Source organism: Molossus molossus, unplaced genomic scaffold, assembly GCF_014108415.1.
Source record: "Molossus molossus isolate mMolMol1 unplaced genomic scaffold, mMolMol1.p scaffold_m16_p_8, whole genome shotgun sequence".
In the NCBI taxonomy this organism is placed as follows: Eukaryota; Metazoa; Chordata; class Mammalia; order Chiroptera; family Molossidae; genus Molossus; species Molossus molossus.
Genome location: NW_023425402.1, coordinates 83,383,927 through 83,507,192, shown reverse-complemented (window position 1 = coordinate 83,507,192; position 123,266 = coordinate 83,383,927). Strand labels below are relative to the sequence as shown.

At 40.6% G+C, this 123,266-nt stretch overlaps 1 protein-coding gene across 7 annotated transcripts; it reads right to left on the bottom strand.

Annotated features, from left to right (window-relative positions):
- Positions 1-2,034: 2,034 nt before the first annotated feature.
- On the bottom strand, positions 2,035-111,238 carry L3MBTL3 (L3MBTL histone methyl-lysine binding protein 3). Of its 7 annotated transcripts, none has more exons than XM_036248674.1 (23): positions 111,176-111,238; positions 107,605-107,677; positions 87,799-87,915; positions 81,275-81,386; positions 80,836-80,910; positions 79,242-79,401; positions 77,983-78,115; positions 76,070-76,154; positions 74,253-74,344; positions 72,191-72,295; positions 66,119-66,254; positions 63,815-63,906; positions 61,241-61,392; positions 51,868-51,944; positions 47,331-47,416; positions 45,076-45,186; positions 41,218-41,332; positions 39,438-39,540; positions 31,078-31,227; positions 19,542-19,621; positions 8,890-9,059; positions 8,623-8,685; positions 2,035-3,859 (listed from the first exon to the last, which is right to left on the bottom strand). In XM_036248674.1, exons 3-23 carry the CDS (start codon positions 87,898-87,900, stop codon positions 3,716-3,718), a joined length of 2,343 nt encoding a protein of 780 aa, XP_036104567.1. In that variant the 5' UTR covers positions 87,901-87,915; positions 107,605-107,677; positions 111,176-111,238; the 3' UTR covers positions 2,035-3,715. The 7 variants fall into 7 exon arrangements, with proteins under 7 accessions (XP_036104567.1, XP_036104564.1, XP_036104566.1 ...); XM_036248671.1 differs by having other exon boundaries at positions 2,979-3,859; positions 77,983-78,157; XM_036248673.1 differs by having other exon boundaries at positions 2,979-3,859; positions 77,983-78,118.
- Positions 111,239-123,266: the final 12,028 nt, after the last annotated feature.

Below are 123,266 nucleotides of genomic sequence, written 5' to 3'. Positions count from 1 at the left end.
CCGTGTCCGTCTCCCACGCTTTCCCTCCTGCAACCACGTGTGTCTTCCACCGCTTCCCTCCCTGGAGGGAGAGCACTGCACGCCTGGTTCTTGTCTCCCCACATGGGTCTGGTTTCCCCTGGCCGCCTGCCTGGTTCCCCACAGGCTTGTTCGGATCTGCAGCACAGATGCACCTTTCACTCCCGGGCCACGTGGGCACCAGCTTCTCGTTTGCAGGTCAGGCCCCTCCTCAGCCCCGCTCGCCAGCCTCTCTCGGGGGTCCCGGAGCTCTGGTTCCTGATCCGGCCCAGGGTCCCGTGCCATCACCACAGCACCAATGTTATCAATCAGTTCTGACAGGCCGGGCTGGCTCAGACTGAAGACACGTAAGCGTGCTAATACCTGCATTGCGATGTGATGAGCCTTTCTTGGGTTACTTCATCAAATTAAAAATTTTAAAAGGTTAAAAAGGGATTCATATAAATTACCGAAAAACTATTTTTATTTTTCCAGAAATACTGCAAAACACTAATACCTTTTGCTCTGTTGGTTAAAACGCTAAGTCAGTGAGATAAAAGACAGCGAAAGAGAAGCTGCCACCTCCGTAGTGACTGTACTACTTGCACGAATGGCGGGCAGAGTCAAGGACCACCTGTAGGTGCCGTTTTTGCACGAACTAGTTCCTATTCCAGTTTCCATTCTTTCACTAGAATGTGCCCTTAGTTCCTTACGGACTTTCCTTTATTTCCCCCGATCATCCTCTCTGCCCAACACTTTCAATTTCATAGTCTTATTTCTCTTCTTGCCAATTAATTTACCAAGTTCTTCCCCCCCTTTATTGATTTTTAGAGAGAGAGGAAGGGAGAGGGAGAGAGAGAAACATTGACGAGACAGAACATCGACTGGCCGCCTCCTGCATGTCCCCCACTGGGGATCGGGCCCACAACCTGGGCACGTGCCCTGACTGGGAATCGAACCGGCGACCTCTTGGTGCAGGGGTTGATGCTCAACCACTGAGCCACACAGGCTGAGCAACTTACCAAGTTCTTAAGGATTCCTTTCCTTTGGAGGTCCGCAATGTCTATAGCTAATGTTGAATGAAAGCCTCTCTGCTCCTTTAGGCTGCGGCGTAAGGCGGGGGCGGATCTGTGACACGTGCAGTGAAGTCTGCTCAAAGGCACAAGCTGAGCGCGGGGCAGATTCACGTACACTTCACCACCCCTTTCGATGGTGCACAGGTCTCCAGCGCCTAGGACTTGGTAAATAGCAACATTGCTGGGCTAACCTAACCCTGTTTTGTTTGGATTCTGACTCTCCAGAATCCAAAAGTTGCAAAATGACAGCCTGGGGCTATATTTCAATCTGCAGACAGGTCTCATTTGGCTTGCACACTGTTCTCTGACATTTAAAAAAATGCCATTAAATGGCAAGGTCCTATCAAGTTCCACATTCCCCATCCCTCCCTTTGATCTGGCCCTGGCCTGCTCCTCTCATTGCAGGGTCTTCTCTGCCACCATGACCCCCATTTCCCCTGGGGAAGAACGGTGAGATTCCCCTTCTTGAGGAACACTGCTCCACTCCAAGGGTGCCAAGGCCTTGCCTCGAACCTAACATGCTACTCAGAATGAGATGTTTCCAAGTAAGAGTCAGTCTTTTTATATATGTTTAAAATCAGAAAGGAGAAATCCCCAATGGGTGTGAATCCTACTTGACAACAATGTCATGTTTTTATTGTTGGCAGTATTGCAGACATCCCTGGTTTTCTCCCCTCTGTCCCCCTCCAACGAGCCCCGCCCCACCCCCTGCTTTCCCCACACCATTGTCCGCGTCCAGGGGCTATGCATAAATGTAATTTTTGAATATTTCCTTCGTCGCTCTTCACATCATCTGGGACATAATCTCATTACAATTCTGAATCCTGCAGAATCTTTACACAGCTAGTGAACGCCCAGGTGGTACCCTCCTGTTGGACATAGCTCCTGTTCTCATTCGCTTGGCCCCTCTTATTTGACAAACCTTCTTAAAAATCATACATATGTAAAAAAAAGTATCTGCAATTAAGATTTTATTTCATTCAGGTCCGATATAACAAGTGCAATTTGAATGTACAAATTCTGAACAAAACATAAAAAAGGAAATGAAAATTAACAACAAAAAACTTGTTTAAGCAGATTCATGCAAAGCAATGAATGGAACACTGCCTGTTTTTACCTGGAATGATGACATATGCAAAAGACTGCTAACAGACTCCAACGGGGACAGGAAAGGGAATTCTACATCAGAAAAGATAAGAGCAACTAAAGACAGGTGGGCCTTCCCCCAGAATTCAGACAGCATGCTGCAAACTTACTTTCTACTTTTAAAATAGACCTTGAGTAAGTGTTCAGTCCTGAAATTAGAAATTACATCCAAAGGCTGATAAAATAATTTACCATTTTGGGTTGGAAAAGAAAAAACACTTCTTGCAAAAGAAACACTACCAGCTATCATTTTATAGGTAATCAAGGGCTTTCGTTTAAAGTGCATTTATATGCTTCTATACTGAGGCGAACTGTTCCGCTGAGAGAGGGCTCTCTCCGAAACGAAGGTTCTTGATTGTTTTGGGAAGTCGCCTCCCTGACCTGTGAGCGTTTAGAATCTCAGTGTCTGCTGGTGTTGCTCCCTCACACTTGCCTTTTCAGTAACATTGATTCTCTTCAGCCAACCCTGAAGAAAACCTTTGGGTTTGGAGGACAGGGCAAGATTGAGACATAGCTCTTCATGGATTAGTGTTTCTATGGACAGAACAAGCCCTTCTTCATCCATCTCTGAAAAGCACCTCAATGACGATTACAGAGAAGCTCAAGATAATCTCATAAATAGCTTAAGATCCTTACAACCCCCCCCCCCCCCATGTAACTGCATATCCTACGGTGTCATTGGACTCCACGAGAGTCCAACGCCCAGGGCATCACGCTGTTTGAGACTGATGCCATTCAAATACATCACCTAATTTATTTATGTGTATATATTTTATTTTTCAATTCCATTATTTATATACATGTTTTTGGTAATTATAGTAAAGATGCTGGTGAAAGTAATTTGTTTAACATTTCATAATACGTGCAAAAGCAAAAACACAGAGTTAAGGAAAAGTAATTTTTACAACTATTCAGCCCCAACAAACGATGACAAGCAGTTAGGCAATATCATGACTTGCAAAGTCATACTTAGCATAATGTTGCAATTCAAAATATGGCACAGAATTAACGATACAGATGACCAACCGCCCCACTGGCTGCACTCAGCCAGGTTTTGACTGTTTTGGTTTAGGTTGAAATTTGATTATATAAAAAGATTCCTGAAAGTATTCAAAAAGAAACAGTGTACATGAAAGAGAATTCATCAATGTTTACAAAATGCCAAAAATTCATACTCTGCCCCTCCCGTTATCCATAAATAATTAATGAAGTCCCCCTTCTCCCTCCCACCCCCCAGCCTCAAAAAGATTTACAAAGATAAATTTAGCTCAGTGAACAGAACCAAACGATGACTGTTGTTAGACAGTACCTGGTTAAAAGCTCAAGCACTTTCAAAGGAATTCATAGATATTGTCTCTGGAGGAATATAAATAACCCAATCGCATTGCTCTTTGAGTTTTGGAGACTTCTCGCTTAGGAGTTATAACTGTCCTTGTGCTTTGAATAAAACATGAGCTTTGAAGCAGAAAGCCGACAGTATTCCAAACTCGCCACCTTCAGAGTTCGTTGTGTGAGTTCTTCTCCGCAGCCTTGAACATCAGGATAGAATTGAAAATCTTGAGAGCAGGGCCCAGCTTAATGCTCATAATTTTAACAATGTCTGTTTGCGTCATAAGCAGAAATGCTTCTCCATCAATTTGCTGAAATGGGAGAAAAAGACAAAAGACTGTGAACTAATCGGGTGGAGTGTTGTGGGCAATACTCAGGGTTCAATTACCAGCTGCCTCACACCCAGCAGCACTAACATGACACAGACGGGCGTCCTGTGTACAAACATTTCCTGATAAATGGATCTTTCCTATCAACCACAACACACCACGTGTGGACTGGGAGCAAAGTAAACATTCATTCATCTGGGAAATGGGCTCACAGGGAAAGGGAAGGTGCCCATACCTTCCAGTGATTTCTCTGAGGTGCTAACTCAAGAACAATGTAGGAAAGTGTGGGAGCCTCAAATTCAGTTCCTATCAGGACAGGCTTTATCGTCTAACATTAGAGATGAAAATAGGTACACGGATGTTCGTGGCTACACACAAAGGAATTCAGGCAAATATATCAACTACATGCAAATAATTTTTTAAAAGCAGCCTTCCATCATGAAGGAAAAGATTATGGTAACAGCTCTAGAGTGGCCACGATTATTACAAAAGAAAAGCAGTTAGTAACAAGGACAAGCAACAGTGTAGCTGGAAGAACATGAGACGGGTGGTAAGAGCTGCAGACTCCACACTGGTCTTCCTCTCTCTACTTGGGTAACCAGGGAACCTACTTCTCCTCTAAGCCAGAGTCCGTGCTCCTGCAGAACAGTGTACTTTGAGGTTCAAAGACACAGCTCCGTGAAGATGACATCCAGTTCAGTGGGCAGAGCAAAGCAGTGGAGTCTTTTTATATGACTTTCGGCTCTTAAAAAAATCAATTCACTTCTCTTTCGGTTTTCCCACGTTGTACAAAAAGTAAATCACATGTTTGCCCTCTGCCTTAGAGAACACCGGAAACACTGACAGCAATGTACTGTTATGGGTTGAACTGTGTCCCTCCCAAATCCCTATGTTGAAGTCCTAACCTCCAACAGTCTCAGAGTGTGATCTTACTTGGAAATGGGGTCACTACTGTTGGAGTTAGTTAAGATGAGGTCATACTAGATTAGACTGGGCTCCTGATCCAAGATGATGGGTGTCCTTATAAAAACGGGACATTTGGACACAGAGCCAGACACACACAGAGGGAAGACGATGTGAAGACAAAGAGCACCCTCCATAACCCACACACAGAGGCCCGGAGCAGCCCACCTGTCAGACTTCCAGCCTTCTTCACACTCCTAGCCTCCAGAACTGGGCAGTAACGCATTTCTGCTGTTTAAGCTACAGGCTTATGATATTTTGTTACAGCAGTCCCAGTAAACTACTACTAAAATTCTGTAAGCAGTCCACTAAATAAAGGCTGATACAATGAAGGAGCTATTTCTTAAGATTTTCCTCTAGCCTCAAAAATAAAAAAAACTGTGACTCTAAACTGCCTAGCCACTGAATCAGAACTGGTCATCTTACACCACTTCAGTTACCAGTTATGTGGGAAAAGTCTGCTACTTTCCAGTAAGGGAGGAGCCCGCTGTCTTCAATGGGAAGGGAAGACATCCCGCGCTAACTTCTGCGTCTGAGATGTTTCCGCGGCAGGTGTGAGAGACGCCGTGTTTTGGACTGTTTGCTCTGGTCTCATCTGCTTGTGCTAGGACAGCCCTCTCATAAAGCAAGGCCAGACGGAGAGGCAGATCTGCGGACACTTCACTCAACCAAGGCAGACCGTGGCAAAACAGTGATCTGAGAGAAACCTTCTAAGTCAGGGATGAAAACACCAGCTACCACGCCGGTTCCCAAGGAGCTCACTACGAGGTCAGAATCATTGTATTAGAACCCTGGGCTCTAAGGCGTCCCCTCTCGGAGGCGATGTAAGACTTTAACCTGACAGACGATGGACGAAAAGGGCTGTTCAGAGCACAGTGAGGCTGAAATCAAGTTTTGCTAGATTGTTATGTTTACACAAGAGAGGAAAACTATCACGTGGGGCCAGTGCCAGTCTCGTGCGCACAGGCTGCGTGGCCACACGACAGGCTTCACTGGGAGGGAGCAAGCCCAACTGAGAAAGTACTTTCTAAGAACAGCGATCGCTGCAATGTACTCCAGTGTTTATTTTTGTTTGTTGCTTTTATAACACACAGAGAGGTCCAACTGCAGAGATTCAGTATGTTGCTGAAGGTCCAAACCCAGAAGGAGGATCTGGAGTTCGGGCCCCCCGCCCATGCTGTTCCTCTTCCCACCATGCACGCAGGTTCTTTCCAATGCTTTAACTCGGCACAACACAGCAACATGCTCTCTGAATGTCTTCTCAGAGCGTAAAAACAGGAGTATACTCGCTCATTAGAAACTCACTACATGTCTTGTATGTTCCAAACACTCTTCTTGAGCTTGGACATACAGCAAAGAAAGAAACAGATGACAAAAATAAGCGAGTAAACAAAGAAAAGCTCCTCATGAAGTTTACATCCTAGTAGTGGGAGACAGACATAATGCACAAGCAAATTAATTAGCAATTCGTTAGCAGGAGTGACTTGTAAAAGGGGGTAGTGCTGTGGGAAACGGCAGGTGAGGAGATGCGGGGCAGGAGGGCAGAGCCGGGGGCGGGTGGCATGTGAGCAGAGGGAGGGAGCCGCGTGGACCTCGCAAGGAACACATTCCAGGCGAGGGAAGGGCTGCGTGTGCCTGGACAGTCAGGAACGGCAGGAGGCCAGTGTGCGCACAGCGTAAGCCGGGGCAGAGGAGAAACGCGGCTGGGGCGTGAGAGGTAATGGGGTGTCTGAGGCAGGCCCTCGTGAGGACTTGGACTTCTCCTCTGATTTACTACCACGAGGATATGTGGGAGGAGGGACATGATCGGACAGGCCTTAGCAGGACCGCCCTGCTCTGCTGGAAGATGGCAGAGGTGCAAAACGAGAAGCAGCACCACCGGTTAGGAGGGTCCTTCAATCCAGGCGGGCGCTGGCGGTGGCGCAGACCAGGGTGGCAGTGGGGGAGGCCGTGCGGCAGCCAGAATCCCTAGGTTTTAAAACACACCCAATAGGACTGTCGAGAGATCAGATATAAGGTGTGTAAGAAAGAGAGAAGTCAAGAATGGTTTCAAACGGTAGCCCATTCTCACACCTGTCTTTGCATGTGGAGAGGACCTACACCCTGGTTTCAGGGTTCACCTCTAGAACTTAAAAACACCTGCTGACCACGTGAGACGTGTGAGAGGAAGACTGCAGCCTATTATCTCCCGAGTCAACCTTCTCACCAGAGCACTACGTGGAGTAGCACTGACATGGAAGAAACTTAACAAGAGTCCACAGGATGAATGAACGTCTGAGTGACAAGCGTGATAGTGAACATCCTGTCTCGCTCCATACAAGGAGGATCTGGCTCTCAGGACAACGGGAGCCTGAGAGTCTCCAGAGATCATACATCATGGAGAAAAATCTCATTCAAAGAAATAATGTATCATTTGAACTTGAATTTGACTCTTACTTAAACTAAATAACAGAGCAAATGCAGATACATTCTCTAGATGTTAACAGAACTGAAAATAGCATTTATAAAACAAATGTACTATAAATTTATTTTTTAAATGTTTTCTTTTTCTTTTAAATCAGTTTGAAAGGTAACAACTATGCAATTCTTTCAAAGAAAGAACAGAGCTCTCTGCAGTCTAAGTCTGTTCAGGGATGGAAATGAACTGAGAAAAGTCCACAGACACTTAGGAATTAAGAAAAGAAAGTCAAAATATAAACAATTGCCAATTAAAGATCAACTAGACTGAAGATAAAACATTTCTGAAATAAGACAAATTAGAAAAACACTGAGAATCAGATGCATGCATTTTAACAGGCACCCATCTGAAACATACAAGGAATCTAAGAGGATAATGACAACAGTAACAGAGGCTGGATTCGTAGCTCTCCTGACACTCTTGCAATGCTCTTAATTGAAAGTGTGTGAATCTTAATAGCTGAGGCTAAACACAGGAGCAAACAAGGTGCATACACTTGTTACTGTAGACGGCAGATGTTGGAGAAAGCCTTCTGAGATTAAGTATTCCTTCTACCTTCTGGTAGCCAAGATCAGAGTGATAATTGACTGTTCTGCTTGGAGGAGCTGACAGGCAAATGGCTTATTTATAAAGGTCTCTAGTGAAAAGAGTCTCTTGCTGCACTTGAAAATAGCATTACTTCTAGTGTAGTGAACCCAAATTCCTTCTTGTTCTAATGCTCTATATAGGTGATAGCATTATTAATTACCCCTTATGCTGAAGCTCTGGACAGGCAGATGAAAACACCTATCAACTAAAAAAACAATCTTCCAACAGCAGACTGTAATGAATATCAGTTATTATAAACATTACTGAGACATATATAAGATCTAAAGGATTATTTTAGCAATAAGGTAACTGTATTTATTATAAGCATCAATGCAGTTAATCTTGGTGTTGTTAAAATCATATTTGAAAGTAAAATAATGGGAACTAATTTCCTTGTATTAAAAATAAAATGTTATTTTTTTCCTGGTTCCTTTCTGTGCTATAAACTATATAAATGCATGTTGTTAAGTTTTGTACTCACTTAAAAAAATAATGAGTCTAATGCTACTCCTTTGGGGTATCATAAAGTGGTACAAGTATTTCCTTTCCATCTAATGTTATACAAAGACATTTTTATACAACTGATTAATGCTGCTTGTTAGACAACTATCTAGCGAATGGCCAATTTCAGCATAACCCATCTGTTTCGTCCTCTGCCAATGCAAACCCCCCCCCCCCCCTGCAAGTCATGCTCTGATCTGTTAAGCTGCACACCACAGATTAGTGGGACACTTACTTCATCTTTAAATACCTTTCCATGTTCTTCACACCCAGGTAAGCTCTGTATGAATTCTGAGACCTGTCAAAAATAAGATCAAAATCCTAGTTTAAAAAGAAGCCAGAATCTAAAAGCTCAAACAGGTTCAAAATGTTTGACGTGTATGTTTTAGTTGTTTCTCTCAGAATAATTTCTTATCTTTCAGAGAAAATGACTACCCCTCCCCCCCATCATTCATTGTGCTCCTTCCTTAAGTCAGCAGCAGACGAGGAAAATAAAACGCACCTCATCCGTGCTCCACTTGGAAACTTTACTGGCAGGGATTCCCGCGACAGTCGGCAGAAGTTTGCTCTGCTGCTCCCAGCGCAAAGGCAGGCATGGAATTGGGGGCTTAAAGGACAGAAAGACAGCCGACCGACGCTGTGCCTGCTGTACACTAGGTTCTTCCCGGGCACCTGTCGATGGAAACAGATGGGAAATCACTCTCTGAAAAGCAGCAAAAGAGAGGCCCAAAGGTCATGCATCTCCCCCAGATAATGAGCTGGGAGGTGGGGGTTCCAGTTAAATCATTGGTTCCTTTCAACATGATAGTCCTTGAATAATCAGACTCTCCTCTGTCTTTACTGAAGGTCAACTGAAGGTGACTGTAAGACACACCTATAAATTCAACTCACACGTTTACTGCATCACCCACTGAAGACGTGTGTCATTGTATCAGTCAGTGTTTCCCGTAGGAAATCTGCCCAGAGCCAGTGGCAAAGGAAGCCCTCCCCTTACAAGAGCGTGTGTTTCCCTTGCAGCTCTGGAAGCTCAAGTCCCGCCACTGTCTTTATTCCCTGTTCTCTTCTATCTCAGCCCCGGTTTGTTCTTTCCATTTTAATCACATTGACTTTTTAAATAGCCAACAAAACTTTTTTTTTTTCAAAATAGGAAATGAAATTATTGCAATACAAATAACAGAAGGGCAAATAGCATTCTTCATTTGTGATTAAAATTAAACTACAGAATAGTCTATTTATCTGCTAGGTCTAGTTTACTAATGCTCTCCTAAGACAGCTATTTTTTAGCAAATGATTTTATGTCCTTGAGAGTCAGAGTCTGTCAATAATGGTCTCCTAAGATCCTCTAGAATGGAAATCTTTTCTGGAAACTACTTACTTAAAGCCTTCCCACATATGCCCTCCCCACCACGCCAGCTCAGCCCATGACCATTCAGTTCCAGCACAAATCTTTGCCAAATGGTTACCAAAGGCTTTTGGATCTCTGAGAATATCTTAAGGTCTTTTCCTTGAAGAGTTAAGATTTACAGAAAGGTCCACAAATCGTAAGTATTCAGTTCAAAGAACGTTCACAGAGTGAGTGCCCAGAACAAGAAACCACAGTGCAGCACACCCAGACCTTGTGTTCTCTTCCAGCCCATCACACTCCTCCCTGACTTCTTCCCAGATTTTCTGTTCTGCTCCACGGTCTCTTTACACCAACCCACAGATTTAATTACTATCGCTTTACAAGTATACTGAGTTCTGGGATCTGGGTCTTCTTCAAGGTCGTCTTGACTATCCTTACACCTTTGCATTTCCATATACATTTTAGGATCAGCTTGTAAAAAAAAAAAGCTAGGATTTATATTAAAATTATTACTAAATATAGATCAATTTGGTGAGGAATAACATCTTCATAATATTAAGTCTCCCAGTTCAAGAACAAGCTGTACCACTCCATTTCTCGGGGTCTTCTTTAATGTGTTAACATTTTTATGATCATCTTTTGTTAAATGTATTCCTATGTATGTGATGTTTTCTGTTGTACAGTTTTTAAAAAATTATTTCCTACTGTTCTACTGTGGTTCTTTTATAACTTTTATCTTAAACAAGCCTAATCTAAATTTTGAATTGCTCTGAATGTTACAAAGTCACCATGCTGAATTAAAAAAAAAAAAAATCTATCTGTTTGGAGCTAACACCCACTGGTTCTGGTTCTACCTGAGTGAGTTCATACAGAAAAATATATCTGCTCTGCACGAAACATGTCAATTCTTCAAATGTTTTTTAAAAATCCATCATGGTCCATTCAACGAATCATATAGTTGGTTTTAAGTTCTCATCCTGTTTTACTGAATATCTTTTCTGAGCCAGATATATAAACCTGTCCCAGTTTGTTTTTATTATTCTTTTTAAATGGGAAAACATCTAAACAAGATGTTTTTGTTCAGCATAAATATGGGGTGACTTAAAAATATCCCTTAATTTCAGATATTCCCAAGAGTTTAGCAATTATTTGAAGTACAATATTTGTACATCTTTCAAGAGACGCACTTATATGACATGGTAAGATGTCCAATTCCACACTAGAGAACGGTAGAGCTTACTTTGTGACTTATATTCCAGTTGCTTGCCACACAGCTGTCAGTCTCTTCCAAAGCCACACACTATAATGTGTCTGTCTGTACTCCATTAACATTGGCCCCTTGCACTTCATTCTAGCTCCGTTCTACTTTTATTCTCTTTCCTGTATTATTTATTCACAGTTCACTTTCAGACTCTCCTTCCTTTTGCTGATTCTTTCGTGCTGCCTGATGCCCTAAGGCCAGTATTATTTTCTGACAAATGGAGCAAATGCAATATTTAGCAGCCACAGAACATGCCACCTCTTTGGAAAGCCAAGTGTTAGGTAGATCCCAATCCCAAGGAATAAAGAAAAAAAAACTTCATTTGCGCGAATGCGTATTTGATTCCCTGAATTGCACAGAAATGTGATGCCAGATTTTTATTTTAACATGTGATATAAATCAAAATAAATGCAAGTAAACTTTGGCTCAAGTAGCTGGTTCAGTGCCAAGCGTAAGGAAGAGTAAGTCTGAACGTGCTTCAGAAGACAAAGCCTTTTGTTCTGCGAGATGTTTCTGGGGCCATATTTCTTACCCCCCCTCTCCAACAACTGACCTGCATGAAGATTATACTTTTTAAGGAGTTGATCATACTTTTTGAAGTTTCCTGAAATGAACATTTATTGACGGTACACCATCAAACTTTTTTCTCCCTATTCCCATTTGGTTTCAGGTTTCTGCCTCCATATTTCTTTAGTTCACTCAGTTCTGTATCATTGTACATGGAAATGACTGCAGTGATTTCCAGGTCTAGTTGTTACAGGTCTAGTTCTAATCCTCACAAAGATGAAATATTATCAAGAAATGTTTTACTTTGCCTAAAACTACCTAAATGACTTAGTGTTTTACGACCATCAGGAATATGCATTTCTGTAACCCGAGGGAGTGAAGGAAGGAGGGACAGAAGAAAGGAACATTCTCAACAAAAATAAAGACGATACTAAAATTTTTTTGAAATGGCTTTTAAAAAAGTATGACCATCAATGTCCCCCTCTCTCCAATAAAAAAGATCTTTCTGTAGTATTTTTTTCTTTTTGCAAAAAATGTTTTTATTCTAGTGTGCTAGGAAAATATATTAGGACAGAAATGCTTAAGCAAATTTGGTATACATATTTTAGGTTAACTGAGAATGACTAGAATTACCGTGTAGTAGGAATTTTAATTCTTCCTGATTGTTGTTCCAACAATTGATACATTTTATCTGTAGAAGTGAAGGTACCCTCCTCAAAAGTGACAACACAAATATAAGAGAAACCTTATAGTGCATCATGATGAGAAACAGCACAGTGCAGAGAAAAGCCATAACATTCATATAAACATATCAATCTACTCAGACTTATATTCCATCAAATAATCACTATTTTTTCTTTAAAAATTTTTTTTTATTATTGAAATACATACATATGCATGAGAGAGACAGACACTGCAGACTTTCAGGTCATCCACAGGAGGGATAAGGATCAGAATGTTTTATTAGAAAAGAAGTGAGCCCTGGCCTGTTTGGCTCAGCGGTTAGAGCATCGGCCTGCGGTCCTGAGAGACCCAGGTTCGGTTCCCGCTAAGGGCATGTACCTCGGTTGCAGTTTGTCCCCGACCCTGGTCGGTCGTGCGGGTGGCAGCCACTCGATGTGTCCCTTTCACATCGATGTTTCTCTCTCTCTCTCTGTTCCTCTCTCTCCCTCCCACTCTATCTGAACAAAAAATGGAAAAATGTCCTCGGGTGAGGATTAAAAAAAAAAAGAAAGAAAAGAAGTGAAAGAAAAAACTGTTATGCCAAATTTGAAAAACAAAATCCAGGTAGAAAGCAGACCAGGGCCAGCTGGAGAATAGTTTAGTCTTAGGACACAGTATCACCAAGGTCCCTGGCTGTATTACATGGGAACTGTACGGCTGGGATCTGTTTTACATCCGATTTTTAAACACGCACTCCCTGTCCAGGACCTGCATCTGCATACCACCATCGGGAGCGGCAGAATGCTCTGGAGGGATCAGACTGCACCTTCCAATGAGATACAATGTTTCCCATTCTTATCATCGTCATGCTAAAGTAACTACAAAACACTACAAGTCTGAAAAAGCTTTGGCCAAAGTCTTTTCTCTCGCGAAATAGGTTCCTCCAAGTTAATTATATTTGACTCATCCATTTCCTGTCTAGCAGTTCATCTTAAGGAATTAATTCAGCATGAATGCTTACAATCACCTATAAGAACGTCACCGTTCTCTGCTAGGCACATAACTGTATCCAGAATGAAGACGACATGTTCCAGCCTCTCTTGCAGCGGGATGTGGCCATATGACTAAAGGGATACTAGCAGAAGAGGTACTTGTAACATCTTAGAAGTACCCTTAAAGGGTGAGAGCACTTCAAGTGCCCACCACCACTCCCTCACCCTGATCCTCCCTTCTTACTGGGTAGAATTCTAATCAAATGGCCAGTGCTCCAGAACCACCTCTGACCAAAATATGGCCTTGGGAATAGACGCTGCAAGGCAGAGCAACAAGGCAGGTAGAACCTGATTTCCTGATACTGCTGAGCACCATTAAGTTTTAAAGCACCTACTTCTAAATGTCCTCTATGTGAGAAATAAACTCTGCTAAGCCACTTACATGTATGTTATGTCACACACGCACACACACACACACACCCCTAATTCTAATCACTACTAAGGTTTAGGGCAATAGCACTTATAATAGTGAGAGATAGGAAACAGCTAGTGTAGAAAACCAGTATAGATTGCTCCATTAAATTATACTATACCCATCCATAGAGGCATTATTTAATATTATTTTGTAATTAGTATAAGTATTTATAAAAATTCTTATGGTACTATGTAGTTTAAATACTATAGGTTAGAATGTTTATATATTTCATATATAAATACCAAAATTCAGACAATGGTACCTGAGAAAATAAATTACAGGTAATTTTGATTTTCTTCTTTTTAACTTTCTGTATTTGCAAATTATTTTATAATATACATGTATTATTTTAATAAAACTTATAGAAAACCAGGAACTGATATTAAACTACTTATTATTACTCAAAAGTAATAACAACAACCAAAAAAGGAAGCCTCACTTTAATGACCTGGAAAGTAATTTAATGCATTTTTTGGAATTAAAATCTCATTAATTGCTGAGCTTCTTTAATATCAGAAGCAAGAAATTATTAAGTGAGGACAGTGTTAAGAGAAATGTGTGGATCTTTGATGGTTTTACTGCTATTTCATCTCTCTACACAATTGTCAAATGAGAATATTTTTCTTATATTGGTATTTGGAGGAAGGACAGCAGAGGCCTGCCTCTATTTCCAATTGCTACTTACTACGTGGAAGTCGTTCATCTGCAATTATGTACTCAGCACTTACAATGCACGAGAAACTGTGGAAGACTACGTCCATACAGCATATCCTTGCAGACTTTTATCCACAGTAGAAATTTTCAAAAACAAACTTGCCTACCACGTCATCTCTCAATTCTGATTGACAGTCCAGATATTAAAATTCTTGTTTAGCTCAGAGTTAGGAAAAAGCAAAGTGGAAGATTAACCCTTACAACCAGACATTTCTGATAGAGGAGATCCTGAAAGAAAAATTCCCCAATGTTTCATGTAGAATCAAGACAACAAGCCTTCAGTACAAGAAACACCATCTAAACCAAACATGAAGACTCAGTAGAAAGAGATGTCCTCACCACCACGGAGGCTGAGAACCTGCTTCCTCCAGACAGTTAGCTCTGGGAACCGGCAGAAGCACTGCACGGTAGGCTGACCAAACAGGACACATCTCAGAGAAGAAGTTATCATCATGTGCTCTGCTACATCCAGACTCCGAGCTCACCCTGCTTCCTTTCTCCAAGTCTGAGCAATTCTAAATCAATTAGCCACGGCATGGGATATCACTGACCTCTTGTCATGACCCACGGCCGTTCCTTTGAGCCAGTGACAGAAATGAGACCAGAACGTCTAACGACCTTGTTTCATTTTAGTTTCCAGACAATGCTGCGCGGTAGTATCCCCGGGGGAGAGAGCCGAGGTCTGCCGTGCTCGCAGCACACGGTGAGGTGAGGCAGCAGCAGAAAGTGCCCCTGGATCTTCCCTCCTAACACAGGGTCATGTCAAGAGGATGAGTTCAAGAGTCTGATACAGCTGGATTCGAATCCCTGCTCTCGCACTGGCCAGCTCTGTAATCTTGGCTAAATCAGTGTAGCCAAGACAGCTGTAAAAATGACATACTATTTTAAAAATGCTTATCCCAGTGTCTGACATAAAGACTCAGCAAATGGAAGAAATTATTCCTGCCTTGAAAGAAAGGCCCATCGCTGAAAGTGTATTGGGTATACAAAGGCGAAAATGAAAAGGATTCGATCAATAACACTTTGAGGTTAACATTCCATGAGTCTATAAAATATGCTCTTAATGTAGGAAAAAGCCAGAAGAAATGGGCTACATCTGTCAACTAAAAAAAAAAAAAAAATTAATGAGAGTTACTAACTGGTGACTAAATATAAAAGGATGAACAATAACAGTGATTGGGTAAAATAAATGGATCAGAGCATCAAAAAAATGTAGACAAAATTAGCTCCAAGATACTTAGGCATGAAAGATATTTGAAGATCATTTCAAGGGTAACAACCAAAAAAAAGCAACCAACTCCTACGGAGGCAAAAAGGAAGCCTGATTTTTCAAGTGAGGAACTAGTACATTACAAAACGGAATTCAACTTTCTGTATATCAGCCACCCTGGACAGAGAATGCTTCCATGAGAGAGAAAACAAAACTATACCTTTCCCAGGAATATAAGAGTGTAAATCTGAAGAACAAACTAATGTAGGAAATTACCGAAAGGTACAAACCACCACTGTAAAAATTCATGTTAAAGGTAGTGAACAGAGCAAGAGGCTGAGTAAGATGTTTCAACTTGAGAAATGCATCTAGAACATCCCAAAAGGACTAGTTGTTCAGTGTCGCCCTTGTAGGACTTCCCCAGGACCCAGCGGCCGAGGGTAACCATGGTTCTGCTGGCAGCTTGTGAATTCTCCAGAATGAAGAACAGTGTTTGTTTTAACTTTCCTGTGCAATGCTGGCTGCCAAATCAATTGTTAAATATTCTGAGTATCATCCCTTGGATCTAACCCAAGAATAATAGGTATTACCAGTCAAAAAAAAAAAAAGAAAGAGAGAGAGAAGAACAAACAGAAAAGTAATAATAAAAATTTTAACTGAAGGAAGTTTTCTGATTTAAAAAGGGCCTGGGTCTAGCCCTGGCTGGTTTGGCTCAGCGGTTAGAATATCGGCCCGCAGACCAGAGACCAGGTTCCCGCTAAGGGCACGTACCTCGGTTGCAGTTTGTCCCTGGCCCTGGTTGGGGTTGTGCGGGTGGCAACCGGTCGATGTGTCCCTTTCACATCCATGTTTCTCTCTCTCTCTCTCCCTTCCTTGTCCCTCCTGCTCTATCTGAAGAGAACTGCAAAAACATGTCCTCGAGTGAGGATTTAAAAAAAAGGCCTGGGTCTAAAAAAAATCGAGAGCTCATGAGATCTCCAACAAAACAATGACAAACGAGTGAATTTGGAGTCAGGCTCATTGTTTGAAACAAAAAGATGACAGTGAATCGGCCAGGCCTAACTCACATCTGTGAAAGGATGTTCAGTTTGCTCCTCAGTTCAGTTTTACTCTTCTTAAAGGAAAATCAAGACCCAACAACTGGCTGGATGTAGTGAATACTGTGTCACCAAACTGCCCATCAGAACTAAAATACATTCTCAATGCGGAGATTTGAAAGCCTGCTTCTCTTGCCTTAACACAGGGCAACTGTGAAGTCTCACCCGGAGCTCCTCACGGGCTCGACAGAGGCCTCTAACTACACCACAGCTCACCTTCTCCTCTTGCCCGTCCTGCTGCGCGCACCTTCTCAGGCACTGTCCCCATGAGTTGCCACTAATAACCCTGCACCCACACCCTCAGTGCTGTTTATCCAGAGAGCCCAATCCGAGACATGAGGTCATGGCTCTGAGAGGCAGGGGCACAGTCAGAACTGAACACCTCCCTCCGTGGACTGGATCTGAGCGATCCCCAGTATCACCAAGATGTAAGCGCCCTTAGACACCATATGAACTCATTTTGGACCAAAGGTTCATAGGGTCCAGGGACAGACAACCAACAGACTATTATATGGTCAAGTCAGAAAGTGACACCTAAAACTTTTTCATACAAAATAAGACTACAAAATTTTCAAAAAAACCCCACAGGAACTCTAAAGCTAAGAAAGAAGTTAAATGAATGCTGAAAATCGTAACACAAACTACAGATAAAATTAATTTTTGAGTGTTGTACAAAATATTTCAAGAATCTGAAAAAAAGAAGGTAACCAAACTCACTTTAGGAGACTAAAACCGGATGAGATTTTAATAGGTAAGTCTCACTTAGAAAATTCTCCAAGCAACTTATTTAATGCAGTTCCCTTTCACTAGTATACAACAAGGTAGTAAATTATGCACATTGAACTATAGATTTGTAGGTGAAATAAATAATTAAGAATTATATATTAATCCTACCACTGTTTCTATAATAGAAAAAGAAAAAAAAAGAATAATAAAACAAAACTCAGGCAATCTGAATCAAGAAAAATAGAAAAAAATATACAAAGCTTGAAAAGATAAAATTACCACAAAAAAAGAATACCTTTCAAATCATACGTTAATAAACCCAAAATTCTCCATTAAATAGAATATTTTCAGAAAAAAAAAAAGATCAAAATCAGCTCAGCAAATAAAAGTTAAATAGATCACCAAGTCAGAAATTGATGCTGAAAAAGTTAGCAAATTATTACTCCCTCGAAAAGTTCAAAGTCTCCCTGAATACAGAGGGCAAACTGATGGTTTCTGAAAGGAAGGGCAGCAGAGACAAGGGTGAAAAAGGAGAAGAGGATTGGGTTACAAAATAAATAAGTCACAGAGATGTAATGTACAGAATAGGAAATACAGTCAATAATATCGGAATAACTTTGTACAGTGACAGATGGTTACTAGACTTACAGTGGTGATCACTTCGTAAGGTGTATACAAGTGGTAGGTTACTGTGTTGTACACCTGAATCTAGTATGCTGTATATCAACTATAGTTTGATAAAATATAATAAAAAGGTAATCCAACTATAAAGAAGCTAATGAAATATAAAATAAAAAAGTTCAGAGTCTAGAAGATTTCACTATATATCTATCTGAACTGTCAATAATCAGTCAATTCCATTGGATAAACACTTATTCCACAATGCTACTACCACTACTTGCAGTTAATACTTCAGCCACTGGTGCATCTAATTCTTATGACAATCCAATGATGCAGGTACTATTACTACGTTAACTCTACAGAGGAGGACACTTTGCCCAGAGCCAACCACACCCTAGCAAGTGGTAGAGCTGGGATGGGAGCAAAGGCTACGATCCAAACCACCATTCACAAAGACAGGATGAAGCCTTTATCTAACAATCCAATGTACCCTGATGATAAACCTTCATAAATTAAAGGTGGTTCTTCTTTTCCAAATACCTGAAACATTTAAAATGACCACATACTTGCGCAGCACTGCCTAGGTACCAGGCATTGTTCTAAACAAGTTACAAATGTTGCTGCACATAATCCCCACAGCAACTCCATGAGGAGTCACCATCATCATCCTTCTGGATAGGTAAGGAAACAGAAGCACTGAGAGGTGTGCAGTGAAATGGCCAGGATTACACAGCCAGCAGGTGGCAGGGCAGGAATTCGAATCCTGGCCATCGGTAGGGTTTGTATGCAGTGCTACGTTAAATGTCATGAAACATGCTGAAGAAAGCAATGGATAGAACTTTTAAATTAATGTAAATTACTGCTTTATGAGACCAGTCACTGCAGGTGAAGAGCCACTAGGTGCCATTCTCAAATCTTGTATGATAATCTGAACCAAAACATGCATATGAAAAGCAAAGTCCCCTGGGACAACCATTAACATCCTAATCAGGTCAACATTTTCTAATAAAAATAAATAATAATTATATAGCTACATATAAATTATAAATACCATCTATACTATGACTAGTAGTCATTATGACTTCATTGCTTAGCTAAACCACTGTAGTGTTTTTTTAGCAAAGATGTAAAGAACCATTACTTTCTCCAGGACAGCTTAAAACACTCAAGTAATTTTCTTTTCATTGGCGGTATTAGATTAGGAACCATATAACTTCTATTTGGATTTCAATCACATCCTTAGATGAGTTTAAAATATGCGAAGTGAGCGACATCAACGATACCAAAGAAAACGTGTCGCAAGGACCGAACAGAATGTCTTACCCAAACTTTATATATAATGTAGTACATATTGACAGACTGTGAATATAGGTCACAGGTCAATCCATACAATTATGAATTACATACTGTATTTACCTTTACTGCCTGTGATAATGGAACCAACCAAACAAATGAAGTTTATCTTTCATATAAAAGTGACTGCCACATCCAGTTCAGTTTTGATTAGTACTACCCATCCATAATATGTGATTACTATGGCTACCTCTGGCTTCATGTGACGTCCTCACTTCATTTTCTGTTCTCTCTTCAAAGTCTTCTTTGACATCATCAGCATGCTGGTCTCTGAAAAAATAAAATAAAACAAAACACAGACATTTCAATATTTTGTAATAGAAGCATCTTAAAAAACTGGTTCAGTGCTGCACCTCAGCAACTATCTTTCTTTTCTTTTTCCTAAGTAACTAATTTCATTCAATATCTTGCATTTGGATAACAATGTTTGCAGGGTGTACAAATATGGACCTGAGTGTGGGCAAGGATGGAACTCTGGGGTGCTGTTCCCTGCGGAAGTCCTTCTTTTTTTCCGTTTTTAAAAAATATGTTTTTATTGGTTTTTTTCTTTTTTATTTTTCTAAAATTTATTTTTGTTACAGATGTTTTTCTGTTTTCCCTTTGAAAACAAATGGTACCCCTAAACTGGTATAAATAATTTTTAGTTCCACTAAGCAATTAATGCCAATAACATCTAAAAGTCCATTTCTTCATGATCAATTTTCATTTGTTGTTCAGAAAATAAATATAAAGCTAAGAATGGCAGTAAGATAAATTATTCTGGGAAATGTGGCTATTGAATAATTCAACTTCATATTGAGACATATATTCATGAGGAATTTCACTTGTACTGTTTGGTGAGACAATTTAATGAAAGAAAATGCTTTGAACTTCCATAGCACTTAATCACTTCATCATATACCACTCAGCTCCGGGATCTGGGGTTGAGGCTGAGACTGGCTCAGGAGAGTCAAACTCAATTCTAGGAAGCTTTGCCTACTTAATCAGGTCAAATTCAGAGGCTGACGGTCCACCTCTTTCTGGCCAGGAATGATCGAATGCTAATCTAAACACGACAAGGATGCTCTAAAATGGAACAGACTTATTACAATCTTACTTCATAGCTTTACTCTTTGGTCAGGGACCAAAATGGCTTTGGACCAGGCACAAGTTAATTATATTTTCTTTTAAAGTTAAATTTCAGATATTTAACATTTTTCAACCTAATCTATTCTACTCTCAGAGGTCAAAATAAACTCCACTTTGCAATTTCCTGGGACTTTCCAGGTTACAGTGCTGACCTACACACCTTAGTGCTTTATAATACCCTGTACTCATAATGTTCTATTGTTTCATAGATGGGGTTACCTTTACAAATATACCCTAAGTAAATTTTAAGAAAAGGGCAAATACACTTGAAACCAAATATTCCAACATAATATAAAGGAGTTTTATAGTCTTCATTATAAAGGCACTAATTTATCCTCCATTTGGAAGAAAAATTTAACACAAGATGCTCACACAGTAAGCATGCAATAAATGTTCGCTTCTTACAAACAGTGTGTCCAGGGACACCTGAATTTTCATTGAAACCTGAGCTCCCTGGCTTAGTTCATACTAAAAACAATTGCTGAAGAATACTATTATGCAATAAAAATTTTTTTTTCCCCAAGAGAAATCAATTAAATGATTATGAAGGCTCTGACTCTACAGAAAGAAAGTTGGAGGTATGGTAAAAACAAATACAAGAAAATCATTGATAATTGGAGAAAGAACATTACTTGAGATTATAACAGATAACAGTCTTCTTTGTAAAAACAATGCTAAAATCAGTTCACTATGCTAAAATTAGTTTATGTGATCTTGTGAACTTGTTTTATATTGAATTGGAAATTTTATTCTTGGAGTCCACAAATCTGTCCCAGTATATCGCAGCCAATGAAAACTAGTTGTTTTTGGATGGCTGTATTAATATTTACTAGAAATAATCATATACCATAATATAACTTTAAATTGGAACTTATCAAAGAATATAAATACCCAATTAGTTATTAAAGATTTTCTAAAAGCTTTAATGGTGTGTTAAAAAAAGAAAAAAGACAAACTAAGACCAAAGGGTAAAAGAGTCTTAGAATTTTTTCTGTAGTTTTATGATCAGAATTGTCCACTGATAATTAAGTTACATTTTTGTGGTTTTAATAAAGCTTATTATTCCTTTAAAGTAACATTTATTTTAAAAAAGTGTAAGATTAAGTATGAGGAAAGTTCTTTTGTATTCTTATGCCCAAATACAATGCAGTGAGTTATTTTATGAAATGTAAGAAAAAGAAGAACTATTTTCTAGGAAGGAAGAGACTGAAAAGGAAAATCAGGTCTTTGATCCAAAAAGTTTCTTCATGCCTGGATCTGCAATAATCTATCCCCAAAGAAAAGCAAAATGAAGGCTATAGGCTCTTATATTTACATTGCTTCATTACTGAAGCATGTTCTATCTTTACTTTCCCTACTTTAACTCATGATATTTCATTAAATTGAGCCCATATAAATGCAGGAATATATAAACATGGATATTTATTTTTACCAAACACAATTAAAATAAAGGACTCTGTAAAAAACATATACTAAACGGTTTCTTCCAGTTAATATATTAATTCTGCTAATTCCTTAAAATTAAAATTGGTTTAAGCACCTTGAGGTTCTACTTGATGTTTCCTTAGCTGGAGCTGGAAGGGGGTGAATCTGAGCCGTCTATCAGAACAGGCAACATGAAATACATGGGTGAACAGAACCAATGAAGTGAAGAGAATCCCAATCAAGTACATCCAGAAATGTGGAGGCAGCCGATAAGAAAAGTTAACACTTCTAACATACTATGAACCCCAAACTAGCTGAGATTTTACATTGACAATATTTCATGACCATCACTGGAAGAAGGTTCTATTACATCCACTGAAACTTAGAGAGGCTAATCCCAAATTACAGAGCAAGTACAGTACCAGGTCTCAGCGACACCTGAGAATAATTAGATTCATTGATTATTTGGTTTTCATGCCCTTGTGTTTTTCCAGAATACAGTACACATCCTTGTTATATGAAGTTAAAGAAAATGTGCCTTTTGTGCTATAATCTTATTTTCAAATTGTCTTTTGATAAGGTCAGAAATTAAGAATTTGACTCATTAACCTTCTTTTACTTTAAATAAAAAATTCCTCAACTGGGCAACCAGTATTCCTCTCTCCTATAAGGTTAGGAATGTCATTGCCCATTCTGTTTGAACAGGTACTGTGATGGATTTCTTTCTCTATGCAAAAATGAAATCCTTGATCTAGAATTTCAACTTCCCAGGCAAAAGTTTTCCTGGCAGCACAGTCTTCCAATGACAGACAAAGTAGGTTCATATCAGAATGTCAGACTCTGGGGTAATTTATAATACATGCTGGAACACAGTATTAGATATGCTTCTTGAGAGATTTTAAAAAATGACAACCAAGAATATGACAACCAAGAATATTTTAAGCTGTATTTTAATATTAAAATTTTGCTCTACAAAAACCCTGACCTTCTCTTGATCAACATTTTTCATTACCAACAATTTCATTTCGGAAGAGAATAGAAGCTGATAGGCACAGGGGAAGTGAATTATAACACGGAAAATCCAGCCAAGAGTGGTTATTCGTATGGCCTTTGGACGTGAACAGACCTGGTTCAAATTTCAGCTCTGCTACTCACTAGTTTGGTCTGACCTTCAGCAAGTTACTTAACTTCCCTAGTTCACCATCTATAAAACAAGGACAATAAATCCTTTACCTCACAGGCATTTTGAGGACTCAATAAAATAATGTCTAGAAAGTGCTTAGCACACCGTCAGACATATAAGCAGGAGCATGTAACTGGCAGCTATTATTATTTTAAAACTATATTTTAGGATAAAATTATCTACTAACAACTGTTTTCTGTAAGTAACCTATTTTCCTCAAGTTTTAAAACAGCGTTTAGAGTAATGTTAAGGAGCCAGACTGCAGTCAGACTGCCTGGGTTATAATCCAGGTCTGCGACTTACTAGTTGTGTCACCTGCGAACAGAGAGCTACAGGGATGTAACAACACCTACCACATGTAAGGCGTTCTGAGGACTAAATGACCTAATGCAGCCAAAAGCACCTGGAAAAGGACCTGAAAAACAAGGATTTTTCTCGGGATTTTAGAATTTCCAAGAACCATATTTCAACTTCTTTTTTTTTTTTTGCTCGAATTGAAATATAATCATAGCTAAAATCTTACTCAAGAGACTCTCTAGGCTGTTAATTAAGATAGTGGAATCCACTCAAATGGAAAAATGTAGTCTTCATGAGTCAGCACTCTGTTTTTCTCTGTAATTATGTGTCAGGCTTTAGATGTCTTACTATCTTACTCTAATGATGCTTTGTGGTAAATATTAGCCAAACAAACATTAGCAGAGTAAATACATAGTAACAGGATGGCATCTCAATGCAAACAACTGTATTTCCTCAAGTTTATTTATTTTCCTTTTAAAAGCAATCCTTAGCCAATTATGTTTCAATCTGTTCCAGTTTGTTAAAAAGAATACTTGAACAATATGACACAATCAATAATTTTGCTTCAATTTAGAGATTGAAGCCACTGCCTCTAAATCCAACATGAGCTGGGTTTGTCTCATAGCTTAAAATAAAACCCCACCTTTCTCTTTCCAGAATAGTTCACTCTAGTCACATCGGGGCTTTGCTAGAATGGTAAAGTGCCTGTAGTCCTGGTAACAAGTGGGGACACAGAGAATGTAGAGAGAGCTGTAAAACATTGAGGGTTTTCTGTTTTGAACGTTAAAAGAATGTCCCTTTGCATGTCTCTAGCCTTCCCCCCTTACTTTCTGGGCTGAGGTCACTCACAGGTGAAAATTCAGAGAATAAGAATCTCAGGCAATGAGAATCATATCTCAGAGGAATTATTAAAAAAAAAAAAAAAAAGCACTTGAACTGTCCCTAAAAGGCCTTGTATACATGAAGAAGGAAGGGACCGTGCTTGAACAGCTTCAAGACAAGGAGGTCATCATCTTAAAAGGGAACCAGAAAAGATGGAAAAACCAGAGGAATTAAAACTTTGTTGTCTATGGGTGATAGCTGAATAAAGAGTCTTTTGTTGTTTTTTTTAAAATATTTTTTCTTTATTGATTTGAGAGAGAGAGGAAGGGAGAGGAAGAGAGAGAAAAACATCAATGAGAGAGATAATCGATTGGCTGCCTCCTGCATGCCCCCCACTGGGGGTTGGGCCCACAACCTGGGCATGCGCCCCGACCGGGAATTGAACCAGCGACCTCCTGGTGCATGGGTGGACTCTCAACCAGCGAGCCACACCGGCCGGGCTGAATAAAGAGTTTTTAAAATTAAATTGTTTTTGAGATGATACATTAGCAACAGTTTAAATAGTGTTTTCATAAAACATGGCCCAGGAGAGGTAAACACAGTTTACTGTTTACTTAATGACTATAAAGAAATCATTTTGATTAATAAGCCTATCATATTATAATTTATCATAAGGAACATATGTTACCAAAGAAAAGGAATATAATGAGAAAATATGGTAGATATTACCAAGATGCCAAGGAAAAAAACTGCAGAAAAACTAGTCTAACAATTAATTTCATCCATTCCCACAAAATGAAAAGCCCTAACCAATAAAGTGAGGTTTGGGAAATTAAGATTGGGTATCATAAGAAGAGTGAGACTGCATTACTTTTGTGTTGTTGTAGAAAAGAGAAGTCAGTGTTTTTCTACTATACGGAAGTCTCCCGAGGCAGGAATTAGTGCTACTCCAGGAGCTAAAACAAGAACCTGTGACAACACTGTTCCAGCAGCGGCACAGGCACGCAATGGTAACAGTCATCTCTTCCTTTCACTCTGAATGGTTGCCTTGGTGTCACAGCGGCTGGCATCAGAACTGAGTGTTTTAACTAAAACTGAGCTTCTCTCTGGTGTACACAAATAACTGCACAGATCTGACTGAGATTCCCAAGAGCTGGAATATTTTAAAACTTCCACAGCTCCCAACCCGTATCTGGCAGCCCAACGTCAAAGAGGGGGGAGAGCTTCAGACCAGGCAGGGAACCTACCCACTGACAGGGCTTTCTCCAATCAGCAATATCAAGCCCTCAGGCTCAGAAAATCTTAGGAGGCAGAACAGTTGTTGAAGATAATTAACTTTTGAAATCTTTTAGAACGTTGGCCTCTAAATTAATTTTATCCTACTTGATGTTCTAGTTTTTGAAAAATAAATAGATCTGTACATGTCCATAGTTTTATGTCAGCTTGTTTTCCCATCTGTTTACTCGAGCCCGCCTCAGGGGTATAGGGGTATAGACTGGCTCTTGGGTATGAGCGGCCAGTCTGATTCATCCTAAAACTATAAATCAGATTGATAGCTGCAATTTCTGCAACTGCTTTATGTATTTCTCAGAGTGGAAACACAGGTCCTACAAGTTGAAAGACCGTGGTAAAGCCCTACAATGAAATGAGTAGGCTGGATGTTTCAGTGCATTTAAGTTAGCAATGGGCATTTACATGCCTTGCAAGGTAATACAAGCATTTAGCAGGTATTTTTTAAATGCTTTATTGTATTCCTATGGTTAAAACATTAAGGGATTTTTAATAGAGCTAGCACCTAATATAGAAAGAAATTAACAGCTACAGAATGGATTTCACAAGAATGAGACTATGGGATAGATGAAATGTTCTCAAAGGTAACACACTGTGAATTGTTACTCCAGAGAAGGGCCTTTATATTCAATGATTCTCAAAGGCTGGTTTATAGATTACTCACATCCATCACCTGTGGGTGCTTTTACAAAATGAACTAGGGCCTGGCTGGTGTGGTTCAGTGGGTTTGGGCTGAGCATTGTCCCATGGACCGAGAGGTCCTGGTTTGCTTCCAGGTCAGGGCAGGTGCCCGGGTTGCAGGATCGATCCCAGTGGGGGGCATGCAGGAGGCAGCCAGTTGATGTTTCTCTCTGACATTGATGTTTCTATCTCTCTCCCTTCCCCCCTCTCTAAAAATATCAATGAAAACATATTTTTAAAAAATAAAAATAAAATGAACTAGGGTGCAGCACCTTACATTTCCTGAATCAGGGTCTCTGGAGACGGTACCATGAGAGCTGCCTTTTAACAAGCATCTGATGATTCTGATGCAAAACAAATTGAGCCCATACGTGTCATTAAGACATATAGAGGACTATACACATTCTTTCACTCAGCTGCAGACACGTAGAGACTGAAGGTACCAGTCCCCAGGAAAAGCCCCTCCACTGGTTGGCAGCGCCAGGACCAACCACCTTGCCGCCAGGTCACACAGACCACCTCTGTGAGGGCAGACGTGAGCTCTCCAAGGGAGGAAAACACCTTCCCACCGAAAGCGCCCGGCACAGCACCGACCCTCCTCCCACGTCTGATGAGCGACTGTGCCCTCACATTCCCATCTCAACACGCACTGGGAATTCACTCCTAACCTGACCACCCATTTGAAAGTCACTGCGGGGCCCTGGCCGGTTTGGCTCAGTGGTTAGAGTGTCGGCCTGTGGTCCAGAGAGACCCGAGATCGGTTCCCGCTAAGGGCATGTACCTCAGTTGCAGTTTGTCCCCAGCCCTGGTTGGGTCATGCGGGTGGCAACCACTCGATGTGTCCCTTTCACGCCAATGCCCCCCCCCCCACTCTACCTGAACAAAAAACTGGAAAAAATGTCCTCGGGTGAGGATAAAAAAATAAAAATAAAAGCAAACAATAAAAAAAGTCACTGCAGGAAGAGAGCCAACCATCCAGCCCACCTACCAAAGGCCTCAGGGTGCAGCCATCTTAATGTGGAGCAGTATACCCCAGGATGCCCTGAGCTTGGACGCTGATCCCTGTCACCCTCCCAGGAGGCGTGATGGTCACAGGAAGGCAGCCCCATCCTTTTCCTCGGCTACATGCAAGTTGTCATTGCTCTGGTACCATTTTCTGCGTAGCCCGGGAGTTAACAACAGTTTGGGAAGCTCTAATTTACCAGAGTGTAGGTGCGTATTTGGGGGAATTGTTACATCATTTAATAATTACTCCTTAGATATCTAGTCTGGAGATCTTACAAAGTTGAGAAAGTAGGCAGTTTTTCTGGAAACAAAAGCAGGTGACAGAGCAGTGGCTGTGTAACTGATGTGTGCCCTCTGACGGCCGGTGGGTGACTCCAGGCTGCCCCGCCCCTGACTGTGCCTGGCGGTGTGCTGGGGCTGGGAGGGCCTCAGCTGTCGTGGGTGGAGCTACTCATCACAGAGCAGGGCTCGGAAGAAACCGTCACACAAGACCACCAACAGCGCCAGGTGTGAGACAGGACAGCATGTGACGAGGAGCCTGAGCTACAGTGTGGAGCAGCAGGTAGGCGTCCCTGAGGAAAAGGGTCAACCTGAGGTCTGCACGAGGGGAGGCGAGCTCGGAGGTGGTTCCAGGCAGAGAGAAAAGATGTCTGAGGACCAGGGTGGCTGAAGCATTACGTTTAAAAACGAGCCCGGCAGAGATGAAGGTGGAGAGTCGGGCAGGGGCCAGGTAATACGGGGCTTGAAGGGCCACATTCAGAATGAGGGTCTAAACGCTAAGAGTAATGCAAAGCCAGTGGACGTTTTAAGCAGGGAGATACACTCCCAGGTGAATTTTTTAAATGCAGACTCGCAGGCTCCAGTCTGGAAGAATCTGGGGGGCCAAGCTTCCAACTCTGAACTTTTGACCCCCTGGGAATCTGACGTGAAGCCACGTCTGGGAACTGCTGCTGCGGAACAGTTGTCCACGCGTCTATCCTGAGCAGGTGGCCCTTAAAATAATGCTCTGGGATGAAAGGACATTCACCTTCCTCACACTGTTGATTCATCCATCATGTCAGCTCCCGGATAAGAAGCCCAGCATACTGCTCCTTCTGGTGACTGTCTGGCAGTTGGCACAGGTGACTGGAATGGCACAGCCTGCACCGTCAGTGTCCCGCCCACGTCCCTGGCTGCTTATCCCACCTGAGCGCACAGCTGCGACTTCCACCTGCTCACCTGTTCGCCCTCCTCCAGGATGAACCTGGGTTCTGGCTGTTCTGCCCGCTGTGCAGCAGGACAGATGTGCTGGGGATTAACGTGTCCTTCCTTCCCCGCAGCCTCCCCCGTGACTGAAGGGAACTGCTGTTTAAATAGCGCAGCTCCCTCACCCGCATGTGGGAAAACTAAGCCGTGTGTTGTACACAGACTCCCGGCGTCCCCAGCAGGACTGCGCTCCAGATGTCCGCGGCGCTAACCAGTATGACAGTGACGCCTGGACCGCTGTCGCCTCCCTGCTCTGCCTCACTCCCCACTGATGTCTCTCCCTCACCTCCAAGTAAACAACCTGTCATGAAGTCTTTGCTTCAGGGTTGGCTTCTGGCTGTGTCCGAGCGCATTAAAAATAAAACAAAACACTAGAATCTGGCGAACAAATTTTAGCAAGTTGCTCAGAATCATGCAAAGAAAGAATATTATATCCTGAGTGGGTGATTACATCCATGTGAGCAACGCTTATGGGAAAGCAGACAGAAAGTAATCTGATATTACGAGCATCATGTTGTTTGAGGTTTTCTATTAAAGTTTAACCTAGAAACGGACCAACCTTTCTTTTGCTGCTTGGGAATAAAAGAAATACTGTGAAACAAAGGCAACATTATACAAACTAACAGTTATTGAGGACTTATTACTTATTAGTCACTGTCCTCAGAGCTTTGGATAGCTCCCTATCTTAAGTCCAAGTTAAAGAAATCAGGAATCAACAAATGTATTTACTTTGAAAATGAAAAAATAGGAATTATAGTGAAGAAATTTAAAATATAAAAGAGTAAATAAAATTTTTTATTTTGAAAAATGTTTTTTTGAGTACACATTGTGAAATATTTAGGTTGGAATCCACGATGTCCGTAATAATTTATTTAAAATACTTCAGTGTAAAAAAATAAAGTGAGAAGAACACCATCTTGGTAAAAAGCATTTACCTTAAAAATTTAGGGGTCATGTGGATGGTCTCCCTCATGTTCCCTCTGACTACATGTAACTAATTTAATCTCTCAGGTTACATCTAGGCACACACACACTAAATAGGTCAATAAATAAAGAAAATAAAAATAGTAAGTCCGAAAAGATGAAGATGAGAAGAAATCTGAACAACGCTTTTAAAATCACGAATAATGTGACTCTCATTTACCAAATGTTGGCACCCCAAAATAAAGGCACCTCACTCAAAGAGATGTAATACAAATAAATGTAGGTATTCATTCACACAGAAGTAATGGCGGGTCAGAATTTACTGACTCAGATGGTGTGGGCTAAAAATATATGTAATGTAAAAAATATTCAGATCTGACAGGTATTGTGGATTACTAGAGAAAACCTGAGCTTGTCTCCTTAATCATGGGTGATGACATGAAGAACTATGACCATACCCTCACAGAAGAGAGATCACTAGAATGATTAGATCCACCGTAAAAATCACTCCTTTCTTACACAGACTTCGGGTTAGAAAGAACTCTAAGAAATCACCCAACGTGACCTCTTCTTTCTGCTCTGAGATTCTGGCCCCGGTACCTGGCCCAGAGCCCAGACCGTTATTGAAGTGCCTGCAGGTTGGCCCTGTGGAGAACCCTGCTGATGTTTTAAGCACTATATTGGCGTTTGAAAAATCTAAAACTCTGGGTATTCATACACTGACCTTGTAAGTCAATGAACTCTGTACTTGTAATTATTGCTATGTGATTTAGTACTTTTATTTGTCCTAGGGTACATTTCTTCAAGAGCTATCTCCTCATTTTAAGGTGTGGGGTTGAGTAAAAATGCCTTCATGTTATATTAGTCACAGCTTGGAGGATAAAAACATCATCACTGTTGTTAATACGTAAAGCAGTTACAGCTCTCCCTCCCCATGCACAGGACAAAACTGCTTCTCTAGAAGGATGCTGATAACTTGAAATGCCATTGCTCCAATAACACTGCTGTGAATCCAGCACCAAGTGCAACGATTCAAATATCCACAGTCATCCATCAGGGTGAAAGTAATAAAATATTAAAGTAAACAAAGGACTATGTTGCCTTAGGTTTTAAAATACTCCATAAAAGAAACCCTCCAAACTGAAGCATTAAGGAGCACCTTCCTAATAATCTGCTGTTTCTTTTAGTAATGTCCTCAGTCAATATAAGGGCACAGAGCACTTACGATATATCACACAAAACTTAGTTCTTTACTTAATAGAACCCAGAGGCTTAAACATCCCAACCCAACTCCATAAATAAAATCAAAACTAAATGACTGAGCTTATAGTGCAATTAACATTTTAAGTTACATGAAATGATGTATAAGTACTTGGCATACATATAATGAGCATTAAAAAAGAAATAATATCCCTTCTTCACAAAAAGTTTGCCATCTTTGTAATAAAAAACAGTTCTGTATAAATACTGACCAATTCATTCAACAACAAGTTCAACTAAAAGAAGTTAAGAAATCCTGCCTGACTTAGGTGTGCTTGTATAAACTCTCCCTAATTAAAAAAAAAAAAAGTTCAAGTGCTAATCCCCAACATCACTGCACATTAAATCAGGTGTATTTTCAATAACGAACAAGAAAATATTACCATAGAGCATAAAACATCTAAGACAGAAAAACTCTTTCTACCAGAGTACTTCTAAACAACACTAGCATCATCACTTAAATTACCTGATTTCAGGAGATGAGGAGATTTCATTTGTGTCTGTCCTTTTACTTCTTGGAAATGATGGACTAGCCGGAGGCATCTCCCCACTTAAGCGGTCTGGGAAAATGCGGTCTTTATTTAAATTGATTTCTGAATAGGGACAGTTGGCAGCACTAAATATGAAAAGAAAAAGAACACTCCCATTAGAAAACACTTCTACCAGCTGAAATGGCAGAATATAAAATTCCAAAACTTAACTGAGAAAGTGACATATATTTACATATATGTATATGTATTATTAAACAGTATGAAATGTTTATCTTTAAAACACAGCTTTGTTTGTTTGGGGGGTGGGAAGGATGAAGAAGGTAAAGGGGGTCAAAGACATGGTGACAAAAGGAGACCAGACTTGGGGTGATGAGCGCACAGTGCAGTATACAGATGATGGATTCAAGAATTATACACGTGAAACTTATATAATGTTATCAACCAATGTTATCCCAACACATTTAATTTTAAAAACACATTCTAAGTATATTTTGATAGAAAGAACGTCTTTGCACTAGATTTTTAGAAGCAATCTGATGCACTCTTTGGAACTGAGCAATGGTCACCATAGGATTCCCTCTGTACAGTCCAAGGGCAAGGCCTGTCCATATTCCTGGGAACAATCAGCCCCAAGACAGAATACTTAAGACACCCAGGAGGGTTGGTGACAGAGGTGGGACAGAGAAGATTCACGGACAGATGGATGGAGGGGATCTGCTTTCTACAGTGATCCTCCAGGCCCAGGGCCATCACACGATGTTCAACTTCCTTTGTAACAGCTGCTGCCCTCAAAAGGAAGGAGTTTCCTCCGCACTGCTGTCTCCGGGTCTGGAAATACGCTTGATAGCCTAGAAAATACACATCCATCTCTAGCTGATCCTGTCCCTAATACGAAAAGGAAGCAGAGGTCAACCTGGACAATGTCCCATCTAGCTCACTTCCATCAGTGAGCGCTGGCTGGTCTCTCAGATCCCACTTGGGGGTCATTCCTGCTATCCAAGCAAAGGAAATACAGGTCGCTAATTGCTAACTGGACATTAAGTCAGTACACTTCTGGGCTTGGGCCTCAGCTTTCTAGGCTCCAGAACAACTGGACCCTCTGTATCTCAATCCACGATCAACCCCTCCAACTGACCGCTTAGCTTGCCCCTCTGTTTTTAGAAAGCCTCCTTAAATCTGAAAATGGTCTGTGCCTTAAGTAAATTATATTATTGTCCTATATATTCTTCTCCTCAGTTTAGGTGATAGTGGGAATGCTGATAATCACCCCGGGAAATTTTTTAAGCATGTCTACCCTCCACCAAGAGAATTTGATACATTCTCCCGAGAGAAAAAGGGAAGAGTCTGAAAATGCTACCAAGTGATTCTGATAATAGCCTATAAAATTTATCACATCTATCTTATAAGCAAAAACACAATCTTCGTATTCTTTAACTACATGCTACTCTATACTGGTATCTATGCAAAAGAAGTAAAGAACATACGATCGTGTGCTGACATAAATGTATACGATGTTAACCCAACAGTAACACGAACAGTAACTGGTATTTATGGAGCACTTACTATGCACCAAGCACTGTGCTAAGTCACCCGAAGTACTTTACTTAACCTGCACAACAGCCTGCAACGGGGTTTAAGACAGGTAATTTCAGTCTTTAACTATATTTCACTCATTTGTTTAACAACTACTGTTTTTGTAAGTATTTATTATATGCTAATTACCCTTCTAGGAATTGAAAAGACAGTGGAAAATAAAAAGACAAGATCTCTGCTCTCAAGGGGTCAATGTTCTAGAGTGAGACGGTTAATACACAATCACACAAATAAATAAATTAGACAACTTCGCATAGTGACAAATGCCACAGAGCGGAACACAGGAGAGAACTGGGCTGTGACGCGTGGTGCGGAGCCCCGAAGCAGCCTGGACAGTGCCCTCCAGGTCAGGAAGGGGACCACATCTTCCAGGAAGTGGGAAGAGAGGGGGAACCTAGGGAAGGAAGGCTTGGCATGTGTGAGGGAAGCAAGAACCGCCAGGCGAGAGCGAAGGGAGAGGGGAGGGGACACAGCAGACGCAGGCAGGGACAGCATTATGTAGGGCCTGATGTGCTACAGCCTCGAGTTCCTATTTTCAGCGTGGGGTTGAGTTGAAGTCACTGGAGGGCCTTCAAATAAGGAAATACAGTGTTTGAGTTACAATTTAAAGCAACTCAGGAGGCTTTGTGGAGAGATGTCAAGGGGACAGGACTGAAGCAAGAGGCGTTACAGAAGAGTAAGGACAGGACGATGACGACGTGGGTGGCTGAAATGGAGGGAAGAGGGCAGTCATGGTGTCTTTTTGCATCCCTCCCAGGGACCTGACAGGGACAGGCTCTGGGGAATGACATGAAGGAAGGATGTAAGAATGGCCTTTAGGTTTCTGGCTTGAAGAACTCAGAGGTAATAGGAATGCCATCCCCTTGCCCCCCCCCCCCCCGCCCCTTGAGACGAGAATGAATAAAAGGACATCCGTCTGGGGACAGCAGGATTGTGGAGCGCGTACAGGATATCCAAGGAGAGGTGCTGCCCCAGTAGCACAGCAGTGAAGCAGCTCAGTTAAATGAACACACTGTCTTATTCATCTTACGCAGGCTGGGAAGGCTCTCTCTCATTTAGCAATGATGTGAAAGAAAATACATCTCCAACCAGGATGTCTCCTTTGAAGAAGAACCCTTCACATGCTTCCTGGGATCATTCATGGAGTACTTGTACCATCGGGATTCACAGACATCAGTGGCAAAACCCAGTCTGCCTCACTAGAGCAGACGAGGACTCGCTGCAAGGGCTCATCAGGCAGTTCAAGAGGGAGCCTGGACATCGGCCTGGGTGGGGGTGGGGAGCCCCCGGCACTGGCTCTCCTAGGGGAGAGGGCGCCCCACAATACTTGATTTCAGGCAAAATACAAACATCCTAGGGTTGCCTCATAATAAACTATTTGAAACTAAATTCATCATCTTCAATAAACTCCCCCTGCCAAAACAAAGGATAAACAATACCATTAGCTCCTCCTGCTGCTCTTGATTCTGTTTCTGACGAAGGAAATGCATTAAAACCAAGCCTCAGAACAGATCACAGTCATTTTAGACTCTATTCTATTCGTTCTTCCTCATAGTGTGCATTTCTATGGCAAATCTGTCTACTTGCATTTTGTGACAGCAGGAAAAAAACCCAAATACAATTTTTTGGTTCTTTTGACGGTACGCCGCTCTCTCTCTCGAACACTGTGACTATCATACATATTACTCACCATTAAACACTTGGCTTTACGATTACTGAAAAACTGTCTGCAATTTTTTATCAGATATGAAGAAAGTGAAGAAAATGAGAGTCCTGTTCCTAACCCCGCCCACCACTCCCACACTGAGCAGACTCGCTGGGTTCTTGGAAGGGCTGGGTCCCCAGCTGCACACCACAGTGAACAGTTACAACTTAGAAGGTTTATAAGCTCCACGAGGACCTCCCCTCTTCTATTTGTTAGATAAGAAAAGGAAGACTCTGTCTCTTAGACCACATGTCAGTGTGGACAACCTAGAGGCAAGACTGCAGACTAGAAGACTGGGTGCCTTGCTGCCCCCATCTGAGGAATTTCAAACTCCCAACCTGAAGAAGGGACGACTGATGTACCAGGGAGCCCACCCTCTCTTCTGAACCCCGAGAAAAGTCAAATGGGTTTCCACACCTCCCATGGCAGAGAGGGAAGCCCACTTGTTGCTGAAGTGGGAGGGGTAAGAAAAGGGGGTGCCCTCAAGGCAAATGAAGGGTACTCAAGGGCAGGAAGTGTACAGAGGGCTCAGGAACCTGCTTTATCCACTACTCAGTAACAAGCAAGACAAATTCTGAGACTCTGCTTTCTCATCTGTACAATGAGAATATAACAATAATGACCATGCATTGAATGCAAGACAGGGCTAAGTGTTTTACTTGTGTTGCCTCCTTTAATGTTCACGACGCTGGGAGGTTGTTCCTATTCTATTGCTCATTTTATAGATGTAGAAACAGAGGCTTTAAAAAGGGAACTTGGTCACTGTCTCTCACTTAGTTCTTGCTCGAGTTACACTGTGAACGCCGGCTGTCCCCTAACCATTCACCACACAGCATCAGTTAATAGCAACCTGCAATATCGACGAACTTTCTTACCCTTAACCCATGACAATTAAATCCATCTTTTAGTACCGTCTCCTAGCAAGATGCCGCTGTTACACAGCTAGTGCGTACAGAGCTAATATTTAACCTCTCTGTTCGATTTGCTCATTTTTAAATTTACAATACTCCTACAGTTTTAAAAGTTAGAAACTTTATAAATTCACTGGTGCTGATCAAACTTCTGTAGGAAGAGTAGGTACTCACTAGGCTGCTATAATTTATAGTTTCTCGTACTAAGTTTCTAGTGATGAAACGGTAAGTCATGTGTGTCTCATCACACACGTGTGTATTTAGTCATGGATACTCACCTGTACACAGATACACAGAACTCTTTACTGTTGCACAGATCCTCAGATTGCATATATTCATAAGATTCCAAAGCTCTCTACTGTAAGCACTTTATCAGCGTGTACCCTCTTCCACTAGCAAATAATTGTAAAATTATTTACCTAAACAATGAGGCAACATTTCAGTTTCCTACGCGCTCACATAATCATTTCACACTCTGTCCTGACAAAAACCTATGAGACACGGGAAGCAGACTTGAACTTCAGTACCACGCGAGCCTGGCTGAGCCCTGGTCCTGCCACTGTTTGGTCTGGGACACAGGCGTAACCATTCTCAGCCTGTTTCCTCACCTGTGAAACGGGGATTAGAGGCCTGCCTGCTTCACAGAGTTGCTAGGGGGATTAAATGAGATAACATATGTAAAAACTAAAATAGCACCTAGAACATAGGAAATCATCAATAATTCTTACCTACTGTTATTATTTAAAAAGGAGAAGAATAACAACCCTTTCATGTAAGCATCCGCGAATATAAAGAGCAGCATTAAAAACTCCACAATACATCTTGTTTACGAAGCTCTCTGCCGTCCTCAGGAAAAGTGGATGCTTCTCTCGGAGAGCTACTCCGTGCATGCGTTAGGAACAGGGCCTCCCCCACCTGCAGCCACACCTAATCCAGCACAAGGCAGGCTCAGTGCTTGATGGATGGGTGTTGGATTAATATAATGTTTATAGTTTGCAGGTGTGCATCCAGAGTTACTAATTTTAAAACTTTCCATGGATTTTGGTAAATATCTTTTAGAGGTTGTAGGAAATACTGTTTTTCTTTTCTTGTTTAATTTCTCCAAGATCAAATCCTACATGGGAAAGACTTACTTCAGAAGACAGTAGCTATGAAGAATATGTGCCTTTATTTAATTTTAGTTCTCCTTTAAATTCCCTCCATTCTTTGACCTCTCAGTAGAACAAATAAATGAATCAGCAAAGAAAAACACCAGGACGCAAGCAGCATGAAAACTCCCTTCCTGGAGAGACAGAATCAGGCAATCTGGCTACTGAGTGTGCCTAGAGACGAGAACCCATATCCATATCCGACTCACTTATGGATCGTTTAGATTTCAGCATTTAAAAACACCACATTCTCACATTCCATCGTTGAGATATATGTTCTATTTCAAACACTTCTTAGATCAAATCCCACTATTTTATTTTTCAGAGAAGCTCATAACAAATGCTAGTCAAAACACAGGCCTTTGCTTACATGTTTCATAGAACTGATTATTCTTGCTAGAGGAGAAACTTTCCTTGTTATCTAAGCAAAGAACGCATGTTGTGATTTATATACTTTGTCAGTAAATTAATCCAAAGAGAATTCTCTCATTATATCCTCTTAAACACAGCATTCTCAGCAAGGACGAAAGTGAGTGCCAGTGAGATGAGCCTCTCGAAGCCTATCCACGAGGCAGCAGCTACTCCCCAAGCCGGCTAATGAAATGGAAAACAGGCTGTGCCTGTTAAAGATTCATGTCCTACCAGACAAAGGGCTCTGAGTGTTGTCCGCAGGAGCTCAGAGGCGGGGAGACCTAGAGGAGCAGTTGAAGGGCTGGGAACAGGGCAGACAGGCCTGGGCAGGAGCTGGCTGCCCACTCGTTTCTGAACAGCAGCCTCCGCCCCGAGGCTCTGGTCAGATGTGCGTACAGAGCCATGAGTGATGCCCTAAACCCAGCTTCTTCAACAATGCATGAATTCTAAGCCATAAGGTCTACTTCTTCTCTCATTCCAAAAAAAATGAGTAATGTTCTATTATGGTTCCAATCATACCAAAATATTGCTCTATCACATTTCTCCTCAAAAGACTTCCATGACTGTCCCCATCACTGTTCCCTGCTTTCAGCAAATACAATACTGCATCTCTGATGAAATGCTCCGAAGATAATCAGTGAAGCTTTGTGAAGGGGGTGTGGCCAGCAGGGGGACCCTCAGAGGTCCTAGGTGAGCTCAGGGAAGAAGGAGTGGCCAGGCCCTGGTGCAGGGGAGGGTGTGAAACTGCCACCAGGGACCTCGCAGTGACAGGAGAACTCTAGGCTCGGGCCAAAAGCACTTCTAAGAGACTATGGACAGTCTATAAGGTGCATTTTTTTTCCCATTAAGACCAAAAGAATACTTTTTTAAAACTTTCAACTGCAGCCCAACAACATAATGTCAATATTCACTTTTTGTTTAAAGTATTTATCCATTTTTAAAATGTCTTATCTTTCATAAGTATGTGTCAAACTTTCAATATTCAGTTACTATTTTGTGTCTATATTTCAATTAAATTTCAATTATGCACAGCCCCTATGTAGTTCCATTAGTCGGTGGGATTCTGAAGGTGGGTCTGGGACTAATTCATGAGCACTGCCTGACAGGTGGAGCACAGACCCTTCGGGCAGACTGGCTACTGCCCAGCTCCCTCCTCCGCCCGCTGTTAAGTCGGCATCAGGACACCTCCAAGTGCCACAGTGGCCTCTCCAGAAATTCAGAGTAAACACATAACAGTTCTATATTATAGGGTCGTTTGAAGGTCATCCAATATATGTAATACAATTAGTAAAATATCTCTGAGTAAATTAATGCTTAATAAGTGTTATTAGAGGGGGAAGAAAACTGCTGCTCAAAATATTTACTGAAAAGAATTTATAAATATCTAATGAAAATTCGGCATGCTAGTGAGTTCTTTCTGGCATTTAGACTTACATAATGTCTGAAAATAATCCAGTCTTCTTTACTTGGCAATACTAAATAACTTCTAAGGTGCAGTATTTTTAGCTCAGTGTAAATTAATCATATAACTTTTGGACTGCAATCACACAAACAACAAACAGAATTTTTAAATGGATATTTGCAAATGGAATCATCATTCTTTCCATGCTCAGATTTTTTGCTCTAGAATGCACTGAACTTCATAAAAAATAACTCAGGAGGAGTGTTGCAATAGGAAGATAAGCAGGACTGTACAGAGGTCACAGAGATGAAAGGAAGAGAAAACTATATAAAGATGAAAATAATCACACCAATTTTACAATCCCTACGAACTCTCAGAGAAACAGGGGGTGCAATCTTTAGATATTTTAAAGACCTGGATTCACAACCTGCAGAATCTAGATAAACAAGGAATTGTTTTTCTTACTGGGCAATCCAATTAGCATGCAGTTAGAGCAGTTGTACTGACAGGTTATTTAATACACTCTTCAAGAGATAATACTTTCGTTCTTTAAAAAACCCACTTAAATCACAGCAATGTCTCAGTATTTCAGTAAAAATTTTTAAAAATCTGAAAAGGTCCCAAATTGCCTATATAACACATCAAATTTCAAATATATCAATTTGGTTTGTTTTTTAAGTTAGTTAGTGGTAAGAGAAAAATATTGAAAAACACTTTTTTGAGCAACACATTCTCATATTTGACCATATTTATGCTTTTTTGTGATCTTTGCTACTACAACAATATTACCTCTTTGGATTCAAATCACTGTCACCCAATCATATAATATTCTACCAAACAAATCTCCCCAACAGGACATGCCCTCTTCTCATTATTAATGGTTAACCTAAAATAACTGTTTCAGAAGCTAAGTGTCTATACTAGTCATGTTGCCAAGAAAAACCAAATAGCTAGAGTAAATCTATTTTAAACTGTGAATATGTTTTCTCCTGGGAAGATTTAACTACAGATATACTCTTCATTGCTACAGGATCACCATGGTAACCACATTTCCTATGGATCTGAATTTAAAATTAGTTCACTTCTATTCAGTATACATGAAAACCATTTCCTTGTACATATGCGACACCCTCTATCTGACCAGGTGAGCCGCAGCACCACATACCTGTGAGGGCCCAGGTGTCTTGCTCTCTTAAAATGACCAATCCCTTTACATCCCAGGGTTGAGCATCCACCTTGTTCTGAAGATTCCATTAATTCTAAGGGGCCTATGTCAAAGCATAAATAAATAAATAAATAAATAGCCACAGTTAACCAAAAGGTTGTAGAGTCAAATTAGAATGGGGGTGGGGGGAGGAATTCCTGAAAATCCAATTTTGAATCAATACACATAAACAAAAACAAGAGACATATCCTATAAAATTATAAATATCTTAAAAGTCTATACTTCTAAAGGTGCTCCTGGATGATTCTGTTCACATTATGTGTCTTTCTTCAATAGTGAAATAGTCAACTGTCGTCTAAGACCCTTTCAAAAGGTCACAAATTCCAGAGATGTCTAATCTGATTTAATGAGCAGATTCTAAACAAATTTCTCAAGTAAATAACATAATTAATATGTGAACCTCATACTGTTAAAACTTCAAACACCCTGGAGACAGAACAGTTAGACCGATTCAAGCCGCCCGCCCTCCGCATTTCATACCCTCACCTTGCTAACGTGTGCCCTCCTAGATGCTGTTCTAAGCATCTGATACATGCATCAAGTTTGGTGTGTGTGTTATTTTGCCACATAAAAAGGACAACATAAATGTGTAGTATTCTGAAACATTCTTCTTTGGTCTTTGAGTTGAAGACCATGTCTCAGAAATCTTTGGATCTCAACAGTAACGGTGTTGATAACTGCTGCACAGTATCTGTGGCACGAGCGCACCACAATTTATTTCACCAATATCTGTCTCCAAGTTTTGTTATATTAAACATACTGTCGCCCTGGCCGGTTGGGCTCAGCGGTTAGAGCACTGGCCTGTGGTACAGAAAGACCTGGGTTCGGTTCCCGCTAAGGGCACGCACCTCAGTTGCCCTGGTTGGGTCGTATGGGTGGCGACCACTCGATGTGTCCCTTTCACGTCAATGTTTCTCTCTCTCTCTCCCTCCCACTCTATCTGAACAAAATATCATAAAGTGTCCTCTGGTGAGGATTAAAAATGAATAAATAAATAAATAAACAAACAAACAAACAAACATACTGTAGCCAATACCATGTCTTAAAAAACTAAATAAAAAAAAAACTGAAATGTTTACTGAGGTCATTGTAGATTCGCATGCAGTCATTAAGGACAAAGGGAGGTCCTTTAAAAAACATGTTTTTATTGATTTTAGAGAAAAAGCAAGACAGAGGGGAGATAGAGAGAGACACACATTGATTGGTTGTCTCCCATACACATCTATCTGGGAATTGAACCCGTAACCTGAGCATGTGCCCTGACCCAGAATCGAGCGGCAACCGTTTGGTATATGGGACAATGCTCAACCAACGAAGCCACCCGGCCAGGGCTAGAGGAAGAAACCTTTTACACTTTTGTCCAGTTTCTCCCAATGAGAACATTTTGTAAAACTATAGTATAAACTCACTATTAGGATACTGACAATGATACATTAAATTTTGGTAGTCTGGCAAATTGTCTTCCAAAAATTCAATACTAATTTTAAAAGGTGATGACTACCTCTAAATAAAATTAAAAGAATGTGTATACCCACTTTACTTTTTCAGACACTAAATTTTTTCTTTTATTTTGCTAACAAGTAATTTAAAATGTAGTCAGAGGGGAAAAGGATTACATAGAGAAGACAGGACAGTAGGGAAGAGAAAGGTAAGGGAAAAGAAAATATTAAGCATTACACAAGAAAACGAAAACATTTTTTGTTACTGCTGTGTCTCTTACTCAAAGGAGGCTGAAGAGGATGCCCGGTTTTTGAGCACCAGCCCACGGGGTGGATGTCGGGAGAATCTGCATCTATCCAGTAATCGTAGCAACTATCCCAGCCATCAAAGTGAACCTGGTACAGAAACAGAAACGAAGCAATTCAGGTCTCAAAATTCCTACAAGTTCTGCCCATTGTAACCACATTCATTCTCTTCCGACTCATATATAGATTTAATGCCAAATAAATTTTTCAATTATTTAAAATACTTCATCCACACTATGAGAAAGACATACCTCTGACCTATCTTCAAATTATCTACCCATCAATAAATGTCTTGCCAAAGAAACTTTTTGGGCAATGATGCTACAGATATGTTATATATATATATCTCCCGATGAGCAACTTGAGTATTTAATATCTTCATAGAAACAACACCAAACACCCCCAAATATTACTGTAGTAATGCATAAATCAAGAATGAGAGGAGGACCTTCTGTATAAATGTCAAGTCTCCTAGAATTATGTCAAAAAAAGATTTTAAAAAATTCAATGCCGTATTAAATATACTCAGTTTACAAAATATCCCCCCACATTGAATGCATTTTTAGATATTTTTTCTCATGAACAATTACAATATCTCTCAGAGAGGTTTTACAGAGTTCAGTGCTATCACCTTTATTGGCCACCAGGTAAAAGCGCAGGTGGTCTTTCAGACACGATCACAAAGAACCAGCTACATATCTACTGAGTATTACATATTTTTTACCTTTTAGGGTGAAAGTATATACTGACAGGCTATGTACAGGGTGTGGCAGAATAGGTTCACAGCTGTGAGTGCGTGAAACAGTTTATTCTAGTGTTATTATTTATTAGCTATTATATTATTTTCCATACAAACACTGTAAACCTACTTTTGCCCCACCCTGTATATTTTACTTTTAAATCAAGTTTGCCATCTAGGTTTCCTTCTTCAAGTCCATGAATCTCTCACTCCTTACAAGACAATAGATGTCAGAAGGATAAAAAATTCAAACATTAAAAACCAAACGATAAATATTCTAGAAGAATGCATGAGTGAATGTATCGGTAATCGTAGCGTGGAACAGTCTTCATAACCAAGACTCCACACTCAAAAGCCATAAAAGAAAAGAGTGATAAATTTGACTACATTAAAATGTAAAACTTCAGAGTGGCAACATTGCAAGTGAGATGAAAGACCTAGAAACACAAGAACGCCTTTGTTACACATACAAAGCTCTCTGTTCCTTAGTTTGTAAAAACATCACATATCAACACAAAAAGACAGAAACTCAACAGAAGGATGGAAAATAATATACAAATGGTTTATAAACAAAAAAATAAATATAAATGATAAGGAGACATATAAAAAGGTAATCAAATTCACTTATAACTAAAAAACTACAAAGTAAAATCATAAGATGCCATTCTTCTCTTTTCAACCTGCCAAAAATGTTCAGTTCTGGTGATTACTACAGCTGATGAGTATGAAATTAAATGGCTGTTCTGATAAGTGTATTAATTGGTGATCTATTTCAGGAAAGTTATTTGGCAATAACAATCAACGCTTATAAAATACATCATCTTTGACTTGAGGATCTCAGTAACTCAATTCATTGTTTGTGGTGTAAAACAACCAGAGTACTCACCATCAGGGGACTGGCTACATAAATTATGGTATAATTAATGATAGAACAGAACACCTTCGACTTGTTAAAGTACATATATATACGGGCTCAAAATAACATCCTTTGAAAATAATCCACTTTCTCATGCTTAGCAATCAATTAACCCTAGAATCAAAACCCACAGACTACATTTTATTACAAAAGTTAACGTGTATTCCTAAAACCAGATAATTAAAAAGAAAAACTTAATCATTTATAATCCTCCCACCCTAAGAGAAGCCATCATTTTGATATGTTTGTTTCCATGATTGCTTGTACACATATTCTTTAAAAAAAAAAAATTTGCAGACATCATACACAAAAACTTAAATTTTTCACTTGCCAATATGAAATAGTCTTTTAAAATATTTAACATCATACAGTTATACAGTAACTTTTTTTTTTTACCATATCCTACTGTGGTTGTTGCCAATGTTACATACTATAAGGAGCACTGCTGTATTCTCCTTGGAGTTTTTTTTATCCTCACTCGAGGATATTTTTTCATTTTTTGTTCAGGTAGAGTGGGAGGGAGAGAGAGGAAGAGAGAGAGAGAGAGAAACATCGATGTGAAAGAGACACATCGAGTGGCTGCCAACCACACGACCCAACCAGGGCCGGGGACAAACTACAACCGAGGTACGTGCCCTTAGCGGGAACTGAACCTGGGTCTCTCTGGACAGCAGGCCGATGCTCTAACCACTGAGCAAAACTGGCCAGGGCGCTCCTTGGAGATTTTATCTTTGCATACTCCCTCTGGTTAGTCACTTAACATCAATTCCCAGGACCAAAATTCTTGAATTAAAAGGTGAACAATATGCTAAAACTTTTGATACCTATCCCCAAACTGTTCTTCACAAAGGCTGAAACACTTCATATTTTTTATCAGCTGTGTACTTTTTCTCCAATTCTGACTAATTTGATTTATAAAAATAAGATTTTGCTTAAATCTACATTTCCTTGGTAACTGGTCTAGATTTAAAAAACAAATACTTCTAGTCCTAAAATACTCTGATTGCTTTATGACTTACATTATTACCAAAGACAAGTAACAAGAAAATATACCTGAAAAAGGTTAACAAAGATCTTCCATTATTTATAAAATAATCTAATGTTAAGTAATTATATAATGTTAAAAGTAATGAGTTAAATATTAAAATGTCTATTTTATAGAAATACCACATTTGTACAGGTTTTTCATGTTATTTTGTGATTTATTTTCTCGTACATTATCTCACTAAAGACAGTTACGATGTGATTATTATTTTTGAAAAAGCATAAACTTGGACTTCTACAGTTTAGGACTGTGACCTAGTTCTGCCACTGCCCATAATTAATACGGAATTCATTTACAGTCTTTCTGAGACTCAGCCTCATCAACAAAATAATGATAATAACATAAATCTCCCACATGGTTATCACCACAAATGTTACCCTGTAAAACACCATATAAATCTAACATCTGGCTGTGATTATAACTATTGTTATACTTAACAGAAATTCTAAACGGTCCCACGAAGCAAGCAGAACACACATTGTTCTGGTTTGCAAGCAAATTTACTGCTGAAACCAGAAACAGAGACAAGGGGTCTGACGACTCCCCCGGAGCTGCCGCTACACTTCACTTCAACACCCTCAGACGTGACAAACGAACCATCTTCCCGGACGTCTGCTTCCTTCAGGAGAGGTACTTGGCTTTTATGAGCCCAACTCTAACCAAACACTGATTTTATTCGGAAAATCATTTCTCTTTACTTGTCCTGTATTAAAAGGCAAGATATCCTCTGAACGGTCTACATCTAACATACCCCATCAAATAATATTAACCTTCAATTAAAAAAAAAAAAATAGAGCATACTACTGGAGAGTGAGTTATTCTACTTAGTGGAAACATCTCTAGCATCCACATAAGAAGTCTTCTCTTAATTACGACTGACTTTTACTGCTGTGAGAGTGTGTTTGGAGACAGTAGATGTGGCATATTAAAAGTCAGTCATAATTAAAGAAAAAACTTACATAGATTAAAGAAAAAAAAAACTGGACAAATACTGACTTCTGAAGAGGCACAGCATCTTCCTGTGGTTTTACTTATTTAATTACAGGACTTCACAAATTAAAGATCGGCTGAAGGTTTCAGCTAAGACGTCTTGCGACAGAAGGCAAAGCCAAAGCACAGCGGAAAGCGCTTACTTTTATTCGGTGATCGTCTGTGTCTGCAACTGTTGCCACTCTGATGAACACGGGGTTTCTCTTGTCTATGACCTCCAGCTTCATCTTTTTCTGGAATCCATGTGGAGGTTTCTGCCGTAACAGAAAATTTTACACAGTGAAATTAAGAGGAAGAGAAGGTGAGGGTCTACTCTATGTCACAAAAATAGAAGAAAAAAAAAAAAGAATTAAAAAAGATGAGCCATTCAGAAAACCAGTCTCTCAAGCTCTCAACTTCTGAGCGTGGCTTTGGCCCTCACTGTCCTTTATCAAACACACAATGCCACATCACATGGCCAAACCCTTAGGCAACAGAAACAGCCTGGCCGCCTGGCCTATGGGAGCAAATAGAAAGCAAAAGATCTTAAGATGAAATTCAAAATCTTGTGGCTACTTGACTAGCCACAGGAAAGAGAAAATTTGTTTCTTATTCGTTGGAGGTACCTTGGCAAAAATCAACAAGCATGAAAACTATTTTTAAAAAGAGAGAACATTAAAATGGCAGAATTAAAACAAAAATTAAAGGTAGTAATGAAAGCAAAAAGCAAAAGACAGCTCTGAAAGAAGAAAATTAGCAGTCAAACCATGCAAGACAGAATCACTCTAGTAAGAACAGGAATGAGAATGAGGACCTATACCTCACTACTCAGTGGAAAACTATAAACCTCTGAAAAAGCTAAGGCAACAAAAGGTAATTATTTGGTATGCTAGGCAAGTATCTTAACTTCACATAATAAAAGAGTGTTTCTCCGAAAATTAAGTGTAAAAATAATGTACAGGATACAAAATAATCAATACGGCAGCTAGAAGCCAAACTAGAGCAATCTTGGTTTTCTCTCTGATATCAACGTGACATTAGACATGCAGACTGATCCTGATGTAAGTTTATGCAGTTCAAAGCAAAGTGCAATGCAGTTCTTTGTACTGGTCTAAGCTCAAGTTAGAGAGATAGATAAAAATTCATAAATATGGCGTAAGTCTAAACATGCTGCACTTTCAAATTCTGAATTCTTTATCAGATGGAATCACACACATTTTTTGATATGGCTTTTTCATGTAATATAGGTTTTTCTTTAAAATTTATGATGTTCTTTTTTTTATATATTTGGGTTCATACCTACTAATTAAATCTATCATTGAAAGTTCTAGCAAATTATACACCAAAGGATCATTTAAAGTATTGTTTATAGTAGACTAATCATGTCACAGTAAAAAAAAAAAAAAAAATTATATTGAATATATCTTTCTTTTCCTTTAAATTCATGGAAAGTAAAAATTATAAAGCAAGTTGTCTGAGATGGAAAAAATTTAAAAATATATTTCATTTCTTATTCTTCCCTTACACAGAAATGAGGTTTACTTCCAATCTTCATATGCAAGAAACAATGACCTAAGTTTAGAAAGATACTATTATAAAAGCAGATGACCTTGCATTGTGGTAATTAAACATGCTAATTTATAGCAACGAAATAAAAATAGCATTTCAGCCTGGCTGGTGTGGCTCAGTGGTTGAGCACTGACCCATGCACCAAGAGGTCACTGTTTCGATTCCTGGTAAGGGCGCAAGCCTAGGTTGTGGGCCCAATCCCCAGTGGGGGGCATGCAGAAGGTGGCCAACCGATGTTCTCTCACTGATGTTTCTGTATCTCTCTCCCTCTCCCTTCCTCTCTCTCTAAAATCAATAAAGAAAATTTATTAAAAAAAAATAGCACCTCAGCTTGCCATTAACAAATTCAAAGGAATTATTGGATATAATTTACATGAGAAAACAATGTCAGGGCACATACTCAGGCTGCAGGTTTGATCCCTAGTTGAGGCATGTGCAGGAGGCAACCAATCAATGTTTTTCTCTCGTGTCAATGTTTCTTTTTCTCACTCTCTCCGTCCCCTCCCTCCCTCCCTTCCTCTCTCTGGAATCAATTTAAAAAAAGAATGTCTAGCTGAAAAAAAGAGAAGTTTGCTGTACAAACAACTGACTCCACACAGACTCAAGCAGAATTATTTTCCAAGGAGATTTGAAGTCCAAATGGAAGTAGTTTTCAGATGCCAAAAACAAAACCCCAGGAACTATTTGACTTTCAAAATTATAAAAATTCAGAAATGTCATTTTTGTTTTCTGCTTCCCTCCCATTCCTATTCCAGTTCACCCGTTCTATGTCTTTCTGTTCTTAAATTTCAATGAATGAACATTATCACCAACATAAATCAATCCAATATTGTAAAATATAGTCTCTTACCACTTTGAAAGCTCTTGCAGGAGCAGGTAAAGAATTAGTTTCTTCTAAGTATTTATCCCAAGAAAAATGTTTCACATTTGGATATCCTAAGAAAGAAAAATTAAATCCTGTTAGGTTTAACCAAAATGATAGTGAGAACCACAAACTGACCTATAATATTATGAAATGCTATCATTATAATGTAGAAAGTTATTTCTTATTACACATAACTTTAAACTACTTATATATTCAGAACTATTTGTAATAATAAAATTGTTCTTATCTTGATCATGATTTTCCTTTTAAATGAAAGTTTAATATATATGTATATGTACAATTTACAGTCTCAGGTAAGAATAGTGGTACAACAAAAGATACACACAAACACACTAACATAAATACCCTGTAATCTAACAATTTTACTGCTAATAATCTAGGAAATTCTCATATATGTGTACAAAGACAATGCACCATTGTTTGTAAATATGAAAATGTAAAAACAATTAAATGACCATCAATATAGAAATGTGCAAAAAAGTATATATCACACATTAAACAGAAAGTATTTATTTAAAAGAATGAGATAGATTTGTATATGCTATGTGAAATATTTCAGACCTATTAACATTCTGTTAGAGAAAACAAACAAACATGACAAAACAATACAATGCCCCGAGTGCTTCCCTGCAGAGTCTAAAATCCACCAGGTAGGCTTGAGCAGGCATTAACAGTAGCCCAGAAGAGTGGGGAATTGACTACATAAAGGGGAGCAAAAACACCTGTAAATATATCAGAAATAACAGAAGCCAGATTTCTCACTGATTAAAAGAAAAGGTATAATTAGGGAAAAGTGGAAAACTCAGTAGCGTTGAACATGAATTAGAGCTAATAATATAAATTCATGGTTTTTAATATGTATAAATTACATAGAATAAATATGAATAAACTTTTATATATTTACACACTTCCTATGTCCACTGAGAAGCTGGACGCAGCAACACCAAGTGGCAATGAGCACATCTAGTGTCCAGATCCTACTTTCTAAAGGTCCTTCTCTAGTAAAAAGAACCTGAAAGATGGGGAAAATAGCTGACTTCAGGGCTGGGTCAGGGAAAGTACAAGGTAAGCTGAACTGTTCCAGAAAGTAGGAAGTTCTCAAAAAAAAGTATAAGAGTATGTCAAAAGGATAGAGAAACCAGTCAAATCTCAGAAAATCTGGACATGAAAATAATACTAGTAATGAATTGTAACCCATTAATGAACCAGTAATCTATGGATCCACACCAATATCAATAAACTAAATTAATAAACGGAAAGGTGAGAAAGCTATTCTTTGCCTAAGAACATCAACTCATTATGTACACAAGGAGTAATAAAATAAGAAACATTACTATTTAAGAACTTTCAGAATAATAATTCACACTAGAAATATCAACAGATGCTAAAGTCAGTGAGTGACACAGGGGTGAAGTACAGGATAATTACACAATCTCAAAGTACCTCCCCATAAAATAATTACAGAGAAAAAAAAACACAAAACTACATTGGTAGAGAAGCCGAGACAACACTATCTTGATCAATTAATGGTACAAACTGGTATCATGTGCCACTTAAAGGATATAAAGAGAACATAGCATTGTTTCTGTGCTTTCTGTCAAAAATGCATGACCTGGGTCTAATTACGAGAAAACACCAGGCATACTCAAATTAAGTAACACTCTACAAAACAAAGAGACCAATCTGGAATCCTCAAACGTACTGAAGTTATGACGGTGAAGGACAGCGTAATGGAGGGAGATCAGAGGGCTATAAACCGAGGGCAAAGTTTGATCCTTTTGCTACGACATCATTGATACAACTGACACACCTGCATGGGTCAATGGTTCAAAGGTATAGATAAATTCTGTACTATTCTTACAGCCTTTCTGTACATTTAAAATTATTTCAAAATAAAAGTTTTCAAGAGTAAATATGCAAAGATTTTTGTGTAGACACTTTACAACATATTTGTAAGAATCGCACCTTGCACAGTAACATTAAAGCTGACAGCACACGTGTGTGTACACAGAGGCAAAAAGGTTTCCCTGGAAAGACCCAGTGACAACTACTAAACTATTAAGAGATGACAGTGGTTATCTCTTTTCACTCTAAACTTTTTTTTAAAAGTTTGTTTTAATATATAATTTGGATAATTCAAAATAATCATTTTAAAAGGAGTCTTTAATTTTTGAATAAGAACAGGAGATACGTTACGTGATTAGACAGAACATGAACATGGCCAGCAAGTGCTCAGGAGGCTGATCCACAAAATAGTAGGGGTGTCAGACAGCAATTGCCTGGCAGACCGGGATCTGCCCGTAGCAGCAAGGGACCCGAGAAAGAACACTGGTTGTCATGGAGCGAAGGACTAGAGTAACAACAGTACGGGCCCTAAAATCCAGTCTCATTATTTGGAAGGTTTTCGTTTTGTTTTAAACAAACAACTCCCCCCCCCTTCCCGCAAAAAAACTGTGCATGTGTTACAATATATATCACATAAAATTTACTATTTTAACCATTTTTAGGTATAGAGTTAGTGGCACTGATTATATTCACACTGTTGTATGTTTTGCTACTTTGTAACATGCAATTCTGTGTCAAAAAGCTACATATTTTCTTTGCTACTGAATTAAAAAGTCCATGAACAGAGATGGAGGATGTATTTGCTTCACATCAGAACTCAGTGCTGTGGAGACATAACCAGGAATCTGTTGCTCACCAATTCTGTTTATTTATTCATTTTTTTTATCCTCACCCGAGGATATTTTTCCATTTTTTGTTCAGACAGAGTGGGAGGGAGAGAGAGAGAGAAACATCGACGTGAAGGGACACATCGAGTGGCTGCCACCCACATGACCCAACCAGGGCCGGGGACAACTGCAACCGAGGTACGTGCCCTTAGCGGGAACCGAACCCGGGTCTCTCAGGACCGCAGGCCGACGCTCTAACCGCTGAGCCAAACCGGCCAGGGCCCAATTCGGTTTATTTACCGGATCCCTGATCATGGCCAAAAAGGTGGTAAGAAAAAAAGAGATCGATATCAAATTGGGGAACCTAAAGGAATCCTCACAGCAATGTAGATGGGACGGTCGCAACCATAATTCACAGCTCACAGCATTACGTTAAGTCACAGGACTCAGGACTGAGTAGACGTCTTCCAGGCAGCACCCCATTTGGACCATAAAGCTGTTAGTACTTAGCTTTAATGCTTTATGGTTTATGTCAATATTCTTGCATCTTCAAAACAGCTCTGTCAATCAGTAAAGGACAGAGGCTTTTGTCCCTTAACACATGAGAGAACTCAGGAAGTGGAAGGGATTCACCTCACCCATCACAGGAATGGCTGGTCCCGAGTAAGCTAATGTGCAGGCACTAACTGAGATACAGTAACAAGGAACTAGGATGAGCCTAAAAACAGAACCAGCTGTTCGGATGCAAAGAGACAAGTATCAGAAGCTCCAAGCTGAGTCTCTGCTACTTTCATGCTGCGGACAACATCCACCAAACAGCTTCTAGCACACCAAGGAGCCATCCTCTCCTGTGGTAACAGCTGCCTTCACTACTCGCATGACTATCCACAGCAGCCACCTACAGCCAAGTGACATGTTGGCAGCTGACGACCCTGCCTCTTTGAATCGGCAGTAGTCATGCACCTTACAACAGTGATGTTCAGAAACTCAAGGTCTTTATTATGATGAAGTCACAGAATATGTTCTTTAGCACATGAAGATAAGCTTACAGTGACATAAGACAAGGAGACTATTTATCAGTAGTTATACTGTTCCCTGTGAAAGAAAGAGCAGATAAGCTAAGAAGGCAACAGGCCAAAGGCAAATAGCTGAAGTACCTGAAAACTTCAGAGAACAGAGAGGTATTACTAGTAAAAAGCTGCCAAATCTACTTTGGAACCAGGAATCACAACAGAAAAATGAAGAGTGAATGTGCGAGTTCTGATCTAGGAAAAGAAGTCTGAAGCTTCAAGTTCTCACTTAAGTGTGAATACTGTGTAAACACTGGACCTCGACACGTCCAGTCCAGCTCCATCCACAAATGCTGGGCCATGTGTCCATTTCTCTAGACTCATGAAAGCCTTAGACCATTCACTTCTATGGTCAGACGATATATTTAAATGTGTATTAATATAAAGTCTAGCTAGAAATGAACTTCAACTTAAGAAACGAAAAATCTTCTAAAACAGAACTTCCTATTTTTCTATAGAAGACAAAAGTGGAGACTCCATTAGGGACTAAGCCAAAGCTTCCAGGTGCATCTTGGGTCAGCAAACTATCACCAGCAGGATGGCTGCCTCTCTCTGCAAATCAAGTTTTACTGCAATACAACTGTGCTCATTCAATTACATCCTGTCTAAGGCAGCTTTTGTATTTCACCTCAGTTGAATGGTTGTGAGAGAGACTACAGCCTACAAAGTCAAAACATATTTACTATCTGGCCCTCTACAGAAAACGTCTGCTGACTTCTGATATGTGTGAATAACATTAGACATGCACTACACACAAACCTGGAGGAGTAATAAGGGCTCTTCTATGTTCCTTACACCAACCGACGGGATGGATGTGTGGACTGGATGCTTCACACCTGTAGATGATATCAATTGAACACTTGTAATTATCAGCATAAATTGTCAAATACAAGTAAAAAAATATATATATATTATTTTATTTAGAGACTGTGAACAACTTATTACAATTGATCTTGCCTGAAAATATAATTGATAAACCAAAGAATCTTTCACTCACCCAATATATTAATATGAAGAACTGATCAATGCATTTATCGATGTTTATGTCATTGGCAGTATCCCTGTAAGAGCTGTTTTGAGTTGGGGATAGGAAAGGGCAAACCCCTGAGTAGAGTGAGTTTAGGAAAAAAGGAAGAAGAAAAGATGGAGACAGCCAGCAGAGAAAACATGTTTAAGGAGCTCTGTTCTTGAAGGAAGCAGACACATGAGACATTAGAGAGCGAAAGGAAAGGCTTTTTTTTTAGCTGGGAAATGTTCAGGGGAAGTTGGGGGGAGGCACATATGGAAATGCTCTGTACTGTTTTACAAACTTGAAGTTTAGAATGACTTCAAAATAAAATGTTTTTGAAAGGATGAGAAATTCGACTTCATTTATTCAAGAAATATCTGCTGAACAACTGCCATGATTAGGGCACCATTCATTCTAGGTGCTAGGACTGCAACAGCTTTTAAAACAAACAAAAACCCCTGCTCTGCTTGAGGACTGGAAGGAATACTTCAACGGAGAGCGATGACCAACTGATGCCGAAGGAAGCACTGACTCGAACAGAGGGAACGGAATCCTGTGAGTGTGGGGGTGCGTCACCCATAGTTACAGGGAAGGGTCTGTCTATGGGCAGAGACCAGGAAGGTACCAGCAGACAAGATGTTGGAAACATATGGACATCTTTCCCGATCATCTTTTTTCTCAGTGAAATAGTAAGCAAGGTTATCAGCTGAGTGAGAGAATAGAAAAGGGGGTGTGAGAAATTTGAGGGGGGAAACAACGGAGTGAAATATGTGGCCTGTAAGACTAGACGAGGATCGTAGCAGGATTATGGGGCAGAACTAAGGGTGAAGTCAGGCTGATCAGCATGCTCTTTCTTCTTTTTTTTTAATCCTCACCTGAGGACATTTTTTCCATTTGTTGTTCAGATAGAGAGTGGGAGGGAGGGAGAGGAAGAGAGAGAGAGAGAGAGAGAGAGAGAAACATCAACGTGAAAGGGACACATCGAGTGGCTGCCACCCACGCGACCAACCAGGACTGGGGACAAACTGCAACCGAGGTACGTGCCCTTAGCGGGAACCGAACCTGGGTCTCTCTGGACCGCAGGCCAACGCTCTAACCGCTGAGCCAAACCAGCCAGGGCACATGCTCTGTCTTTCTCCAGCTGTGTATTCAACTGTTCAGGCACAGGCGTGTATACAGTAGGCAGAAAGCTGGATGCAACCAGAGTTGGGATTTTGCCAAGCAAACACAATATACAAGGGAGTGATTAGAATAGTATTACAAAATATATAGGCATGCTGCAATTAATATCTTTTTAAAAAGTTGGCAGAATATTTCCCATCTGTGTTCTCAAAGATAATAGGCACAATGAAGTAAAAAACAGAAAAATCAAAGTCAAAACATTTTCCGAAAACACATCTTCTTAAGAGGTTTACAGAATACATCGTTAGCATATTAAACTGTGACGTTATACTATAAACAAACCAGTTTCTAATGGTTTCAGCTAGCATGTCCTAAAGATATTTCACTGTGAAATGCTACTTTGGTGGGTAACCCACTAAACATCATGTGAAACACAAATGTCTGCAGAACACACTAGGAAATGGTGATTTAAAGGATGCCAAGGAGTCTAGTCTTGCTTTACAATTAGATCTGTTGAGTCCATTCTCAAAGATCAGGGATCTCAACATAGCCTTCTAGATGGGATCTAGAAGGCAGAAAGCCAGAAAGGTAACAGAGTTGGAATTTCTGGTGAATAAAAAGTCTTACATGTAGTGAAAACAAAGAACTTACTGAGAAAAGTTTGAAGTGAATGACATTAACATATAGTCTTAGCCTTCCAGATCACCCTTTCTAAGTGAACAACCCTGAAGGGTAATAGGTGAGTTTATGTAACCCCAACACTGATTGTTCTCAAAATTATTTCAATAGAAAATATCTATAAATTTATTTATATTGAAAGGTTTCTTCCTTTCTTCACTTAACTCCTACTCATCCCCTCCCATTCCCTCCAAAACACACTATTATTTTTCTTAATCTATAAGTTAGGATTACATGTATATCTGTACGTCATTTTAGAAATGTAAGAGGAAAACCAGCAGGGTTAGGTCAACACCAAATTCATACAGCAACTGGGACATTTCTCACAATATATATTTTCATAAAAGATATTTTAATACACAATTCCTTAAGATGCATTGGTATAAGTTGTATAAACCGAGCAATGGAGAGCTCCATTTCCAGCTATACTATTCTTTTCCTAGACAATCATTTGGTTATGATTAGTAAAGATGCGGTGCCTTTATTTTAGGGACAGCTGTTAGTTCCTATAGGGCTCACTTAAAATGAAAAAACAAACAAACAAAACAAATATGTAACAATTTGTTTAATTTCTTTTTCTTCTCAAACTAATAAAATTATCAAGAACTTTTTATAATTATCTGCCAGGCTCATGGTGATTAAAGAGCATCAGATATTACTACTTCTTTTTATTTTTATTAGATTTCTCTATAAATTGCAATTAAGAAAAATACTGTGGCATATTTTGACCACTCACCCCTTTATTATCTAATCTTATATAAAATTTTAATATTATTGAAATACTGATTGAAGTCACCATTAAAAACAAACAAGAAAGCCACACCAATAGAGAAAATAAAAACAGCCCTATTTTTATCTAGTTTACTTATACTCTCTTAATAAAGGGACAGGATTCATTCAGAAGTTGGAATGCTGTGAAATCCTGCTACTATTGTAACACGAGTCATCTCTTAGTCCCATCTAGTGTTCAAAAGCAGAAATGTAACAACGAAGAAATACAATGCAGAACAGCTAATGGTAAAAAGTCTGGCAAATTATCCATCACTGTACCCCTCCTTTCTTGCTTTTGGGTTTTTAAGTGCATCGTAAAAGAAATCCACTTCAAAAAAAATTTAAGTCCACTTCACAAGTTAATTGCAAATTAATCATGAATGAAGGTTGCTACGATTCAGTCAGACCTAGATTGATAGATAATAATGGAAATAATAATTCATGAAAAATCCATGCTTATTCTAAAAGGATAAGGTGAACAGACATTAAGATCTTCATTTCATGGAGACAGAAAGAGGTCAAGTGATTTCACCAAGGCCTCGGGTTGAAAAGAAAAAAATCCTGGTTTTATCGACACAGCCAAACACTAAATAAAACTAATGCACACAAACGCTGGGCTCTTCAGATCTAGGCAGAGAGACCACTCCCCTCAAAAAAACAAAACAAAACAAAAATAACCAACCAACCAAACAAAAACGTTTCAAGACACTTACATAAGGAGAACATCAAAGCCTTCATTTCAAGCAATAATGGCTTAGCTTCTGAACAAACAGGACACTGGGCCTTTCCCACTCCCTAAACCCAGAGCAGGCGACTCTGTCCCTTCGTGTTCCAGCGCCACACGCTCTGGCTTCCACCAGGGGCTAACTCTTCAGGGCCTCACCACTCTGTTCTACTCCGAAACCCTGAACCTCATCAGGCTCAGTCGTCTAGCCCTCCTTCACCCCTAATTCATTTCCAACCCCGTTCCCTACAGGAGCTGCTTTCAGTACTGTGCATCTCCTTCACGCTTAACACCCAATGTTCGCAAACACAGTGACCACGTGGAAAAGACAGAGGAGATGCCATCCCATTGCTCTAGTCGGTTTTCCTTCCATTTCTTCATTTTCTCCGGGCAGACAAAGAGCTGATTCCTTCCCAAGGTTAGCCCCTCCAATGGGACCTGGTATCCCCAATTATTCAGTCTTAAATATCTCCCTTCTTCTTTAAAAAAAAAAATATTTTTATTGATTTTAGAGAGAGAGGAGGGGAAAGGGAGAGAGAGAACCATCCACGTGAGAGCACACATGGATCAGCTGCCTCCTGCACGGCCCCCACCAGGGACTGAGTCCTGCAACTTGGACCATCAAACCCGAAACCTTTCAGTGCGCGGGAAGACACCCAACCAACTGAGCCACACCAGCCAGGGCTCTCCTCTCTGTCCCTCCACAGCGTGACCTGTAACCAGGCTCAGACTCTGTGCAGGAAACTCTCCTCAGAGGCTGACTCCCCCTCAAGCAATAAAAATTCCCTGTTCCCTTGAGCACCAAACTTCAGCTGCTTGATGTCCCTCACAGTCATCTCTTTACCTTTTGCAAATTGTTTTCTGCTTCTAAAACTCTTATTTCAACCCTCACATCCCCCTGTGAGATAGGTATTATTATTAATCCTTTTTGTAAAGGAGGCAACTGATGCTTAAGAGTTAAGTCATTTAACTGAGCCCTGGCCGGTTTGTCTCAGCGATTAGAGCATCGGCCCGCAGTCCAAAGAGTCCCAGGTTCGGTTCCCGCTGAGGGCATGTACCTCGGTTGCAGTTTATCCCCGACCCAGTTGGGGTCGTGTGGGTGGCAACTACTGGATATGTCTCTCTCACATAGATGTCTCTCTCTCTCTCTTCCTCCCTCTCTCCCTCCCGATCTATCTGAAGATAAATGCAAAAATGTCCTCGGGTGAGGATTAAAAAAAGTCACTTAACTAAATAGAATGGCTGCCCTTTCCCAAACATACCCTTGTTTGCTCCCCCACCCTCACCTCGGCCTTAAACACAAGCTTTCCTAGGCCAGGAAAATTCCATGCTAACATCTAAGTACCAATTCCTATCATCCTTCAAGGTCTAGCACAAATCCCATGTCCTCCAAGAAGCCTTCCTGAAGAACTCTCCAGTGAGTCGGTCAGTCCTGCCTTCCCTGTGCTGGGACAGACAGCAAGTTCTAATAATTACGCTCTAACCCCATCCATCCTGCAGCCCAGACAGAGGTGGTGTGTAACCCCAGATCCTGAGCCCCTCAGGACTGAAGTGCAGAGCTACCTAGATTCCTTTCACCTCTGTAACTCATCACCAGCACCAAGGGTTGCTTCCAAATTTAACAGAGGGTAACAAACCTGTTACCTTTGGCAGTACCTAAGATACTGACAACACACTGCAAATTTTTCAATGTTACTCTGAGGACACACATAAAATTACTGTTACTCTCAATATGTAAATGTGAAAGAGTTTCACATCTAAAGAAAAATGTCCACAGTACACTTAAATACACTCAGTAAAAAGCCCCGCCCCAGGTTTGTTCTAACGCATTAACTCGGTGCTTCTCTTTTCCATAGACCTCTTTGCTGATTTTCTGCCCTGACTCACGGGGACACAAGACTGAAATTCAAAGACGGCTTATAACCTTATACGTTCGTTTAGGTCTTTCGACTCAACGGTCAGCTAAGTCCTAAGTCCTGTTTTCATGCTTTCTTGGTTCCCAAAAGACAAGGCCACATGAAAATAACATTTCTTTAAAGTTACATTCCTTCCCAGTGCCTAGGGGAGCAGAGGGGGTGACCCCTTCTCACTGGCTCAGTGAGGAGCCCAACCCTCAGGCAGCTGGAAGATGGTGAGGGAAAGAGACTGCCCACTGCCTGGGAGGACCCGGCACCTACACCGTGATGGCTTTCCACATGCTTAAAGTCTTTTCCAGTTCAGTATTCTGTGATACTTAGGATGATTCCTAAAGCCAATGACTATCAAGGGGACAGCCTTAAACAGTTACCAACTACCAGTAACAACAGTACAGAGGAAACTCACAGGTAAACCAGTTTTTATTCTAATATATACTATTTTCCTTTTATTAAAAAACTGTTTCAACGTTGCATACATTTTACTCCTACGTAGCGTTCCTCTTAGAAAGGAAGAAAAATGTTGTTGCAACTAAACATGTAGTATTTCCACGAAGGTAAAGAGATAAAATCACTATCCAATTCAAAGGGAAAAAATCTCATTTCCAAACTATTTTAAATTGGAAAAGGCAATCCAATTTGTAACCTCAATTACATACCTAAGTAAGTAATGTATGCAGGAAAAAACCATTCCAAAATTCAAAGATCAAAGAACATAATATTTAATAAGGCTGGAGAAATTCCAGTGCACTTAAGCAATTTTCAATGTGCCTTAATTGCATTCTGATGAAGGGAACACATTGCATGCTTTCTCTGACAATTAACATGAATTGAATTCCATGTAAATAGTTAGAAGCATAAATCCTCAAAGTACATTCCATCCTAAAAATGATTATTTTGTGCTCATGAAAGTACAAAATCAGAGCTAAAAGAGATCACTTGTTTCTCTGCTCTTTCTAAAAAAGAACCCAGGATCCTTCCTACTCTCCAGGTAGCTGGCATCAAAGAAAAATGACTGTGACAAATTCTTCTGGACTCCTCATCACTATTTTCCAGAAGTCTGTTTAGAAAGAACACAGATCTTATGTCAAATAGACAACTTACACTTGTAAAACCCTGTCATACTTGTAAGACCACAAGAATAACTAAACATTCACCCATTTTGTTTAAATCAGGCAAAAGCTAAAAAACAAAACCACTCTCCCTAAATAAATCAAAGCTTTAAAAACAAAAGCTCCCATTTCAACAAATTCTTTTTTAAAAAAATGTATTTTGTTTTCCATCACCATTTATCCCCTCTATGCCCTCTTCCACCTACGCCCCCCACAATCACCACACTGTTGTCCATGTCCATGGGTCCAAGCTTTTTTTCCTTTTTTGCTCATCCCCCCAATGATTGCTTTAAAATATTATTTCTTAATAAAAAGACTAGATCCCAGTCACCACACTGTGCGGCCATCATCATGGCACATCAAACACAGGTGGGAAGACACATGTCTGATCCAGAAGGGACAGACAGATTGATAGTATTTCTAAATTTATAGTTTTCTCATCCATTCACTCACTCAAGATAGGTACAGATAATTTAAAATGAAACAAAGTATGGCTGGTATAGCTCAGTGGTTGAGCGTCAACCCATGCACCAAGAGGTCGCTTATTCGATTCCTGGTCAGGCACATGCCCAGGTTGTGGGCTGGATCCCCAGTGGAGGGCATGCAGGAGGTGGTCAATCAATGTCCTCTCTCATTAACATTTCTATCTCTGTCTCCCTCTCCCTTCCTCTCTCTAAAATCAATGAAGAAAAAAATTTAAAATAAATAAATAAAATGAAACAAAACCACCAATTTACAGGGAACATGAGGAACAGAAGAACATGGTAAGCAATATGACGAGGATTCAATCAGCAAACCCAGACTGTAGGAGACTCAACAGGACAAACAATCTGGTTTCTCCCGTAATAGTTACAAGGAGAAGGAAAAGATGGAGAGGAGTAGGAGTCTATACATTAAAAGAGATCGAGAGGCACATCAAAGCAGTCACAGTGTGTACCTCATTTGGACCGAAAACCATCAAGCAAAAACAAAACCCAAGACAACTGGGGAGAATGTTTAAATATGTTAGTAACATTGCATCATTTATAATTATATATGTTTAAAAAAGAATCCTTATCTTTAGAGAATACATACTAAAATATTCACAAATGAAATACTATGATATCTGGAATGTGCTTTAGAACAATCCTAGAGTTGGGACTTTAAGAGAAGGGTACAGAGAAGACAAGACTGGATATACATTGGTAATTGCTGAGTCTGTGTAATGGCTGCAGGAGGGTTACTCAATTACTCTACTTGGGTATATGCTTGAAATGGTCAGTATTTCAACAAATGTTTTTATTGCAAACTGAATAAAAAGAAATCCCAGGAGGAAAAATTATGCTTTGCAGAAAAGAGCTGAGGAAAAACACACTAAAATGTTCAAATGTACTTGACTCTGTGATATAATCATAGAATTACTTATCTACATTTTAAAAGTTCTGTAAAAAGGATATGTAACATATAATAAAAAAGGCTTTTTAAAATTGAATAGCAAATGACTTTCAATGTCTCTCTTTTTAAATAATGCAAGTAAAACCCGATAAGTGTTTAAGAACTCAATTTGAGAAGTAAAGCAAATTATTGATGGGTCTACTGAACATTTAAATATATATACACTAAAAGTAAGGTTAGGAAACAAGCTTCCCTGAAATTCTGTAACATTTATATAAATTCATATTCAGTTGATACCATAACAGTCCTGTTTTATAATATCTATCACTTCTAAAATGTTCTCATTACGCCTGGCTGGTATACTCCGTGGACTGAGTGTCATCCCATGGAGAGAGGTCCCAGTTCGATTTCCAGTCAGGGCTCATGCCCAGTTTGCGGGTTTGATTCCCAGTAGGGGGCGTGCAGGAGGCAGCTGACTGATGTTTCTCTCCCACATTGATGTTTCTATCTCTCCCTTCCTCTCCCTCTAAAAAATCAGTAAGTAAATAAATAAATAAAACGCTCTCATTGCAAGTTTTCTCTAGAAGGAACAAAACACTTCAGAAATGCCTTTCATCAGGAAACTGAACTGTAGTGATCAGTGAACATGAATTAGATATGGAAAATCATTATTTCAATTACATAATCAAAATATAGCAGCTATTAGAATGATTTTACAACTTTATAATACATTTCTCCTACTACTTTATGTAGTATATCAAAATACAGTAAGGATTAAGAACAATATTCCTCAATTAATATGATTGTATTCAGTTATTATAATGGTTAAATTAGCTACCAGACATAAAAATATGAGAGACAGATGAAAATATTTTTCTAAAAAATAAAGGGTAAGCCCAGCTGGTGTGGCTCAGTGGTTGAACGCTGACCCATGCATCAAGAGGTCACCGGTTCAATTCCCAGTCAGGGCACACGCTCAGGTTTGGGCCCGATCCCCAGTGGGAGGCATGCAGGAGACGGCCAGTCAATGTTCTCTCTCATCAATGTTTCTCTCTCTCCCTCTTCCTTCCTTTCTCTCTAAAATCAACAAAGGAAAAAAAAAAATAATAATAATAAGGGATGACACCCAAGATGGAGGGGGCGTTGTGTCTGCACGTGCCTCACAGGGAACATTTACTGGGAACTGCACCCCACAGCAGCAAGTCAACTAAAGGACAAATTACTAAGTAGAACTGAAAGGTATTATTTAGACATACATCCTGCATGGAATAGGTAAAAAGTTAAAAATACGAAGTGGGAAAGGGTGGGGCCGCACTCTTATTTTCTGTTCTAAGCTTTGCATCATACCTGCTTTTAAAACATGTATCTGGTTTACTTAGGTAAACACTAAATTAGAAAAAGCACACACCGCAATGGGAAAACGTCTCACCAATAGTCATAGCTCTCATCCCAGTTGTCAAAATGTACCAGGAACCGATTGTCCACCATATCTGTTACCGTAGCAACACAGATAAATGCAGGGTTCTTTTTGTCTACAGCTTCAAGCTTCATTCCAACTCGAAAGCCTGATGGGATCACTGTCTATGAAACATACAGATTTAATTAGGGATAAGCACACACTTAGCAGCGAGCCCCACACCCTCTGCCCCTCTGCTTGAACGCCTGGCATCCGTCAGCTGGATTCACATCATTTGAGCATCATGTTCCAGTTCTACAGCAGGGTCGTTTTCCAACGAGCAGCAGTAAGAAAAATGCCCTGTTGCTACACCCAATTAACTGTTCCAATCAACTATGTGGAACTCAAAACTAAAACACTCACAGCCTTGTATGGTTTAATTAATATTAACATGTGTTTTGGTACCTTAAATGCCTGTACAAGTTAGGCAAGTTTTATTCACCAGTTAAGTTCCCTTTCTGTTTTTCTCTTCCTTGATTACAGAGTTAATAATAAAAATTATTTCACATAAAATATGCACTTAATCAAGTTAAAAATGTGTATGAGTCAGGACAAATTCACTCCCACATCTGCAAAGATCTCTCAAAAGAATATCGAAAGTAGGTCATCTTCATAAACGAACTGGCTGTTAATATATACAGCCACTCAAAAACAGTTTGTAATATAAGGAAATCCAGATTATCAGCCATCTGGGCCATGGAACTAAGATAATAAAAAATTCAATAAAATTTGGTGCTGGAGGTGCAGTGAAATGTAAACATTCCTTATACCCTTTTGTGAGGAAAAATATCCTAATCTCTGAGAAGTGTACTTGGACATCCGTTATGTCAATCACAGTACTTCAGCCCGTCTAAAAGAATTCTTCTGTCCAGACTGAAGAAAACTGATACTATTCTAATTACTTTAAGCAAAACAGACACTGTCTCTCTTTTTACTGTAAGTATACTGCTGTTGTCAGAAACGTGTAGGTGGCCATGTACCTGGAAATGTTAGAATCAAGTGCTGCCAGAATTGAAGAAGCATCACTAATGCTACAAAGACATCTTTAGTATACTTGTAAGTCATGACATTGTTTATCAGAGTTCTGACCATAAATATTTGAGTGTTTTAAGGTAGGGAAATCTAGAAATACAAAAATTAATTGCTTCTTAGATACCAGTTACACAGCCCAAGATTAAGTTGTGTGTTAGCAAAGCACAGAATTTAAGAAGACGGTTCAAGGCAGCTGATTGAATTTCTGAATGAAGTCTCGTCAGAGAACTCGTTAGGAAACTTGGAGCAGTAAGAGCAAAGCAGGGCACTGAGTTTTCCACCTCGCTGGCCTTGTCTTCACAGAGAACACCTACCAACAATGCAGTATTTACATTCCAGCAATTAAGCTACCCTCTTAATTAAGATGCTTTAAAATATTAACCTGGCTCATTTTATTTCTATTAGCTACCTACACAAACACACACCCCTTCAGTTCTCTAACTGGACCTGGCTTATGATTAATTTGATCAGAGAAATCTTTTAGCCATCACACTGATGCTCAAAATAACTGGTTATAATCATTTCCCAAATGGAGGGCATTTGGACTGGAGAACATTTTTCCCTAATCTTCACATTTATTTTCCTACAGAGGGACTGTTGCTGAAACATTACTGTCTCTTCTTCCACATTCTCACTTGCTGTTACCTGACTGGTGAATCTGGAAGAAGGAACAGGTCGTACTGTTAAATGTAAGCTGGACTACAGAGTGTATGATTTCCACTGAGATCCTCCGTGGCCAGGCTGTCCTTGTGGGAGGGTATATGTGCCCTGGTCCAACCCTCCTGGGTTTGAGTAATGGGGCAGGAAGGGCCAGTAAATCTCTTTAATTCTAGGGCTCAGAATCAAGAAGCTCATTTGACAGCAGATCTAAGCCATGCAAATGAGTCCTTATCAGTCACTAGGACAATATTCTGGTTTTCTACCTGCATGCTCTCTATTCTTTACAATTTGATCAGAACTTGGGCCAGGAAGAAGAATATAAGGTATGAGGCCTCTTCAGATGCCAACGGTAATGGAAAGTAGTAATAAAGGTCAAGAAGGAGAAAATACACACACATCCGCATCATGCTTTATACTGAAAATAAAGCTAGGAGCTGGCATGAAGTATATCAGTCTCTAGCATGCAAATCTAAACAGGGCTCTCACTGTGAAGCCCACTGGAACAGCACTCCTAACAATGACAGTGACAATCAAGTCTCCCATCAATTTAGCTTTTTATGCACCTTAATTGTAAATTACACCTGCATTTTGCAGGATATTGCCTTCTACCATTCAATTAAAAAAAAAAAAAAAAAGATAACCATGATATAGCTATGAAATAGATATTTACTTCTATTTCTAAACAGACATTTACTTCTGAAGATTTTAAGCTAATTTTAAAGTTTAGTTAAGGTAAGTGTCTATCTATCAAAGCAATAAAATTTGTTATAGTTTCTTGCTATCACTTGTAATTTATCCTATGAAACACTCAACAGCCACCTTGTTTGAAAGAAAAAGTGTTGAGGAGGTACTTACTATATTCTGATTCTCAAACAGTGACTTGGGAGCAGCCTGAGCTTTGCATGTCTTCAGATAACTCTGCCAATTAAATTCTTCTTCTTTATAACCTAGTCAGCACACACAGACAGACTTAGTAAAGTATTAAAAAATATCTCACACTTAGTTTTCTATTCCCATTTCTATCTGTAACTCGAACATGCCAAAATCAGAACAAGTTTTTTTAACAGACAAAATTTAAATCATAATTTATAACCATGCATTTTTATACAACAGGTGGTGCTTATTTACAACAAATTATATTGTTTTTCCAATTCTGAATAAATAGTAATGGATACAAAGAAAAGTTGTAAGGAAGCAAATATATATTACAATCAGGTGTGCTTCTTTTTATGCCCTGACCGTTTCTATCAGTAGTTAGGTAGAACTCCTTAGGCTAGCCATCTGGAGTAGCCGAACTCTTCACTTTCTCCTCAATGTTCTATTTCAGGAGACTAACTTGCAAGAACACATGGGAAGCCCAGCCAGAGGGGCTCAGTTGGTTGGAGCGTTGTCCCATGCACCAAAAGGATGCTGATTTGATTCCCAGTCAGGGCACTACCTGGGTTGGGGGTTTGATCCCTGGTTGGGACACATAGAAAGCAACCAATCAGAGTTTCTCTTTCTCTCTCTCTCTTCCCCCTCACTCCTTCCTCTCTCTAAGCATGTTCTCAGGTGAGCATTTAAAAATTTAAAAAAATTAAAAAAGGAAAGTTGGAAAACAGTAGTAAAACAGATTCAATATTTTTGGCCTATCACCACAGGACTGATAGTTTATGAGGTAAGCGTGTTGGTAAGTTACAATAAAGGAAATGTCCTTGCCTTAATTTTCACAATTTCATGTTTAATGTTGATAAAATCAACTTTTCCTTAAAAAAGTAGATCTAGCATCTTATTTTATCTGCTCAAGTGCTGTCTCTTACTTCCATCAAAATTCAATTCCGGTCAAGGGCACATACCTCGGTTGCAGTTTGATCCCCAGCCCTGGTCGGGGTCAAGTGGGTGGCAACCAAGCGATGTTTTTCTCACATCGATGTGTCTCTCTCTCTCTCTTTCCCTCCCTCCCTCACACTCTATCTGAACATAAACAAAAAATATCTTCAGGTAAGGATTAAAAAAAAATTCAAAAGGTAGCATAAAAAGAACAACTAATAATTCACTATATGTAAGAGACCAAGTTATATGAAGACTTACCAATTTTCTTTTTTACCCTCATTTTTACTACATGTTTTTGTTTAATCCCTCAGCCATTTTAAATACCTTTAATCTTTCACTTAAAACCAAAGGATGGCTAGTTCATTAAAAAACAATAACCCTGCCTGGCTGGTGTGGCTCAGTGGCTGAGAATCGACCCGTGTACCCAGAGGTCACCAGTTTGATTCCCAGTCACGGCACATGCCCAGGTTGTGGGCCTGATCCCCAGTGGGGGGCATGCAGGAGGCAGCCGATCGATGTTCTCTCTCATTGATGTTTCTATCTCTCTCTCTCCCTCTCCCTTCCTCTCTCTCTAAAATCAATAAAGAAAAAATATTTAAAAAACAATTAACAATAAACTAATGAGACAGGCCACAAACAGCAAACTTGTAACCACAACCTTTGGTATCATGCTAATAATACTGAAAGTAATAAGTGAAAGGAAGAAAATAAGATGTTATTAAATACAGCAATGGACTGAAAATACGGTATCTGTCATTCTCGGATCTTTATGTAAACATAAAACAGGCAAAATCAATGGGTGACTGTAATGTAAAGAACTAAATAATAAAAAAAGTAATTGCTATTAGTTCAACCACCACCTAAACCAATTTGTAGTGTTATATTGTCCTTTCCAATCTCCTAAATAGTAACATCTATAAATTCAATGCATGATTTCTTGAGATGTTTCTATAAACTGAAATATCAGTAAATAAACTTAGTATTGTAAAGAGGTTAGAAGTAATTTTTCAAATCAGTTTTTCAAAAAATATATACATACACACACACACACACACACACACACACACACAAGAAACAAAAATCTGTAGCCAAAATTTATGCATACTCCAAATTAAGTGTCATGCAAATGTTATTTTATATGCAAATAAGTACAAGGACATCGTTATTCTCTTAAATAGGATTCTACTTTTTTTTTCTTTCACTTTAATGAACATATTTTTCATCATGGACCATAAGCTTGAATTTGGGCCTACGTGAATTATAAAGCCTGAATTCTTAAAAATTCCAAATATGTAAAAAAGTAAACTTTTTATAGAAATTAAAATATGAAACAAAAATTGACAATACCTTTGGGAGGATGGAGTTTATGGCCAGTTTTCTCACACCACCCAACAGGGTGAATATCCAGAGCGTCTGCATTTACCCAGAAGTCATAGCAATCAGAATATCCATCAAAGTGCAGTTTTATCCGGTATCCACAAACCTGAAACAGAGGATGGTTGAATGATCAAAAAACAAAAGAGAAACGCCCAGAATATTTGTGTACGTGGACATCCTGTATGCGACAGCTTATGTTACTCCAAGTACCCTCATTAACAGTGGCAAACCCAGCGAGCAATGACGAAATCTGAAGACGAAGGCTATTCCGCGTATGGAAAGCTGAGCTGCAGTGTCCCGGCATCATCCCAGTTACATCAGAAGCACACAGATGTGGGATGGAAAATACTCTTCCCGCATATTCACAATGTCTCTCGCTCACTAGGGTGTACCAGCATGTCACTGTGGGGAGCTGGCGTGGACGCAGCACAGGGCACACGGCTCCTGTGGAGTCCCAGGTGGAGCCCTGCTGCACACTGGCTCCTTGTCCTTTATAAATTTCCACACACGGTGATGTCCACCCAGACCAAGACTGGTGCAGACACAGAGAATCAGCAGTTCCTCCTTGACAGCAGCTGCGGGCATGGAAGAAAGGCAGAAAGGCCTACCCAGTTCCTACTAGATGAGACAGGCCCCTGGAATGGCAGTAAGAAATAACCGGATGCAATGTGTGCTGGAAGCTGAGGCCCTGCATCTGCCTCAAGGGCCCCGCTTGGGGAAGTTCTGAGCTGAAAGGTCACATGGGCTTAAGGGGTCTCAGCTGGATTAGGCTCTGCCCTGGGCTCTTGGAGGGAGGTTCAGCCACTCGATCCTCCTCCCTCCAGCACAGCAGATGTGTTCACGGGGAACCACACCCACGCCAGGCCTCCAGCCACTCCGGGAGCACCTGCCCTGCAGAAGCCTGAACAAGAAGCTTGAGCCGAGAGCCCAGAGCCAGGGCGATTGACAGTCTCAAAATAAAAAAGCTGTACCATTACTGCCAAGGGAAGTGCTCTAACACAAACTGTAGAGCAGCGGTTCTCAACCTGGGGGTCGAGACCCCTTTGGGAGTCAAATGACCCTTTCACAAAAGTCGCCTACAGCATAACAGTAGCAAAATTACAGTTATGAAGTAGCAACAAAAATAATTTTATGGTTGGGGGGTCACCACAATATGAGGAGCTGTATTAAAGGGTCGCGGCATTAGGAGGGTTGAGAACCACTGTAGAGGGTGAGTCAAGTAACGAGAAAAATTATAAATGTGTTGAGTCCATGTGTGCATTTATGTGTATATGTTTGTGTATGTGTGTCATTATGTGTGTACACATAAACACATAAGTATATGTGTTAAACACACATTTATATATACTTACATGTACATATACATATGTAAATTCACAGTAAAAAAAAGTCTGGCCCTGGCTGGCTTGCCTCAGTGGTTGGAACGTCAGCCCATGGACCAAAGGGTCACTGGTTCAAATCCTTTCAAGGGCATGTACCTGGTTTCGGTTCAGTTCATGGCCCTGGTTGGGGTCATGCAGAAGGCAACCGATCGGTGTCTCTCTCTCACGCCTATGTTTCTCTCTCTCTCTCTCTCTCTCTCTGTCACTCCCACTCTATCAGAAGATCAAAAGTATCCTCATGTGAAGATTAAAAAAAAAAAAGACTGGAAGGATATATGCCAAATATTAACAATAATTTCTTCTGAGAAATGGGAGTGAAAAGGAAATGGCAACAAGGGAATGATAAACTTTTTATCTTTGATGTTAGTATTCTTTCAATGAGAATGTATTGATATATTATGTGTACAAAATTTAGAACAGAGCTGACCCCCCGAGAGACTAGTGTCCGTCCACAGAGCAGAATGGATCCCCAGAAGTACAATCTCTCAAGAAGGGCAGGTGGCCGCCCCATGTCCCACACCCACCCATGCCGAGAACAAGCTCAGGGGCTGCTTCCCTTATAAGCCTGAGAGCTACGCAAACCCACTTGGCTTTACACGCCGTGTCTCAGGTCAGCGCCTGAGAAACAAGCCCCTTAGTACTTCATCCTTCTAGTCCCTCGGGTCATTTCTGAGCTTCTGTTCCCGAGTCACACTCCCTCTGTTCCCCCCACCATCGCTCTACTCTGCATTGCAGTCTCTAGAACCTCGCGCTTTGGTAACTTGTCTCGTACACCCTCAGCCTCCTTGCTCCAAGGCATACCTAGCTCTTCCCTCTCAAGCCGTCTTCCAGCAGAGGCTGCTCCTCCTCCTGCTCTCCACCCCTCCAGGGCCCATGCATGAGGCTGCACCACACTGCCCTCACCTTCCTGTGTGATCTCTCCCAGCCACCTCCAGGGCCCATGCATGAGGCTGCACCACACTACCCTCACCTTCCTGTGTGATCTCTCCCAGCCACCCCCAGGGCCCATGCATGAGGCTGCACCACACTGCCCTCACCTACCTGTGTGCTCCGCTCCCATCCACCTCCAGGGCCCATGCATGAGGCTGCACCACACTGCCCTCACCTTCCTGTGTGCTCCACTCCTAACAACCTCCAGGGCCCATGCATGAGGCTGCACCACACTGCCCTCACCTTCCTGTGTGATCTCTCCCAGCCACCTCCAGGGCCCATGCATGAGGCTGCACCACACTGCCCTCACCTTCCTGTGTGCTCCTCTCCCAGCCACCTCCAGGGCCCATGCATGAGGCTGCACCACACTGCCCTCACCTTCCTGTGTGATCTCTCCCAGCCACCTCCAGGGCCCATGCATGAGGCTGCACCACACTGCCCTCACCTTCCTGTGTGATCTCTCCCAGCCACCTCCAGGGCCCATGCATGAGGCTGCACCACACTGCCCTCACCTTCCTGTGTGCTCCTCTCCCAGCCACCTCCAGGGCCCATGCATGAGGCTGCACCACACTGCCTTCACCTTCCTGTGTGCTCCTCTCCCAGCCACCTCCAGGGCCCATGCATGAGGCTGCACCACACTGCCCTCATCTTCCTGTGTGCTCCTGCTCTCCACCTCTCCAGGGCCCATGCATGAGGCTGCACCACACTGCCCTCACCTTCCTGTGTGCTCCGCTCCCAGCCACCACCAGGGCCCATGCATGAGGCTGCAGCACACTGTCCTCACCTTCCTGTGTGCTCTGCTCCAGCCACCTCCAGGGCCCATGCATGAGGCTGCACCACACTGCCTTCATCTTCCTGTGTGCTCCGCTCCCACCCATCCCCGCCCACTCACCAGACACGCATTCCTGGCTTACGCTTTTCTTCTTCACCCTGAGTGGTTCCATCACACATGTGGATGCCTCATCCAATACCTGGGTCCCGGCCCCCAGCCTTTCCTTCTACTTCACGCACTCTCTCCCATGGAGAGTGTCCCATTAGAAACCGCGCTGCCTCTCAGCTATTAAATTATATATCCAACCCTATAAAGACATTTCAGTTTGATAACCCAGTGACTCCCAGTACACTTCTTCCTCGGTCTCAATGAAAACCCTAGCATCTCACATCGATCCTTCCACTTTCTCCCTAGTAAACCCCCTTACTCCAAGCCTTTCTTCCTTAGCAACCACTTAAGGCATTTTCTTGCCTGCACTTTAAAACTGTTGCCCTGAAGTCCTTCCCAAAACAGTTGCCTGACAAGACCCCAGCATCCCAGGTATGCACCTATGCTGCACCCACCTGGACTCGGGACTGGCGCTGAGCGGGGGGACAGTCAACCCTCACCGCTCACAGACTTCGTCCTTGTGAACTCACCTACTTGAGAAAATGTACGTGTGACCCCAAAACAGTGCTGTGGAGTCTGGAAACAGGTGCGTGCACAGTGCACAGCCCCAGAGAAGGTCCAAAAAGGCAGCGCGCTGCCCTCCCGATCCGTGTCAGACACTGTCAGCAAGTGTCCTCCGCACGATCCCCTTAGTGCTGTGTTTTTCATGTTTGTACTTTTTGTGGGTGACTGCTGTCTACAACGGCCCCCCAGTTTGTGCTGCAGTGCTGGCTAGTGCTCCTCAGTGCAGAGGCTGAGCTGTGCCTTGTGGAGAAGACGTGTACTGCACAAGCTTCACCAGGGAACTCATGTGGCCATGAGTTCAGTGCCAATGAATCAATAGCAGATATTAAATACTTAGTTATCTTTAAACAGAAACACATAAATAAGGCTACATATTAATCAACTGGCAAACATGCCGTAGCCAGAGGCTCACCGGAACCTGGCCTTTTAATTCCCCTAGGAGCTGTGTTCAGATTTGCCAGTTATGAAGTGTAACTAACTCAAACAATGAGAACTGACTGCTCCTGTGTACTGCACTCTCCCTGCTGCAGGGCAATCCCTCTAGAAGGCGCTGTCCAGCTCCTGCTCCCACTCTTCACAGCTTTTTAAAGTCTTTTCAAATCCTCCTCCCTCTCCTTCCCTTACCAATCCCACCATCTCCACTCTCATTCTAGGCGATGATTGACCTTCCATGGCAAGGGTGTTCCCTCAAACGTCAGCCTCCAACTGGCAAACCTCCCTGCGCACACCCACCCTTTCTGCCCCCTGCAGATAGAAGCCAAGGAGGGACTCCTCCCCTGGCTCAGGCCTGGACCTCCTATACACTCTGGATCCCTCCTCTCCCATCCCCTTCTTATCAGTTATCAGCTACCTTCCAATCCTCTGCTCCCTCACAGCTTCCACACTCTTGGTGAGAATGATAAAACTTTTCTGCAGCTCAAATAGCAACGTGCAAGAAACTTCTGAATGTCTGTAACAGTGCTCACAGGGGTGCTGTTCATAATGATGAGAAAGTGAAGACCACTCTGTCTTTCATCAGCATGAGAGCAGTTAAATAGATACACAGCATTCAGCGAAATAGATACTACCGAATGGTTAACATTGTTATGTATACATACTACATAAGACATACTGTCACAAAAGCAAGCTGTAGAATATTATATATGACACTATTTTTATGTAAAGAAGAGAAAAATATACATGCATATTTTGTACATGAAAACATTTGGCAGGAACACAGTGAACGACTAAGAGTTGTTATCTCTGGGATATAAAGTCAGGGAAGATGGTGGGAGAAGACCTTTTTTGTAATACACACTCTTTTACTAGTTAGGGTTTTCATGATAAGACAACATTACTGCTACAACAAAAAGCTAGACAAACTAAAATAAATCTCCTTCAAAACCAAGGGTTGAAAGACTCTCCCCCCACACACATACCTTAAAAAGATCCCTTTCTCTTTTACAGCTGAACTTCTCAAAAGCAGTCTACACTTACTGATTCTACACTTACTGATTCTGCTTCCTCACAACGCTTTCATAAAACTCAACTTTGCAAGAACCAACATTATCTCGTCCACAGCAAGCCCTGCCCTGTGTACCACTGTGATGTAGGCTCACCTACTATGACTGTGGTCATCCAGCTCTCAGACGCTCTACATAGCCCAACGCCCTTACAGACCCACTAAGCGAAAGATTACTACGTGAATAAAGCCATTATACGAGATCACTTCCCTCTTTTGGGGACATGTTAAAAAAAGATACACACCCTTGGCTTAAGGGAGGGGGCAAGGCAGAGACCAGCATGGAAAAAAATATATAAATTCTAAGAACTGTTCTCAGTAATACATTAGATATATATAATAGACTTGGACATTTTTTTTTCCTGAAAAATTTCAAAGATACCTCAAATTACTAAAAAAAAAAATACACACACACACACACACACACACACACACACACACACATAAATATCTGTTGACCGGTTCTTTATGTTGAAGAGCATAGCATGGCAAAGACTATGGAGTCAGATGAATCTGGGTTCAAATCCTGGTTCTACCACTTAGAAGCTGTGTGGCCTTGTATACATCACTTCACCTCTCCGAGCCTTAGTTCCTTCATCTACATAATAGGGATGAAAAACCTGACCTGCACAGGGTTTTTGCAAAGATTAAATGAAGTAATGCACACAAAACACTAAACACCATGCCTGGCATGAAGTGAGCCTTCCATAAGTGGCATCTTTTCCTACTGTTAAAACTCCATAATCACCATTTTATTGTACAAATACAGACAAGGCAAAGCTTACCTCAGCCACAGTGAGGACACAGTACACAGACTGATGCTCAGGGTCCACGCCTTCTAATTTCATGCCAACTTTAAACCCATTTTTATTATATGGAAAGGATTGATACTACAATGAAAAATGACAGCAGTTTTAGTATTTTATCCTGAAGGTCTAATTTAAAATATGAATAATCACCATTCTTAAATAAAGACTTGAACCAAATATATAAATAACTCTTAAAAATTCAAAAGAAAAAGGTCACCTATAATCCAGTGGAAAATGGACAAAGACTATAATGAGGTCACAGGAAAGAAAATGTAAATGTCTTACATATTTGAAAAGATGCTCAACATTGCCCATAAGAGTCATATAAAGTAAAATTACACAAAAACATATCTCACCTGTCAGGCTGGTAAAGATCAGAAAATTTGATAGCGCTGTTGGCAAGACTCCAGGGAAACAGATACACATATACATCACCAGTGGGGATATAAACGGGTACAACCTCTAGCAATATCATCATATCTATAAAAAAAGAACATTCTCTTGCCCTGGCCGGTTTGGCTTAGCAGTTAGAGCATCGGCCTGTGGACCAGAGAGTCCTGGGTTCGGTTCCTGCTAAGGGCATGTACCTCGGTTGCAGTTTGGCCCTGGCCCTGGGTCATGTGGGTGGCAACCATTCGATGTTTCTCTCTTTCGCTCTCTCTTTTCTTTTCCTCCCTCTCTCCATCCCACTCTATCTGAAAGTAAATGCAAAAAAAAAGAACATTCTCTTTGGCTCAGCAATTCTAATTCTAGGAAATTATCCAACAGAGATAACCACATATGTGCAAAATGACACGTGTACAAGCTTATTCACTAAGACATTTACATGGCAAAAGACTTGTATATCTATATTCCACATGTACACATAGTATTCCATCTTAGGTCTGATCTATAATAACTTAAGCTGCTTCCTATTGGTTGACATACAATATGTCAATATGCATCATATGTCAATCAATTAGGGAGCAGTTTAAATTATTATGGAAGAGCTCTAAGATGCAATTTTATGCATTATTATGAAAGAATAATGAAGGAAATAATGAACTGAGATGGAGTAATTTCCAAAATAAGTTAACAAAAAAGCAAAGTTCAAAACAGTGAGAGTGAAATATGCTATCATTTGGTTTAAGAAGGGGGAGAAGACTTGGGTGTTGTGTGTACACACACACACACACACATAACTTATCTATACATAATTCTTTTCAAAAATATAAAAGGCTATTAAAGGACCCAAGTTACAGAAAATAATTATATAGAACAAGTTCATATACAATTACTATTATGTTTAAACTAAGTATGCTTGATATAGATGTACTCATCCTAACATTTACTAGTCATCACTTTTTAGGAACTCTCTACGTTCCTACATATAGAACAAGGCATTGATGGCAGACTTATTACAGACCATGATTAAATAATAATTTAAGCCAGGAGTCAGCAAACTATAGTCTGCGGGTCATGTCCAGCCCCCCATCTGTAATTAAAGTTTTACTGGAACACAGCCATGCTCATTCACCTATGTATTGTTTGGTGGGGGGGCTTTCATTACAACAGAGCTGAGGTGCTGTACCTGCGTCCAGATGCCCAACAAACCCTAAAAGGCTTACTTTTGGCCCTTCATAGGAAAAGTTTGCTGACCCCCGTTTTAGCCCAGGGGCAGCAGCTCCTAGCTAGAACTACACTTTTAACTAATTTTAAATCACTTATAAAATCTTTTTGTTATAGTTAATAAAATATAAACTCATTTTTAGATTTTTGTTGTGATATTATGGAAACCTCGGTAACTCGTTTCTGTCCTCCCAAAGCCATGATGTCGACATGAAATTTCATGCCCGTCTTCCTGTATCTGCGAGTGTTTAGTAGTCGCAGAATTCTCTCTTAAAAATGAGTGAAAGCTGGTAGCTGACAGGAGAGAGCGTGTGTGGAGGGCAGCGTCACGTGTCAACACCGGTGGCCCGCAGGTCCCTCACAGAGCCGCACAGGAGACACGACCCGTCACAGACGTGGACGGACGGCACAGTCCCTCCCAAGGCCGTACCTCCTTGAACAGCTTCGCCGGCACGGCCACAGCTTTCTCCTCTTCCAGGTAGGACGCCCAGCACCACGCCTTCCTCCCTTTGGGAGGCAACCCTGCAAGGCAAGTGAGAGAGAGGTGACCTCCAAGTCTAAAACAGCACAGGCGCGCACTGTGAACGCTCACGACCCTGGACACCCTGGCTGGCTCTTCTCTCCCTACCACAGCAGGTGTTCCCCCATCTCTTCGCTGGCTCCTCTCCCGCCCTACCACAGCAGGTGTTCCCCCATCTCTTCGCTGGCTCCTCTCCCGAGGAAGTGAGAGCTGAGCCGGGACGGAGTGTACGTCCGCAGTGATGAAGGGCGAAGGAGGGCGCAGAGGAACTCGGAGTGAATGGAGACGAGCAGGAAAGCAAGACAGAGGTGCCCTGGAAGCCACAGGAAGTGAGTGTGCCTGGAGACATGATGCTCAAACACTTCCTAAGAGACCGAGAAGTTGAAAACTAGAAATGACCAGTGGGCTGTGTGGTTAGGGAATGGCTACCAACGTGGGAGAAAGGGATGAAAAGCCATTGAGTCAAGGCCAGATTTGAGCAGCAAAAAAAAAAAAAAAAAAAATGTGGGTGATAAAGACATGGTGTCCACTAAAATCAGTTTTATTTTGGATTAATCTGACAGATGATGGAAATTAAAGGAAGAACACAATAGCTTGACAGGTAACACAATTGGGGAAAAGGTATTTTGGGCGTGAGATTTGAACCTGCTACGGTGGACCTCATGAGGAGCAAAAAATCTAAATACCTAAGGGGTAAAAACGAACGACTAACAGAACAAGGTCCCAGAGGAGACAGGGCCCTGCGAATAGAAACGAAGGAAGGAGACAAAGACTGACCATATTTTTGAAGCAAAGTGCCAAGTAACTGAGAATGTATTGCCTTTAAGCTCAGTGACAAAAACTACAAGTTATCTCCGGCAAATGTAAAAGGTAGGCTGTGAGCTTGAGGCAGGCAGAAATGTCTCGAACGCTTGGTGAAGACTTGAAAGATGAACAGGCCAGGACTGCGTCCAATCACAGAAGAGGAGCTCTGGGTTCACGACCGTGATTTGTAGGGACAGCAGGACTGGGTGGGCCAGGCGGGCACTGTGCAGAGTGCAGTGACCCGACCTGAGGGACTGGGTGGACGACGTGCAGGGCAAGGGCAGGAGGCTAGTGGAGGGCATCTTCTATGAAGATGACTAAGGTCCATGCTGAATCAGGTGGCGGGGTCATCACTGAGTATGAAAGGGAAGAGCCCGAGGACTAGATTCCCAGGAGAGCGACACACTGCAGAAGGGAAAATGTGTCCCATCGGGAGACTGTGGTTTGAGGGAAAACATTAAAAACTTTCAATCCTGGGAAATGAATAAGAACATAGATGTTTTTGTTTTGTTGTGTTTTAGTTTATTTTTTATTGTTGACATTATTACAGATGTACCCATTTTCCCCCCACTTCCCTCCTCCTGCCCCACCCCAGGCCTTCACCACACTATTGTCTGTGTCTTTGGGATAAAACATGGGTTTTAAAAAAGTGTAGAAGTAGATGAAACCTATTTGATGCACAATTAAAGAAAGTTGTTCTCATGTTTGCCTGGATACAACTCGAAAGTTACTAACTCCCACTTTTTCCTGTATCTACTTCTTCAAAGCCATAATCTTTATTGACAAAATTTAATTTTAAAAAAATACCCAAAGCAAATCCTTCACTGCCCTCCTGTGCATTACAATAAGACTAAAATGTCAACCTGCATGAAATACGTTAAATTTCATAAAGTTACAAGTAAAGCCATTCTTTCACAACTCACCCTGCTTTACTACCGCTGGGTCGCCTCGTCTTTTCCTGCGGGCTCTCTGCGAACCCCTCAGGGTTCTTCCATCTTGTTTGTTCTCCTACAATAAGAAAGGAAGTTTGTGATTTTTTAAAAGTTCGTGAAATTGGCAGCAACAAGTTAGAGAGCTGTCAGAAAGCATTAATTTTTTTCTGTACTTTTCTTCAATTTCACTTCCTAAGGTTTAAGGAAAGAAAGAATAAATGTCATTTGAGAACGATGTTGCTTTTGGCCTAAGGTCATGACAAAGTGAGACTGTTTCCGAGAACTACTCTGTGGACTGGCGGGGACCGTGCTGCCGGCTCCTTGAACGCTTTCTTTCCTGAGCTCTGGAAGCCTCTGTCCTGAGTCTCCCACCCCTCACTGGCCCCTCTTCTCCGTCCCTTTGCTAGAGTTCCTCCAACCAGGTGCCCTTCTTTTCTCTACCTAATCACTCTCTCTAGGTTTTAAAGAGCACCTGTCTGCCAGACAGCCCCAGCCCAGTCCATACCCGAGCCCTGACCTCTTCCCTGACTCCACACCATGCATCCTGCCTACCTGGGATCTCCACTTGGACGCCGAATAAGCATTTCAAACTCACGATGCCCAAGTAACTCCAGCTTCTATACTCCAGCCTTGCCTTCCCAACCTCATTAAACGGCACATTATCCAGTCGAGGGATCAAGCCAAAAACCTTAGGAGTCATCCCTGATTCTTCTCTGTCCCTCACACACCAATGACCCTACTGCCAACCGTCTACCAGATCCCAAGTCCACTGTTCTGTCTCACACAGCCCTCTGAGCTAGTACAACGCATTAAAATCCGAACTGGAATCTCTGATTGCACTTTTGTGCACACCTGTCAAAGCTGGAGTGGTCATTTTAAAACATAAATTATATCCAAGTATTCCCTTGCCTTTAACTTTCCAAGAGCGCCCCATCACACTCAGAATAAAATGAAAACCCGTTACTCTGGTTTATCAGAAAGCCCAACATGACCTGACCTCTTTGGCTTCACCTCACTCTACTTTCAACGAGATTGTCTTCTTTTATTTCCTCAAACAAAACATGCCACACGTCAGTTTAGGAACTTTTCCTTAGCTGCTCCACTGCCCGGAGGGCTCCTCACTCCTAACGTCTGACTCCTTATTATTCGGGTCACATTGTTCATGCTACCTTCTCTAGGAGGCCTCCCTGACAACCCAACTTAAACGGTCAGCCAATCCCAAAATCCTATTGTAATTCTCAGCAAAGCACTCATCACAGGCTGACATTTCCAGTTTGTTTTATCATATGTTCCCTTAGTAAGAATATAGTGTCCCTGGGAGTAGAGACCCTATCCTGCAGTCTCAGCCCCTAGAATAGAGACTACCAAAAAAAAGCTGCTCAATATTGATCTTAAGGGAAGTGCCTCAAGACCTCCAAGTTCTCTTTTCATAAGAACCATTAATATATACTTTAGGGAATACGATATTTACGTTTTAATGTGCATATTTTGAATTCATTCTCCCCAAATCTACTGATACTGATCTGCCATTTTCTACCTCCTCACACAGTTTTTTATGAGCTCTGTCTGCACCTTCCCACAATGGGACCGGGACCTTGCGACTGAGAGAAACTGAAGTTTCTCTGGCTACACTGAAGGTCTGCTGCTGCCGCTTTCACTCCAGCAATGAACCCCAGGAATTCCCACTTCTTCACTCTAAGAGAGGGGTCCTATCATTTACATTCCCATTTTGAGATGAGGACAGCAACAAAGAGAGGGCAGGTGGGCCACGTGCTGCCGGGAACAGAGAGTCGCGGAAGCAGCATGTGGAGCCAGTGACTGGCTACAGACCTAGTGCCGTGGGCGCGGCGCCGCCCACTTCAGAAGCGGGCGAGCTCCCAGGTGCTGCCAGAGCAGATACTAACCATCTCATCGTCTCTCTCTTCTCCGTCCTCCTTGGAGTCGGCTTTCAGGGACAGTTTTGGCTTTTTCTTCCGACTGCACTTAGGGTCTTCTTCCTCATTGTCTTCTCCTATGTCCCTTTCCTCCTTCTGATCTCTGCTATGTTTATCAACCCAAAATAGTGACAGGAAACAATATCTATCAAACATCACATGGTGAATATCAATGCAAATATTTTTGAAACATCACCCTCCAAAGGAAAAATATAGAACCACCAGGAGAAATGTACAGACATTATAATATCATTGATAAGGAATGCTTCGAATCATTATCATATATTGCGACATTGTCAAGGTTAGAAAGCAGACGTTAGCTTCTATGTTAATTTCAAAAAGAGACCAGCACTGTGTGTGAAATAGAGTCTAACAAGTTTAAAATTATTTGTCTTTCACATCTACCATCCATACTAATAAAATAATCAATTATTTAAAGATATTTTAGTCTTCAGGGCAACTTTAAAGCAAGGATTTATCAATTATTGAGAATGATAAGTCCAAATGAAAAAAGGCCAAGTGTAACTTTGTAAAACATCAGCTGGCCATTAAAAACATAAACAATTCACAGGACTGTACTAATTAAAATACATGGGAAACTCCACTATAAATGTCAAGTCATTTATTTTACAGCACACAATTAGATGCAAGAAATAGATCTTCTTGGTAATAAGCTGAATTCTCTCTGATAGTCCCCAAATGACAAAGTCACACCACTGTCGGTCACAGCTGATGTTCCCATCTTGTATTTCTCAGACCTCCCTGAGATCGGCAGTAACATAACTCAGTACATTACTCACTATGGCCATCTTCATTCAGCTGATTTCCAATCAGCTTTATTCCTTTTGTAGAGCTTTGGCTGACTTACCTATGAACCCCCAAAATATAAACAAAACTGTGTTTCCATAAACATGAGAATCATCAAAATGTGTATGTAGTCCAGAGAACTTTAAATACTTTGGACTGAGAAACAATCAAAGTAATGTAAACAAAAAGCTACAGAAAGAGGCAGAAGCTGTACCGCAGGTGTAAACATAAGTAATGAAACTCATGACTGAAGTTACTAGGTCCAGTAATGAGATCAAGGTCCATGTGTGCCTACAGGAAATGTCTCTGAAAAAAGAAAGGGCATGAGAGGGTGACAGAGGTCAGAGAGCCTCTGTATTCCCAAACACCATGAACTTGGACTCTAAAACCCATTCTATGGATGGAATGGAGCAAAAACCTACTTGTCTTTGATATGCCGAGTACAGCTCTGGCTGCAATAGTTTCCTCCAGGAAGACACTCCTCTACACTGCCGTACTGACAGCAGTTCTCACAGAACGGAAGTCCTTCTACTTTCACTGGCTCCTTCAACCTGAAGGGCACCCCAGTCTTCTCTGAAAAAACTAGAAGATGAAAGGAAGAGAGAAAAATGTAAAACCGTGACATAAAGCATTCTAAAAGACACTTAAACTTTTTTGTCTGATAATTTTGTTAGCAACACAATAAAAGAATAATGTTTGTTGAATGAATGGATGATCAAACGATAGTACGTGGGAGAGAGAGAAAAATGGGCTTGGCAGACATCACTCAAATCATTTACATAACAAAACAATTTCGCAGAAAAGATAAAAGCTTGTCCGAGGTTTTTTCGACAGGGGTTGAAGTAAAATGAAGAAAATTTCATTAGTCACTAAATTCAAAAAGTTAAACTGTCAATCTTTACAATCCTATTTTATAGATTTGTCTTTGACAAAATTTAAAAGGGGTCATCTGTGCTATTTCATGTTTATTACATTTGGATGAGTAATTTTGTTTTACTAAATTGGTTAAATCAATGTTTCTCTGTTTTACTTTTAACGTAGCAGAGATCCCTGAATCATAACTATCCAAATAATTTAGGGACTCACATTTCCTTTCGCCTGAATCATTAGGCTAATCATTCATTCAGCAAACATTTATTAGGCACCGATTTAAGCTAGACACCGAAAATGACAGTACAGACCTTGCCCAAGAGAGCTCACAGTCTGGAAGAGAAGATAGGCAAGAAAATCGTATTTGTAGTAAGTGACACAGGCAGTAACTGAAGCATGAACCAGTTCCAGAAGTAGTACAGAGGAAGAAGTGATTCAGTCGGCCTGAGGTGAGGTCGGGGAAGGATTTCCTGATATAAAACCTCAACAAGGTTGTAAAAGCCAAAGAGGAATTTACCAACTGGACAAAGAGAGCACTAGCATCCCGGCCAGAAGAAACAGCATGAGCAAAGGCAAGGAAGCACGAAGCCACAGGACGTGTTGGGAGAAGTGCATGTAGCTGGGTGCCGCCGGCACTCCAGAACACAGAGCACAGGAACGGAACGGAGAGCAAAGAGACTGAACAAGCAGGTGGGTGCAGGTCACCCAGATCTTTGTATGTTTCGCTAGAGATGAAAAGAAACTGGTGAAGTGTCAGATAAGCAATCTACATAAGTTCCTCTAAATTCAGTGTACAGGATAAACTGGGCGAAATCAGAAGCAGAATGATTCCTTAGGAGACGTCTGCAATAGTTCAGGTGAGAGGTGATAAGGGTCTAAATTAAGGCAGTGGCAGTGACAACAGACAGAAAAGGCCAGATCTGAGACATATTTAGGAAATAAAAACCAACAGGATTAAGTAACAGGCTATGGGGCTAGGGAGAACACACTCAGGATGACTCCTAGATTTCTTGCTTGCCCACTGGGTAGATAGATGGTGCTACCATCAACTGAACTATGGGTTACAGAAGGAAGAGCAGGTCTGGGGGGAGGGGAGAAAAGAAATAGAAAATGAATCGCATTTCAGACATGTGGAGTTTGAGGTACCTGTGGGACATCCAGGTGGAGATGTCCAGTAGGCAGGTGGAAATACGGGCCTGGAGCTCGGGGGAGAGGTCGGGGCTGGAGATATAGATTTAGGAGTCATCAGCAAATAGGTGTTAGTTACAACCATCGGAGCAGATGAGAAAAAAGTGGCAGACTTTTGGCTATATCACCTGGGTAGGCTATTACATGGATTTACTTGATAATTTCCAATTAACCTGGTGCTATTACAGATCTGGCATTAGGAGAGAAGACAGTTAATGATTATTTTAAAATATAAAAGCTAGCTCCATACGAGTTTTGTTATAGAAATTTACCTAAGAACATGTGACATGAAGATCACCCAGGATTTTCAAGGTTTCAGCCTACTATAAAAGCTTAGACATTCTTATTTTAAAACTTTCAAAAGAAAGAAATGACAATACAGATCACCCATTCTTACCTTCTTGAGCAGTTGGGACCATCCAAGTTGTGGTAGCTGTTGCTTTCTTAACATTTTCCATCTCACTCTCATCCGTTATAACTTCCAGGGCTCCGAATTCGTTTACTCGAAACTAGTGACAACATGGCAGAAAGAGGCAAATTCACAAACGTGTTCAGAACAGTAATCATTTGATGGCTGGCCCACACAGTCTTCAAGAAAAAAATTAATTCTGTTTTAAAGTTAATTAAAACAATTGTATCTGGATAAGTCTTCTACCAATATTAAGCCCTTTGCATTTTGACCAGTTTTGGAATTGGGGGAAGGCGAATACAACAAAGCGGCAGATACTTCTTACGGATATACACAACCAACCCTGCACTGTCGTGTAGAGTAGCTGCCTCACTTCTATGGCCTGTAATTTCAAACACAATTTTTTTCTTATATTACAGCTCATTTGATAATCAAAATTACTGTTTTCCCAGGAATCAATTGGTCTCACCTAGTTCAGAGAAAAGGAAGATCTCTATTCCCCAAATTATTACTTGCATATCCATGTCATTATATTCCAAGATGTGAAGGAGGAAGGTGGAAGTGAGGTCCAGGGACCCCCAGGCGCTACACTTCCTTTTGCTTTCATGACTCTAGAATTCCCCATTACCTTCACCTCTGCTCCTCCAGTCTACTGGCTACAGGCAAATGTTATCACTAAAAACTAAGGACATTTTGATTTCACAGACATTTTGATTCCCGATATTGAAAATGTCCTCTCAATGCCTGGCAGGATTCACACAGTGTTTCAGTAATAGCCTGGTCATACCGAGTGTGTGTGTGTGTGGGGGGGGGGACTTGGCTGCTCCCTACCGTGTGTGTGTGTGTGTGTGTGTGTGTGTGTGTGTGTGTGTGTGTGTGTTGAGGCTTGGCCATTCCCTCTGTGCAGGGGCCCCATCCTCTTTGAAATAGCTAGGTTTACTCTCATATTCATGAAATTCAAAGCTTTCTGTATTCCTTCTCTTTTACCATAAGACAGAATGACATTAGAGATCCATTCATTTTAACAGCTGATGAAGAGCAAGAAATCTCAACATTCAAATGAATAAAACTTTCTGCTTAAAGCTTTTAGATCTCTCACAGAGATATGTATGAGCATGCAAATACACAGTATTTAAATAAAGCCTTCCATTTCCAAATCTAAATAGTCGATTTGGTCAACATGCCAACAGAGTATTTATTTTACCAAACTAGCTTCAGATTCAAATCAGAGAAACCTTAAGCCACTATTCTTTCCATGAGGTAAAAACAACACCTTAAATAATTTTCTGCACATAGTCCACATAGTGCTTTCTAGACTGAACAAGTTGAAATAGTTAAGGAAAGTGAAAATGTTTTCTCCCTACAACATTTCCATACAAAAATGTCTAAGTAATGTATATACTCTACCTAGTGTGTTCACCTAAAAATGTCAACCTAGGAGATGCCAAAAAGATAATTGGAAGGAAAATACCTAAAAATAACTTTACTTTTTGTGGGAAAAAAAAAAAAAAAAAATTTTTTTTTAATGATCAACTCTGAAAAAAAATATTTCAAAATAAAGCTGACAGTACCATCTACTGGGCAAGAGTAGAAAAAACAAGCCATAATGATTATTAATTAATGATATTAAAGAATATGATAGAATATCAATTCTAATGAAATTTTTTTTAAAAAGGCATGAACCTAATAATTCAACCCAGGAAAGTAATTTCACTCTTATTATGTGTTAATGGTAATTTATACTTATTTGACAATTACAAAATGTGAGAAAGAACACCATTTACATTACAAAAAGTCTCCTGGGGCCTATCATAAGTTTTCAAGTTGCTGCTAAACAAACTACAAACTAGGGTGCAATTCAAACCCTGAGAAAGAGGGCACTACTAAGTGGAATCTTCAAATAGAAATTCAGACCTATGACCCCTAGAGAGTTTGAGGCCCACATACCTTCAAAGTTAAAGGTAACATTCCCACAATACGACATTTAATCCCAATTATCTTTCCCTTCTCCCATTATTTAATGCCTGCAACTGACCTATAGTTTAAGCACAAAGGAGATGCAATGGCCCAAAGGGCAACAGTTGACTCCAGTGAGCCAGGAATCCATGGATGGACTTCAGAGGTCAATGAAGCCCATAAAATGTACACATAATCATGATCTGGGCACATATATATTTTCCTGGGGACAGGGCTCATAAGGGTCATCATATCCTCAGAGGCATCCTATAACCCTGAAGAGAAAGAACATCTACTCTAACCAAAGTTAATCTCAAAAATTAAACTCAAAGTGTTTCTAAAATATCCTATCATATGCAAAAAGACAGAGGGATCAAATTTTTTCTGGCTTCTCCGTTAGAATGTACTGTGTCTTCCACAATATTACTGTTGTTGTAGAAAATGCTGGGCAGCACAGGCTGTTAGGTGCTGTTAACATTACTGGAGTTCCACAGATGAATTCCAGAAAGACTGACACATTTCCCAACAAAACACTCTGGTTTGGAAGCTGGTAATGAATGCTTTTGGAACCATGGAAACTTGAAATAACCAATTTATTTCTTTTTTAATGTTATTAGTTCTTTTAACCTAGATATCTAAAAAGCAATATAAAAATTTATCGAGTCACGCCATTCTAACCAAGAATATCAAAATTATAAACATCACAAAGGGTTTTATTAAGCAAATCAAACACATCAGCTGACACTGTAACACTTTTCTGTAAGTGGATATATCCAGGTCAATCAAAACACAATTACATCTAAAATATATAAAGAGTAGCAAAAGTTTTGTTTGTCTCCACTTGAAATACCTTCGATTCAATTTTCTTCTTTATTTTTACTTGTGAAGGTAAAGAATCTTTTGCTATTTTTGCCCATATTTAATAACAGATCATTAACAGACACTGCTGAGGTTACTACTTTTATTTATTTTTATTACTTTTAATGCTGAAATTTGAGTTCTACCCACCAATCTGTTTTAAGGGCAAAGATATCTGCTAACTAAACTGGTCTGAACATTAATCAAGGCGAAACGTGCAATAAGAGTGCAGTGAATTTTCCAGCTGGGTCTCTGCATTCCTGCTGCAAGGTCTTGCTCTCAGCTAAGTGGCAACTACTCTTGCGAGATAAGATGCTATCACTCTCAGAAGTGCATCTGCATTTTACTCAGGGACTCTGAAAGCCTAAATCCTTAGGACCCAGAGGAATAATTCTCTGCGCATAAATTTCAGACACAATCAGCAGTTCAGGCAGAGAAGCTGCTCTAGGGAAAGGAAGACCTGCCATCCACCGTCCGCTACCCCTACCCCCGCCTGTTCTTATGGCTGGTTCTGAGGCGTCAATCTACAAATACCAATTTAACATTTTTAAAAACACATTAAGCAATGGTAAGGTTTCCAATGCTTGTTTAAGAAAAAAAAAGTCTTTGTTAATGACTACAACAGTTTAAAGAGGGCCCGTGGACACCTGCGGCTCCCCCTTGCACTATACCTTCCTCAGCTCTCCCTCTTCCGATGCCTGCCTTTCGGTCACCTCCGCCCATCCCTGCCTCCTGAGTCTGGAGCTTGAATAACATGTGCTTTCCAAAGCCTTCCTGACCCTGCTGGCTAAAATAATCCCCCCATCAAAGGCTGTAACGTTGTCCTTGCATCTCTTTTGATAGGAAAATGTTTTCTTGCTTTAGACTGTAGTAGAGCAGTGATAAGAGAATCCATTTCAATATCAGAAAGCCTGGTTTTAAGACGCAGTTCTGCCAATAACTAACTGTTTGACCTTGAGCAAGTGACTTAACCACTCAGGGTCTCCATTGCTCCATCTGGAAAAGAACAACCGTAGTAGAAAGCATGAACCTCTACAGGTCAAATGAAAGGATTAAATAAAAAGATGCAGGTAAACTGTTCATCGGAGTAAGTTCTCTATTCCTTCCACTACTGCACCCAAATAAGGAGCTTTTGCACTGTTTTCATAGAAGAGTTGGTTAGCCAGGTGTGGGAGGGGAGAGGGGGTTCCAGCAACAGAGGACAGTAAAAAAGGTGTGAAGTTTTCACTGGTAGTTTGGGCGGGAAAGGAACCGGTGCCACTGAGGCCGGACAAGAGATGCAGACGGAGAGGAAGCAGAAGCCAACCACCAAAACACATGTGGCACACTTAAAGGACTTGGACTTTACCAGCAAAGTTTCAGAAAACTGACAAAGGATTTGAAGCAGGAGTGGTCAGCAAGCAGAAGAAGGCTTTTACAGAGAAATGTTTTTTCAACATGGCAATAAAATTCAGTGTATAAACACCTGTTACCATGACAAGAAATTGACTTCTGTGCATGAACCGATTGTATTTTCTGAATTACCTTGAGCTAGCTGTCTACTGTTTATTGGGAAATTCACACATCTATACCCATTAATCAACAGAAGACTTTGACAGTGTAAAACAGGCCAAGCATAATGTGAGAGAGTAAATTTCATGATTTATTAGAAGTTCTTTCTAATATCTTACATTTGTGAAAAATTAATTTTTCAATCAGATCTCTTAAGCAACTCAAATTTGAATAGAAGGAGCAAGTGAATTAGAAATCCTAAGCAATATAATCAACTGGGCAGCCTCTGAATCTCCTTAGACAGAAAGGTTAGGAAGGTAGAAAATTAGTTTTTAAATTATTTTCTAAGTGTGTATCAAACTGTCTACAGTGCATGAAGTGAATTTAATACTTGGCAATTGCCCAATTAGATGAACTTAAAAGTCAAATCAAATAACCCAGATTATAATACCCACTAAATGGCTTGATTATCTAATTACCTTAATAAAAGTAATAGGTTATTTCCTAAAACCCATTGCTTAGAAAATCTTCAGGTAATCTAAATTTCTTAGGGATGGAAACCATACTCTATTATCAAAATCTAACTAAACAAAAAGTTACAAGTTTCATCATCTACCTGACACCCAAAAAAAGCCACTCAGAAAAGATAAAAATGGACAATGCAGTCATGAAACAGGGGGAGGAAGGGCAGTTACATAATATATCACAAAGCCAGAATAGATACAATTTAGGTGTTTTACATATGTATTTCTTTCTGTCCTCATAACCACCTTTTGGCAGAGATCTTACATCTCCGCTTTACAGATAAAGACTCTGAAACTTAGGAAAATTAAATAACTTGACAAGGCCCAATTAGCTTCTATGTGGCCGGCACTATCAGAGTCTGAAAACCGGTTCCTTTTTTCTCAAAAATCCCAGCACCCTACTTCCAATACACCTAATCCAGATGAACATTTGGAGGATATTAGAGCAGGTGAAATCCTTAGTATTTATTTAATCCCTTATTTTACCGAAGAAACTGACCCAAAGAGACCCAACTGACTTGTTCACCATCACACAAATGAAAACTAAAACCAAATCTCCTCTCCAGATTTCACTAACCTCACTGCAATATTTTTGTGAAGCTAAACTCAGGTAGTACGGTGGCACACCGTACTTAATAACCCTAACCCAACTAAATTCTAAGTATTTTTCCAACAACAGATTGTCCAAATCTCACCACTAGGATAAATTAGACATATTTGGCTGAGATAGTGGTCAAGAAGACCCTAAAAGGGACTGGATTACAAGAAGCCAGTATTAGGGGGAAGGAATTTCTATTCAAGACAGTATAGCACACCAAGCATTAGAGAGGTAAGCCAACTGACAGCCTGTGAGGGAGATCGGAAGTTCAAACACCTGAGTGACCAAGTACAAACACAACGTCTAAAAGGCCACAGACAGGTTCAAGGTCCCAGAGATAGGATCAGAGCAAAAGCAAATTTGAAATGAGAGGTGAGTGCGGTTGACTTCCCAGATGGGTGCTTGCATAACCATGTTTCACGGGGCAGCAGATGTAGTCCTTGGGTGCAACTGGGATTCTGGGGAAAGGGGCAAGGTGAGCGCCGAGAAAAGGGGCATATGGAAGCATCATTCTCTGAAGAGAGTTCCCATCTATATAAAAGCGGTTGGGTTTACAGGAAGAACCAACTTTTGAACAAGCGATTATCTAAAAATCCATATTCACAGTATAAATAATTTAAGGGAGGTAAACAATGTTGTTTATTCAATATTTTAACATTATCTAGTTTTTAAATGAGAAAACTTGGGTACAGGGGTATGGTTATTTACTTGAAGTTACAAAACCCATTACAACAAAATGTATGAATCCAGGTCTTCTAAGCCTACCACCGCCACAGTTATTGGCCGTCATGATAGAGTCAATCCTGAGATGATCCTCCCCGAAGCTGTAATGCACTTTCTGCAAAGTGAGCACATGCTGCTGAAATATTCCTTAGTCTCCTACCCTGAGTGACAAAGCCTTCTGCCAAATCATGGCACTTCAAACTGCCATGAGAGCTACTTGTAAAGGTCTCAGTATCATATGAAACCTACAGCATTATGCTTAATGTTTTTAATTCTTATTTTACATATGTATTCTGAATTATTTTAATAAATGCTTACACACGCACACACACACACAATTGTATGTAATAAAGATAGCTTACCTTTAAGTCGCTTCCTGGCAACGTACCTACTCCATCTTTCCAGTCCATAACACTGAATACATCAAACTCTTGACCACCTGTGCTAGAGGCAGATTCAGTCATGATTTATTTTTTAATCTGGAAGATTAAAAAAAAGGGGGGGCATATCACTTAATATTCAGTTTTTGTTTTTTTCTTAATCCTCACCCAAGGATACTTTTTTCCATTTATCTTCAGATACAGTGTGTGTGTGTGGGGGGGGGGGCGAGGGAGAGAAACATCCATTCAAGAGATACACATAGATTGGTTGCCTCCTGCATGAACCCAACTAAGGCCGGGACCTAACCACAACCGTGTATGTGCTCTTGATTAGAATCAAACCCATGACTCTTTGGTCCAAGGGCCAATGCTCTAACCGCTGAGCAAAACTGGCCAGGGCTACACAATTTTCTTGATCACAATATCCCATATCCACAAACCTGGAAAAAACTGCTTAATAAATATCAACACTGTTTTCTAATGCAATCCATGGTCAATTATAACAGAAAAATATTAATACAATTTCTAAGTTATAAAGTGTCATAGTAAACATTTCTATTCTTAAAAAGAAATTCATTGTTTCATAGCATACTCGCTTAAAACAAAGAATCATGATGCCATATGAATATAATTCCTTGCCCTCTAAATAGTTTTTTTGTTTTAAGACATTGAAGAGAGTAGGTATAAATAAAGGACAGAATAGAAAATTTTAATATACGATAAAGGAACCATTTAGATACTAAAAAAGAGCAAGAAACAAATATAATGAATGCACAGTGTGACTGATTCTTTCAGTAATTGATTTATTTAATTCAGGTGAAATATCTGCCAATTTGATGTTCTGGGAAATAGAAAAAACAGCCTCAAAATGTACAGTAAACCCCAATAATAAGGCTGTGTTAAGATAATCAATTCAGTTAACTAACTATGAAAATGCTTAATTTTCATTTTTTTAAAAACTAGCTTTTTCATAATCAGAGTTATTGGTAGTGTTATATTGTTATTCTGAGACTGTTATCTGTGCAGTATGTGATAAAATAAATGTTATATTGGGGACACTGAAAAGCAACGAAAGAGCAATGAGTTTTAAATTTGAATGAAAGCGTCAGTATGAATTAGTGACGCATTTTATCTTTAAAAAATATGCATGCTTTCTAGCTCCATCCACTGAAAAAGTCTAGAAACAACCACCCACCAACAGTAATGAGCAGCCTAGTGCTCAGACTATGGTCTCTAAATAGCACTTCTGTTAGGTCTCCCTGGAGAAGGAGGTGATTCTGTTCAGTGGCAGAAAATGTGTAAGATGAGCCTAGAACATCTCAAACAAAAAAGCAATGAAACTATCAAGGACAACAGAACTCAGTCAAAAGAATTGCCCAGCCGGTGTGGCTCAGTGGTTCAGCGTCGACCCATGTACCAAGAGGCCGCTAGTTCGATTCCCAGTCAGGGCACATGCCCACGTTGTGGGCCCGATCCCCAGTGGGGGCCATGTGGGAGGTAGCCAATCGATGTCCTCTCTCATTGATGTTTCTAACTCTCTCTCCCTCTCCCTTCCTCACTCTCTAAAATCAATGAAAAAAAAAAAAAAATTGCCCTGGCCGGTTTGGCTCAGCGGTTAGAGCGTCGGCCTGCGGTCCGGAGAGACCCGGGTTCGGTTCCCGCTAAGGGCATGTACCTCGGTTGCAGTTTGTCCCCGGCCCTGGTTGGTCGTGCGGGTGGCAGCCACTCGATGTGTCCCTTTCACATCGATGTTTCTCTCTCTCTCTCTCTCCCTCCTGCTCTATCTGAACAAAGAATGAAAAAGTGTCCTCGGGTGAGGATAAAAAAAAAAAAAAAAAAAAAAAAAAAGAATTCAGGAGCCAACTGAAGAGGTCCTATAGGCCAAAGTGAGGGTTCTAGTTGTGAACTGAAAAAAGTCAAGTAAGTTCGAATCAACGAGTTCATAATGCTATTCGAACAAAACAACAAACCTAGAACATTTCATTGGTCACCGTTGGAGGATATATGGTAACCAACTTATTATTTGGAAAAAATAAACTAGGATTTGCCCATCATGAGACCCATGCACACTGTATCTCAGGATAACAAATCGTTGGTGAGAGTAAATATCCCTTTAGAAAAAAATTCCTGCTATTAAATGAAGGAATGTTAGAACTGAAACAATCATTTGCAACCCTTAATAAGTTAATGGCCCTAAGAAAACAATCATCAGTGGCTGCTAAGAACATAAACCCAACACCATTTATGAAGGAATACTGAAAGGAAAAAACAAAATTGAACTTAATCTGATCAAGTCTATTTCTAGAACATACCAGGAACAAAGGAACACGTTAAATCACACCACAAAAATGTAAGAAGCAAAATCTGACCTGTCAGAAACTCTTCAGTATCATTTCTCAAAGTATGGTCCAAAGACCCTGGTGGGCCCTGAGGCTTTTTCCAAAGGTCCAAGAAGTCAAAATTATTTTCATAAAAATACTAACACGGTATTTGCCTCCTTCACCATGTTGACATTTGTACTCAAAGTAGGCAAAGCTGCCTGGCCGGTCTGGCTCAGCGGTTGAGTGTCGGCCTGCGGTCCAGAGAAACCCGGGTTCGGTTCCCACTAAGGGCATGTACCTCAGCTGCAGTTTGTCCCCGGCCCTGGTTGATTGTGCGGGTGGCAGCCACTCGATGTGTCCCTTCACGTCGATGTTTCTCTCTCTCTTCCTCTCTCTCCCTCCCACTCTATCTGAACAAAAAGTGGAAAAATGTCCTTGGGTGAGAATATAAAAAAAAAAAAAAGGAGGCAAAGCTGCTGTCATTGTTTCCTTTTCCATCCTGCACTCACAGTAAGCAAATGCTGGTTTCTTTAACTAAAGACGGTCCTTGATGGAGTAAAATAATACATTTTACTGTCTTGATACCTAAATATACATCTTTTTAATGTTCTGTGATGAAAATGCAGGTACCATAAAGTGGTTAAGGCATGCCCCAGTACCGTGGCTGTCTCCAGGGAAAGCACTTGTGAACTGTTTGAGATACAAGCCGAATAAACTGTTTTATTTTGTTTTTCATGGAAAGTCATTTGTTAATTAACAAACTCTATTTACTCAGGTTTGAATATTTGGTAAATATTTTGTCAAAAATAAATGAAGTGAGCCTATCACATCAAAAAAAATACTGACAGCATTTGTTGCCAATGGTACAATTGGAGCATTCAAGGGCAAATCAGAATTTTTGAAAAACTTGTATCCACCACCAGGAGCTTGACAACTTCCAACTAGCTAAAGATAGTTCTAAGGAGATGGATGGTCATCTTCATGAATACAATCTTCAAACATTTCACAATAAAACATATCAATGTTTGGAAGATCTTCACAACTTGGTGAAGCAGTATTTTCCAAACGACCAATGCTTGATGTTCAAAATTATGTGTAGGTAAAGAATCCATTCAAAGTGCAAGACAGACCAACAGATTTAAAAGTAACAGAGTATTAAAAGCTGATCAACAGAGTTTCAAATTGCACATTATAAATAACATTTAAGAAACTACCACTTGTGGCCCTGGTTGGGTGGGCTTGGTTGATTGGAGTATCGTCCCATACACCAAAAGGTTACAGGTTTGATTCCCAATCAGGTTACATACCCAGGTTTCGGGTTCAATCTCTGGTTGGGGCACGTATGGAAGGCAACCAACTAACTGATGTTTCTCTCTCACACTGATGTTTCTTTCTCTTACCCGTCCTCTCTCTAAATATATCCTTGGGGGAGGATTAAAATTTAAAAAAAGAAAAGAAAAGAAACTACCACTTGTCAAGTTTTGGTGTAATATCAAAGAAGAATGTCCACCATTAAATGAAAAAACTTCAAATACACCTCCCTTTCCCAATCCATATTTGCATGAAGCAGGTTCTCTTCATAAACGTCAATCAAAATGACATAATGCAACAGACTGAATGCAGAGGCAGGTATCAGAAGCCACCTGTCTTCTGTTAAGCCAGACATTAAAGAGGTTTACAGAAACATAAAGCAGTACCACTTATCGCATATGCTTTCAATTGTGAAACTATGTTTGTTTCATAAAAACTTTGCTTATGTACACTAATATAATGGGTTTACTATTGTTATTTTTAACTAAAGTTTAAATTGTGTATTTTAATTTATGATAATATAAATACTGATAGTTATAACCTATACAAATAATAGTTCTTTGAGACTTTCAATTATTTTTGAGAGTGAAAGGAGACTTGAGACAAAAATGTCTAAAAACCACTGTTGTACAGGATAAAAACTTGTTTTATTCCACACAAAAATATTGACAAGAAATGAGAAAAACATCTGAAAGAGGAAATATAAAATTTAGATTAAAAGAAATTTGAGAGACATATTAACAACAGTATTACAAGTCAGAGATGTTGTTTGTACCATGATTTAAACGATTAAAAGATGACGAAGATTATAAGGAGGGGAAACGTGAGTGCCAACTGGCTGCTTGGTGACACTGGAGAAATACTACTGCTTCTGCAGAGAGACGATGACAGTGTGCACTTTTTAAAGGGAACGAGTTCTTGTATTTCAGAGAAACAAAGTGAAATTGACAGATGAAGTAATGTAGCGTGAGTAATTTGCTGTAAATTAATGAATGGGGAATGACGTGGTGAAATAAGATTGGCAACATATTGATAATTGTCAGTATGTGTGAACAGTCTACGCTGGTCTATTATACAGCTTAGTTTTATGTATACTTGAAATTTTTTATAATAAAATACTTTTAAGTGCAGTCTACTTGAATATGTAATATACACTAATTTTTCAATAGTCAATAGAAAAAAATCTGTGTTTGAATTACAGCTATCTTCTGTTGAAATTTACTAGATGTTGCAAGAGTTGTTTTTTTTTCCCCCCTTTTTTTCCCCTTTAAATTATAAAATGTCAAATATATTATTAAGTCTATTTCTGATCATTTCAAAATGTATAGTCTAAATTTGCAAAGCATCAGATTTCACTATCATTATGACTTACTCCTCAAAACAGGAACTAGGATAGGATATAAAGGCGTAAGAAAGAATTAAGCTAAGAAATCATAAAAATATTAAGACCCGCACTTAAATTCTCTGACTCCTACCTCACTACACAGATAAAGGTCAGCAACAAAATTCCTTCCCTGTTAAGTGATAGAAGAATGGCAGCTTCTTGCTCATAGAAAGTACAGAGAAAGAATAATTTCCCCCTGGTGGATAAATTGGGTACAACTTGAGTGATCCTTTAAAAAAAGTTTCACTGTTCTTTCTCTATAATTATACCATCTATTCACCAGGTAGTTGATGTCAGACATAATACATATACTTCTAATTTATTAATTAGATCTCATCTTCTTCCAGAAAAAAGATTCAAAGCAGCAGGCAATTTATATCCATTACTTCATTTCTTTCTTTCCCACAAAAAAACAGGTTGTATATCATTCCCCTAGTACACACTGAAGAAAGTGAGCTGCAGAAAGATTCACTACTCAACCAGAACCACTGTTGGCGGCACCGCCAAAACTGGAACCCAGGTCAGTCTGATTCCAACCCAGCCTATTTTTCTCAACCATTATCTAACCTTTGTAGAATCTTGTCCCCTCTAAAAATCTGGCAAAACCTACTTTTCCCTGTGTTCAGTCCTCCTAAGAATATGGCAAATCCAGAAGCCAGTTTTCTAGCATCATAATTCTTGAATTATGTATATCAGTACAACGCATACCCTTTTAATAAAATACCATCAAATATGTGCTTATTGACAATATATCATTAGACACATATACAACACAAATAGATTTTCTATCTTTTCTAACTTAAAAACCTAAGTATATAAAATTCCCAAAAGCTAGGAAGAGGAACAGAAAGGAGAAACCTAAAAGCTAATACTGTACAAATGCTGCATTACATGTTTTAGGGAATACTTAGAATATGCTTTTGCTCTACCAAACATTGGTGATATTACAAATTGTATTCTGCCTATAAGCACATACTTAACATTTATAAAAATTGTTTCCATCCTTTGTTTTATTTTAAGGTTTGTGGACATTTTGTATCAAGTACTATAGCTTGAAAATATTGAGGATGTTGTCTTTCCCATGGTCTAATTTTGAAGTCATTGGCTACTTTCACTATCAGAATTAGTATCAATAGCTAGGATAGATCAGGTGTTTTTCCACAATCTCTTAATCACGTAGAATAGTCAACAACCAATATTATTCATACAAAGTCCTTTCACTCCAACAAATCAGGTTTCTAAGAATACACACACACACACACACACACACACACACACACACACACACAGGTGTAATGCTTGTATGTGTACAGACTATGTCTGCAAGGATTTGTTGGAAATGGGTAACATTGGTTACGTCCTGGAAGGGACAGTGGTTTTCTGAAAAACAATCATGGGGGGGGGTGCTTATCTCTGTACACACTTTTGTACCTGTTGAATGTTCAAATAAAAAAAATGAATAGAAATTTTAAAAATCCTGTTTCATATTTATATAGTACAGTTTATGTTAAAAATAACACATCTTTCCATCTTTGTTATGGAAGCCAACAAATAAAGCTAGCTTAGAAGTCACTAAGAGAAATCAACTTCCCCAAAGCTCTTGGGTAATTTATTAGTAGGTATTTAACTGCATATGCAAATGTATCAGCTCCACAGACCAGTAAGAAAAGGGCAGGGGTCACTTCTCCACAGCTCAGGTATCAGAAAAATATACACAGCAGATTCTTGGCATCTGCACACCATGTGTAGTTTCTACCATTCCTGAGTAACATCTGAAGTTCGCGGGACATTTAGTCATTTGTCATTTTGCAGGGACATGATTCTGAATCACACAGGCCGTAAAGCTGAGAGCAAGAGCAAGGTGCCCGGACTGGCCAACGAGTAGGTATGCCCCTTCAGTGCTTAACTTAGTGCTTGGCCACTGTAACTGAAGAGATAAAACCTTTTTTCTTGTTAAGAAATGAAACAAGCAAAATTAACTGCTAGTTGATTCTAGTGTTGATGATAGAATGAGGGGAATATGGAAATGTTTATGAAAGTGATAGATCCTAGCCACAAAATTGAAGTTTCAGATAAATTAAAGATTGAAATGTCAAATACAATGATGACTCAGACACATTTGTGTGAACAAAACTACCAAATGCTCCAAAGGAAATAAGTAGAAAAGATGTGTGAATTTGTTTCAATAAGTGCTCCAGACAGTACAAAAATTGCTCATCAAGTGAGATAAGTACTTAAGGTCTAGAGAGATCATTTACATTTTTCAGTTACACGTTAGTAATCTGAAAGAAGGAATTATGTGCTACAATGATTTTTTTCAAGCTGAGAATTGGTGATGGTCTTCCCACATATCCCTCACGACTGTCAAGAATCTACTGTGTTATTCTGAGCAGAGATAACCAGAGTCTGTGTCCTTCACGACCCTCCCCTCACACAATTCCTTCACTCCTATCTGTCAAGAGTGGACAAAATGGGGCTCAGTGTGAGGGCACGGGCTTCCCCAGTGCTGGGCCCTACAGCACATTCGAGCCCAGAGCCTGCCTGGAGCTGAGCTGAAGGTGACAGTCTCCTGGAAGATAAGCCACCCTGTCTAGGATGCTCAAGCCCCGTGAACCACTGGGCCTTGCCTGCACACCAGGAGTCTGGATCCGGACAGAAGGTGAGAAATAAAGACTACTGAGAAAGGATGCCCACTGTGGCCTGGCCATTCCTGCTCAGACCATTGTTTTCAAGTATTGTATTTTACACGGCTAGTTAACATTCACTAAGATCAGTTTCATAGTTTTTATTTTACAACTGCTTTTTAGAGTTGCATTTTATAGCATTATAATTTAACAGGTGCATAAAAAAAAAGAAAAAAAAAAAGGTACAGACGATATGACCACGAGTGGTTGTAAAATGGGTACAGACAGTGCCTTAAAAGCAGATCTGAGAATCCAGTTACAATTCTGCCATTCAGATGACCCAGGCTGACATATAAGGGCCTGGCGTCCATGCACTAAACTTTCCATTAGTGGTTAAGAGGCTACGTGTATTCTGTGGAGAGTGAGTCGGGAATGCCAATCATCATCATGGAGCGGACGAGGACAACTACGCAGAAGGGTACAACACAGCTCTGAGCAGTCACCTCCACGGTGGGAGGTCACCTCTACTCTAGTACCATCAGCTGAAGCGGGCCTTGGTTTCCTTTGGAAAAGTCATTAGTTGCCAACTGAATGCTGCATATCTGGCACACTCTGACCACTCTAGAGTCCTCAAAGTCATTCTTCAGTAATACTGTCTAAAAAGCCTGCACCAGCGGCTCGACACCTTATTGATGTGGTCTCTAAAACTGCCCCCACCCCCACCCTCCTCCTTGGCAACCTTCACGGCACAAGTCAATTCTTCATGGACCATCCTCAAAACCTGCCCGTCTCCCAAGTTCCTCTCTCCATCCATCCCTCACCCTTTCCTGAACCACTTCCTCCCTTTCCTCCTGCTCATTTCCCTTTGCAAAGGTTGAGAGTTACCCACTCTGTGACTTCAGAACAATTACTCTCTTGAAGTTTCAATTTCTCCATCTGTAAAGTGTAGAGAGTAACAGAGCTTTTCTTCACTGGGCAATGACAAGGATGAAATTAAATGGGATAAGCCAGTGCCTGCCACATAGTAAGCAGTCAATAAAATGTTAACCTTTTATTATAATTATGTGGTTTAACAAGTATTCAAGTTCATGAGAACTGCTCAGTGTGTTCAAACTACATCACAGGGTATCATCATCACTACAGAAAAGGAGATATTTTGTTAATCGCCCCTCATATTTACATGGCTCCAGACAAGACTGCTAGCCTCCCTCCCACGATATATCTGGAGTAATGGAGAAGAAGCTGCCATGTGGGCAGAGGCTGGACCTGCAGCCAGGCTCTTTGACACCATGCTGGTCCAACAACGGCGGGGGGGGGGGGGGGGGGCTCAGGCCTTTAATCAAGGCTAGAGGAAAGGCTAGGGCAACATTTCCCAAAGTCAGCTCCTCACACACGAACTTTTAGGAGACCATTACTCAATGCTATGCCAAAAAGTTTTAAGGACAAAGAGATCTGCGACCCCGTCAGGGTCCTGGGAGACACACAGCCCGCATGAGCAGCAGGGCAGCGGTCCAGGAGGTGCTGCTCAGGCTGGAGCATCCCACAGCCACATGGCCTTGTGACTCGACTGTCACAGGACATGGAGGTCCATGGAACCTCTCTTTTGGAAAATGCTGAGCTATGGAGAATACACTCAGGAAATAACAAAAAAGTAGGCAGTGCTTTACACGATAGACTTTAGTCATCTTCAAGATACATTCAACTGCAGGGATGCTCCCTTCTGGCCTTGCTCCCAGCCTGCATCCCAGTGAGGTCTGCAGGGTCTAAATTCTAGGGAAAAACTCAGAACCTGTAGTCCTGTAAGTGCAGACCAGAGAAAACGATCCTGAGAAATATATGGCCCCTGCCTCCTTATGGTCTGTCTATGGTAGTAGCTGTTTTAGTGTGTGTGTGTTTTTTTTAAGTTTTTATTGTTGAAAGTATTACAGGTGTTCCCTCTTTCCCCTCATTGACCCCCTCCACCCCACTCTACTCTCTGATGGCATCCTTTGCATGACACCAGAGAGGTACCAGCCTGTAAAGATAGAACTCACATACCCACAAATAAGGTTCTGTAGGGTTAACCAGACAAAGGCCAAAGCCAACACACATTAACCCGATAGACATACTAGAACAGAGAAAGGTTCCTTCCATGCTTTGTCTTTGAAAGGGTCTTACCAATTCCAGTTTACCTAACCCTCACAACTACCTCTGAAGACTGACAAGTATTCTTATCCTCACTTTACAGATGAGAAAAATGAGGCCACCCAGCAAAAAACAGACTTTTACCTCCCAAGACAGTGTCCCTCAGACTATACCACAGTGCCCAACATGTATGTTGGTCAACAGAGAAGCCAATCCAATGCAGCGGTGACAAGCGCAGGCTCTGGAGACAGGGGGCTTGGGTTAAAACCCTGGCTTCAAAATTTCCTAGGGGCACAATCCTGGGCAAGGTACCTCAACTCTCAAGACTTAGCTCCTTCATCTGAGAAATGGAATAGGAATATCTACTTCACAGAGATTTAATTTTTTAAACTATATACGTTAGACTGCTTTGCACACAGTGGACACTCAGTCCACACAGCTGCAGTTATTTTGAAGAAAAGAAGTAAGTTGCTCTCCAGTGTCCACATTCCCTCCCAACACCAGGTCACCAGATGTCGGAAGCACACCGGGGCAGAGGAATGAGAACTGCGATGCCTCTGCACCTCACAGCCTATGTGATTTCTCAGGAGCCCAGAGAATCTGGGATTTCATGGACAAGTAAAATCTCAAAATGAATTTGCAGAACTGATGTCAAGTCAACAACTATTCATTTTTGCCAAGTGCTCAGAAAGAACATTTGAACTGCCAAAAAACTAAGAAAGACACAATCTCTGAAAAGCAAGTCAAGAGTAGGCCACTGGCAGCCTGACTGTGACATTTTTGCTGAGGAGGCATAAAAGCTCCCTCACGTTTCAACCCTGGTTCCACAGCCTGCTTTCAAAGAAGCTGGGGCAGAGGCGAACACAGTGGAAGGTGACGTGGAGAGGCCAACAGGAAAAGGGAGATGAAGGCTGTGGGTGCTCCCACAGCAGACTAGAGTGACTACAGTAAGAGCCTCTCTCTGTATGAGTCCTGGAATGTGTGTACATGGATTGCCAGGACAAGAAGAACTGGAAAGAGAGATTCTATACTCCATTATAATATGTATTACATTGTATCACGATTATCTCCTTAGAGGAGGTTTTGGAGGAACCTCATTTCTTTATCCTTTGTGAATATCTAAAAGAAGCATTGATAAAATGTATCCAGTGAATAAATAAAAGAGAAAGGGGGATTGAAAAGCTAGTTGACTACAAATGGAGATTGGGGCAAGGGGAAACCAGGAAAAAAATTCTTAATTTGTCCATCTATCTCATATTCTTCGGCGAAAATTCTGTCTACCAACTAAGCTGCTAAGCATTTATTTACCTCTTTGGCAGAAGCATAACATTACCACTCCAAGAAACACTCCTTATTTAAGTGTCAGTGGAGAACACATCAAAAGAAGTTAAATTCAAACCTCTTAAACAGGCTTATTCAATAGGATGAGAGAAAAATCTAAACTCACCCTTGAAGCGTCTCTCAACAAACATGCATTGCTACAAAGAAAACTTCTTCCTTTCAAATCAAGCATGACAGATACCAGCTTTGATATTCTACTCACTCTGACTGATAAGAATGCTGAATCGCAGGCATACTAGAATTGAGATCTGTGTAGAGAGATGTAAAATTTTGCCCCGAGGGCCCAAGTTCATAGATTTTAGGTAGGCAAACTCTAGATCATTTTTATGTGAGGAATGAAATCTTAGTATCATCAAGAACAGGCCCTGGAGAACCTGGGTCTTCTGTCCGCCTGTATCCTTCAACAGCAGACATCTGAGTGGCAAGTGATCTGTGCTTCCTTTAAATATGAAATCAGTTATTACGACAGTTTCTTCTTATTGATATTTTCTGAAAAACACTCCCCCCCTGTATCTAGTGACCATATTTCACTGACAAAAACCCTACTTATAACCCTATTTATCTGATTTGTTACCTTTTCTGCCATGGAGATTATATGCAAAGGGGTAGTCACCAAAGACAACCTTTACAAAATCTCAACTTCCTGCCCTTCCGTTTGTTACTGTACGGAGGATGAATTATTTGAGATTCTGTGGCCTAACCTACATACTTCCTCTAAAGGAGGAACAGAAAATGAAAAATGCCTTTCAAGAAAAAAAAAAAAATGTACATAGAAAATGAAATCACAAACTGACATTAAACAGGCCTATGGGTTTTTAATACACTCTCATCAAATGCTTTTATTTGAAGTTCATTTGCAATGTACGACTATAAAAATATCTTAATTTGAGGCAGAAATAGCCTGAAAAGTGCTATCATATCATCAACATACTACCCTAGCAGAATAATAAAAAATTTACACCATTAGAGGGATTCAAAGGGCATTAAAAAGACCAAGAACCTGACTGACACAGGTATTTCAATGCGTATGCAAAATATGCCTGAAGTGAAATTAAAAAAACAAAAACTAAAAGTAGTACCTTATTCTTTTTTCTTATTTTACTTCATAATTTTTATGAGTATTTTTTACTTACTCTGCTTCCTATTTTTATAAAACATAAAGCTAAAATTAAAAGATTTAGACTTGATTACTCCTTTGCATGTAATAAAGTAGACCTGACCAGATTTTTATTTCTCTCATAGAAGTCATGTATATGGGCTTATCTTGATAACCATTTGTAGCCCAACTCTTTATCAACAGATTAAAAAGCTAGGCCTCAAATCCACTAAATATAAGACCACAAACCAACAGGGTGAATTATTCAAATCATTTAACAACCAGACCAGATTGTCCACTTAGGAATTTCAAATCTCAGTTCAGGGTTCAATCTGTGAAGCAGATGGAGAAAAATAATCAACTGATTTTGGTGTCTGAACCATCCTACTCAAAATTATCTAGTAACTAAACTAGTTTAATTCCATAAAATTACACACAACATAAAGCTATGGTCTAATCTTAAAAAGGCCTGGCACATAATAGATGCTCAAAAATACTTATTAGATAAAAGAGCTTCAATTAAGGAAAAATAGTCCAGCCTGTAATTAATGCATGCAACGGCACCCTAAGTCAGACTGAAGCTCTTTGATGGACCATAACTCATGTAACAGATTTGTATGACTCCCACTGCAACACAGAACCACCCAATGAATCAACAGACTCTTCACTGTAAACACAGGCATACTCTTCTGGTTCAAGAGTAGAGCATCAGTAATTACCACACTGCTGAGGAATATATTCTTAGTCACAGTCCCTGTTTTCATTTCTAAGTTTTGATTCTAGCACTATATGTTCCCCCTGCCCCCAGTTTGTCGCCATTATCTCTATCCCTCATTTTTATTTTCTTCTTTCCTTTTACAATTTTGGCTCCTGAGCAAATTCTATTATCTTTTGAATTCAGTTTGGTAAACTGAGGTCCCATTGCTTGATTTACCTTTTTTAATAACTAGCCCTATTGCCTTATCAGGTGTCCTCCTACAAAAAAAAAAAAAAGAAAGAAAGAAATGATAGCTTTTAAAAAAATAAACCCAGTAATTCCCAAACTTAATCTGAATAATGTTTTGTTAAGAGTTTGTGATCATTTCAAGGCCATGCGCTAGACCAAGGTGTTCTTTTCAGTATAACTCAATCACTGGTCTTTTCCCAATTCTTGGTTTAAAAAAATTTTTAAAGTAAAGTGAAGAGATAGAGATTTCTTCCCATTGTATTTTTCTTATACCTGTTCCCTATTATTCATCTTAGTAAATCAACAGATAAGAAAATTCATTAATCTGAAAATGAGTTTTCTTAGAAATCGTCTAGGAATTACCATTTTGAAAATCAGAAACCTAAACACACCACAAAACAATCCTTCGCTTTGGGTCCCAGCAACACCCAGGCATTGCACTCAATACACTCTGAAGAATGAACAGAACTAAATTCTTCCAAGATGCATTTGGTTAATGCTAGCGCTCAGAATGTTCTGGGAGATACTTTCAGAGTGATGCCTGCCATCTTTGGGCATTCTCTTGTTAATAAAATTAATGTTTAGGTTTTTATTCAATTTATTAGAGTGACATTAGTTAATAAAAGTATGTAGGTTTGGGGTATACAATTCTATAATACATCGTCTGTATAGTGTTCATCACCCCAAGTAAGTCTTCCATCACCATTTGCCCCCCTTTATCCTCTTCTACCACCCCCCCCCACCTCCATTTCCTCCTGGTAATCACCATACTGTTGTCTGTGTCTATGGAGTGTTTTTGTTTTGTTTGGTTTTTGCTTAAGCCCTTGAGAGGAAAGAAGATGATGTTCAGAGTGGAAGGCAGGCCTATCTGGGTAGGAAACTTTGGACAAAAAGAGGGTACATTCGTGACATAGGAAAGAAGAGGCAGGAGAAGGAGAAGCAGCCCCAAGGAGCAGGGGTGAGAACAAAAGCCTACTTTGCCTGTGCTGCACACATTTGCTGATGTATCATTCAAAAGGAAACCAACAGTCAAGTTAAAATATCTGACAGTCTAAGATATTCCAAGTCTCCAAAACCAGGACATCTGGACGTGTACGTCTCTTTACCCAGTGGACTGTTAGGAAAAATCAATAAAATGATGAGGTGTGCAAAGTGGTGATAGTGAATGGCTAGTTTGATAATTATGTCACTAATCCATGTAAAACCACTGTGACCCATCGGCTATAATTTAATCATTTTCTTCCTTTAGTCCCATTCAATGAATAAACTATCTTATGTGGCGAGGAGGGAGGAAATCATAAGCCCGTATCATTTTCCTTGGTCCCACCCCTTTCAAACCGTCTGATAACAACTTAGACAAGTTACTAAGTATCTCTGAGGGCTAGTTTGCTCCAAAAGAGAAAGATGAATACCAAATGCTCAAGGTTAATGGAAGTATTTGAGACAATGCTCAGTGCCTAGAACAGTATCTATGCATATAGAAGGCGCTCAGTATTTGTTGCATAAAAACAAATATAAAATACCTAGCTTAATGCCTGACAATTAGAAGGCATTCATTATGCAATTATACCCAATACATATATCAACATTTCAGTATTTTGCAGATGGCTCCCTACCTGTCAAGCCCTTACTCTAGAAACACATTCCACACCACACGCAATCGCACCACTACGGCGCCCCCGCAGTTCCCTCTACCATACGCCAGCACTGAGCCATGGCTTTGTTCTGTTCATTACCACTCTGTGTGTTTGGGTTATCTCCTCAACCAGATTATCGATACACTGAGGCAAAGCTTATCCATTCAACCCTGCCCGAAGGGTTGACTATGTGAAGCTCTCCCCAACAGAGACTTAACCCAAAATAGATGCTCAATAAATATTTTTGACTGATACAAAACACTGACTTACAGAAAGAATAATAATGCAGAGGCATCTTATTAGTATATATAAGGCACATGTGATTCTTCCCATCAGTATCCAAGTCATTAATTCTAAGTCCACTTCTGAGGAAGAAACTGATGCTCATCAGATCACCCAACATGACTCAAGTTCCTCTCAAAAGTCCTTGTTCTTTCCACTAAACCACCCAGTCTCCTAAACAGGGAATTCGTAAAGATCTTTCCCAATCTGATCTCATAAATCAAACTCAGTTATATTTCAAGGGAACCTTTCATGGTGTTTTGCTTTCACCTACTTGCTGTTTACCTGATGCTGCAATGGACACAAACTAGTTCATAATCTCATGTCACTGAAATGATTTAACTTAGTAAAGAGTAGATAACTTGAGAGTATTCCCACTGGATAATGAAGCCTTTACAAAATACATCTTCAGGATGCCCTGAACTTCAAGCTATCGTGTGTAAATAAACACACATATGAATATATAGTGTCTTTAACATAGTGTCTCCCAGATATACAGTTTATGTTAAATACACTGTCCCCACCCCCCACCCCAAAATCCTTGTGAGAAATGAGTCCTTGGATAGTAGCAAGCAGGGAAAGTTGTGGGACAGATCAGAGAGTCACCTTTATGAACATATTGGTCAAAAGGAAAAAGGAATCACCCCCAATCCATCACCCTCCCGAGATTTACAATTCCGGCAGTCCTTGACAGTCAGTAAAGAGATTCTTACTCATTTCCAAAGTCTAGACATGAAAAGAGAAATGTAACGTATTGTGCCATGTGTATACAATTATATGCCAAGGTCCTGCATTAGTTAACTCAGGAATCCATGCTTCCTGGATCACTGGCTCCCCAAGAGTGCTATAGTCCTTATTCTTTTCTGCTGGTACAAAGTACAGCTGATATACTCATGTTAGCAGAGCTCAGAGCTGTGTCTGCTCCTCAGGTAAGGATCTAGGGAATTCCTCAAGGGCAAACACCTAGTCTTTTAGTGTTTGGCACTATAAGAACTCAATCAAAACTGGTTAACTAGTAGAAACACTGCCAGGGAGATCACTCAGGTTTCCCATCCTTTGTCCCACACCACATCAAGTAACTTCTCTTGTAAATTTTCCATCCTAACTCTATCTACTATACATAGACTTGGTTGAAATATATATTTCTTAGAAATAAACTACCAAACAAACTAGTGGAGATTATTCAATTAACAACCCTCAATTATTCAAGGACATATGTTTCCTCTTTCCTTCACTATTGGGTTTTTGGATTCTTAGAACATTGATTAGATAACCTATAAGAAAAGAGAGATGAACTAAAACTTGCCAGTGTTTGTCAAGTTCAGTATCATCAAATGGAAAAATGACAGTACTTGTGACATTCTTTTTTCTGTCTAGAAAATAGTTGGTAATAATTATAAAGAAGTAGTAAAGAGGTCTAGAAAACAGGGGGTGGGGGAGCCCTACATGGACAGTTCCCCTAAATCCACAGTCATTTGCAGAACCCATTTCCTGGCTCCTATAGTCCAAACACTCACTTACTGTCCTGGTTACCTATTTTCTCATCCTCATTCCCCAGAGGACTCAAGAAACTAAAAATATTAATTACAGGACATGAATTCCCCTCACACCAACGTTTCTACTTTCATCACCCTACCATTTCCAAAATTAGGCATCATTTTACATTTGAAGTATTTATTTCATGTACTCCTTCCTATTAAATGGCTAGTTTGGGATACAAAAATTTCAGTTCATGTTCAGCACCATGTGAAAACAGGGTCCCTTCTCTCAAAGAGCCAATACTGTAGAAGATAAACTACTTTTTTTAAAACTTTTTTCCTAAAGAAAAGAAATATGCTCTTGGAAGTACTGTGACAAGGCCATATAATATACACACCAGACACCAATCTAATAATTTTAGCCAGAAATTAAGTCACTCAGCTCTGTCCTAAATAACCTACTTTCTACCCTTCAAAAAGCATGGCTAAGGTAAAATGGTAAAATGACAACCAAACATCTGAGTTCATTGTTCTCAAGTCTCCAAATGTTGTATTTGATCCTTTCAGTAAAGGAAGCAAGGCCGGCTCTCCTGCTCCCAGCTTCCGGGTGGGAAACGTGGGCTGAACGAGGTAAAGAGGCCGACACTAAGCTGTCTTCTGATTTCCTAGTCCAGCACTCCATCTGCAGCCCCAAGGACTCCTCAAGTGAAGAGAAATAACCAGTCTTCCACGCAGCATGTCTAAACACAATCCTCCCCGTCCAGGAAAACGCACTTACTCTGCTTGAACTCTACTTCTGTCTGCCCGATGTTCCTGTAGTTGATCTTGCCCCACTGTCTCTGCTGCATGATACAACTTGGACCACATCGATTTTGCTGATAACACTAACCAAAGATGATCCACAAGCAGAAAATGACAACAAACTTCTGTTAACAATCATTTTTATACTGGTAATTATTCAATTTTGACATCTAAACCACACCTATCCTGGTGATAAGGTGGCTCATGAGGATAAATAGTCCTGCTCATAAAAGGTAAGGCTAATTTATTTCGTTTTTGCCAAACAACATTAGCAACCCTTTTAATACTCAAGAGAAGGAAAACAAAAAGAAGCAGAAAGGCAGAGGAAAAGGATTAAAGGAGGGGAAAAGAAAAGAAAAAGGTATAGCCCAGCTGGTGTGGCTTGGTGGTTGAACACTGACCCATGCACCAAGAGGTTGCCAGCTCAATTCCTGGTCAGGGTTCATGCCCAGGTTGTGGACCAAATCCCCAGTGTGGGGCATGCAAGAGGCAGCCAATCAATGTTTCTAACTCTCGATGTTTCTAACTCTCTCTCCCCCTCTTCCTTCCTTTCTCTCTCTGAAATCAATAAAGAAAAAAAAAATTTTTTTAAGATTTAAATAGTAGAAAGCACTAGAGTAGCACAAAGGTACTTCAATGCTGTACCAAGTGAGGGCTGGCCCATCTGCCTGAGAATAACCTTTGTCCTGAAGGGAGGGCCTGGATTACGGAGGACAAACCAGCACCCTCCAAAATGCCAAGAAGATATTAATGGACAACAGCTGTTTTCCCTATGGACACATGCTCAGAAGTTGACAAGCCTATGCTAACACACTGAAAATGCACTACAATCCTATGGCATAATATTTGGCACAAGCCACCCATGTTGGATTTAAGCCACACAAATACCCTCAAAGCATTTGTTGTAAATTTCACCTACAAACTTTTACCAAGTAAAGTTCCAGAATCTTCTATATCATTGTGTACTCATGCAACAGTTACATTAATTTACAATTGCTTTGTTCTAGTTATCCCACTTTTTCAATTCAAAAGAATAAAAAATTTACTTTCAGTAGGAAACAGGTACAATTGAAATTCTCATTAGGAATCTCGGGCGGGTACCCTGGCTGGTTTGGCTCTTCGGTTACAGGGTCGGCCTGCGGTCAAGAGAGACCCGGGTTTGGTTCCCGCTAAGGGCCCGTACCTTGGTTGCAGTTTGTCCCCAGCCCTGGTTGGGTGACAGCCACTAGATGTGCACCTTTCACATCGATGTTTCTCTCTCTCTCTCTTCCTCTCTCTCCCTCCCACTCTCTCTGAATAAAAAAATGGAAAAATGTCACTCAGGTGAGTATAAAAAAATAAAGAATCTCGGCGGGGGGGGAGAATTGGGAGGAGGCTATCAATGGGTGAAAAAGGAGAAACATCTGTAACTAACTAACTGACTAACTAACTAAATAAATAAATAAAAGACCCAAGTAGACCAGCCAGTGTGACTCACTGGTTGAGTGTTGACCCATGTACCAAGAGGTCACCGATTCGGTTCTAGGTCAAGGCATATGCCCAGGCTGTGGGCCAGATCCCCAGTGGGGGGCATGCAGGAGGCAGCCAATCAATGTTCTCTCTCATCAATGTTTCCATCTCTCTCCCCCTCTCTCTCAAATCAATAAAGGAAAAAAAAAAAAAAACCAAATATACATTGAAAAAATAATCTGGTAAGAGCCCTGGCAGATGTGGCTTAGTTGGTGGGAGTGTCCCCATCCTCCATATACCAAAAGGTTGTGGGTTCAATCCCAGTTGAGGCATATGCAGAAGGCAACCAATCAATGTTTTCTTTCATGTCAATGTTTCTCTCTCTGTAAAATCAATATTCCCATATCCTTGGGTGAGGATTAAAAAAAAATAATCTGGTAAGGACTCATTCGAGAACAGAATGATAGCTGTCAGAGGGGAAGGGGGTTTCTGGGTTGGGTGGAAAAGGCAAAGAGATTAAGCTGAAAACAAACAACCTTCATAAACACAGGCTATAGTATGGTGATTACCAGAAGGAAAGGGGGGTGGGGGAGGTAGAAGAGAGTATAGGGGGATATAAATGGTGATGGAAGGAGACATGACTTGGGGTGGTAAATATAATACAATATACAGATGATGTGTTGTACAATGGTATATCTGATACCTATATAATTTTATTAACCAATGTTACTCCAATAAAATCAATAAAAAAGCAAAAAAGAATCTGGTAAGAGAACAAGTTCAAAGATTATTCAGGACAATCTCATAACTTTTCCCAATGTTTTATTCCAGCTTCAATCACAGAGCCAAGACTTCCATGCATTCAAAGCAGCCCCCATAAAATGATGTTTTTCTGCCAACCTTGTCCCCACGCGCTCCTTATTCCTGATCCCCAAATACAGCCTTTAACATATGTAAACATATCAAACAATTAGTTTCAACAAGCAAATCTTACCTACTGGCAGTGAAGAAATAATTATCTGGTGGTCTTTATATTGTTGTCCACCCCCAAGACTTCTCTGGAAAATCTAGCATTGATTTAAAGAGAGGAAAAGTAAAAAAATCAAAGCACTGTCATGAAAAAGAAGCCTTCAAGTCCACCATCCACAATGAAAAGGTTTAAAGTTTGAATCACTGACTTACTGCCTAATTTCACACAATATCACTCAGTATATTAAAATAAATTAGTCCTGAATGAGGTAAAATGGATTTTATCATTCATATCATTCCCTATCCTAAATTCTCCCATTGAAGTCTCCCCCATTGTATGATGAGTGAAGGATACAGGGATCATTTGACTCAACTTTAATTTCTCTCATTGTTCTTATCTTTAAAATTAAAGGTGCTTTACAAAACATACACTGGCAAAAGAATAGATATTATGTAATCTGTTTTTGTCTATATACTTAAGTGTTTAAATAACATTACAAAAAGTATCCAGAAATGTCTTTCCCAGTGAAACAAAATTATACTCCTACAACTAAAAGGACCTACTTATTTTATGACTATATATAACTAACTGTATGGTTAGAATACTAAACATCAGCGTTAAATTATATTTATTAGAGAATAAAATGATCAGCTCACATAAAAAGCAAATTTCAACCAAGGGTCCTTTTCATTGTTTCAAACTTTTAAACACATGTAGATATTTTTATTAACATTCAAAATGAAATCATCCGTTATATCTCCTGATTAAACATTGATCAAATGCACAGACAACGACAGATATGAGAGCAATTATTTCTAATCTAGGGAGTGACAAGAAGCTCAAATCCCAGAATAAAAGCAAAGTGTATTTCCCATATAAGTAATGAGGGATAAATTACTGGGTCTGGGCCCTTAGAACTCGTTTGGTCTCAGATTTACTAAACTTTCTATTTCTGATCAGCATCCTTTCACTCAACATCTGGCTGCTCGCTCAGGTCCTCTAATTACTTCCACGTCTGAACGGACTACGTAGCCACAAGTAAAGGCCAAACTTTGCTCTCGGCCTTCGGAACTTAAAGATGCGTTTAACCACTAGAGGTCTCCCCTTGGCCAGTTTTGCACGTTCGCTATTTTGCTGCACTTGAAACTTTCCGGAGAAATGCTCTACTCGAGTCAGTGTTTTTCTAAAAACTTGCGCAAAAATCCACGCGACCGAGCTTAGCCAGTACCGAGACTCTCGGGCTCCCAAAACCAATAAAGATATTACAAACAACACTTTAGGAAAACCAAAATTAAAATTCGACGCACACACCCCAATACCCCCCCCCCTTATTTCTCATCTGTTTTCCTTAACTTAAACTTAGAACAATTAAAAATCTATTTTTGTTTCTGTGCACTTTGAATGATCTCTAACGCATTTTTCTGGCGGTAGACCCGAGGTGGTTAAGGAGCCGGCCAAGGGATGCAAGGAGGGGGAAGGGCCGACCTCACAGCGTCCGAGGAAGTTGCATAAGGAAAGAGACTCCGTTTTTTGGGTCCCCTCAAAAAATCGGCGGGGAGGGGGAGGAAAAGGAAGCGGTGGGGAGGGAGAGGAACCGAAGCGACTTTTACCTTCGTCTCCCCGTGGAAGGGTGGGGTAAGAGCCACGGTCTTAGCGACCCCGGAGGGCGGCTCGTTACCCCCACCTTTCTCCGAGCGCAGACGTACCCACAGATACCCCCACCCCTCTGCGAGTTAGGCGGGGAGGAAACCGCCCGCTTTTAAACTTTCTCTCACGGTTGCGCTATGGGCCGTGCTTAGACCAGAAAGGGTGGAGGTGGGGGAAGATTATAAGGCCTTTTTTCTTTTAAGGTAATTAAAGTTCTGCCACCAGCACAAAAGTTGCGCCCTCCCCCCGCCCGTGCCACCGTACCCCGCCACCCCGCCTCTAAGGCTCACAAGTTTTCCTCCCTCTCCCCCCCCTCACCAGCTCACCGGGCGCGCGGCGGATGCCCCGGCTCCTGCGCTTCCCGATCCCCACCCCCGCCGGCCTCTACTTCCCCCCCGCCCGGCCGCCGCGGCGCGAGGACGGCCCGCCGGGCCCAGGACGCGAGCGTGCAAAACCCATTATTCCGGAAAGGCACACGCACGCGGCGCGAGGCAGGCGGCGGCCCCGCCTCGGACCCCTTTTTGCCTCCCCAATATAAGGACGACGTAAACAAGTTGCAGGAAAAGCAGCCCCGCGCCTGCCCCCATACCGCCCGCCCGCCGCTGCCGCTGCCGCCGCCGCCGCTACCGCCGCCGCCGCCGCCTCCCGACACACGCCCGCGCCCGCACCCGGGCCGGCGCTGCAGCAGCGCGGGGCGAACGCCGCGACGGCGCGGGCTCCCGGCCCGGCCCGCGGCCCGCGCCCTCCCCCGCGCGGACGGCCGCAGCGGGCCCGCGCCGCCTCGCTTCCCGAAGCACTTTCCTGCCTCGGGCAGAAATAAACCGGAGGGTTTATTTTTGTGCAACTTTCCCAAAATGGCGGAAATTGGAGCTGATCTATATGAAATTCTCACACAGTCGGTCGGGAAGGGGGAGGTGGCGAGGAAGAAAATGCAAACTCTCGGCCGCCGAGCCCCGCCGCGGGTCCGTGAGTGTGTGCGTGCGTGTGAGTGTGCGTGTGCGCGGTGGGAGTCGGGGAGGCCTTTCCGCCGCGCACACACACAGCACACGCCGGGGAGACGCGCCTGCACATTCAACCAGTTCATTCTCCGCAGCCCGAGCGGGGAGAAAGTGGCCCGGCCTCTTTTCCCACTGCCTCGGTCTCCCGTACTTGTACTTCTCGCGCTCGCTCGCTCGCTCGCTCTCCGGTGCGCGCCCGGCACAAAGGCCACACGGGCGGAGGGGGCCGCAGGGGCGGCGCGCTGGGCTCGTGCCTCCCGCCGCACCGATCCACGGCCCCGGCCACCCCCGCGCCCCCCGCCGGCGCCCCCCGCTTCGGCTGCCGCGCTCGCTGCCCGGGCTGCGGCTCCGCGGCGCCCACTCGGGCACGCACCCCGGCGGAGCCCGGCGCCGCCGCGCTCCCCCACCCCGCGCCCGGTGTCATGAAAGCGACCAAAGTGACAAGCTCGGGGGGCGCAGGGGAGGGGGCCCACACGCATCCCGCCGCCTGCGCGCCGGCTAGAGCCCGACGCGGCCGCCTCTCCCCGGCTCCCTTCCGCACGGCCCCACACACCCTTCCCCGTGTGCGCGCAAAGAAAAAAAATACAAGTCTCTCCTCCCCCCATTTTTTCCTTTCTCTTTTCTCTCTCTTTTGTTCCTCTTTCACACTCGCACTCACTACTTCAGAGTGAGATGCCCAGAGACTCCCCTTCCAGCCGTTTCCGAGTCACTTGCCCACTTTTTTCCCCAGGATTAAGTTTTCTCCTCTTTCCCAGAGGCGCAGAGAAGTGGGGGAGAAACCCCTTCTGTCCTTTTCCCCTCCCCTGATCTGTTTCACAAGACGAGGGTGCGCTTCCTTTTCTCTATAGGTCTCTTAACTTTCATCCTCACCCAGAAAAATAAATGAATGTCTTTTGCACGGACAAATCTTCAGATTAATTAGAGATTAGATCCGATCAACCGCTTCTTACCCCCAAAATTTCTCTTTTTTTTTTCTCCGTCTCACGAGTAGTCCTGACAAATGGTCCAGGGCTGCGGGCGCAGTGCGCATGTGCGCGTAGAGTCAGGGCTGGGGAGAGGGGAAACTGCGCTGGTGCCGGTGCCGCCGCCGCCGCGGCTGCCGGGGAGGCTCGCTCTGGCTTCCCTGTTACTGCTGCTGCGCCTTCGCCGCTGGAAAGCAGCAATAAAGCCGGTTGGCAAATGCAGCTGCCCGCAGATACTGTTTCAGGTGCATCTTTTCATATCCTTGTCACCGGCTCAGAGCTGGTTCAAGAACAATCAAAACAAATATGAAAGACAGCTAAGGTTATAGATTTCTTTGTCTATTTTTCACTTTACTTTTTAAAAAAGGCAATTCTCAGAGCAGCTAATCCACCACGTACTGTTAAATGTATGCATTCAGCCATTAAAGAGTGGGCCTTGGTCCTGTACAAACACTCCCAAAGGCTGAATGCATGCTACAGGTCATAAAAAATATGAAATAAAGTTTTAAGCTTTTACGCAGTAGAACCTCCCCCTCCTTAGGACTGGAAGAATGCATAATGAAGTGTGCGTGTAAAATGCGTGTTCTTGCCGTTTCTTAAGTGTTAACCTCTATTGACAGTTTAAGCATATTAGGCCTCTGTTATAAAATATGTTGGGATTCGTACATCAACTTAGAAATCAGTGTTCAAGTACCTTGGCAATAAGCAGGGCGAGGACTACCTCTTCAAATATTCAGTCAAGATGGCTGAGCGGTCCTAAATAGCAAAACCTGTCTTTGTTAAGGCGTCAAAACTAGATCAAGAGACAGTATTGTGTGTCGGTATTGACAGCTTTCCACTTATTGACTGCAGGCCTCCTTTTGGGCAGCTCACCATTCTCATTTTTTGCTAAGTACAAGTAGTTACAAAATAATTCAAGTAACTGAAGTTGTGATAACCATTTTATTGTCAGTAACAGTTTGCTGTGCAAGAAATTAAGTAGCCTGTGTGATTTCAGGAATGGCGGAACCAACTCTTACATTTTGCAAGGGTGGGAAAGTAAGGCAAAGGCCCCTCCCGGTCAAAGTGGACTATTTATTTTGCATCTAATAAAGGGTAAAGGAGGCCCTTTTCTGAAATTGCTGCCTGAGGCCTAGGATTTAAATATATCACAGATGGAAATTCTGTATTAAAAATCCTTCTCCAAAATGTAAGTAATATTATTATTCTTGATTGAATTTTTCCACTTAAGGAATGTTCCTTGAACCAGTTTCAGAAAATAAACTGTTAAATTCTTTCGTTAGGACCATGAAATTACCCTAGAGAGCAGACCACCCTACTATTTCTTCTGTTGGTATAGTGACTGAATTCTCCAAATCAAAAATCAGGACATATGGCTTGACATGTACTCAAGAACAAAGGAACAAACCTTATGAGACTGAAATAAGCTTTTAAAATATGCTTCTTATGTTGGGAAACCATTGGTTTAGGAGTGTGAGGTGGGGAAGGCTTGGTTAGTGAGAGCGATGGATAATCTCATACTGCCGGTTAACTATTGATTTCACCCACCACCACATCCAGCCTTTTTCAGAGCTGCTCTCAAACAGCATAATTAACTAATCTAAATTTCAGCTTCTCTTCTTTTCTTCCTGACCCTTGAATAATAAGCACTGAAATGGCCAAAGGCAGACTGCAGAAGAAGGAAAGAAAGCCCATGAGCTATGTACAAAACTAAGACCTTACCCCAAAAGACACGAACACTAATTTTAAATTCCTCTTTCGGAATATCCATTTCAGATTCATTCTCTGTAGATCATTTTTGGATGATATTTCTAGTTCACATATATTGTCAGAGATGTTGGTTCAACAGTCTACAAAATATTAACAGCCTACCTTGTGCTGAGCACTCTGCAAGATACTGGAGAATAACAGAAGATAAAAACTAGGCCAGAAGGAATTTAGTCTGGGAAGAGAGACTGTCTAGTAGACTGGGCATTTATTTACAGTATTGTGAATGTTGTGGTACGGGCAATGCACAGCAAGTACAATTGAGCACCTCTGGCAATATGAAAGGTGTTCTAGAGAAAGTTATAGCTAAGCTGATTTGAAGGACAAGTGTCCAGGGTGTATGGTTCCACCTTTCCTCTAGGAAAGAAAGCCTGAGTAAAAGTCCAAGTCCAAGGATTTGGAGATCAAGTCTTGACTGGGACCTGTGCACTTATTGAAGTGCACTAACCAAAAATGAGGATGAATTGAGGTTCTCTACGATACATTGTCTTTCTCCTCAAGAGATCATCGATAAAACCTCAAATATTTCATCTCAGTTGTTCCCAAGATGTGGTTCAGAATAGTAAATGTTTTCAAGCTACTCGTGTAAGAATAATGTCTTTAAAGCTGCTACCGATTTTTTCTACAAAGAATTCTTTGGTGTCACCACCTGAGATAGAGGCGGAATACAGCATTAGAACTCAGATAACACTGATATTCTTTATATGACCCGGTATTATTCACAGAACTTTGTTCATCTGCTTCCTAAATGGCAATACAGTCCCAGAAACTTCTTTGCTGTTCCTTCACCCTTCCACCATTCAGTCACTGGTTAATAATTCATGGTAAATCCTTTATTTTTGGCATCAGTTAATCTCACCCTCCTACCCTCCTCCCATCCCATGCTGCTGTACCCTATCACACCTACATACAAATCCATCCTTCAGACTAGGTCTTTAACTTCCTTGACATCCCAAAGGAGGGTATTAACTTACTCCTTTACTTTTCTTTGTATTGGCTTATTTACACCCAAATTATTCCCCTCAAAATAACTTCAGGTTATTCCATTCCTAAACATTCTGAAGCTAAAATCAATTTACATGGAGGTGTCTTAAACAAATCATTGCACCCTGACAGGTTTGGCTCAGGAGTTAGAGCATCTACCAGTGGACCGAAGGGTCTTTGGTTCAATTACTTACTGGTCAAGAGCACATACCTGGGTCACAGGTTTGATCAGGCACTGGTCAGGGTCCTATGGGAGGCAACCAATCAATGTGTCTCTCACACATCAATGTTTCTCTTCCTCCCTCCCTTCCACTCTATTTAAAAAATGTCAATAAAAAAAAAATATCCTCGGGCAAGGATTAACAATAAACCACTGCACTCAGTATTCAAAGACTTTTTGAGGTGTCTCATCACCTCCCAGATGAAGATTATCCAAAACTTCTCTCACTGAACTCCATCTGGAACCTCCACTCTGTGCGAGCTTCCATTAAGACACCAAAACTCCTTTTTCCTAACACTAAGCTGGTTCTGCATTGATAAGACACACTCCTCCTGTCCAGGAACAATTCAAGCATGACCTCTTCCATGAACCAGCCCCTCACAAACTGAGAGTGCCCAGGAGTGAAGTCCAAAAATTTTGCTTTCTAATCCAGTTCTGCCACCACCCACTGGAAACATTAAGGTCACCTCACATTTCAGGCCGCCAGTGCTCTCATGAAATAGACTAAGAAAGCAGAGTAATTGATTTCTGAGGTCCCTTTGAAAACCCTGTCCCTTCCCATCCTTCCCACATAATAGGAAGACTGTCACAGTTAAGTACAAATAATAAGGAATCAAGAAAAGATTTTAAGTAAAGAGTGAAAATTCATCCATCTGCTAGGTATCAAAATGTTATCAGTTTATAGCTCATTCAGCTGGTTTAAACCTGGTACTAATGAGATGAAGGTCACGGGTTCCATTCCCTAATGGCTAGTTAGTTCTGATCTGTTCCATCGCCATAAGCTGCTTCCCTCACCCCAGTCCCCGTGTTGTAATGTGTGCTAGTGGTCACAAGTCTTAAGGTAAACTTGAATCTTTCCATAGACATTTTCTAAAAGAATAGTACTTGAAATCGCCCTTTTAGAGTATACCTTACTTTTAAGTATGAGTCGAGTTCTGATTTTTTTTTAGCCTACACAATTTTGTGCTCCATGTTTTCCCAAGTATAAAAATGTTGTTAACGTTGGTTCAGCTAAGATTCATATTATTAATATTTATAAGAGCCGAGTTTGATTTTCGTGTTAGTGTTCTAGATTACACCGAAGTGTTCATGTAGGTACTCACAGTTGAATCCTGGTTGTATTTCTGTGACACATCTGCATGTAGTGTCAGCACAGAGATTGTGATAGTGAAAGTAATTGAAATGCTGAGGGTGGAAGGAAAAAGGTATATTATTCATCAGGTAAGGAAAGGATTATGATGTGTATCACGTTCTCAACGTCTTAAGGAAATTAATATATAAAGAGCTTCTGGAGAGATGTGAATATTTATTATCAGTTTGTTTAGACGCAAAGGTAGAGATAGAAATACGGCAGGCATATTCAAAAGTGCGGAATAATATAAGACCATAAACCAACTCTTAAACCAAAAGAAAAATGACAATTTATAATTTCCCATAACACACTTATTTAAAGCCTAAAATCCAGAAGCCTGATAACTAAATGATACCCTTAGGGCCTGGTTCTAGAATGTTCTTTCCATTTAAGCTGGCCTCCTGGCCACAGCTGATTGGCCCAGGAATGTGCATTTAATCCAAGGACTGAATTGAATAGCAAGCGATGGTCTATGAGTCAGCAGGGAGCGCTTCCCCATATGAATAGAAGTGATGAAATAGACCAGTCATATTCTCACGCGTGGCCATATGAACTGGAAATACTGGAGATTAAGTTAGTTGATAGGCATTACAAAAACCAAACCAATGATTCACAGAGAGAAAAAGGTAGAGTGCAGGTTCATTGGCTATTAGGCATTAGAGACTGCATACGTAGAAATCATAAAGGAGAACAGAGCAGAGGTCCGCCAGCCAGATAAAGATAAGGGTGCCAGAGTTGTGCTGGGCTCTGCATGATATCCTATTCCCAGATGTCATTCTAGTCTTGGAAAGGCCTGACTGTTCTGTGGTCACCACATGCAGAACTGGAACTTCTGACTTCACTAGTGTCTTCGTATTAACCCTCCATCTCTTAGAGAAACTTGAGTCATTTTTTGAATTAAGTAGATAAAAGACCCTAAGCAACAGTAGCACGTATGACTTCTTTTTAGCTGCATAAAATTAAAGGGGACTAAGTCAGAGTAAATGTAGTCAGTTCAGTACCCAATGTCTTTATTCTCATTAGTGGAGCATGCAGGCCAGATGGTAAGAATATAATCCCAACTCTACTAACTGCTAATGTGTGATCTTGGGCAAGTTGCTGAACCTCTCTTTCCTCAGTTTCTGTATCTGCAAAGTGGGGGTATTAATGGTACCTCGTTCATGGGGTTGTTATCAGGATTTAATGGATTAATGCAAGACTAATCCTGGGCACATGGTTAGTAATCAATAAATGTTACTGTGTGAATCAGAATTTTTGCCTGTTTTGTTTCCCTGCATATTCCTAGCACCCAGAATTGTACCTGTACATGGTGAAGTATGCAATTAATATTTATTGAGTGACTTAAGGAAATATTATTATGTGAATTATTACATCTGCTCTTTTACTTGCCTTCTTCCCAGCTGGTGACTAGGTCATAGGTGTTGTATCACAGACATACTCGTGGGCAACATCCTCCTGCAAGTTCCTAAAAGTATGTAAACAGAGAGTTCTAATGGAATTCATAGGCCCTATTTCAAAGGAGCCTACTGTTCAGAATATATTATCTTTATTTAGCATTTATATTACACTTTTACATCTTCAAAGCCCTTCTCAGTTTTTTAACTAAATATTTGTTATAAAATTCCTACATTCGCTTTCATAAGGGAGGCAACTGAGGCATGGTCCCAGTCATCAGTACCTATATCTGGAATAGAATTCGTCACATAAATACAGTAAGTGTAACTATGCATAAAGAAAATCTGGAACATTACTTTGTTCAGAATTTTTAATGTAATGTCAGTGCTTGAGAAGACAATCTGTTACTTTACATTATACCGGCTATGCCTTTCACTTGGTTCTATTTCAGAAACCAGAATCAATAGAAAGTTTTTACACCGAGGTTTCTCAATGGGTTTGAAGTCTTTAAAGAACAAGATTTTAAAATTCAGGATGGAAACATTTTACTACATCTCAGCAATTTCCCAATCTTTTTCTAAGAAAGTCTTCAAGAAAGTAGTTCTTCCTTTGTGTTAGTATATTGAGAGTTCTGTTTGTGTGCACTTAAAATTCGTAGACAGCGAAGAATGAAATGGGTAAAAATCAGTATACCATTGATGAAATCAGTCCAGAGCCATCTAACTTAAAGGTCTGTAAAAGAGAAAAAGAAATTTGGGCAATACCCAAGTCCAATCAAGTATCTGGAGTTTCAGGAAAATCTGAAAATGTTTTGTACTGAAAAGAGATACTGAGCTTTCGTCACTCGTCCAGCTGATTGGCTTCACTACAGATTAAAACAGTCCTAACTCAGAGGAGCCCCCAACAAACCGAAGAATCTATTCAGTTGACTCCTCTTCTTCCACAGCCCAACCAGCTGTTTACTAACCTCAGGTTTCCTCCTTTCCAATGCAAGTTTCCTCAACTCTTCCCTTCATCTTCCAAATCTCTCTCTTTTCCTCTCCCATCTCCGGGGGAAATATCCCTACCTCTTCGCCACGCAGTCCCTGTAAATGGCCACTCGATCACACTCTCTCTCTATTCCTCCATGAATTTTCATTATTCTCCCAATATTTATAGTCCATTATTCTCCACTGGCTCTTCCATAGGCAAAAAACTTACTCATAGCTTCCCAGGCCTAAAAAAAGAAATTGTCAAGTCTACACCCTTTCAAATACTGTACAATAATTCCTTCTTTCCATTGGTGCCAACCTGCCTGAACAAGTAGTTTACATTTATTGTTTTTATTTCTCTACATCCTATTCATTCTTCAATCTACAGACATCGCTGTGTATACTTTTCTCTCTCCACAGTCTCCAGTGATAGTCTAGATGCCAAAACTAGTGGCCACAGTCACTTCCTATTTAATTTGACAGCGTTGACTAATCCCTTCCTTGAAACTGTCTTCTCTTGCAACTTGGTTGTCCATTCACTGTATGGTTCTTCGCTTGTCCCTCTGACCTAGTCCTACTTTCTCCTCCTGTCTGATAAATGTGAGTGTTTCTGGAATTAAGTTCTGGCCTTCTCTTCTGTCTTTAGATGATCTCCCGAGCGAACTCACAGACTTTCTCACCATCATTTGAACTCATCTTTGTGTAAAGAACTCCTGGACTGTTTTTGTTCATGAGCATTCTACCGAACTTCAGACTTGCATTTCCAAGTTATTGAGAGATAAATCCACATGGATATTCTATGTGTTTGAAGACATGGGACAGTGTGGTGATTTTTAAAAATAAAAATCCTTGAACTTTGGGGTTGGACTGGGGTTGGAATTCCATTTCTACTTACTAGACACCAGTTACTTAATCTACCTCAGCTGAATTTCCTCCCGTGTGCAGTAACCCCTGCTTCTCTGTGCCATTATCAAGATTCAATGAGAAAATGCCTGTGAAGTACCTAACACGTGAGAGCCTAATCAACAGTGGCTATTACTGATGCCCGCTTCTTTTTCCTTTTGTGTTCTTCATCTCGGTTTATGTCACCGTGCTCTCAGCCGCTGATTTAACTACAACGTCCTCTTCCTGCTACCCACATCCAGTTGGTTGACAGGTCCTACTGATTGTTCCTCTATAATATTTCTCACCTATTCCTTCCCCCCTTTAACTTCTTCCTCTGCCATTGCCCTACTTTGTGTCCTGCCTTATATCTATAACTACATCATTGCCAGGATAATTTTTCTCAAGTATAGAGTTGGTGATGTGACTCCCCTGCGCCAAATCCCTAAACGGTTTCTCATAACTTTAGGAAAAGTTCATCTCCTTGGTGTGGAACTTGGTGTCCTTCAAGCACTGGAACAGATTGGCCTTTCCACCTTCAGCCACGATAGCCCACGAATCCACTGTAAGCCATACTAAGCAGGCCTGGCATTTGATCCATCTTTGCTCTTGTTCACACTATTGCCTGAGCTTTGATATCCTCTCTCTGCCCCCTTGACCTATCAAAATGTCTAGCTCACTACAATAGATATTTGCATACCCTTGTTTTTAGCTGGATATTCACAAAAGCCAAAAGGAGGAAATAGCAGCAAATGAATGGAGAATCAAAATATGGTATATACGCACCACGGAATATTATCCAGCCTTACAAAAGGAGGGAGATCCTGGCACATGCTACACCGTGGATAGACCTCGAATACATGATGCAAAGTGAAATAAGGCAATCACAGAAGGACAGATATTTAAGATTCCACTTATGTGACGTATGTAGAGTAATTAAGTTCACAGAGACAGAAGTAGAATAGTAGTTGCCAGGACTAGGGAGGAGGGAGAAATGAGGGAGTTATTGTTTAATTGGTGAAGAGTTTCAGTTTTGCAAGATGCAAAAAGTTCTGGAGATGGAAGATGGTAATGGTTTTGCAACAATGTGAATGTACTAAATGTCACTGAGCTGGACACTTAAAAATAATTAAAATGGTCAATTTGATGTATATTTTATCACAGTTTAAAATTTTTTCTAACCCACTTTTAGTTACATATGTTAAGTACCTGGGACGGTGCTAGGCACTGGGGATACCTAGACGACTAAAGAGATGCCCGTCGCTTAAGCTGCCCAGAGCTTAAGCCCTGCCTCTACCGTGAAAAACTCAGGTGGTTACACTGCAAATTTAAAGCCTTCTTCTGTCTCTGTAGCTATTTTAGCACTTGTTATATGGTGCTGTGTATGGTGTCTGGTCCTTGCAAATGTTTGTCTCTCTTTTGAGATAATAAAATACCCTAAGGTCATGAGCTCTGTCTTGTCTATTTATTTTTTTCTATCTATCATAGCACTTAATACAGTTCATGGCACATAATGGGAGCTCAATAAATACTTGTGGAGTAGAACAGAATATAATGGAAGTTAAATTCAGCCATCAGTGATGTTCTGGGCCAGAAGTGACATCACCTCACAGACAGGCCTTCTCAGAATGGGTGTACTGACCAGTAGCATTCTCCAACAACAACAACATTTAAAAAATATATAAATGAAAGCCTCATCTCAAAAACACAACTACATCCTCGATACCTGATACACTAGTTGTTTTGGATTCTATTTACGATCATCTCATAAATAGAATCATCTCATATCTGAATTAATTTTCTAAAATTTCACACTTAAAGCTATGATTCAAACATGGATGCATGAGCTTAGATGCTGTCCAAATATTTACAACCAGAACTATGAGCCAACCATTAAGAGTTTTGTGAGAAGAGGTATAGCCACCAACAATTGGCTTTCCTCCCTGACCTCCTGGAGTTTGGAAGAGTCTCTCTCTTAGCTGGTTTGGTTTTGCATACATGGCAATAATCACAAATAGCACTTAGGAATTTATAACTTTCTGTCCTCTGATGAACCTTTCATTATAATTAATCTAGGTAGCAACAGGCACTCAAGCCACCATCCTGAGTGCAAGGACATTTTTTCCCTCATCAAGATGGGATTTTGCTTTTCATCTTCAAGAGAAATCTTTATTTCACTCTCTAGATGAGGTGTAGACCCCATGATGCTTAATAATTTTGTTTAAAATTTACATATGATTACTTTGTGCATTCTGTTTGTATTATCTTTTGTCTTTTTGACAACTCTGTTAGGTAGCAGGTGGATCTTTTTTTTATGACTGCCCCCCAAATTTCTTTCTCTTCTTTTATTGATAGTAGCACACTTCCCCTTTAAGGAGCTCCCAGCCTCATTCCATGTAGTCTTGGGGGCCTCTCAATTCTAAAGCTTCCTGACATCAAGAAATGGGTATGTGATGGAAGTGAGGCAGTTAGACTTTATCAGGAGGATGTGATTCATGGGCCAAGGGCCAAGGGTATGGCGGCTGTAGGTAGATCATTTCAAAGTGCACTCCTCCAAATTCCTGAAAGATTTTCTCAGAGTAACCTGGTGCCTGTTATCCCCAAGGCCTGACCTTTTGTCTTTTCTTTCAATCTTCAATGTACCAAATTTTGTTCGAATACAATTTGCTTTCTTTAAAAAAAAATCTAACTTTAGCCAGAATCAGTTGTTTATAACCAAAAAATCTTCCTAATAAGGTAGTATATTCATTATCTATTGTTATGTAACACATTATCACAAATGTCACTGTTGAAAACAACACACGTTTATGTCTCCCCATTTCCATGGGTCAGGGCTCCTGGCAGAGCCAAACTGGGTCCCCGGCTCAGGGTCCCACATGGCTGCTGTCAAGGTGTTGGCCAGGGTTGAGGTCTCATCTGAGGTTCTGAGTCCTCTTCCAAGCTTATGTGATTGTTGGCAGAATTCAGCTCCTTGTGGTTATAGAACTGAAGTCCCTTTTTCTTGCTGGCTGTCAGGTGGGCTTGCCTGCTATTCGCTCCTAAAGGCCCCAGCTGTTCTTGCCACATGACCCTATGCCCAGGCCTCTCACAATATGGCAGTTTGCTTCTGCAAACCCAACAGAAAAATCTCTCTCACTTTGAATGTCTCTATTCAGAGAAGCCCTGGACTGCCTTTAGGGGCTCACCTGATTAGATCAGGCTCATCCAGATAATCTCCCTTATGATTAACTCAAAGCAAATGATTTAGAACCTTCATTAAATAGGGAAAAAAAAATCCCTCCATCTTTGCCACATAACATAACACAATAACCAAAGTAAAATCCCACCACAGTCTCTCTTACAGACAAGAAGAGGCAATTATACAGAGAGCCTACACCAGTTGGGAGGTAGGGGAGGGGCTTTTGAGGGGGATCTTATAATTTTGCCGAACATAAGTAGCTACTCTTATTACCCCCATTTTACAAATGAATAAACTAAAGTTTAGAGAGGTGAAGTCATCTGCCCAAGATTACAAACTTTTAAATGTTAATGTCAAGATTTGAACAGGCCTATCAAACCAAGTCACAAAGTTCTTGAAATAATTTGTATCTTCTTCATTTAAATCTTCTTTGACTTGCTGAAACTCTTCTTTATTTTTAAGAGTTTGTCTCACTTTTCACCTGTTCTGAATACCTTAGTTCTCCACATCACACACCTTATCAACAATAAGGGCAAGTCACTGCAGATTTGACAAACATCTGTGGAGCACCGCCTTACCTGAGTGACTGTGCAAGATGGCTTGAGAAAAACCCAGTGTGGGCCCCTGGAAACCCATTTCCTATCAGAAGATGCAGAAACAATCACAAAGGTATGAACAATATGGAAAGAAAGTAAAGGGGTTCTCAGACGAGGGAATGGTGGATTCCGACTGCAATGAGAGAAGGGAGGTCTTCTCAAAGGAAAGACAAGGGGTTGGCAGGAGCACAGAGCATCTATTCGGAGCTCGTACTGTGAGCTCCTCACTGGGTCTCTGCTCATTGTAAGTGGACACAGAGTAAGTTTTTCCAGAATTAAAAGATGATAAGTTACCCTCCATCTTGAGATTCTGTTTCCTTTGGTTGACCTATGGTGGTTTAGAAACCAAGGAAAACAAATTAATTTTGTTCAAAATGTAGAAAAATAATTTAATGTTTAATAATACCATATAAAGCATGTTTTCACTGGGCTATTACATATAGATTATACCGGTTTATTGACTGCTACTTTTTTATGTGATTTAGATTATTGCTCCTTGGAGATTCCATTTATTTTTTCCTTAGGCCGAAGATGCCATTGATGGCCAATAAGGTAAATACCACTTATATCACTAAAGAAGTAGAGAAAATAGCATTCTATACAATATCAACCAATCTATAGTACATATCGACATTGGAAGTACTATGTGTATTTGTATTGCTAGAAATTTTATATTAAACAGTGACTCAAATGATATTAAAGATAGTAATGTTTAAAGTAGTTGCTGAGAGATTTGGGATTTTTAAATTAAAATTTCCATATACCCAGAGCCCATATTCCAGCTAAATTTGCTCTTCTATTTATTCATTATTTCAACAAATATTTATTGAGAACCTACTAAATATGCCAGGCACTGCATTAGGTTCTGGGAACACAGCATTGAATAAGACATAGTATCATTCTCCTTAGAATGTAAAATGTAACAGAGATATTGTCAATAAGTAGGCAATTATA

What these genes read in the sequence shown, in the direction of transcription:
- L3MBTL3 (XM_036248671.1), bottom strand. Translation starts at nt 87,900, where the DNA reads ATGACTGAATCTGCCTCTAGCACAGGTGGTCAAGAGTTTGATGTATTC. An exon ending in GATGAGAGCTATGACTATTG is followed by an intron (nt 51,945 to 61,240) that starts GTGAGACGTTTT and finishes TATCATCTACAG; the next exon opens with GTGTGAAGCATCCAGTCCAC. An exon ending in TCCTCATCTCCTGAAATCAG is followed by an intron (nt 19,622 to 31,077) that starts GTAATTTAAGTG and finishes TTATTTTTTCAG; the next exon opens with AGACCAGCATGCTGATGATG.